Here is a 144,179-nt window from a genome sequence, read left to right on the forward strand (position 1 = left end):
ATATATATACATATATATATATATATATATATATATATATATATATAGATATATAGATATATAGATATATAGATATATAGATAATTATATAGATATATAGATATATATAGATATATAGATATATATATATTGCTGCGGTTTTGAGATTGGCACATTGAAGGCATTAAAGGTCAAAGGTTTGCCCCCCATAGTTAGTTCCACGAGCAACATATACTCGTAGGCCCATTTGTAGTATAGTTATGTCTTTGTATGTGTAAGAATAGGCCATTTCCCCTCTTAGTACCCGCGTTGTGTAAAGACAGGAGAGTAGGCCCCATTCATTTTGCGTCCAACCTCCAATTCTACCTCTATGGGCGTAATCCATCCCGCGCCCCATTTGGCTGTCCCCTAGTCAAGCTAACACGAGGTAGGCCTAAAAAGAGAGGGGCACGGGGTTGGGGTGAGCGGCATGGAGGAGACGGTAAGAGCCACCAGCCAATCAGAGCTCGAGCGGCATGGCGTGAGAGGGCGTGGTGAAGCGCGTCTGGTGAGTTCCAGAAGGTTCTCGGGGCGTGCCTATATAACCCGCTGCGAAAAGCCCTCGAAAGGACTCGCAAGTGGAGAGCATTAAAGGACTTGGTTGAAGGACTTGCACCAGTGGTGCGATAGGACTTGAAGGACTGGCTTGCACGAGTGGCGTGAAAGGACTTGTTGGGAGGGACTTGCTCGTAGAGGACTTGCAGAGGATACGTACATTGAACAGGACTTGTACCAGTGGCGAAAGGACTTCCGCAGAGAGAGAGAAGAAGAGGCGTTGAACCATACAAATACGCGGGCGCAGCCAGATGCGCCGGTAATGCATATAGCGCATTTCGGCTATGCGAGTGAACGCGGCAATAGCCGCAAGTGAATAACCACCAGCCGCACCAAAGTCCACTCCCTACCATTCGCCCCGTGATAACCCGCTCCGTTCAGACGACACGCGGCGAGCTCCTGCCTTCACCTACTTCCATCTCCAAGGGACGTGCCGGGGACCGGAGATAGAGCTGCATGGGAGCCATCCCTGGACGTGCTGGTGAACATCAACCTGCCCACCAGCAATCCCCGTGTGAGTGTGTCTGTGATGGGCCCGTTGTCCTGGGTATTAAGAATAAGACTGTATAAGCTGCTCTGTGTCTCTTCATACTGTACTGTACATTTGTGTGATAGTAATTAAACCATTTGTTCTTCCTTTCTTTCCAATTCGATCATCCTTGTGATTTTGCCATTGACTAAGCGTGGTACGAATAGAACCGCTTGAATCAGGGTCTAGTAATTAATAATAGCACGAATCACGTGTACACAACCGCTCGGCGTATCAACAACACACGTGGTTCGTGCGGGGCTTATTTCCTCGCTTCCAGGGCAGCGCTAGTACTTAGGTAACAGCGAATTTGGTCCTGGGACCCTATTTAGCGCTGTCTGGAACGGACGTAATAGGTCCCGGGTCGCACTAGGTCAGTCAAAGACAAGGGGACTAATCCCCCCCCCCCCCCCCTTGGTAAGGGGAGAAGGCCGGCGGCAGATCCGCAACAATATATATATACTAGCAGAAGTACCCGGCATTGCCGGGCGGGGGAGGGGAGGGGAGGGGGAAGAGGAAGGGAGGGGAATGGGGGGGAAGGGAGGAGAGTGGGGGAGGGGAGGAGAGGGGGGGGAGGGGAGAAGAGGGGGGGGAAGTAACCGGCATTCCGTGTATAAACGTGAGGGAGAAGAGGGGGGAAGGGGAGGGGGGAGGGGAGGAGAGGGGGGGGAGGGGGAGGGATGGGAGATGGGTGGGAGGGGGGAGAGGGAGGGGAGGGGTGGGGGGAGGAGGAAGGGGGAGGGAAGGGGAGGGCCAGTCAACAATGACGTTGCAGTTCTCATGGTCGGAGAGCAGCACAACAATCGCGACATCGTCCTGAATCTTCGCAACAGCACGAAGCGGATTTTGGAGACTCACCGATCCTGTGACGCCCTCCAGTACCGGCGTTGCCGGGTGGGGGAAGGGAGAGCCGTACATTCCCAACCCGTACATTCGCCCTCTCGACTCAAGCTCACTCGGACAAAAGCCTCGCACAAATTACACCGTGAAGGCCCAATGGCCATGTCTATTCCACAAATCAAGTATGTGAGCGAGTCGGGCGCACTGAATTGAAAATATATAGAACGCTCATAGTCTGTGAAAAGTGAAGCTATAATATTTTTTTAAAATTTCATTGGTTGCTAGGAGACGGCAGCATGTAAAAACCGTTTGAATATTTGCAATACAGTTTGATCCAGAGGTAAGTGGTATGGACTTGCTGGTTGGTGGACACGATATGTGTAAGGGAAATTATTTTGGTGTCCTGTATCTGGTCGTGCTAGTTGGTGAACACTACATTTAAGGGAAATGATTTTCTGTCATTCTTCTGAGTGGTTGCTTCTCCTTCCCCGTATTTTTGTTCATTTTATTGTTTTTTTCCACTCTCTTGAGTTGTGGGCCTTCCTTGAGTGGTATTACATTTATCATCATCATCATTGGAATCTCTGTTGTAAAGATACGGACATCAAGTCCGTATCTTGACGCAGAGAGCATCAAGCACCATCTTTTTATACCAGGCAACGGCAACGCACTAACGCAGACCTCGCTCGGCCCCGCCCACAGCGACCTCTCTCGGCCCCGCCCATAGCTGCCTCGCTCGGCCCCGTCCACAGTGACCTCGCCCGGCCCCGCCCACAGCGACCTCGCTCGGTCCCGCCCACAGCGACCTTGCTCGGTCCCTCCCACAGCGGCATCACTCCGCCCTACACGGCACTATCGATATATTATTCGTACAATGCCGGGTACTTCTGCTCACTGAAAACAAATCTATGTTAAACATGCTAAATCATGCTAAATCATGCTAAATGCTAATCATGCAGAAGTACCCGGCAAAAACGCAATCGTTTTTCGCTCTGAAATACGTGCGAACGCGTAACTGAGTTAATGGCGGCAACGAACATCACGTGATCGCTCTGAGCGAATCAGCGCGCTGCTCTGCTACCGGTCAGATTCCGGTCATAATATTCCGCGCTGAGGTAAAAATATGGTAAAAACATATTATGAAATACATTTTTAGGTCAGCCATGTTCGTCCCAGGCTCAATGGCCATGTCTGTGCCAAATATCAAGTATGTGAGCCTCTCCGTTTAGGAGTCTATCGGTAACATTACACACACACACACACACACACACTGTGTTTTATATATACTAGGGCATGCCCGTACTATATATAAGCTAGGACGTGCCCGTACGTGGGTGCCCGTTCCTTGCCAAAAAAAAAAAAAAAAAAAACATGAATGGTTTGGTCCATTCGCAACGACCACAGAACCCCCCCCTCTATTTACATGCAATGGTTTGGTCCAAAGCGAACGGTTTGGTCCATTCGATGTGATTCGATGATTCGATGTGAATGGTTTGGTCCATTCGCAACGACCACAGAACCCCCCCCTCTATTTACATGAATGGTTTGGTCCATTCGCAAAGCCAAAGCGAACGACCACAGAACCCCCCCCTCTATTTACATGAATGGTTTGGTCCATTCGCAAAGCCAAAGCGAACGACCACAGAACCCCCCCCCCCTCTATTTACATGAATGGTTTGGTCCATTCGCAACGGCAAAGCGAACGGCGAACGGCTAAATCGCCATAGCTCGGTAAGTACTTGTCCGATTAATTTCAAACCTTGAAAAGGCACATCCTCGGGTCCCCAGCAATATACCTGGCAAGTTTCAAGTATATCGGACCGGTAGTTGTCGAGAAACAGCGGTCACAGACAAACAGACAAACGTACAAACGTACAAACGTACAGACAGAGATTACTGGAATTATAGATATATATATATATATATATATATATATATATATATATATATATATATATATATATATATACATACATATATATAAAGTTTATATATTGTATTGATTGTTAAATTAGTATTATCGTATTGCCTGCTAAATTATATGTGATCACTTAATTGGAATTGTACATCGTATATCTGGCTCTGTTTTTCTAAACACTAAATTCCTTTCCCACAAGGTGCGTGTACCTCTGCTCGTATGATTATGTCGTTAATAGTTTATGTGGTCATATTGTCTCGTGGTCATAATGCGAAACTGCGCTGGAACTCTCATTGTCATACTACTCAGCATTGACCAAACGACCAGGGGTTGGCTAAAAATTGTACAGATTATCAGGGCCTGTTTTTGTTCACAAGTGTTATTGTATCATATTTTGGGCCATGGCCTACATCTGGCATTGGGCTCTGGAGGCGCCATTCAATATAAAAGGAGATTAAGAGGGATGTCGTTGGTGCAGTGAAGTACTTATTAGCCCCCCATTGGACTTAGTCTGAAACGGGGCTTATGGATTTGGTCTCATCTGTCCGTCCGTCCGTCTGTCCATACGTCTGCAACCATATCTTAAAGATGTATGAACCAATTTTCTTCATACTTGGCACAACGACAAAACATGATGGTGTACATATGAACATCATTTTTTTTTTTGCGATGCGATTAAAGATGGCCGACTAGCGGCCATATAAGTTGTAAACAAGTACAAAAAGTTTTAATTAAAACAAAAGCCGCGTCGATGTTACACAATGCCTAGATGCAGCTGTGCCTATAACGTCGATGTTATAGGCACAGGACATTCCTATTGATTCGATTACTTGATGTTATTTTTGTGCAAAGTGAAAATATATCTCGGCAATTTCCCATGTGTGGCGACGAATTTTTAATATATCTTGGCATTTTCCCGTCTGTTATTTCAGGCGGGGTATGACTGACCATGCTGCGATTTAAAAAAAAAAATATCTCGGCAATTTCCTGTGTGTGGCGACACGTGAACGAAGCTATGCTCCTCTCTCCACATTATTGTGACGACGTATAAATTAAATATTTCATCGTGACGATTGTCATCAAATGGACGAATTTTTAATATATCTCGGCATTTCCCCGTCTGTTATTTCAGGCGGTGTATGACTGACCATGCCGTGATTGTAAAAAAATATATCTCGGCAATTTCCCGTATGTGGCGACACGTGAACGAAGCTATGCTCCTCTCTCCACATTATTGTGACGACGTATAAATTAAATATTTCATCGTGACGATTGTCATCAAATGGACGAATTTTTAATATATCTCTGCATTTTCCCGTCTGTTATTTCGGGCGGTGTATGACTGACCATGCCACGATTTAAACAAAATATATCACAATGGACTTGAAGTTACAGGCCTTTGAGAATTCATTTCGTTCTATAAAGGGCAACTTTCATCGGATTTTCTTCCAGTTTTTTTTCAACCGAGTCTAAAACTATGTTAGCGACTGTGAAAAATGAAATGATATATCGAATTTGATTTGAAATAAAACTGTGTGAGAGAGGAAGACACCACGGGCCTACAAAACAGGCCTCAAAGCTATGCGAGTTAATAAAATGGTGGATATTTGTTTATATGAAGCCTCTCCCAAAATGGGTGGAGCTATGGTTCCCAGAATGGGTGGAGCTTTGAGGTTTTGTCTTCTCTGCAAGAACAACAACAAGAAGAAGAAGAACAAGAAGAACAACAACAACAGCAGAGGGCACTCTATTAGCAGCGTCTGCGACGCGGCTAAAAACCTGATGTTGAACACGTCTTCAACCATTTCTCGGACATGCATTTGCCGATCTTGTTCAACCTTAGCACACAGATAAAGAATGATGGCTTACATATGCAGGTCATTTATTTTCTAGATCAGATCCAAGATGGCCGACTGGTGGCCATTTTGTTATTTAAACATGTCCCGTGTGACATGCATGGGCCGATTTTGCTCAAACTTCGCACAAAGACAATACATTAATGTACATATGCAGATGATTTTGTTTTGTCATCTGACCAAAGATGGCCGACTAGCGGCCTTTACTCCATGCAGCAAAATTACTAAAACCACGGTGGGGGCTATGACATATTGTCTTTTTGTTCTTGTTTGGAGAGATACCGGTATGCTAACTCTGCTCTCTCTCTCTCTCTCTCTCTCTCTCCACCCTACCCCTCTCTCCCTCACCCCTATCTTCTCTCTATGGGAGGTCCACGTGGAGTCCACAGGCACACACTCTTCCTTGCTGACCTTTTGAGAAAAACATCCGCGAGCCCCGTGCAAGAACTCGCGGTTACTACCTCGGCCAATGCAAGCTCGTCGTTAATCAGCTCGTACCAGGTTCGATGGATTATATCTTTTTACTGCCGCCCTGATTTAAGGTGTATAAATAATGCAAAACCAGCGAGATGTTGGTACAGCATTTTATATACAAGGATGGAGGCAAAATGAATTTTTGGGATTGTAATCTATCAACTATTATCATTGATATGAAATTGTGGGTTGCCTCTCCGAGCAGTGCCCTCCTCCCTGAATACATTACTGATGATGCAGTCCCTGAATCGACCGCGCGTCTTGGGGACGGCTTATAGAACTACCTGTAAGCGAGGAGAGATTTTATTTCTGCTGTTTTGGGTCTCCAAGTTGGTAAGGACGCTAATGACATGCCTATGTACTCGCACTGTCTCTGCATTGCTTCAGCATTAATGAAGGTTGTCTGGGAATGCTTGCTTATTAGTGCCTTATATTCTTCCCTATAGATGTGTTGCATTCGAGTGAATAAAAGCTCACTTTGGAGTCTGCTGTGGACATCCTTGATTTTCACCACATGTTTATTCACTTCGAATCCTACGCTTGGAGCGATGGAGAAGCTGCTGCTCCTCGAGGTCTTCTCGGGCGACCCTCAGGCAATGAACGCTGCGGACCAATGGGCCCATTGGTACAACTCTCTCCAGAATTATATCGCGGTGGTTCTGGATCTCTCCGAGCCGAAAAGGCTATCTATTCTGACCTGTCATGTCAGCGATATTGTTTATGGTTACATATCCCAATGTACCACGTATGATGATGCCGTTACAACGTTGCGAGGTATCTTCGTCAAGCAAGGAAGCACGTTGTATGGCAGGCACATGCTTGCTACCCGGCGTCAAGACCCATCGGAGAGCCAGGAGCATTATATCCAGGAGTTGATACGCCTGGGGAAAGATTGTTTGATGGAAACCCGAAGGGTTGCGGAGTCGACCGATGACCAAATGTGGTATGCCTTCGTGGCGGGAATCGCCTTGCCAGCAATCAGGTTGCGATTGCTTGAGGAAGCCACGTTAACCTTCCAATAAGCATGCAACAAGGCTCGCGTACTAGAGCTGGCGACAACTCGTGCGGAGGCGTACAGCGGATCCTTTCTCACGGCGGGGACCTTTGGCGAGGCGCACCTGGAGCTGGTGGCACCGACCGAACGGTCCCTTGCAGTGTCTCCGGAAGCCACGTTGGCTTTGCCGAGTTCGGGAGATGACGGAAACCTGAACACCACGGCCGCCACCTCTTCTTCGACGGAGAATGCAAAATGTTACTTTTGCGGCAACAAGAGACACCCTCGCGCATCTTGCCCTGCGAGGAATTGCGAGTGTCATAATTGCGGGAGGAAAGGTCACGTCGCCAAGGTGTGCCGGGCGTCGAAAACAACACGGCACTCGACCCTCGCGGGGACGAACACCTCACGAACGGCGTGTGCCGGAGATCCAGGGATATCGTGCAGATTGCGCAGTGCTGTACTGCCTGTGCTTGTGGAAGGAATCCCCGCGGAAGCACTTGTTGACACGGGGAACAGCTCTAGCTTCATCAGCCAAACGTTGGTACAACGATATGGCTGGGTGGTGGGATTGGACACCCGCTGCATCTACCTGGCCTCATCGGGACTGTGTGTTCGAACCAAAGGCGTGTGTTCTCTCAAACTGGTAGTCAATGATAAGTTGTATGCTGATGTTAGACTCGCGGTAATGCCCGATTTGTGCGCCGATGTTCTGCTGGGTCATGACTTCTTGCGCAAACACGGACATTTGGAAGTGCGTTTTGGGGAAGTGGAAAACACACTCTCAGTATGCGGCCGAGCCGAGATGGATATAGACCCCCCGGCTCTGTTCCCTAGCCTAACTGCTGATTGCAGACCTCTAACCGTGAAGTCGCGAAGGTATACCCGTGCCGATGCCCTCTATATCGAAGACGAGACTAAGCGTATGCTCCGCGAGGGCATTATCAAGTTTAGTAGATCCCCATGGAGAGCACAGGTACTTGTGGTGCACACTGAAAATCACAGAAAAAGATTAGTCGTCGATTACAGTCAGACTATAAATAGATTTACGCAATTAGATGCGTATCCCCTGCCGAAAATAGATGACCTAGTCAGAGAAGTGGCGAAGTATAGAGTCTTCAGTACCTTGGACCTCAAATCCGCGTATCATCAGATACCTATCAGGGAGTCGGTTAGGGCCTATACCGGGTTCCAATCCGGACAACGGTTGTATCAATTTCGTCGAATTCCGTTTGGGGTCATGAATGGGATATCTTGTTTTCAACGTGCAATAGATGACATCCTGGTTAAAGAGAAATTGCGAGACATCTTTGTTTACGTTCATGACGTGACGGTCTGTGGACATACTCAGGAGGGGCACGACGCTAACTTGAAACGATTCTTAGAGGTGGCGCGACGTTATAATCTGACCTTCAACGAGGAGAAGTGCCACTATGCCACCAAAACAATCGACCTCCTGGGGTACACAGTGACCGGCGGGGAGATAAAATCTGACGCCCAGGGCCTTCAGCCTCTGCTAGAAATGGTGGCACCGTGTGATCGCGTGTCCCTGAGGCGGAGCCTCGGGCTTTTCACACATTACTCGAGGTGGGTCCAAGGCTACTTGGAGAAAATAAGGCCTTTGGTGGACTGCAAAGCCTTCCCTCTGAGGCAGGACGCCCAGGATGCCTTTCAACTTCTGAAGGAGGATATCGCGGGGGTCTGTGTGACTTCTATTGATGACAACATTCCATTTCTCATCGAGACAGACGCCTCCGACTGTGCGATCGCAGCCATCCTCACCCAAGGGGGTAAGCCTGTGGCGTTCTTCTCCAGGACATTGACCTCGAGCGAACGCAAACACTCTGCGATAGAAAAAGAAGCTTACACAGTCGTGGAGTCTGTCAGACGGTGGCGCCACTTGCTGTTAGGCCGGAAATTTGATTTCCTGACTGACCAACAGTCCGTCACATTCATGTACGGCCATAAGCACCCTCAACGCATTAAAAATGAGAAAATATCTCGATGGTGGGTCGAATTAGCTAGCTACTGTTATGACATAATCTATCGACCGGGAGCGAAAATGTAGCCGCTGACGCGCTATCCCGCCCATCGATTTGCGCTGGCATGACTTCGGAAGACCTGAAGCGCATTCATGATTTGTTGGGCCATCCAGCGGTAACTCGCCTTGCTCATTTTGTGCGCTGCCACAACTTAACCTTTTCGATTGAGGACATCAGACGCCTATGTCGAGTGTGCTCGCTGTGCGCTGAGTTGAAGCCGCGGTTCTACAAGCCGCCAGTTTTTTTTTTTTTTTTTTTGTATACTGAATCGAGGCTCGTGAAAGAGCTGACATTTACTTCACAAACAAATCAACCAGACAAACAAAATATATAAAAAGAGGGAGCGGAAGACAAGAGAAGGGGAAGCACACAAACACTTGAGAGCACACAACATTTAAGAGCAGGGAGATGTGTGGGAGGGAGAGGGCTTGGGGGGAGGAGGCGTGGGAAGGGGGGGGGGGGGTGGGAGAAGTATAAAACACAAGGACACCAAGGACTTCCAGGACAGAAGTTGGTATTTCAAAAAAGTGGAATTGGGGTGAAATTAGCGGGGAAAGAAAAGATCAAGGTTTTGGATGGGGGAAGATAAGAGATGGTGGTGAACAGCTGTTTTAAAGACCTGGAGGGTGGAGTGGGATTGAAGAGAGTGAGGGAGTTTGTTCCAGAGGCGGGAGAAAAGAGGAATGAAGGAGTGAAGGTGAGCAGAGAGTCTTGATTTTGGCAGTTTAACCATCAGAGGGTTGCTGGCAGATCTTGTGCGACCTGTAGGAATATTTGCGGGACAGAGCCCAGAGAGAGTTGGGGGGGCAAGGCCAGAGAGGAGTCGGTAGAAGACGGAAAGTCCACCACCCTGCCTGCGGTGAGTGAGTGAGAGGCCCTTGGAGTTAGCTTCATCGCGGGAGATTCCAATGATTCTGAATGCTTTGGTTTCAACAGCGTGAAGACGAGCTAGTTGTGAGGCAGGAGCACCAGCCCAGAGGGGAGAGCAGTATTCCATTGAGCTGCGGATGAAAGCCTTGTATGTGGTGAGGAGCTCAGGTGTGCCAAGGAAGGACTTCGCACGACGGAGGATGCCCAGTCGGCGACTGGTTTTGGAGGCCAGATTTGAAATGTGGTTTTCCCAGGAAAGATCATGGCAGATAGTGAGACCCAAAAGCTTGAGTGACAGAACTTCTTGGAGAGGATTATTCAGAAAGTGGATGGGAGCGTTGTCCAGTCGGTCTTTTCGGAGAGACATCGTAAGAGTGTGAGATTTGTCAGGATTGAAAGACATGTTCCACTTGTTTGCCCAGTCTGTGATTTTGTCCAGGTCTGCAGAGAGTGAGGAGGCTGCAGACTGCTGATCTGAGGGATGAAGAATGGAGCGACAGAGAGTAGAGTCATCAGCAAAGAGATAGAGAGGATTTTCAAGAGAGTCAGAGAGATCATTGATGAAGACCAGAAAAAGCACAGGGCCCAGAACACTGCCTTGGGGAACTCCAGCCTGAACAGGAAGAGGAGATGAGAGAAACCCATTCAGGGCCATACGTTGACTACGACTAGAGAGGAAGTTGGGACTCTCATTCAAGCGAGTCGACCATGGGAATGGCTAAGCATTGATTTTAAGGGTCTCTTACCCACGCAGAGCACTCTACGTTACATGATGACCATGGTTGATGAGTATTCACGTTTTCCGTTTGCGTTTCCTTGGACATGTCCTCCGCCATGGTCATTCGATGCCTGCGTCGGCTGTTTGTCATGTTCAGGTATCCGGGGTTCGTGCATTCCGATTGTGGTGCTGCGTTTGTCTTAGGAAGTATGGACCTTCCTCGTGGGGCTGGGAATAGCCGCCAGCCGAACTACTCCCTATCCTGAGGGGAACGGCCAGGCAGAACGATTTAATGGTGTGATCTGGAAGGCCGTCATGATGCGATTGTGTACGCAGTCGATGGGGCTGCACCAATGGCCCCAAGTGGTGCCTGAAGCATTACACGCCCTTCGTACGTTACTATGCACGGCAGCGAATCAAACTCGCACGAACGTTTGTTTCGCTTTCAGTGTCACGGCGGCAGCAGACAGTCGCTGCCCAGTTGGCTCGTCGATTTAGGCCCCGCGTATCTGAAGCGGACGTTATGACAGAGCAAGTACGAACCGACCGTAGATTTGGTGCAACTCCTGTAGGTGAATCCACAGTACGCGACCGTTCGGTTGAAGGACGGCCGTTTGTCGACCGTGTCGGTCCAACATTTAGCGCCGTGCGGGGAAGGGCCCGAGGATGAGGGGCCCCGTCATGACATAGGCACCGCGGATCCGATCCCCGAAGTTGAGGTGTCCGTGCTGGGAACCCAAGGCCGGATCGGGCTGCGGGTGACGACGTGCCGTGACAGATGGGGAATGCTGGGGTAGCATCTCCTGATTCGCCTTGTCCAACGGCTCCCGTGATCGAGCGCGGTTCGGTTAGCTACAGGACTCGCGCCTTCCGGGAATGTCGTCGACTCCAACGCTTGGGATTGTGACGAGTTGGTGGGATACTCACTGTAGTTGACATGATTGCTTTATATTTTATACATTTATACTGTTAGTCTTGTGTGCTGACTGAAACTTTTATGGTGGGTGAATGATTTGAAATTGTGGGTTGCATCTCTGAGCAGTGCCCTCCCTGAATACATTACTGATGATGCAGTCCCTGAATCCACCGCGCATCTTGGGAACGGCTTATAAAACTACGTGTAAGCGAGGAGGGATTTTATTTCTGCTGTTATGGGTCTCCAAGTTGGTAAGGACGCTAATGACATGCCTATGTACTCGCATTGTCTCTGCATTGCCTCAGCATTAATGAAGGTTGTTTGGGAATGCTTGCTTATTAGTGCCTTATATTCTTCCCTATACTTAGATGTGTTGCATTCGAGTGAATAAAAGCTCACTTTGGAGTCTGCTGTGGACATCCTTGATTTTCATCACAATCATTATTATACGATAATGGGGCTATGGTCTATGTATGTATGTATGTATGTATGTATGTATGTATGTATGTATGTATGTATGTATGTATGTATGTATGAACCACCGACCTCCCAGACTCAGAGTGGACGCTTCAATCATTTACATTGCCGAGTCTTTTTTTTTGTACACCGCTCCTTTCCTATGCCATCTCCAGGCATTGCAAAATGTCATTGCCGGGCACCGAAGGGGGCTTGGCAGTGACGTACGCTGAAAGGGAGTACTCGGTTTTCACTCTGGTTTTGTTTTCTTGTTTGTTTGTTTTCTTGTTTGTTTGTCCGGGTGATATCTCAGCCATCCTTTGAGCGAGGAAGCTGAAATTTCGGCACAATAGTGAGCAAGTCCTTTGTCAAAAACGTTATTTTTTTTTGTTTTTTGATTAATCAATTAATTGAGGAGTTATTTCATTATAAGCGATTAATTAAGTACTTATTTAATTAATCAAATTTCCTTTCTCTTCTGACCATTAACTCAGGCACCTTTTGAGTTAGGAAGCTGATATTTGGACATGCCAATGACCAGGTGATTTGGCTGCAAAGGCTATTTTTGATTTATTCATTAATCAATTCATCAATTAATTGATTAAATATTTAATTATTCGATTAATGACTAAAATTTTATTTTTTTTAAAGTTACAGATGCTGATGAAATGGTGGTGGTTTATGTGTTCTATGACCGAATTAATTAATAATTTAATTTTTTAATGATTATTATTTATTTATTTTCATTATTAATCATTTATTTATTTTCTTTCTCATTTGGCCAATATCTCAGGCACCTTTTGAGCTGGGAAGCTAATATTTGGACATGAGTGACCAAATGATGTGGCTATCGAGGATATTTTTGGTTTATTGATTAATCATTTAATCGATTAATTATTTATTGATTAATCGATTAATTATTTATTGATTAATCAAGTAATTATTTAAATTTTTTTATTAATGATTTATTTAATTAAATTTCTAAAAGATACATCTTCGGATGAAGCACTAGTGGTTTAGTTATGCTATTAGCCATATATTAAGAAAATATAATATACTAGCCGAAACCCGTGGAACATCCACGGAAGGGAGGATGTGGTGTGTAGTGAAATTGTATTCGTACTGAACCCGGGGTGATGCTCGCTGCTCGTTGACACCGCTAGGGGCGCGACTATAAGACCTGCTGCTGCGGACGGTGCTCCGAGACTTCTCCTGTGACACGTTACATCTGGTAGACTCGCTAACGGTACGCCAGCATAGAATATCAAGCTTGCTTGCATTGAATGTTATGAATGGTCCCATTGGATGCCACATCTTATGCTTATTGCATTTCCTGTATTACAGGATGATGTCATGATCTAAATGGAATTAAACCACCCGTTGGACTAAAGTTGTGTGGACCTGATTGGTTTTCCACAACACTTAATTCCATTTAAATCTACCGACATGGCGGCGGGCAACAAGACACTGGCGGTTGCCATATTCTGCGCCGACCCGCAAGCCCCGGATGGTGGATTGCAACTGAAGCACTGGCTCAGAACGTTGGAGCATCATTTCGAGGAGCCTGAGACCGAGCCGACGGCTGCCGCGAAGCTAGCAACGCTTCATTCAAAAATCGACTACAAGGTGTACAATTCCATCGCTCAATTCGCGACGTATGACCTCTCGATCGCGGAGCTCAAACGGCTGTACATAAAGGAAAAGAGCCCGGTGTATGCACGATATTTGCTGCTAACGCGACGTCAGCAACCCAACGAGCCGATGGACCACTACGCCCAGGAGCTCCGGCAGCTCTTGCTGGACAGCATCAGGGAGCCACGGACTCCCGCGCAGTCTCAGGATGATCTTCTTTTAGACGCCTATATTGCAGGGGTCTCCTCCCAGGAACTAAGGCTCAAGCTCCTGGAGAAGACCGACCTGACCTTCGCTACGGCTCTCGAGCAAGGGAAAGTATACACCGAAGCGCGGATGCAATTGAACACCTATGATCGCACGCGCCTCTTGGCGGGAACTATGCTACACGCACGGCCGGAGAGTGCTACCACCGAGGACGCGGACCTGCTCGCGGAACTCCGGGATGCTCCAGAGGAAGACCCAGTCCTGACAGCTGCCGCTACGGCCAGACCCAAGGCCTTACGCGGGGCCGCCTGCTTTTTCTGTGGGGGGCCACGTCATTCCCGGCCCGTGTGTCCGGCTCGGGACGCAATATGTCATTTGTGCTCGCAAATGGGACATTACGCGAAAGTGTGCAGGAAAACCGCACGCGGCTCGCGGCCGCGCGCGACCTTGAATGGGCTCATTGCGGAGCCTACGAGCCGAGCCCGAAACCCGGCGCCTTACCCGGCTTCGAAGGGCAGGGCCCCTCTGTGCGGGCCCCTGGGCGCTCAGACGACCTTGGCGGGCATCACCGGACAGCCACCACAGTCTCATCCTCAATCGGGCATGAAGTACGCGTCCTTGACCAGACTCCGGGCCACGCAAGGGGCTTTGGAGCCTCGCCAAGCCCCAACGGTACGTTCTCCTCGTGTTGTTCATGAGCTAACGGTGGCCCTCACCCCGGAAAAGGCGATTTCGAATACTACGGAGGCCTTTTTCTGCCAAAAGTGTCAAAAGGCGTTTTCAAATACTACGGAGGCCTTTTCCCGTCAAAATTGTCAGATTTTGAATCGCGAAACACCGGAATGCATGGGAAAGCCCTCTGATGGCATTAATGGATTCCCCATGGACAACGAATACTCCGGCCACGACCGCAAAACTGCTGCTGGCATAGGATCCACCCGCGAGGCTCGTCCGACCCATTCGGGGGGTTCAGTCCCACTCCCAGCAGGCTCGTCCGGCCTGGCTCAAGCCCTTGTTCCCCTCATGGTCGAAGGCCATTGTGTTCGGGCCTTGGTGGATACCGGGTCTACGGATAGTTTTATCGACCAGAACTAGTGCTCAGGCATGGATGGCGGGTCTGGAGGTCTACGAGACGGATCTTCATGGCTTCCCAGGGGCTTCGACTCAGCACGAAGGGGGAATGCCGATTGAAACTCGTGCTAAAGGGACGGGTTTTTCCTGATGTACACCTTATGGTTTTACCTGCTTTATGTGCTGATATTCTGTTAGGACACGATTTTCTTAAGCTGCATGGACGTCTGGTAATGGAGTTTGGTGGGCCTGACACGCTTGTTGTGGGGGCGGACGCGCTTGCGGTGTGCGCCCTAGCGCAAATGGACATCCAGCCGCTTTCGCTGTTCCCCAAACTAACCTCCCACTGTACCCCTGTCGCGGTAAAATCACGGCGCTACTCTCGCGCAGACATGCAATTCATTGCGGACGAAACGGCTCAGCTCTTGAAAGACGGTATCATAGAACCTAGCAGGTCGCCATGGCGAGCCCAGGTCTTGGTGGTGCGAAGCGAGGCCCACCGCAGACGCATAGTAATCGACTATTCCCAAACGATTAACCGCTTTACACAGCTGGATGCCTACTCCCTTCCGGGGATGGACGCGCTGGTGCAACAGGTGTCCCAGTATTCGGTCTATAGCACTCTCGATCTCCGTAGTGCGTACCATCAGATCCCTATCTCTAGGGCGGATCGTATCTATACCGCTTTTGAGTCGGGGCAGCGGTTGTACCAATTTACTCGATTGCCTTTTGGGGTAACGAACGGGGTCACTTGTTTCCAGAGGGCCATGGATGACCTCATTGAGAGGGAGCACTTAACCGATGTTTTCATCTACCTAGACAATCTTACGGTTTGTGGATATGACCAAGGGCACCATGATGCTAATCTGAAGCGCTTCCTTGAGGTCGCGCAGAGGTATCACTTAACTATGAACGAGGATAAGTGCCAATACTCCCTACGCAAGATAGATCTTCTGGGGTACACCGTGACCCATGGCTCTGTCGCTCTGGATAAGGAGCGTCTGCGACCTTTGCTCGACATGGCCCCTCCCTGTGATCGGGCGTCCCTGAAGCGCGACCTCGGGCTATTCGCCCATTACTCCAAATGGGTACAAAATTTCTCCGTGAAACTTCGCCCCCTCGTGGCCTGCGACACCTTCCCACTGAGTCCGGCCGCATTGGCGGCCTTTGAAGGCCTTAAGGCCGACATCGCCCGTGCCGCCGTGGCGACAATCGACGAGAGCGGATCTTTCGTCCTCGAAAGTGATGCCTCGGATCAGGCCATCGCGGCGACCCTCTGCCAAGGAGGGCGTCCGGTGGCTTTCTTTTCACGGACTCTTACCACCGCTGAGCGGAGACACTCGTCCGTCGAAAAGGAAGCGTATGCGATCTTCGAGTCTATTCGGCGATGGCGCCCGTACTTACTCGGGCGGTGCTTCCAAATCATCACGGACCAGCAAAGCGTTGCGCTCATGTACGACACCTTACACGCCCAGCGCATTAAGAATGAGAAAATCACTCGCTGGCGTATCAAACTCGCCGACTTCTGTTACACCATCAAATACCGCCCGGGGAAGGATAACCGGGCCGCCGATGCCTTATCGCGACCGGCTACATGCGCGGGTATCACCTCTTTGGAGGGCCTACGTGTGCTGCATGCCACTGCAGGCCATCCAGGCGTAACGCGTTTCGCTCATTTTGTGCGGCGTGGCAATCTCCCATACTCGATTGAAGATATCCGCCGTATCTGTCGCGACTGCGCTATATGCGCGGAAATCAAACCGCGTTTCTATAACCCACCCATGGGGACTCTGGTTAAGGCTACGAGGCCGTGGGAACGCTTGGCGATGGATTTCAAGGGCCCATTGCCGGTGTCGAGCAGCTCTCGCTATCTGCTCACTATCGTCGATGAGTACTCGCGATTCCCCTTTGCTTATACGTGCGTGGACATGACTGCTGCCATGGTGATGCGATGCTTACAGAACTTGTTCTCAATGTTCGGGTACCCGGCCTATGTCCATACCGACCGGGGTGCGGTCTTCTTGTCTCAGGAGTTGCGCGGCTATCTGCTCCAAAATAACATTGCTTCTAGTTACACCACGCCGTACAGACCCCAGGCCAATGGGCAGATCGAACGCTTCAACGGGATTATCTGGAGGGCCGTCATGCTCAACCTCCGGACCCTCGGCCGGGGCCTCGATAAATGGGCTTGGTCGCTACCTGCGGCGTCGAACTCGATCAGGGCTCTCCTGTGTACGGCAACCAACCAAACTCCCCACGAGCGACTTTTCCACCACCCCAGGAGCACGGGGTGTATACGGTCTTTGCCCATTTGGCTCGCTGAGCCCGGGCCGGCCTACCTTAAACGGGCGGTTCGCGCGAGCAAGTACGACCCCCTAGTGGACAAAGTGCAGATTCTCCAGGCTAATCCTGAGCATGCTCGTGTGATGACGGCTGATGGCCGTGAGACTACTGTCTCCGTACGTCATCTTGCCCCATGCGGGGTCACCGACCCGAGTAGGGAATCGGACGAACCGATCGAACCCATCTATGAGACTATGGACTCTCCCGACGCTCCCATTGCCGAAAGTCTACCGACCCTCCCCTTACCGAGTCTACCAGAGCCCGACGACTTGGTGTTACCCCCTTCGTCACCCGACCCTGGTGGCGCCTCCGACGCCGGGGACACTGGGATACGTGATGCCGTACCCGGGGAATTTCGGACACGTGCTGGCAGAGAAATTCGCCGCCCGGTACGGTTGGGTCGACTGATACACTGTTCCGCACCCTGTTTGTGCTGACGCTCGCTCGCTTCTAGCCGCTCTGCCGTATAATTCTAACGGGGGGGGGGGGGGGGGGAGAATGTTGTGAAATCGTATTCGTACTGAACCCAGGGTGATGCTCGCTGCTCGTTGACACCGCTAGGGACGCGACTATAAGACCTGCTGCTGCGGACGGTGCTCCGAGACTTCTCCTGTGACACGTTACATCTGGTAGACTCGCTAACGGTACGCCAGCATAGAATATCAAGCTTGCTTGCATTGAATGTTACTAGGGCATGCCCGTACTATATATATATCTAAAATTATATCCCCCCCCTCTATTTACATGAAATGGTTTGGTCCATTCGCAAAGCCAAAGCGGACGGCTTGCGAGAACGGTGACAATCCCCCCCCCCCCTCTATTTACATGAAATGGTTTGGTCCAAAGCGAACGGCTTGCGAGTACGGTGACAATCCCCCCCCCCCCCCCTCTATTTACATGGAATGGTTTGGTCCAAAGCGAACGGCTTGCGAGTACGGTGACAATCCCCCCCCTCTATTTACATGAAATGGTTTGGTCCAAAGCGAACGGCTTGCGGAGTTTGGTAAAGAAATCGCCATAGCTCGGTAACTACTTGTCCGATTAATTTAAAACCTTGAAAAGGCACATCCTCGGGTCCCCAGCAATATACCTGGCAAGTTTCAAGTATATCGGACCGGTAGTTGTCGAGAAACAGCGGTCGCATACACACACACAGACACACACACACACAGAGATTACTGGAATTATAGATAGATGAATGGTCCCATGTGATGCCACATCTTATGCTTATTGCATTTCCTGTATTACAGGATGATGTCATGATCTAAATGGAATTAAACCACCCGTTGGACTAAAGTTGTGTGGACCTGATTGGTTTTCCACAACATGGTGTATGGATAGAGTGTACCATTATGGATGGCATACGGGATTTCCTTGTCCGAGTAAGAGTTAGGAAGAAAGATGAGAATGAAGAGTGCGTATATGAACAACGTTCTTCCGTTTCCGGTCTTGCTGGCGAGGGTTCGTTTATTCTCAGCTCTCCATGCTATCCATCAAAATCGAAGTTAAGTAATTGTTCCCATTTGTATTTTCGTTATAACTATTTATTTTATGGTGTATATATTGTCTCCCGACGAAGATTTTCGGTGCAAATCTTTCATACCTGTATTGAAAATCGTGTTAATTCGGGTCGTGTTTTGAGGCCTTGTAGTTGTACAGTGAACACAGTACAACCTTGAGGCTTTGTTTTTCTCTCAGCGGTCCGTGTTTTTGTGATCCAATAACTTTCGTTCTCTGTTTTCCCAATCTTTTCACCCCATAGCCCTCTTCCTTGTGTAAATCACAACTCAAAAAAATCCAAAAAAAAAACATTTCCTTCTCTGTTCTCATTCGTTTATTCATTCTTATTCGTTCGTTCGTTCGTTCTTCGACCACGTGTTTCTCCCCAATTTCCCCAGATAGATTGTCAAATTTCAACTCGTTATTTTATCGTCCATGCGTTATTGTTTTGATTATAGTTACTTTTGGTTTGAATTTCCTGTAACTTGTAATTATTTAATCGTGTTCTGCTCCTCGTGTGCGGCCTTGTAGTTGTACCCCCGTCGGTGTTTGTTATCTTAATCGTATTTTGCTTGGCTCTTAGTTTTTTTCCCTTCTACCCAGAACATAATACTCTGTCTAACGTTCTAAATCCCCACCTCCCCCGCCCCCAGCCCCAAAAACCAAATAAACAAAAAAAAACCAAAAACATTTATTTTCCTTTCTCCACGTGTACTGTTGACTCATCCTATATTTTCTGTCCAGGTGTGCTGTTCGCCCCGCCCCCATTAACTCCTTGCCATCCACCGTTTGCCCTTCACGTGACTCGTGGTGGTCCCTCTCGGCTCTCCCCCCGTTGGTATTTTTGTGCACATAAGATTGTTCACGGTTCTGTTTCAATATTATTTAAATATGTATAACCTTTCCCCTTCAGTGTTTTACTTAGTGGTATTTTACAACACGCTGTTTTTCTTCCTATTTAAAAGGCTTTTCTCAATTTCCTCTCCAACTCATTCCACCTCAAAAAAAAGAAATTCAATATCTTATACGTCTCCCTCACTACATGGTCTAAATTCATATTCATTCCATCCCTCCTCCATCATTCTGAACCGGATTGCTAACTTGAAAATCACAACAAACCCAATTTGTTTTCAATGTTCGTCTTTCATTAATCATCCATTTTCTAAACTCCCCTCTTGCCCCTCCCCTCCAAATCCCCCCCCTTGCACCTACACTCCTAAACTCCCCCCTTGCCCCGCCACTCTTAAACTCCCCCCCTACCCCTCCACTCCTGAACTCCCCCCTTGCCCTTCCACTCCTGAACTCCCCCCTTGCCCTTCCCCTCCTAAACTCCCCCCTCACTCCTCCCCTTCAAAACTCCCCCCAACCCCTCCCATTCAAATCTCCCCCATACCATTCCTCTCCAATTCTCCCTCCTCCCCCCTCATCCTCAAAGCTGCCTCCTCCCCACTTCGTCTCCCTTCTATCTCATACCTCCACCCCCCCCAACCTTCTTCTTTCCTCTGCCCCCCCTCAAACAACTCCTCACTGTGCCTCATCCCTTCACCTTCAAACCTTTCATCCTCCTCATCCTTCCCTTTCTTGGAACTCTTCTGCAATCGCTGACACACTAACAACTGCTCTCCCTACCTCCCCCTCTCATCCTTCATCTTACCCTACTCCTCCCCTCCCCTGTCCTGTACCCGATGCTCCCCCTCTCTCTTCATTAACGGTATGGACCTCAAACATCCGGGGCCTTCGCTCAAACCTGACTGATCTCTCCATACAGGTTGCTTCTGACAATCCAGACTTGATCTGCTTAACAGAGACTTTCCTCCTTCAAGATGTCTCTGATTCATTAATATCTCTTCCTGGTTACTCCCTCCTCCGGTATGATAGACCTGAGCCTCGGCCTGGTGGTGGGGTGGCTATCTTTATCAAAAACTCTCTTCCTCACTCTCCTTGCACTGCCCTCTCTCCTCCTCACCCCCAGGAGTACCTCTGGCTACGGCTTCCTCTCCGCTCCCACCTTTTGTTCATATGTGTTCTGTACCGTCCCCCAAACAGTGATGACTCCATCTGCATTTCACTGTCTGACAACATGGACCAACTTCTATCCACTCATCCCAACTCTCTCTTCCTCATATGTGGTGACTTCAATTGTCATCATGCCACCTGGTTGGGTGTGGGTTCCTCTCTCACCAGTCATGGCACCTCAGCAAAGGACTTCTGTGACTCACTGGGATTGACACAATCTGTCAATTTCCCGACCTTGATCTCAGCCAATGGAGTATCTTCTCTTCTAGACTTGGTTATGACTAACTTCCCTGCTAATGTCTGCTGCTCTTCTTCTGCTCCAATCGGTTCTTCTGATCATGTGCTTGTCAAAGTGGACATCTCTCTGGCCATTCTCAGAGAGCCTCCTCAGCGTCGACGAGTCTGGCATTTCACTCAGGCCGACTGGGATGGTCTTCAAGCAGCCATCAATCGTCTGGATTGGTCTCCCATCTCCACTGCCTCTGACATCAACTCATCCTGGGAATTCTTCCAAAGCAAACTGATCTCTCTCATGCACAGATTTATCCCATCCTGCCTTCAGTTGTCTTACCCTTCCTCCCGTCCATGGTACACTGAATCTTGTGGTGAGGCAGTTGCCCTGAAACAACTTGCCTTTGCCTCTTGGAAGGCTAATCCAACTGAAGGAAATCTCAGTTCCTTCCACCAAGCTCGGAACAAGTGTGTGTCTACCCTCAGGAGTGCCAGGAAGCACTATCTCTCCTCACTCAAAAAAATGAACTCTCAAACCTGTCTCCTTCCTCCAAATCCTGGTGGCGTCTGGTCAAATCCATTTCTGGTGTTTGTTCCCCCTCCATCCCCTCCCTTACCTCAAATGGCCACACAGTTGACATCGCACGTGACAAAGCCGAATGCCTCAACTCTGTGTTTGCCTCAAAATCCTTAGTCCCAAACCCATCTCTCTCTGTTCCCACCTTTCCCAGTCGAACCAAACTGCTCCTGGACTCTGTGACCTTCTCTCCTGACAAGGTGGAGGAGTTTTTGTCAAACCTCGACTCTGATTCTGCAACTGGACCAGATGGCATCAGCCCACGGGTCCTAAAATCCTGCTCTGCCGCTCTATCTCACCCTCTCTCTGTTCTTTTCACCCTATCTTTTGCTCAAGGTCATCTGCCAGCATCTTGGAAATCAGCAAACATTACCGCTTTACACAAAAAAGGTGCAAAAACAGATCCTTGCAACTACAGACCAATCAGCCTGCTCCCAATTATCAGCAAAGTCATGGAATCCATCATTGCTTCGGATATGAAATCTTTCCTCTTCTCCAATGGCTTGATCTCTGATCATCAATTTGGTTTCAGACCAGGTCACTCTACTCTGGACATGCTGCTTCTGCTGTCTCAACAATGGATGGAGGTCCTCAATGCCAAACAGGAAATTAGAGCTGTCTCCCTTGACATATCACGTGCCTTCGATACGGTCTGGCACCCAGCTCTGCTCACCAAACTCTCCTCCTCTGGTATCCATGGAAATCTCCATGCATGGCTTGCGGACTTCCTCTCTGGTCGTAGTCAACGTGTGGCCCTGAATGGATTTCTCTCATCTCCCCTTCCCATTCAGGCTGGAGTTCCCCAAGGCATTGTGCTGGGCCCTGTGCTTTTTCTGGTCTTTATCAATGATCTCTCCGACTCTCTGGAAAATCCTCTGTATCTCTTTGCTGATGACTCCACTCTCTGCCGCTCCATTCCTCTTCCCTCAGATGGGCAGTCTGCAGCCTCCTCACTCTCTGAAGACCTGGACAAAATCACAGACTGGAAAAACATGTGGAACATGTCTTTCAATCCTGACAAATCTCACACTCTTACTATGTCTCTCCGAAAAGATCGACTGGACAACCCTCCCATCTACTTTCTCAACAATCCTCTCCAAGAAGTTCTGTCGCTCAAGCTTTTGGGTCTCACCATCTACCATGATCTTTCTTGGGAAAACCACATTTCCAAGCTGGCCTCCAAAGCCAGTCGCCGACTGGGCATCCTCCGGTCCTAGGCACACCTGAGCTCCTCACCACATACAAGGCTTTCATCCGAGCTCAATGGAATACTGTTCTCCCCTATGGGCTGGTGCTCCTGCCTCACACCTGGCTCGGCTTCACGCTGTTGAATCGAAAGCTTTCAGAATCATTGGAATCTCCCGCGATGAAGCTATCTCTGAGGGCCTTTCACTCACTCACCGCAGGCAGGTAGGTGGTCTTTCTGTCTTCTACCGACTCCTTTCCGGCCTTGCTCCCCCAGCTCTCTCTCTGTGCTCTGTCCCCCAAATATTCCTACAGGTCGCACAAGATCTGCCAGCCACCCTCTGATGGTTAAACTGCCGAAATCTCGGCTCTCTGCTCACCTTCACTCTTTCATTCCTCTTTTCTCCCACCTCTGGAACAAACTCCCACACTCACTTCAATCACACTCCTCCCTCCAGGTCTTCAAAACAGCTGTTCACCACCATCTCTTATCTTCCCCCATCCAAAACCTTGATCTTTTCTACCCCCACTAATTCACCCCAGATCCACCTTGTTTGAAATTCCAACTTCTTTCCTGAAAGTCTTGGCAGTGTCCATATGTTTTATACCTCTCCCACCCCCCCCCCCTTCCCATGCCTTCCCCCCAAAGCCCTCTCCCTCCCACAGTTCTCTCGATGTCTCCATGTCTCTCGGTCCCTGCTCTCAAATGTTGTGTTTGTGTCCTTCCCCCTCTCTCCCCATCTTGTCTACCGCTCCCGATGTTATTTGTTTTGTGTGTCTGTTTGTCTTTCTGTGTGAACTGATGAATGTTCGTTCTTTCATGAGCCTCGATCTTGTATACAAAAACAAAAAACAAAAAACAAAAAACGTATTTATTGCAATCTACTTAGATGACAACGCTACGATATACTTTTGAAAATATCACGTACCGTCTCGAAGTCAATGCCATCCTTTTATCTCTTCGTATACAACTCACTGATTTCTACCTTATCGTGAACAGGGTAAAGCCTACTTTGATAATCATTAACGGTGGCATATGCAGGAGTTGGTGAAACGAAAGGGCCATGTCATGAAATCATGACCTACCCTACGCCACATGGCCTACGCCATTTGTTGAGATCATGGCCACAACGGAAACACAACAACTGGATAGGTAGGGCCTAGGCCTACGCCTACTTATCATCACTCAGCGAAGTACACTTTGTTTTAAGCTTTCAGAAGCTGAAGCCTTGGTATTTATTGCTTTATATGATACTGATGGGCTGCTGATCGGTTTCACTTCGTTGTAATCACAGTATATGGAAGAAATTATAGTAAACCCACCTGATGAGGTTAGCGTACACCGCGATCGACGACACCGGCACAAATGCATGCTCTGGATTGTCCACTCAGTGGACGGCTTGCTTTCGCCTTCGACTGTCCAATCAGCGGACGGCTTGCTTCGCCTTCACCCAGCAGACGCCAATAACATGGCGTCGTATCGGCAGTTAATCGGATGCTTTTGGGCCCCAACGTCGGCTAATTCAGATTTTTCGAGTATGGCTGTACGTGATAAACAAAGAGCGCGGTTCGTAGATCGTAAATCCATTAGTGCCGTGGGCATCGTGTTGTGTTTGTGTCCTTCCCCCTCTCTCCCCATCTTGTCTACCGCTCCCGATGTTATTTGTTTTGTGTGTCTGTTTGTCCTTATGCTATTGTAAATGGTGCAGCGTAAAAGTGCAGCGTAAAGCGTAAAAGCGTAAAAGGGTGCAGTGCAGCGTAAAAGGGTGTAAAGCGTAAAGGGTAAAAGGGTGCAGCGTAAAAGGGATAACAAAGTCGAGTCCTTATGCTATTATTATATAGATAATAAGAAAATACATAATAAGAAAATATTTTGTGATAATCTTTTATTGATTTTAATTATACAATTAATCAATCAATTAGCGTACACCTCTCCCTCCCAAAGCAGCCTCAATGAGCTGCACTGCGGTATTGCCGGGCGCCGGAGGCGCCCCGGCAATGCCGCGCTGTAGGATATTTAATTATTTGGCATGGGGGCGGTGTACTTTGAATGTATCTGTACTTGTTTTTTTTAATGTTTACTACTGGTCGTACCATTCTTACAAATCTAATGTAAAACCAACACAGGCAACCTTTAACAGCGAAAACTTTTTACACCAAGTTAAAAAATACATCCACACGGAATTTAATCAGGGTATGGCATTCTCTTTCGAATATTTTAGTCACAAGAATCTAACTTATACAGATGTGGTGAGGACAACTTAGATAGATATCCCCATGATGAGTATGACAGGATCTTCTGAGATGCAGTGCCCCCTGCTGTCACTGTCATAAAACTGCAATATTAATCTGATAACTCCACAGAATAATTTGATGACTAAACAACTCAGAAGTGAGGATGCCATCCTGCCACCCTTCAATTAACACCAGGCAGCTTAATGCTGTTGGTCAGCTTCCATCCACATTTACTCATCAGGCTGGACATTTGATAACTTCGGTGTTCGGGCGTTCTCAAGCAAGAGAAATCATCGGAGTTTGTTACCTCCGCCACCAAAGGTGGATCTCAAAAAGTTGTGGACGGATTTGGACGAACCTTGGTGGAGAGGTTGTGTGTGTGTGAAAAGGACTAAACGTTTCCATTTTGGTGAAGATCTGAATATGGATTCGGATACGAGAATTATTTAATTTTTCTGTGATTCTTCACCATTGAGAGATTGGGAAAAAAGTGATATATAACATGATATTTAAAAAAAGTTATGGATGACATGAATACACTTGGTGGACGAGTTGGTTAGGTGACAAGAACAAGCCGATTAGATTTTGGTTCAGGTCCGAATCCAGATCCAGTCTATCAGTGGTATACAAAACGTAAACTGTTCACCAGGCAGGGGTATGCTCTCTACTGAGTGCTGTTCTAGTTATGAATGACTTTGTATCTTGACATTTGTTTCAAATAAAGAAGTAAACTGAAATTGCAGTGTTATAGCTTTGGGTATGTCGGACAGGATGATGCAGGAGGAGTGCACTTATTTTTTTATGGCTGTCCAGTCTGGGTTCGATTCTCAACTCAACTACTCAAAGTTTGTTTGTCCCTGAGATGGACGTTAAGCTGGGTGTCTCATCTGCTGGCATTCGTTCGTGGATATTAAAGACCCTAATATCTCTTTACGAAGATGAGGCGAGTTGTTGTATTGAACAATTTATGCTGACTCGACTGGGATGAAGGCAAAGGCAAACCATCCAGTACATTCCTTCCAATGGGGACCTGCGTTTGTGGAAAAACAAGAGAGATTGGGAAGAAATGGGGAGAGAGTGAGAGGGAAAGTGCAGGGGAGATGTATGTGTGTGTGTGTATATATATATGGATATATAGATGTAGTGCAAGGTCTATAGAGCCCTATTTATGTTCCCTCAAGACAAAGTTGATGCCCTTTGTTTGGAGCATCTGCTGGAGAAGGTCACACAGCAACAAAATTCCAGAGGCAGGAGTTGAGAGGAGGTGGAGTCGTGATCCCACAAGGCTGTGATCCCACCATCTTGCACACATTCTCACAAGTACACTCCTGTCTCAGGACATTCAAAGCGACTCAATCGTAAACTCGTCTCTCCACGACGACAAATTCCAGGATTTTAAACCTGCCGGGCAGTGTCTGTACGATGCAGAACTTCCATGCTTGGGCACCCTTGGGTGTAAACACATTTACCTAAAATCCACTGCAAAGCCTCTGAGGACATTTCTCGAGGCTGATCAAAAAATAATCCCGGACCTAATGTTGATGGAAATTGATAGAATTGTCCTGGAAACGTCAAGGGAAGTCGTTTCCAGTGTTATTCTCTGGAAACCGCACTGCATGTCCCAACAAAAGACATGGTGGTTTGAACAAGAGCTCTCTTTGGTGGGCCACAGTGCCGTTAGTTATGTGTTCCGCTGGCCTTTCCTGTGTGGCTTGGGCAGTGGTTGAGGGTGGAGGTCTTCGGTTCACGCTAATGAGGCTATCCTCCCCTGAGTGACTCCTTGTGGAACGGGCAGTTTGCTTTTAGATATATAGCAGCTGTCTATGCCAAGTTTCGCCACTTGTGAATGTGTTTTTCTGCAAGAATAATAATCACGTGTAGATTCCTTTTTTATACTGTTACAAGATGTAGATGCATGGAGCTTGAACCATTCTGTGCACACTTAGGAAATATCCTAAGTGTTTCTGTACAACCTTTGGCCAATGTCATGTTTGAGAACTATGGATGATAGCAGAGCTGGAACAGCTCAAACAACTGAGAAATGGTTTCTTTTTCTCTTTCTAACCCTCAACGTCTCTTGAGGAGGCTTGAATACATGGGGGATGCGAGGTAGAACGTGTGATGATTACAAGGCCCCTACAGATCGTACAATCAGCATTTTGTTCTATTTTCCGGAGAATATTTTTTCCTCCACTTTGGGGGGCATTTTGCATCCCCTGGGCCCTGGGCTAATGCTGCTGTGTGGGCCTATCACTTTCAAGAGAAGAGTTTCTCCTTTGCCTGTTGATTAGATGTCTGGCTTGCACAGCCAGAGGAAGTAAAGAAACAAAAGTGAGTGAAAAACATTTTGACATATGACTTCAAATCCAACAGAGTTCACCTTGGCCTTTATCACATGTGCTTCGGACGTTACTTTTCACATCACGTGTACGTTTGTGCCAAGAGCAAGTGGCTAGCTTTTGAGGTGTGTGCTTCCAGAACTTTCGCTGAGATGTGCCATTTAGCTCCAATTCGGGATTCGGGATCTTCATCAGGTTTGGTCACCTGATGAAGATCGGGTTATTTCGACTTCAGCAAAACCAGAAGATTGATGCTTCGAGCTGCAGCAAAAATTAATCCAAGAGTGCTCCATGGCAATGATGGGCCAAATGCTACCTGCCGCATGGTCGGGTAGTCAGCGACAAATCTGACCACCCTCACTGGCTGCCAGTGGGGAGAGTGACTGTGGCACCCTGTAGGACTAAAAACAATACCTGTCAATATCCGGAATGTCAATATTCCTCTCAAATGTCAATACTGGACTCTGTGTCCTTCTCTCCTGACAAGGTGGAGAAGTTTTTGTCAAACCTCGACTCTGATTCTGCAACTGGACCAGACGGCATCAGCCCACGGGTCCTAAAATCCTGCTCTGCCGCTCTATCTCACCCTCTCTCTGTTATTTTCACCCTCTCTTTTGCTCAAGGTCATCTGCCAGCATCTTGGAAATCAGCAAACATTACCGCTTTACACAAAAAAGGTGCAAAAACAGATCCTTGCAACTACAGACCAATCAGCCTGCTTCCAATAATTATCAGCAAAGTCATGGAATCCATCATTGCTTTGGATATCAAATCGTTCCTCTTCTCCAATGGCTTGATCTCTGATCATCAATTTGGATTCAGACCAGGTCATTCTACTCTGGACATGTTGCTTCTGCTGTCTCAACAATGGATGGAGGTCCTCAATGCCAAACAGGAAATCAGAGCTGTCTCACTTGACATATCAGGTGCCTTCGATACGGTCTGGCACCCAGCTCTGCTCACCAAACTCTCCTCCTATGGTATCCATGGAAATCACTCATGGCTTGCGGACTTCCTCTCTGGTCGTAGGCAACGTGTGGCCCTGAATGGATTTCTCTCATCTCCCCTTCCTGTTCTGGCTGGAGTTCCCCAAGGCAGTGTTCTGGGCCCTGTGCTATTTCTGGTCTTCATCAATGATCTCTCCGAATCTCTGGAATATCCTCTCTATCTCTTTGCTGATGACTCCACTATCTGCCGCTCCATTCCTCATCTTTCAGATCGGCAGTCTGCAGCCTCCTCACTCTCTGCAGACCTGGACAAAATCACAGACTGGTCAAACAAGTGGAACATGTCTTTCAATCCTGACAAATCGCACACTCTTACAATGTCTCTCCGAAAGGACCGACTGGAAAACCCTCCCATCTACTTTCTCAACAATCCTCTCCAAGAAGTTCTGTGACTCAAGCTTTTGGGTCTCACTATCTGCCATGATCTTTCTTGGGAAAACCACATTTCCAAGCTGGCCTCCAAAGCCAGTCGCCGACTGGGCATCCTCCGTCATGCGAAGTCCTTCCTTGGCACACCTGAGCTCCTCACCACATACAAGGCTTTCATCCGCAGCTCAATGGAGTACTGTTCCCCCCTCTGGGCCGGTGCTCCTGACTCACACCTAGCTCGGCTTCACGCTGTTGAAACCAAAGCTTTCAGAATCATTGGAATCTCCTGCGATGAAGTGAACTCCAAGGGCCTTTCACTCACTCACCGCAGGCAGGTTGGTGGTCTTTCTGTCTTTTATCGACTCCTCTGCGGCCTTGCTCCCCCAGCTCTCCCTGTGCACTGTCCCCCCAATATTCCTTCAGGTCGCACAAGATCTACCAGCAACCCTCTTATGGTTAAACTGCCAAAATCTAGGCTCTCTGCTCACCTTCACTCTTTCATTCCCCTTTTCTCCCGCCTCTGGAACAAACTCCCTCACTCCCTCACTCCCTTCAATCCCACTCCTCCCTCCAGGTCTTTAGAACAGCTGTTCACCACCATCTCTTATCTTCCGCCATCCAAAACCTTGATCTTTTCAACCCCCGCTAATTCACCCCAGATACACTTTATTTTTTTTTGGAAATTCCAACCTCTTTCCTGGAAGTCCGTGCAGTGTTCATATGTTTTATACCTCGCCCACCTCCCCCCAAGCCCTCCCCCTCCCACATTTGTCCCGATGTCCCTGCTCTCAAATGTTGTGTTTGTGTCCTTCCCCCTCCCTCCCCATCTTGTCTACCGCTCCCCTTATTAGTCCCCTACCGGTGTACACCGGAGGGGACTATAGGTTTCCACGCCGTCCCTCAGTCTGTCAGTCCGTCAGTCCGTCACGCAAACAACAGTTTTCCGGACTTTTTTTTCTAAACCCTTGATGCTAATGATTTCAAACTTGGCACATGGTTTCCTCATGATAAGTTACAGGTCAAGTTCGAACCTCACGACGTTTCGATCATATTTGACAAAGTTATGGCACGTTGAACTTTGGGAATTCTGATAATTCTAATGATCCTTAACTCGGTGCCATTTTAAGTTTTAATTTTTATTTAAAAACCAATTTCTCTGCAATAAATGGACCGATTAAGATCAAATTTTCACCATAGGAGGGACTCGGCCTGTAGAATATTTTAATTGTAATTATGACGTCACATGTCACGTGGTTCGGCCGCCATATTGTTTTTCGTGAAAACACGAAAACCCCTTTTTCTCTACAACGGCTGAACAGATCGAGGCCAAACTTTGCAGGCAGAATCGCATACCCATGACGAACAAAAAAGTTATCGAGTATGACGTAATGCGTCACATGGTTTCGGAGTTATGACGTTTTTAAGCATGAACCTTTAAAACTGAGCTCCTCCATCATTTTTGATCCAATCAAGGGGAAACTTCACACATCTGTTCAGCATGTCAATCTACTAAAATTTCCTTTTGGAATTTGCGATAGGGCACGTGGTTTGGCAGATATCGTTAATTAAACGAAAATATTTTTAAAAAATGGATATCTCTTGAATCGCTAGTACCTCAGACCGCGAGTTGGTAATAATTTATATAATTCACACAGTGCAATACGTGCAGGCCGCTCTACGGAGCGACCTTGCGGGCTTATCAACGAGGCGAGGCGTGACACACGTGTCTCAGCATACCTCAGATCAAGTTTGAAAACCAGCATCAACCGTGCATAAATTTGCATATTCGATCATTTTTGACAAAGTTGTGGCACTTTGAACTTTGGTAGGGGACATGTATTGCAGCGCAATACTCAGAATGCTTGTTTTTTGTGTTTTATTTGTCGGTTTGACTTTTTGTGTGATTAATGTTAGCTCTTTCACGAGCCTCGATCTTGTATACAAAAAGGCGGATGAGCTCCCTTCGTGAGCCAACAGCCATCCAATAAGGAGATGCTGGCGTCTGCAAAACACCCATCTGGTTAGACCGGTTTTTTAGGAAGTAGGTTGTAGACACCCAGGGTAGTACTACCGTTCGGACTTCGGAGCGTCGTTAAAGTGGTGCCCGGAACCATCTTGCACTCTCCGTGTCAGGATTGCTGGTCTTACCTTCTGTCTCACTCAAACTATAGCTACCTGGCTAGCTTCAATCTATCTCGCAATTAAACATCATACACTTTTCATCGTACACTTTACATCGTACACTTTTCTTCTCTTTTATTTAAGGCCTGGCCTCGATGAGGACTATATAGTCTGTGACTGGAGTTTTCAGCATAAAAAAGGCCTCCTTTGTTTGACGTCATATAGGATTGTGTGATGACCACTTAAACTCAGTGTCGTCCCAAGGAGACTTAGGAACCTTTGTCTACTAAATTCCATTCTGCATATGAAATATAAATTGGGTTGACAGGATGGCCTAGTGGTACACACACTTGCTTATAAGCTGTATAGCCTGGGTTCGAATCCTGACTCCACCATAAACTGTCATCCCAGTGCTTCACAGTGCAGGATTATCAGCCCCCATTGGACTTCATCCCAAACAGGGGCTTATGGATTGGGTCCTTGTCTGTCGATCCGTCTGTCCATCCGCAACCATATCTTGGAGATGTATGGACCGATGTTGTTCATACTGTTTACAAAGACGATACATTACGGTATGCATATGCCCATCATTTTTTTCGTGATGCGATCAAAGATGGCCGACTGGCGTCGATTTTTGTATCAAAAAAACAACCCGATGTTGAACATGTCCCAACCACAACCATTTCTCGGACATGCCAGGACCGATTTTGTTCAAATTTGGCAGAAAGACAATACATGAGAGTATAAATAATATGCAGAACCCGAACAACTCCGACCAAATATGGCCGACTGGCTGTCTGTGCAGCAAAATTACTAAAACCACGGGGGACTGACATTTTATATGTTTTTCTCCTTGTTCATCAGTGTGTGTGCTGTCCTTTGGATGGACGTTAAACTGCCTCATGCCTGACGGTATCCCACGGTGTCCTTCACACAAGAGTATGTAAAATATCAGCCCTTGGCTAAATTCCAAATTCCTACCCTAACTACATTGTTGAGCGTCAGGCCTGGCCAGCCTCTTCGTGAAAGAATTGGGCCAAAATTTCCCCTGGCCAACCCTACCAGAACGTAGGAGTGTTTAGGCCCATGAAAGAAGAAGTAGATATGGACTACAAATTCAAATTATTAAATGCAATTGGTTCAATTACCTACAAAGAATTCAACTTTGAACGTGATGAGGAAATGCCAAAACGTAAGCCAAGCTCCGCAACTCTCCCTGTCTATTGGCCACCGTTATTTATTGTTTTAACATTAACTTGATGACTTGAACATACATATATATATATATATACATTCTGCATAAGGAATATAAACCAGATAGATATCTGCAGTCGCCGGTGACTTACCCTTGGCCCGTGGATCTAATGATGGCCACATTTTTTTCGGACCACTATATGACCTTGAACTTCAACATTTAATGATGAATTTTAAAGAATCGGCCATATGTAAGACATCTGCTCAGTGAGCTGTGACATCCAGGTTCGTGGGTTCCTGTTTATTAAATTGTCAGATGAGTTCATCTTCAATGCACTTTCACACTTACATACACATACATACATTCACATCCGGGGTAAGACATTGGCCATTATAAAGCTCGCAGTGTTAGGGTGAGAAATCTCTGAGGATATCCCGGAGACTCAATAGCTCAGTGGGCTGTCACCACGTAAGTGATGAGGGTTCCTGTGTTCGAGTCTTGGGTTGAGGTAGAATTTTTTTGCACTATCCCCACGCAGGAATATACTTCCTGTTATATATATATATATATATATATTATATACATACTAGCAAGCGTCGATACTGAGGAGCGGGCTTATTTTAGCTGAGGCTAATGACTGTACCTGAGTTGCTGTGTTGTCATGATTTTCACCAATCATAATACAAACAATTACTTTGCACAAATGTATTTGTTGTGTTTGTGATATTACATTTTTATAGGCAATTTAGGTTGAAGATTTAGGTTGAATGTTTTTTTTTCAAGAAAGAACCCCTCAGCACATACATAGGGGAGGGGAAGGTGCAGACTGGAAATTTGGGACGATTACACCTCACCACCACGTAATTCAAAACACCGCACCACCACGTAATTCAAAACACCTCACCACCACGTAATTCAAAACACCGCACCACCACGTAATTCAAAACACCTCACCACCACATCTATCTATAATTCCAGTAATCTCTGTCTGTCTGTCTGTACGTCTGTACGTTTGTCTGTGACCGCTGTTTCTCGACAACCACGGGTCCGATATACTTTTAACTTGCCAGGTATATTGCTGGGGACCCGAGGATGTGCCTTTTCAAGGTTTCATATTAATCGGACAATTACTTACCGAGCTATGTCCAAAAAACGATTCAACCAATCAGAGAGCAGCGAACGATCACGTGTGCCGAACGTGGAGGACACACTCTGCCTCGGATGGCACATTTGAGAGCGTATTCATTTATTTCACGTTTGCAAACTATGTTGGCGTTAAACTATGTTTTAAAACTAATAAAACCGAATTTGCGATTCATTCGCTTTCCTGCGCGTTTGTGCACGCGATGGCGATTTCTTTACCAAACTCCGGAAGCCGTTCGCTTTGGACCAAACCATTGCATGTAAATAGAGGGGGGGGATTGTCACCACTCGCAAGCCGTTCGCTTTGGACCAAACCATTTCATGTAAATAGAGGGGGGGGGATATAATTTTAGATATAGATATAGTACGGGCAATGCCCTAGTAATTCAAAATACCTCACCACCAAGTAATTCAAAACACCTCACCACCAAGTAATTCAAAATACCTCACCACCAAGTAATTCAAAACACCTCACCCCCATAAAAAAACATAATAAAACACCTCACCACCACGAAATTAAAAACACCTCACCACCACGAAATTGAACACACCTCACAGCCATCAAGCACGTAATAAAAACACCTCACAGCCATAAAACACGTAATAAAAACACCTCACCACCACGAAAATAAAAACACCTCACAGCCATGAAACACGTAATAAAAACACCTCACAGCCATGAAACACGTAATAAACACACCTCACAGCCATAAAACACGTAATAAAAACACCTCACCACCACGAAAATAAAAACACCTCACAGCCATGAAACACGTAATAAAAACACCTCACAGCCATAAAACACGTAATAAAAACACCTCACAGCCATAAAACACGTAATAAAAACACCTCACCACCACGAAAATAAAAACACCTCACAGCCATGAAACACGTAATAAACACACCTCACCACCACGAAAATAAAACACCTCACAGCCATGAAACACGTAATAAAAAGTAATTTTAAAAAGTAAAGTTAAAATAAAGTTAAAATAAAAAGTAAAGTAAAAATAAAAACACCTCACAGCCATGAAACACGTAATAAAAACACCTCACCACCACGAAAATAAAAACACCTCACAGCCATGAAACACGTAATAAAAACACCTCACCACCACGAAAATAAAAACACCTCACAGCCATAAAACACGTAATAAAAACACCTCACCACCACGAAAATAAAAAGACCTCAAAGCCATAAAACACGTAATAAAAACACCTCACAGCCATAAAACACGTAATAAAAACACCTCACAGCCATAAAACACGTAATAAAAACACCTCACAGCCATAAAACACGTAATAAAAACACCTCACAGCCATAAAACACGTAATAAACACACCTCACCACCACGAAAATAAAAACACCTCACAGCCATGAAACACGTAATAAAAAGTAATTTTAAAAAGTAAAGTTAAAATAAAGTTAAAATAAAAAGTAAAGTAAAAATAAAAACACCTCAAAGCCATAAAACACGTAATAAAAACACCTCACAGCCATAAAACACGTAATAAAAACACCTCACAGCCATAAAACACGTAATAAAAACACCTCACAGCCATAAAACACGTAATAAAAACACCTCACAGCCATAAAACACGTAATAAACACACCTCACCACCACGAAAATAAAAACACCTCACAGCCATGAAACACGTAATAAAAAGTAATTTTAAAAAGTAAAGTTAAAATAAAGTTAAAATAAAAAGTAAAGTAAAAATAAAAACACCTCACAGCCATGAAACACGTAATAAAAACACCTCACCACCACGAAAATAAAAACACCTCACAGCCATGAAACACGTAATAAAAACACCTCACCACCACGAAAATAAAAACACCTCACAGCCATAAAACACGTAATAAAAACACCTCACCACCACGAAAATAAAAAGACCTCAAAGCCATAAAACACGTAATAAAAACACCTCACAGCCATAAAACACGTAATAAAAACACCTCACAGCCATAAAACACGTAATAAAAACACCTCACAGCCATAAAACACGTAATAAAAACACCTCACAGCCATAAAACACGTAATAAAAACACCTCACAGCCATAAAACACGTAATAAAAACACCTCACAGCCAAAAAACACGTAATAAAAACACCTCACAGCCATAAAACACGTAATAAAAACACCTCACCACCACGTCATTTAAAAACACCTCACCACCAAGTAATTCAAAACACCTCACCACCACATAATTCAAAACACCTCATCACCAACTAATTCAAAACACCTCACCACCACCTAATGAAAAACACTTCACCACCACGTAATTATAAATACCTCACCACCACGTAATTCAAAACACCTCACCACCACGTAATTCAAAACACCTCACCACCATGTGATTTAAAAACACCTCACCACCATGTGATATTAAAACACCTCACCACCATGTGATTTAAAAACACCTCACCACCATGTGATTTAAAAACACCTCACCACCATGTGAAATTAAAACACCTCACCACCACGTCATTTAAAAACACCTCACCACCACATAATTAAAAATACCTCACCACCACGTGATTCAAAACCACCACAACGTTATTAAAAACACTTCACAACCACGAAAACAAAAGTTTGAGGGAGTCGTTAAGTGCCAACACAGATACTGCCCAGATGTGTAGATATATAGATAAATGACTGTACCCGAGTTGCCGTTTTGTCATGGTTTAAACCAATCATAATTCAAATAATTATTTTGCACAAATATATTTGTAATATACGTGATATCACATTTTATAAACAATTGAAGTTGAAAAAAAATAAATTTCCCAAAGAAATTCCCCCCCAAAAAAAAGAATTTGGAAAATTTTTATGAGAAAATACCCTTTGGACATACCGACGGGAGAGATATGTGCATTCCAGAAGTTTGGTACGATTTCACAAAAGTTTGAGAAAGTAGTTCAGTGACAACACAGAACAACACAGACACTGCACAGATATATATATATATAAATTATATATATCTGTGCAATGCCTGTGTTGTGTTTTGTCTTGTCTTGTCACTGAACTACTTTCTCAAACTTTTGTGAAATCGTACCAAACTTCTGGAATGCACATATCTCTCCCGTCGGTATGTCCTAAGGGTATGTTTTTTTAATTTTCCAATTTTTTTTATTTTTATTTTTGGATTCTTTTCGGGAAATTTTTATTTTCAAATTCAATTGTTTATAAAATGTGATATCACGTATATTACAAATACATTTGTGCAAAATAATTGTTTGAATTATGATTGGTTTAAACCATGACAAAACGGCAACTCGGATACAGTCATTTATCTATATATCTACACATCTGGGCAGTATCTGTGTTGGCACTTAACGACTCCCTCAAACTTTTGTTTCCGTGGTTGTGGAGTGTTTTAATAACGTTGTGGTGGTTTTGAATCACGTGGGGGTGAGGTATTTTGAATTATGTGGTGGTCAGGTGTTTTGAATTACGTGGTGGTGAGGTGTTTTGAATTACGTTGGGGTGAGCTATTTATAATTACTAGGGCATGCCCGTACTATATATAAGCTAGGACGTGCCCGTACGTGGGTGCCCGTTCCTTGCCAAAAAAAAAAAAAAAAAAAAATTTGTGTAGGGGTGTGTGTGTGTAAACATCCTAGGGCGTGCCCGTACGTGGGTGCAAAAAAACATGCGTGCAAACAACAACAACAAAAAAAAACTTTGAAACCACGTGGCAGTAACGACCACAGAACCCCCCCCCCCTCTATTTACATGAATGGTTTGGTCCATTCGCAACGACCACAGAACCCCCCCCCCCCCTCTATTTACATGCAATGGTTTGGTCCATTCGCAACGCCAAAGCGAACGGCGAACGGCTAAATCGCCATAGCTCGGTAAGTACTTGTCCGATTAATTTAAAACCTTGAAAAGGCACATCCTCGGGTCCCCAGCAATATACCTGGCAAGTTTAAAGTATATCGGACCCGTGGTTGTCGAGAAACAGCGGTCACAGACAAACAAACGTACAAACGTACAAACAAACAAACACACAGAGATTACTGGAATTATAGATAGATGTGGTCGTGAGGTGTTTTGATTTAGTTGGTGATGAGGTGTTTTGAATTACGTGGTGGTGAGGTGTTTAGAATTACTTGGTGGTGAGGTGTTTTGAATTACTTGGTGGTGAGGTGTTTTTAAATGATGTGGTGGTGAGGTGTTTTCAATTACTTGGTGGTGAGGTATTTTGAATTATGTGGTGGTGAGGTGTTTTGAATTACGTGGTGGTGAGGTATTTTGAATTACGTGGTGGTGAGCTATTTATAATTGTGGTGGTGAGGTGTTTTTAATTATGTGGTGGTGAGGTATTTTGAATTAGTTAGTGATGAGGTGTTTTGAATTACGTGGTGGTGAGGTGTTTTGAATTACTTGGTGGTGAAGTGTTTTTAATTTCGTGGCTGTGAGGTGTTTTATGGCTGTGAGGTGTTTTCAATTTCGTGGTGGTGAGGGGTTTTTAGTATGTGTTTTATGGCTGTGAGGTGTTATTAAATCACATGGTGGTGAGTTGTTTTCAATTTCGCTGTGGTGAGGTGTTTTTAATTTCGTGGTGGTGAGGAGTTTTTATTACGTGTTTTATGGCTATGAGGTGTTTTAAATTACTTGATGGTGAGGTGTTTTCAATTACTTGGTGGTGATGTGTTTTAAATTACTTGGTGGTGAGGTGTTTTGAATTACGTGGTGGTGAGGTGTTTTGAATTACTTGGTGGTGAGGTGTTTTGAATTACGTGGTGGTGAGGTGTTTTGAATTACTTGGTGGTGAGGTGTTTTGAATTACGTGGTGGTGAGGTGTTTTGAATTACGTGGTGTTGAGGTGTTTTGAATTACGTGGTGATGAGGTGTTTTGAATTACTTGGTGGTGAGGTGTTTTGAATTTCGTGGTGGTGAGGTGTTTTGAATTACGTGGTGGTGAGGTGTTTTAAATTACTTGGTGGTCAGGTGTTTTGAATTACGTGGTGGTGAGGTGTTTTGAATTACGTGGTGGTGAGGTGTTTTAAATTGCTTGGTGGTGAGGTGTTTTAAATTACTTGGTGGTGAGGTGTTTTGAATTACTTGGTGGTGAGGTGTTTTGAATTACTTGGTGGTGAGGTGTTTTAAATTACTTGGTGGTGACGTGTTTTGAATTACTTGGTGGTGAGGTGTTTTGAATTACTTGGTGGTGAGGTGTTTTGAATTACTTGGTGGTGTGGTGTTTTGAATGACGTGGTTATTGAGTTGTTTTAAATTACATGGTGGTGAGGTGTTTTGCATTACGTGGTGGTGAGGTGTTTTGAATTACGTGGTGGTGAGGTGTTTTGAATTACTTGGTGGTGAGGTGTTTTGAATTACGTGGTGGTGAGTTGTTTTGAGTTACGTGGTGGTGAGGTGTTTTGAATTATGTGGTGGTGAGGTGTTTTAAATTACTTGGTGGTGAGGTGTTTTAAATTACTTGGTGGTGAGGTGTTTTGAACTACTTGGTGGTGAGGTGTTTTGAATTACTTGGTGGTGAGGTGTTTTGAATTCCTTGGTGGTGAGGTGTTTTAAATTACTTGGTGGTGAGGTGTTTTGAATTTCGTGGTGGTGAGGTGTTTTGAATTACTTGGTGGTGAGGTGTTTTGAATTACGTGGTGGTGAGTTGTTTTAAATTACATGGTGGTGAGGTGTTTTGCATTACGTGGTGGTGAGGTGTTTTGAATTACGTGGTGGTGAGGTGTTTTGAATTACTTGGTGGTGAGGTGTGTTTTGAATTACTTGGTGGTGAGGTGTTTTGAATTACGTGGTGGTGAGGTGTTTTGAATTACGTGGTGGTGAGGTGTTTTGCATTACGTGGTGGTGAGGTGTTTTGCATTACGTGGTGGTGAGGTGTTTTGAATTACGTGGTGGTGAGGTGTTTTGAATTACTTGGTGGTGAGGTGTTTTGAATTACTTGGTGGTGAGGTGTTTTGAATTACGTGGTGGTGAGGTGTTTTGAATTACGTGGTGGTGAGGTGTTTTGCATTACGTGGTGGTGAGGTGTTTTGAATTATTTGGTGGTGAGGCGTTTTGCATTACGTGGTGGTGAGGTGTTTTGAATGACGTGGTGGTGAGGTCTTTTGCATTACGTGGTGGTGAGGTGTTTTGCATTACGTGGTGGTGAGGCGTTTTGAATTTCTTGGTGGTGAGGTGTTTTGAATTACGTGGTGGTAAGGCGTTTTGCATTACGTGGTGGTGAGGTGTTTTGAATTACTTGGTGGTGAGGTGTTTTGAATTACTTGGTGGTGAGGTGTTTTGAATTACGTGGTGGTGAGGTGTTTTGAATTACGTGGTGTTGAGGTGTTTTGAATTACGTGGTGATGAGGTGTTTTGAATTACTTGGTGGTGAGGTGTTTTGAATTTCGTGGTGGTGAGGTGTTTTGAATTACGTGGTGGTGAGGTGTTTTAAATTACTTGGTGGTCAGGTGTTTTGAATTACGTGGTGGTGAGGTGTTTTGAATTACGTGGTGGTGAGGTGTTTTAAATTGCTTGGTGGTGAGGTGTTTTAAATTACTTGGTGGTGAGGTGTTTTGAATTACTTGGTGGTGAGGTGTTTTGAATTACTTGGTGGTGAGGTGTTTTAAATTACTTGGTGGTGAGGTGTTTTGAATTACTTGGTGGTGAGGTGTTTTGAATTACTTGGTGGTGAGGTGTTTTGAATTACTTGGTGGTGTGGTGTTTTGAATGACGTGGTTATTGAGTTGTTTTAAATTACATGGTGGTGAGGTGTTTTGCATTACGTGGTGGTGAGGTGTTTTGAATTACGTGGTGGTGAGGTGTTTTGAATTACTTGGTGGTGAGGTGTTTTGAATTACGTGGTGGTGAGTTGTTTTGAATTACGTGGTGGTGAGGTGTTTTGAATTATGTGGTGGTGAGGTGTTTTAAATTACTTGGTGGTGAGGTGTTTTAAATTACTTGGTGGTGAGGTGTTTTGAATTACTTGGTGGTGAGGTGTTTTGAATTACTTGGTGGTGAGGTGTTTTGAATTCCTTGGTGGTGAGGTGTTTTAAATTACTTGGTGGTGAGGTGTTTTGAATTTCGTGGTGGTGAGGTGTTTTGAATTACTTGGTGGTGAGGTGTTTTGAATTACGTGGTGGTGAGTTGTTTTAAATTACATGGTGGTGAGGTGTTTTGCATTACGTGGTGGTGAGGTGTTTTGAATTACGTGGTGGTGAGGTGTTTTGAATTACTTGGTGGTGAGGTGTGTTTTGAATTACTTGGTGGTGAGGTGTTTTGAATTACGTGGTGGTGAGGTGTTTTGAATTACGTGGTGGTGAGGTGTTTTGCATTACGTGGTGGTGAGGTGTTTTGCATTACGTGGTGGTGAGGTGTTTTGAATTACGTGGTGGTGAGGTGTTTTGAATTACTTGGTGGTGAGGTGTTTTGAATTACTTGGTGGTGAGGTGTTTTGAATTACGTGGTGGTGAGGTGTTTTGAATTACGTGGTGGTGAGGTGTTTTGCATTACGTGGTGGTGAGGTGTTTTGAATTACTTGGTGGTGAGGCGTTTTGCATTACGTGGTGGTGAGGTGTTTTGAATGACGTGGTGGTGAGGTCTTTTGCATTACGTGGTGGTGAGGTGTTTTGCATTACGTGGTGGTGAGGCGTTTTGAATTTCTTGGTGGTGAGGTGTTTTGAATTACGTGGTGGTAAGGCGTTTTGCATTACGTGGTGGTGAGGTGTTTTGAATTACTTGGTGGTGAGGTGTTTTGAATTACTTGGTGGTGAGGTGTTTTGAATTACGTGGTGGTGAGGTGTTTTGAATTACGTGGTGGTGAGGTGTTTTGCATTACGTGGTGGTGAGGCGTTTTGAATTACTTGGTGGTGAGGCGTTTTGAATTACTTGGTGGTGAGGTGTTTTGAATTACTTGGTGGTGAGGTGTTTTGAATTACGTGGTGGTGAGGCGTTTTGCATTACGTGGTGGTGAGGCGTTTTGAATTACTTGGTGGTGAGGTGTTTTGAATTACGTGGTGGTGAGGTGTTTTGAATTACGTGGTGGTGAGGTGTTTTGCATTACGTGGTGGTGATGTGTTTTGCATTACGTGGTGGTGAGGCGTTTTGAATTACGTGGTGGTGAGGTGTTTTGAATTACGTGGTGGTGAGGTGTTTTGAATTACGTGGTGGTGAGGCGTTTTGAATTACGTGGTGGTGAGGGGTTTTGAATTACGTGGTGGTGAGGTGGTTTGAATTACGTGGTGGTGAGGTGTTTTAAATTGCTTGGTGGTGAGGTGTTTTAAATTACTTGGTGGTGAGGTGTTTTGAATTACTTGGTGGTGAGGTGTTTTGAATTACTTGGTGGTGAGGTGTTTAGAATTACGTGGTGGTGAGGTGTTTTGAATTACATGGTGGTGAGGTGTTTTAAATTACTTGGTGGTGAGGTGTTTTGAATTACGTGGTGGTGAGGTGTTTTGAATTACGTGGTGGTGAGGTGTTTTAAATTGCTTGGTGGTGAGGTGTTTTAAATTACTTGGTGGTGAGGTGTTTTGAATTACTTGGTGGTGAGGTGTTTTGAATTACTTGGTGGTGAGGTGTTTTAAATTACTTGGTGGTGAGGTGTTTTGAATTACATGGTGGTGAGGTGTTTTGAATTACTTGGTGGTGAGGTGTTTTGAATTACTTGGTGGTGTGGTGTTTTGAATGACGTGGTGGTGAGTTGTTTTAAATTACATGGTGGTGAGGTGTTTTGCATTACGTGGTGGTGAGGTGTTTTGAATTACGTGGTGGTGAAGTGTTTTGAATTACTTCGTGGTGAGGTGTTTTGAATTATGTGGTGGTGAGTTGTTTTGAATTACGTGGTGGTGAGGTGTTTTGAATTATGTGGTGGTGAGGTGTTTTAAATTACTTGATGGTGAGGTGTTTTAAATTACTTGGTGGTGAGGTGTTTGGAATTACTTGGTGGTGAGGTGTTTTGAATTACTTGGTGGTGAGGTGTTTTGAATTACTTGGTGGTGAGGTGTTTTAAATTACTTGGTGGTGAGGTGTTTTGCATTTCGTGGTGGTGAGGTGTTTTGAATTACTTGGTGGTGAGGTGTTTTGAATTACGTGGTGGTGAGTTGTTTTAAATTACATGGTGGTGAGGTGTTTTGCATTACGTGGTGGTGAGGTGTTTTGAATTACGTGGTGGTGAGGTGTTTTGAATTACTTGGTGGTGAGGTGTGTTTTGAATTAATGGTGGTGAGGTGTTTTGAATTACGTGGTGGTGAGGTGTTTTGAATTACGTGGTGGTGAGGCGTTTTGCATTACATGGTGGTGAGGTGTTTTGAATTATGTGGTGGTGAGGTGTTTTGAATTACTTGGTGGTGAGGAGTTTTGAATTACTTGGTGGTGAGGTGTTTTGAATTACGTGGTGGTGAGGTGTTTTGAATTACGTGGTGGTGAGGTGTTTTGCATTACGTGGTGGTGAGGTGTTTTGAATTACTTGGTGGTGAGGCGTTTTGCATTACGTGGTGGTGAGGTGTTTTGAATTACGTGGTGGTGAGGTGTTTTGCATTACGTCGTGGTGAGGTGTTTTGCATTACATGGTGGTGAGGCGTTTTGAATTACTTGGTGGTGAGGTGTGTTTTGAATTACTTGGTGGTGAGGTGTTTTGAATTACGTGGTGGTGAGGTGTTTTGAATTACGTGGTGGTGAGGTGTTTTGCATTACGTGGTGGTGAGGTGTTTTGCATTACGTGGTGGTGAGGTGTTTTGAATTATGTGGTGGTGAGGTGTTTTGAATTACTTGGTGGTGAGGTGTTTTGAATTACTTGGTGGTGAGGTGTTTTGAATTACGTGGTGGTGAGGTGTTTTGAATTACGTGGTGGTGAGGTGTTTTGAATTACGTGGTGGTGAGGTGTTTTGAATTACGTGGTGGTGAGGTGTTTTGCATTACGTGGTGGTGAGGTGTTTTGAATTACTTGGTGGTGAGGCGTTTTGCATTACGTGGTGGTGAGGTGTTTTGAATTACGTGGTGGTGAGGTGTTTTGCATTACGTCATGGTGAGGTGTTTTGCTTTACGTGGTGGTGAGGCGTTTTGAATTACGTGGTGGTGAGGTGTTTTGAATTACTTGGTGGTGAGGTGTTTTGAATTACTTGGTGGTGAGGTGTTTTGAATTACGTGGTGGTGAGGTGTTTTGAATTACGTGGTGGTGAGGTGTTTTGCATTACGTGGTGGTGAGGCGTTTTGAATTACTTGGTGGTGAGGCGTTTTGAATTACTTGGTGGTGAGGCGTTTTGAATTACTTGGTGGTGAGGTGTTTTGAATTACGTGGTGCTGAGGCGTTTTGCATTACGTGGTGGTGAGGCGTTTTGAATTACTTGGTGGTGAGGCGTTTTGAATTACGTGGTGGTGAGGTGTTTTGAATTACGTGGTGGTGAGGTGTTTTGCATTACGTGGTGGTGAGGTGTTTTGCATTACGTGGTGGTGAGGCGTTTTGAATTACGTGGTGGTGAGGCGTTTTGAATTACGTGGTGGTGAGGCGTTTTGAATTACGTGGTGGTGAGGCGTTTTGAATGACGTGGTGGTGAGGCGTTTTGAATTACGTGGTGGTGAGGTGTTTTGAATTACGTGGTGGTGAGGTGTTTTGAATTACGTGGTGGTGAGGTGTTTTAAATTGCTTGGTGGTGAGGTGCTTTAAATTACTTGGTGGTGAGGTGTTTTTAATTACTTGGTGGTGAGGTGTTTTGAATTACTTGGTGGTGAGGTGTTTTAAATTACTTGGTGGTGAGGTGTTTTGAATTACGTGGTGGTGAGGTGTTTTGTATTACGTGGTGGTGAGGTGTTTTAAATTACTTGGTGGTGAGGTGTTTTGAATTACGTGGTGGTGAGGTGTTTTGAATTACGTGGTGGTGAGGTGTTTTAAATTGCTTGGTGGTGAGGTGTTTTAAATTACTTGGTGGTGAGGTGTTTTGAATTACTTGGTGGTGAGGTGTTTTGAATTACTTGGTGGTGAGGTGTTTTGAATTACTTGGTGGTGAGGTGTTTTGAATTACTTGGTGGTGAGGTGTTTTGAATTACTTGGTGGTGAGGTGTTTTGAATTACTTGGTGGTGTGGTGTTTTGAATGACGTGGTGGTGAGTTGTTTTAAATTACGTGGTGGTGAGGTGTTTTGCATTACGTGGTGATGAGGTGTTTTGAATTACGTGGTGGTGAGGTGTTTTGAATTACTTGGTGGTGAGGTGTTTTGAATTACGTGGTGGTGAGTTGTTTTGAATTACGTGGTGGTGAGGTGTTTTGAATTACGTGGTGGTGAGGTGTTTTAAATTACTTGGTGGTGAGGTGTTTTAAATTACTTGGTGGTGAGGTGTTTTGAATTACTTGGTGGTGAGGTGTTTTGAATTACTTGGTGGTGAGGTGTTTTGAATAACTTGGTGGTGAGGTGTTTTAAATTACTTGGTGGTGAGGTGTTTTGAATTTCGTGGTGGTGAGGTGTTTTGAATTACTTGGTGGTGAGGTGTTTTGAATTACGTGGTGGTGAGTTGTTTTAAATTACATGGTGGTGAGGTGTTTTGCATTACGTGGTGGTGAGGTGTTTTGCAATACGTGGTGGTGAGGTGTTTTGAATTACTTGGTGGTGAGGTGTGTTTTGAATTACTTGGTGGTGAGGTGTTTTGCATTACGTGGTGGTGAGGCGTTTTGAATTACTTGGTGGTGAGGTGTTTTGAATTACTTGGTGGTGAGGGGTTTGCATTACGTGGTGGTGAGGTATTTTGAATTATGTGGTGCTGAGGTGTTTTGAATTACGTGGTGGTGAGGTGTTTTGAATTACTTGGTGGTGAGGTGTTTTGAATTACGTGGTGGTGAGGTGTTTTGAATTACGTGGTGGTGAGGTGTTTTGCATTACGTGGTGGTGAGGTGTTTTGAATTACGTGGTGGTGAGGGATTTTGCATTACGTGGTGGTGAGGTGTTTTGAATTACGTGGTGGTGAGGCATTTTGCATTACGTGGTGATGAGGTGTTTTGAATTACGTGGTGGTGAGGCGTTTTGCATTACGTGGTGGTGAGGTGTTTTGATTTACGTGGTGGTGAGGGGTTTTGCATTACGTGGTGGTGAGGTGTTTTGAATTACGTGGTGGTGAGGGGTTTTGCATTACGTGGTGGTGAGGTGTTTTGAATTACGTGGTGGTGAGGGGTTTTGCATTACGTGGTGGTGAGGCGTTTTGCATTACGTGGTGGTGAGGTGTTTTGAATTACGTGGTGGTGAGGTGTTTTGAATTACTTGGTGGTGAGGTATTTTGAATTACTTGGTGGTGAGGTGTTTTGAATTACTTGGTGGTGAGGTGTTTTGAATTACTTGGTGGTGAGGTGTTTTGAATTACTTGGTGGTGAGGTGTTTTGAATTACGTGGTGGTGAGGTGTTTTGAATTACTTGGTGGTGAGGTGTTTTGAATTACTTGGTGGTGAGGTGTTTTGAATTACTTGGTGGTGAGGTGTTTTGAATTACGTGGTGGTGAGGTGTTTTGAATTACTTGGTGGTGAGGTGTTTTGAATTACTTGGTGGTGAGGTGTTTTGAATTACTTGGTGGTGAGGTGTTTTGAATTACTTGGTGGTGAGGTGTTTTGAATTACTTGGTGGTGAGGTGTTTTGAATTACGTGGTGGTGAGGTGTTTTGAATTACTTGGTGGTGAGGTGTTTTGAATTACTTGGTGGTGAGGTGTTTTGAATTACTTGGTGGTGAGGTGTTTTAAATCACATGGTGGTGAGGTGTTTTGAATTACTTGGTGGTGAGGTGTTTTAAATTACTTGGTGGTGAGGTGTTTTGAATTACTTGGTGGTGAGGTGTTTTGAATTACGTGGTGGTGAGGTGTAATCGTCCCAAACTTCCAGTCTGCACCTTCCCCTCCCCTATGTGTGTGCGGAGGGGTTCTTTCTTGAAAAAATAACATTCAACCTAAATCTTCAACCTAAATTGCCTATAAAAATGTAATATCACAAACACAACAAATACATTTGTGCAAAATAATTGTTTGTATTATGATTGGTGAAAATTATGACAACACAGCAACTCAGGTACAGTCATTAGCCTCAGCTAAAATAAGCCCATTCCTCAGTATATCCTAATATCCATTCTGCATGAGGAATATAAACTAGATATCTGCAATCGTCGGTGATCTAATGATGGCCATATTTTTTTCGGACCACTATAACCTTGAACTTCAACATTTAATGATGAATATTAAAGAAAATGTGTCCCGTTGACAAGCTATCCATGAAACTCAACATCATGAAAATTGGAGGTAAATTATTCAAGTTATGATCAAAGGTCTTTTTTGTTAATTCGGTCTCAATCTGAACTAGGAAGGATCTGAAAATGCAAATCCCGCCCGTGTCTGTTTGTATTTATATGTCTTCTTCTTCTTCCATATTCTAAAATTAACAAAAACAGTTTAAAATAAATACAAACTGAAAATTGATGATTTTATGCAACCTTTACCTTTGAGCTGTAGATCTACAAAATAATCAGCTACTAGATTTTGATTGATGAACCAATTCAGTGACCCAATATGCAAATTCTTTAAATTTCAGGTCAGTCGGATGAAAACTGACAATTTTATGTGACGCTCACCTTTAACCTTTTGACAAAATTATTAATTTCCCTTCTCCATATTATCATAATAAAGCTTTGGTGAAAATTTGATTACGTCTCAAATGGTAAAAAGTTAGCCTCGACAGACACACACACAGACACACAGACAGACACACAGACAAACACACAGACACACACACAGACACACACACAGACACACAGACAGACAGAGACCGACAGACAGACACAGAGAGACAGACAGACACAGAGAGACAGACACAGACAGACAGACACAGACATACAGACAGACACACAGACAGATAGACACACAGACACAGACAGACAGACACACAGACAGACAGACACAGAGAGACAGACACAGACAGACAGACACAGACAGACAGACACAGACAGACAGACACAGAGAGACAGACACAGAGAGACAAACACAGACAGACAGACACAGATATACAGACACAGATAGACAGACACAGACATACAGACACAGATAGACAGACACAGACATACAGACACAGACAGGCAGACAGACAGACACAGACAGACACAGACAGACAGACAGACACAGATAGACAGACATACAGACACAGACACAGACAGACACAGACAGACATACAGACACACATACAGACACAGACAGACAGACACAGACATACAGACACAGACAGACAGAGACAGACACACAGACAGAGACAGACACAGACAGACAGAGACAGACAGAGACAGACATAGACAGACAGACACAGAGACACACAGACACAGACACAGAGACACACAGCGACACAAAGAGACACAATTCAATGCGATTGGTTCATTCACGACAAAGAATTCACCTCCAAACGTCACATGGAAGTGTCGATTTGTTAGCCAAGCTCCGTCTCCCAGCCGATCGGCCAGAGTGCCATTATTTTTTGTTACCCACACACGTGAAGCGAAAAGTGCGGTTAAGCAATTGGTTCATGTCCATCCGTCTGTCTTATCAGTTTATGATCGAGGAACAACTTATTTAAATTGAATGTCATGTTTTTAACACGAATCGGAACATGAATCGGTGAAGAAGTCTTTCGTTTTCCCGAACATACCTTGGCTCAGAATTCCTCGCGGTTAAACAAAATTGAAAATTATTCCAAACGGTAAACTTAGTTTTTGAGGACGTTATAATGGACACAAACGACAGGCACGAATAACTAATGTAAGGTGTTAGAGTGGGTGATGTAATAGTCGCTGCCTAAAAATGGCGCTTAAACTGGAATTAATTCATTTATCCGACTTTTACAATATTCATTTAATTTAAATTGAATTATACACTTGACAACTGCAGAACACAAATCATCCGTCGTAATACTTCCAAAAACCTCTGGTGTTGCAGTAATTCAATTTAAATAAAGGTGAGGACCTGGTGTTGCCTTAACAGTTAAGGTGGCTGGGTTGTGATCTCAAGGTCCAGAGTTCGAGCCCCCATCATGCCATTGAATCAACACCGTGTGGGTTGACTCAGCCTGTCATCCCTCTGAGGTTGGCGAAATGAGTAACAGATTACTAGGAATAATGAGTGTAATGAAAAATGTATCTAAGTTGGACCCAGGTGTGATGCTCGCTCGAACCACTGAGAGGCGTCTATAAGACCTCGGACGTCTGCTGCCGCGGGACACTCCTGCGATATTTAATCTATGACATGTAGACTCGGATGGTGTGTATACGTAGATAATCTAGGCTTGCTTGCATTGATTGATATTATGGGTCTTTCTTCATGATTCCATGATCCTGATATATATATATTGCATGATTGTATTTTACAGGATGTTGCCAGAGATCAAATTGTCATTAAACCTACCTACATGTCAATGTTGTGGAACTGATTGATTTCCATTACAAATAATGACAATTTGTCTCGCTGTCCAATCGAGAACAAGAGGCAAACGTGGGCGACATGGCGGGACACAGGATGATTCAGGTGCCGCAATTCGCAGCCGACCCGCAAGCAGCGGACGCGGGAGCGGACCTGACACATTGGCTGAAACCTTAGACAATCAATTCAAGGCCCAGGAAACCGCTGTCACTGATGAAACGAAATTAGAGGTACTACAAACAAAAGTGCATCCTAACGTTTACCGGGCCATCAAACAGTGCGTGACATTCGATGCCGCGGTGACAGAGCTAAAGCGAATTTACATCAAGAAATGAAGCGCGGTATATTCCCGGCACCTGCTCGCCATACGGAAACAACAGCCCACGGAGACCCTGGATCATTTCGCTCAAGAGTTACGACGTCTGCTGACCGATAGTGCTCCGGCGGTACGTACACACGACCAAGTTTGCGATGATCTTGTACACGATTCTTTCGTCTCAGGACTCAGCTCCTCAACCGTCAGACAAAGACTTCTTGAAGAAGCCGACTTGACGCTCGCTGACGCTCTACGGCTAGCTCACGTCTACACCCAAGCACGGGAACAATCTGACGCGTATGAACACTCATACGTCACTGCGGGGACGTCTCGACAAACTCGACAAGCTCGACCGGAGAGAGCTACCGCCGAGGACGCGGATGCAGAGACGACATCTCTGCCGGAATCCCCGGCCGCTCCCGAGGACGACCCAGACCCGGGCTTGACGGCCGCCGCAGCTGCGGGACCCAAGCCCGGACGTAACGCTACGTGTTACTTCTGCGGGAATCGACAACATCCCAGGTCGGTTTGCCCGGCTCGTGATGCGATATGTCATCTGTGCACAACTAAAGGGCATTTTGCAAAGGTTTGCCAAAAGGCTGCGCGGGACAAACGAACTCGCTCGACAAAGAACGTGCTTATCGCCGAGCCAGTGGGCCGAGCAAAGAGCGGGGCACCTCGCCCAACTTTGATGAGAATCGCACCTCCTCGTGGGCCCCTGGCTGCACGCTCGACCTTGGTGGGATTCATCGCGCCGACAAAACAAATGGCGCAAACACGACAGAACGCAGAGCGACTAGCTGGCTCTGAAACTCCGCACGTGTCACGAGCGCCCTCCGGAGGCTGCACGTACGAACTACAAGCTACTGCGGCATGGAAAACTTTAGCTGGCATTGGATCCACACGCGAGGCGCGATCGTCTCGCCTGGATGGCTCGATACCTGCAGGACCCCTGGCCTGGCTCAGGCTATTATCCCACTTATGATCGAAGGAATTTTTGCGAGAGCTTTAATCGATACGGGGTCTACTGATAGTTATGTGGATTATCGACTGGTGCAAAAACATGCATGGCCGATGATTGGGACAAGACGTCGGATCTTTATGGCCTCTCAAGGGCTTAGGCTCAGCACAAAAGGGGAATGTCGATTGAAGCTTGTGATAAAGGGACGAATATTTCCGGATGTGCATCTCATGGTCTTACCAGCATTATGTGCAGATGTTTTGCTAGGACATGATTTTCTTAAGCGACATGGACGGTTGGAAATGGAATTTGGTGGCACTGACACGCTAGCTGTGTGCGCTCTTGCAGGGATGGAAATTGAGCCGCTGTCGCTGTTCCCCAATATGACCACAGACTGCACACCTGTAGCGGTTAAATCGCGACGCTACTCACGAGCTGACGCGCAATTCATTGCGGAAGAAACGGCCCAGCTCTTAAAGGAAGGTATCATAGAACCTAGTCGGTCGCCATGGCGGGCCCAAGTCCTGGTGGTACGAAGTGAAGCGCATCGCAAACGCATGGTAATCGACTATTCGCAGACGATTAATCGATTTACACAGCTGGACACCTACCCCCTACCGGGGATGGACTCCCTGGTTCGTCAGGTGGCCCAGTACTCGGTCTACAGCACTCTCGATCTGTGTAGTGCATATCATCAAATCCCCATCTCCGAGGCCGACCGTAGCTATACCGCGTTTGAATCGGGTCAAAGATTATACCAGTTCACCCGGCTACCTTTTGGGGTCACGAACAGGGTCGCGTGTTTTCAGAGGGCTATGGACGACCTCATCGCTAAGGAGAACTTGACCGACATCTTTGTATATCTGGACAATCTTACGGTTTGCGGGCATGACCAGGAACATCATGACGCAAATCTGAAGCGCTTCCTCGAGGTCGCGCAGCGGTATCGCTTAACCATGAATGAGGCTAAGTGTCGTTACTCCATGCGCACGATAGATCTTCTGGGGTACACCCTGACCCACGGCTCTGTTGCTCCGGATAAGGAGCGTCTGCGACCCTTGCTCGACATGGCCCCGCCCTGCGATCGAGCTTCGCTGAAGCGTGCTCTCAGGCTGTTCGCCCATTATTCTAAGTGGGTGCAAAATTTATCCGCTAAACTCTGCCCACTTGTGGACTGTGAAGCATTCCCCATGAGCCTTGATGCCAAGGCTGCTTTTCAGGGCCTTAAGTCCGACATCGCTGTGGCCGCGGTGGCGACGATTGACGATAACAAATCTTTCGTTTTGGAAAGTGATGCCTCCGATCATGCGATAGCTGCGACTCGACCCTTGCGGGGACATCGACAAACCAATTTACGAGTCTATGGACTCTTCCGTGGCTCTGCCTATGGAACATCTGCCGTCCCTCCCATCGCAAAATACACCCCTGCCTGTAGGCACTGTGGTGCCCCCTCCGTCGCCTGCCTCAGGCGGCTACTCTGATGGGGGGGACTCCGGGCTTGGGGATTTATTACCCGGTAGTTTCAGGACCCGTGCTGGCAGGGAAATTCACCGCCCTGACCGCTACGGATGGACCGACTGACATGGATTGATATCGCTACTCCACTAATGCTGTTGCGTGCTTGATTCCTGCCTAGCGGAAGTGTAGTTCTAACGGCGGGGAGAATGTAATGAAAAATGTATCTAAGTTGGAATTTTTGCGAGAGCTTTAATCGATACGGGGTCTACTGATAGTTATGGGGATTATCGACTGGTGCAAAAACATGCATGGCCGATGATTGGGACAAGTCGTCAGATCTTTATGGCCTCTCAAGGGCTTAGGCTCAGCACAAAAGGGCAATGTCGATTGAAGCTTGTGATAAAGGGACGAATATTTCCGGATGTGCATCTCATGGTCTTACCAGCATTATGTGCAGATGTTTTGCTAGTACATGATTTTCTTAAGCGACATGGACGGTTGGAAATGGAATTTGGTGGCACTGACACGCTAGCTGTGTGCGCTCTTGCAGGGATGGAAATTGAGCCGCTGTCGCTGTTCCCCAATATGACCACAGACTGCACACCTGTAGCGGTTAAATCGCGATGCTACTCACGAGCTGACGCGCAATTCATTGCGGAAGAAACGGCCCAGCTCTTAAAGGAAGGTATCATAGAACCTAGTCGGTCGCCATGGCGGGCCCAAGTCCTGGTGGTACGAAGTGAAGCGCATCACAAACGCATGGTAATCGACTATTCACAGACGATTAATCGATTTACACAGCTGGACGCCTACCCCCTACTGGGGATGGACTCCCTGGTTCGACAGGTGGCCCAGTACTCGGTCTACAGCACTCTCGATCTGTGTAGTGCGTATCATCAAATCCCCATCTCCGAGGCCGACCGTATCTATACCGCGTTTGAATCGGGTCAAAGATTATACCAGTTCACCCGGCTACCTTTTGGGGTCACGAACAGGGTCGCGTGTTTTCAGAGGGCTATGGACGACCTCATCGCTAAGGAGAACTTGACCGACGTCTTTGTATATCTGGACAATCTTATGGTTTGCGGGCATGACGAGGAACATCATGATGCAAATCTGAAGCGCTTCCTCGAGGTCGCGCAGCGGTATCGCTTAACCATGAATGAGGCTAAGTGTCGTTACTCCGTGCGCACGATAGATCTTCTGGGGTACACCCTGTCCCACGGTTCTGTTGCTCCGGATAAGGAGCATCTGCGACCCTTGCTCGACATGGCCCCGCCCTGCGATCGAGCTACGCTGAAGCGTGCTCTCAGGCTGTTCGCCCATTATTCTAAGTGGGTGCAAAATTTATCCGCTAAACTCAGCCCACTTGTGGACTGTGAAGCGTTCCCCATGAGCATTGATGCCTAGGCTGCTTTTCAGTGCCTTAAGTCCGACATCGCTGTGGTCGCAGTGGCGACGATTGACGATAACAAATCTTTCGTTTTGGAAAGTGATGCCTCCGATCATGCGATAGCTGCGACTCGACCCTTGCGGGGACATCGACGAACCAATTTACGAGTCTATGGACTCTTCCGTGGCTCTGCCTATGGAACATCTGCCGTCCCTCCCATCGCAAAATACACCCCTGCCTGTAGGCACTGTGATGCCCCCTCCGTCGCCTGCCTCAGGCGGCTAATCTGATGGGGGGGACTCCGGGCTTGGGGATTTATTACCCGGTAGTTTCAGGACCCGTGCTGGCAGGGAAATTCACCGCCCTGACCGCTACGGATGGACCGACTGACATGGATTGATATCGCTACTCCACTAATGCTGTTGCGTGCTTGATTCCTGCCTAGCGGAAGTGTAGTTCTAATGGCGGGGAGAATGTAATGAAAAGTGTATCTAAGTTGAACCCAGAGGTGATGCTCTCTCTAACCACTGAGAGGCGTCTATAAGAACTCGGACGTCTGCTGCCACGGGACACTCCTGCGATATTTAATCTATGACATGTAGACTCGGATGGTGCATATACGTAGATAATCTAGGCTTGCTTGCATTGATTGATATTATGGGTCTTTCTTCATGATTCCATGATCTTGATATATATTGCATGATTGTATTTTACAGGATGTTGCCAGAGATCAAATTGTCATTAAACCTACCTGCAGGTCAATGTTGTGGAACTGATTGATTTCCATTACAATGAGCATACCGCATCGGAGTGGTGATCCATCCAGGATTGTGCCCACCAGTTGAGGAAACTGCTTCAGCAGCCCTCCTCATCCGAAGATGCAAATAAAGTGGTCTTCTTCTTCTTCAATGTGGTGGTGAATAATGGTGGTATTCGGGCCTCCTTCTGGACTACCGGTACTCCAATAGCACTAAACTTTCAGATTTATTTTAGTAATTGTTAAAATAATTGTTTTATTAAAGTTTTAACGACCTGCCCGATGAACTCGCTTGTTTAAACATGGATTTGATGACTGGAACCTTTGTATATTAATTTCCAACCTGCATTCTATATACAAATGGGCTGACAGGATGGCCAAGAGATACTCACACTCAGACATCCTATATACAAATGGGCTGACAGGATGGCCGAGAGATACTCATACTCAGACATCCTATATACAAATGGCTGACAGGATGGCCAAGAGATACTCACACTCAGACATCCTATATACAAATGGCTGACAGGATGGCCTAGAGATACTCACACTCAGACATCGTATATACAAATGGCCTGACAGGATGGCCTAGAGATACTCACACTCAGACATCCGATATACAAATGGCCTGACAGGATGGCCTCGAGATACTCGCACTCAGACATCTATATAAAGAAACACAGTTTGTGTGTGTGTTTGTGTGTGTGTGTGTGTGTGTGTGTGTAATGTTACCGATAGACTCCTAAACGGAGAGGCTCACGTGCTTGATATTTGGCATAGACATGGCCATTGGGCCTGGGAAGAACATGGCCTACCTAAAAAAAATTATTTAATAATATTTTTTTACCATATTTTTACCTCGGCGCATTTCAGCGAGGAATATTATACACGGAATCTGAGCCGGTGGCAGAGCAGCGTGCTGATTGGCTCAGAGCGATCACGTGATGTTCCATCCCCGCCGCCAGACCATTGAACATAAAACACAGTTTGTGTGTGTGTAATGTTACCGATAGACTCCTAAACGGAGAGGCTCACGTACTTGATATTTGGCACAGACATGGCCATTGAGCCTGGGAAGGACATGGCCTACCTCAAAATATTTGACGAGATCCATATTTTTTATTCATATTTACCTCAGCGCATTTCAGCGAGGAACATTATACACGGAATCTCAGCATGTGCCAGAGCAGCTCGCTGATTCGCTCAGAGCGATCACGTGATGTTCCATCCCCGCCGCCAGACCATTGAACGGAAAATATATCGAATCAATGACTATTGCCATTCACACCACATAGGTGGAGATGCAGCTACCGGGCGCCATCTTAGTTGGCACTCGATGCTGGGCGATGGTGATTTCCATCACACGTTTGCACGTAATTCAGAGCGAAAAGCGATTGCGTTTTTTCACCTTTTGTGTGATCGTGTTTTGTGTCGATTTTGTGCGATATGAATTAAACGTCTTTGAAACAGCTGTGAAACGTCTTTCCACAACCCTTCTGTAACCGATTGGAGCAGTTTATTGCTGTTCAAAATGGCATTTTAACAGTTGTTTGGCTTTTAAAATCTGGGACATCGTTCAAAACAAACGAGATCTGTGAAGCGAGTCGGTCGAGTCGTGCTAACCAAGATGGCGACACGGCGGCTACACTTTTCACGGAGTATGAGCGTTCTATATATTTCAATTCAGTGCGCCAGACTCGCTCATGTACTTGATTTGTGGCATAGACATGGCCATTGGGCCTTCACGGTGTAATTTGTGTGAGGCTTTTGTCCGAGTGAGCTTGAGTCGAGAGGGAGCGAATGTACGGGTTGAGAATGTTATGGGTCTCCCTTCCCCACCGGCAACGCTGGTACTGGAGGGCGTCACAGGATCGGTGAGTCTCCAAAATCCGCTTCGAGCTGTTGTCGCGAAGATGCTGGACGATGTCGCGATTGTTGTGCTGCTCTCCTACCATGAGAACTGCAACGTCATTGTTGACTGGCCCTCCCCTTCCTCCCCTCCCCCTCCCCCCTCCTCCGTCCTCCCTCCCCGCTCCGTCCTACCCTGCCCCCTCCATCCTCCCCTTCCTCCCCTTCCCCTCCCCCCTCTCCCTCCCCTCCCCCCTCCGCCCTCCCCTCCCACCTCCATCCTCCCTTCCCCCCTTCCCCTTCCCCCTCCCTTCCCCCTCCACCCTACCCCTCCCTTCCCCTTCAACCCTACCCCCTCCCCTTTCCCCCTTCCCCTCCCCCTTCCCCACTTCCCCTCCCCCTCCCCCTCCTCCTCCCCTCCCCCCACCTCTCCTCCCCCTCCTCCTCTCCTCCCCTCCTCCCTCTCCCTCCCCTCTCCCTCCCCTCCCCCCTCTCCCTCCCCTCCCCCTCCCTCCCCCCTCTTCCTCCCCCTCCCTCCCCCCTCTTCCTCCCCCTCCCCCCCTCCCCTCCCCCCACTCCCCCCTCCGTCCTCCCCTCCCCCCTCCATCCTCCCCTTCCCCCCCTGCCCCTCCCCCCTCCCTCCCCTCCCCTTCCCCTTCCCCCTCCCTTCCCCCTCCACCCTACCTCCTCCCCTTCCCCCTCCCCCTCCCCTCAATGCCGGGTACTTCTGCTAGTCGTATATACAAATGGCCTGACAGGATGGCCTAGAGATACTCACACTCAGATGTCTCGCCTGGTTTCGGTTCCCGACACAACGTTCAATTGTCAGCCCGATGTTTCACAGGCACAGTGATTGATTCATCAATGTGTGTGACAAGTCCATCGGATGGAGGTTAAACTGGTCCCGTCTGTCACAATTAGTTGGTGGATGTTAAAGATCCCATGGTGTCCTTCGCGAAGAGTAGGCAAGTTATCGCCAGCTCCCTGAACAAATGACAAATTCCTGCCCTAACCTTCGTCGAACGTCAGGCCCTGGCCACCACATGGCGCGCACTGAGGTGGATCTCAGCACCACATGGTACACACTGAGGTGGATCTCAGCACCACATGGTACACACTGAGGTGGATCTCAGCACCACATGGCGCGCACTGAGGTGGATCTCAGCACCACATGGTACACACTGAGGTGGATCTCAGCACCGCATGGCACGCACTGAGGTGGATCTCAGCACCACATGGCACGCACTGAGGTGGATCTCAGCACCACATGGCATGCACTGAGGTGGATCTCAGCACCACATGGCACGCACTGAGGTGGATCTCAGCACCACATGATGCGCACTGAGGTGGATTTCAGCACCACATGGCACGCACTGAGGTGGGTATCAGCACCACGTGGCACGCACTGAGGTGGATCTCAGCACCACATGGCACGCACTGAGGTGGATCTCAGCACCACATGGCACGCACTGATGTGGATCTGAGCACCACATGACGCGCACTGAGGTGGATCTCAGCACCACATGGCACGCACTGAGGTGGATATCAGCACCACGTGGCACGCACTGAGGTGGATCTCAGCACCACATGGCGCGCACTGAGGTGGATCTCAGCACCACATGGTACACACGGAGGTGGATCTCAGCACCACATGGCGTGCACTGAGGTGGATCTCAGCACCACATGGCGTGCACTGAGGTGGATCTCAGCACCACATGGCGTGCACTGAGGTGGATCTCAGCACCACATGGCGCGCATTGAGGTGGATCTCAGCACCACATGGCGCGCACTGAGGTGAATCTCAGCACCAATTGACGCGCACTGAGGTGGATCTCAGCACCACGTGGCACGCACTGAGGTGGATATCAGCACCACGTGGCACGCACTGAGGTGGATCTCAGCACCACGTGGCGTGCACTGAGGTGAATCTCAGCACCACATGGTACGCACTGAGGTGGATCTCAGCACCACATGGCGCGCACTGAGGTGGATCTCAGCACCACATGGCACGCACTGAGGTGGATCTCAGCACCACATGGCACGCACTGAGGTGGATCTCAGCACCACATGGCACGCACTGAGGTGGATCTCAGCACCACATGGTACACACGGAGGTGGATCTCAGCACCACATGGCGCGCACTGAGGTGGATCTCAGCATCACATGGCACCCACTGAGGTGGATCTCAGCACCACATGGCGCGCACTGAGGTGGATCTCAGCACCACATGGCACGCACTGAGGTGGATCTCAGCACCACATGGTACACACGGAGGTGGATCTCAGCACCACATGGCGCGCACTGAGGTGGATCTCAGCACCACATGGCGCCCACTGAGGTGGATGTCAGCACCACATGGCGCGCACTGAGGTGGATCTCAGCACCACATGGCGCGCACTGAGGTGGATCTCAGCACCACATGGCGCGCACTCAGGAGGATCTCAGCACCACATGGCACGCACTGAGGTGGATCTCAGCACCACCACATGGCGCGCACTGAGGTGGATCTCAGCACCACATGGTACGCACTGAGTTTATTTGATGGTGTAGCCACGTGAGTGTGCCAAAGTGTGAAGCCTCACCCTAGTGTCATATCAGGTGTGCTTATATCTTCTTTATTTATTAGACATCATACGGACGCACACGAACACTCGTTTTTCTCTGCGCATGTTGCACATCATGCGCAGTGAATTTCACTTCCCTGCGCATTGTATTTATTGATATTTAAAAAAATCTTTTCTGTACACCGCCCTCAAGGCTCGGTTCGCAAGCCACCGTCTACAATTCCAATGTAAGAGACATAATTACTCTTTTATGGAAAACGTTTTTCGAGTTTATTTCATCATCAAAAATAGACCGTAGTGCATACACATTCGTGTTAAAAGATTGACCTTTAAATCCTGCCCTTATGAAGGGGGACAGACAAAGGTACAAACACACAAACTGACATTGTGTTTTATATGTTTGATTTGTTTATTACATTGTATTCAGGGGGTCTATGAGACTGAGTGTTCATGATTTGAGCATATCGAAATGACTTGTGTAAGCGCACACCCCTAACTAAGCCGTGTGTTTTCGGCATGATATGGATGCAGAAATGTCACACCAGAGGCAAAGTTAGCATTGGTTGACGCAGCCCAGGAGAGACTTACAGATTCAGGAGAGTGGACATTTTCCGTGGCTGACCATGGAAACAGGTAGGTTTGTTTGATGATCCTTCTGACCCTAACCCTAAGAATGTGCGACTTGTCAGGACTGAAAGACATGCTCCATTTGTCAGATGAATAATCCATTTCAGATCAGCAGAGGAGTGAAACAGCTGTGCTCTGCCTGTCCGTGGGGTGGTATTTTGTACGGATGACAAAAGGTGAAGTGATCTGAAAAAGGGGAAGACATGTTTTGCCAGAGCATCGGAGAAGCATTCATGGAGACGGAGAACAAGACTGGGCCCAATGCATTGCTGTGGAGCACTCGAGCCACCACTGCGAGAAAAGAGAAGAGGGTTCCATTGATAGCAACGTGTTGACTGAGCGAGTGGAGGAAGTCAGGAGGGAAGGCATGAAGGCGGTCTTGTGTGCCACAGGCAGCGAGCTTTGTAAGTGCAGCAGGATGCCAGAGCTGTATCAAATGTCTGAGATTTGTCCAGGGAGGAAATATTCCTGACCTCTTGTTGAAATTTCGGGTTTCCAAGCATTGCTGAGAGATAAGCAGCAGTGTGTCCTGAGTTGACTGACCGGGAGGGAATGAAAACTGAAAGACCAAGATCAGATTGTTTGGAAAAGTGCAAAGATGGACATCATGACTTTTTTTTAATAATTGTAACGAAGCTCACTGGTCTGTAGTTGAGGGGGTGTGTTTTTGTATACTTCTTGTGAACGGGAGGGAGGTTGCCTCACCTCCATGGAGACAGCAGGCAGCTAAAAGAGGCAAGAGCTGAAGAGCATAATTTCCCAGAATTCCCACTGGTATTGTGCACGTCATGGCCTCAGATTGTCATGTTCTCCCCTCAGAAAGTGGGTGGGACCATCGCACAAATAGAGGGTCGGGTGTGGACCGAACTTTGTCTCCCTTCTTGGATGTGTAAGACGGATTCCAGAATGCAGCCAGGATGAGGGGTAAGGTGGAGCGGGTGGTGGTTGGGGGGGCAGAGGGTAGAGTTCATGATATGTTTGTGAAATTGATTCCCATCTACGTTATTGTTTTAAGGTCAAAATGTGATACCATTATCGTTTTGCCATAGTTAAGTGAAATACTCATAACTGTAATGTCTCAGCTACCATTAACATGACTGGTAATTTTAAAATACATTTTGGCCAAACAAATATGTACACTACATGCACTGCACTCATAGAAGTGCCAATAGAGGAAATGCAAATGTTGATGCTGAATGTAGAGCTTTTCACATGTCTGGCACAGAAGTTATTTTTTAAGCAGCGCTTCAATATTTGGCTATGTCCTTTCCATCAAAAAATGAAGAAGAAGAAGCTTTCTACCCCACCGTGTTTAATGCTAAAGGGTTCCAATGTGTAATTCTAGATGTTTCTAAACAGTAATTCTGATGAGTTCTAAAGAGTAATTGTAAAGGGTGCTAAAGGGTCTTTCCGGCTTCTACCGACTCCTCTCCGGCCTTGCCCCCCCCCCCCCCCAGCTCTCTCTGGGCTCTGTCCCCCAAATATTCTTGCAGGTCTCACAAGATCTGCCTGTAACCCTCTTCTGGTGAAACCACAAAAATCAAGACTCTCTGCTCACCTTCACTCCTTCATTCCTCTTTTCTCCCGCCTCTGGAACAAACTCCCTCACTCTCTTCAATCCCACTCCTCCCTCCAGGTCTTTAAAACAGCTGTTCACCACCATCTCTTATCTTCCCCCATCCAAAAACCTTGATCTTTTCTACCCCCGTTAATACACCCCAGATCCACCTCTTTCAATCTCCGACTTCATTCCTGAAATTCCTTGTAGTGTCAATTTGTTTTATACCGTGTACCCCTTCCCTACCCCCCCCCCCTGCCCTCTCCCTCCCACAGATCTCCCGATGTCCCTGTTCTCTACCGTTGTGCTTGTGTGCTTCCCTCTAAAACCCCATCGTGTCTCCCCCTCCCTTTATTGTTTTATGTGTCCGTGCATGTTTTTGTGTTTAATGTGCGAGCTCTTACACGAGCCTCGATCTTGTATACAAAAAAGAAAAGAAAGAAAAAGGCTGAATTCTAAAGGGTTTCATTTGTTTCTCGGCTTTGCCTATTTCATATTAAAAATGCCAAACTGAACTGCTTCCTTCGGACACGGGTGCGATTTTTCTAACCTAGTGGATACACCCGTCAAGGACAGGGGATAGTTGAGGGCTTTAGATAATGAAGGGTGTAGACAAAATAAGTGCAGAAGTGTTTTTCAACAGAACTGACAGTGGCAGGCCCAGGGGACCGAGCATTTGAGTAAAGAAGAGGATAGTTAGAATGGTGGTAGGAAAGTAAGGCAATGGTCTTTCACACAGGGTTCATACATGGAAAGGTTGTGGTAACAGAAACAGTACATAGGAATATATATATATATATTACACACATATACATGTACACACACATATGCATATACATGTATGGGCTAGTGAGAATCATGAGAGATCTGTCCAAGCCTTCGACCATCAGAAATCGGCTGTGTCATCGCTCATAATCTATTCAACCTTTTCTTCGCTGGGGTCACGGCATCGGCCTTATCGGAAGCTCCAGAAGGTGTTGCATTGCAGTTTAAAATCAATGGGAAGCTGTTTGATGCTTGTCTCTCCCATAAGTCACTAGTTTGTTGGTCAAGGACGTGTAGTTGGCTGATGCTGCTGCTCCGGTTGCTGACAGCGATGCTGAGCTGCAGAAGATAATTGACAGCTGACTGACACATTGTCAGCTTGGGAACCTTTACCTTCAGTATACAAAAAACCAACATCATATGGCGACCTTTTGACAGCCTTCTTCTGACACCACCTGTGTTTTCAGTGTGCAGTGAAAGACTGGAAGTAGTGAGTAGTATAACATTTCCAGTATCTGGGCAGTATCCTCTCTAAATCCTTGTCACTGGTTGGTGAGATTAATCATCATCAGATCTAATGAGCCACCCATGCCTTTGGTATACTCTCTAGTCCGTAGGAGAGTATGGAAGAGCAGGCACCTCGGTACACATCAAGGTCTGAGTTTACCGAGCAGTATTCCCTAATATATGGAAGCTGCATCAGTGGCACAGCCGCATTTCCAGAAAATGATGCAGCCAATCAGCCATAGGCTGCATACGAACCACCACCACCCATGACTGGATGAGTGGCATAAAGGAAAAAGGATGTGGAGGGGGGTCATTGAAAGTAGATGAGAGCACTGGTGGGAATGTGAGAAGTAATGTTGGGTAGCAAGTTGATTGTAGAAATGGAAATTTGAACAGTGGAACAGCAGCTGGATGGGATCAAATACATGGGGAAGGCAGGAGGTGAAGTAACAGTAAAAATATTGGAAGAATTAATCAACAAAATATGTGAAATTGGAGTTTCAACAAAAGAATGACCAATTGTAACAATGGTCGTCGGTCTGGAAAGCATGACAGAAACGCATTGTGAAGGCCTTATATCTCTTGGCCGCATTGCTATAGCAGGTAAAGTCATTTTATAGAAATAATCAGGGCTGAAATCTCCAGCAATTGAGTGATGAGCAGATTGGTGAAGAACAGATTGGTTTCAAACCCGTCAGAGGAGTAACAAACCTGTCGGAGGAGTAACAAACCTGTCGGAGGAGTAACAAACCTGTCGGAGGAGTAACAAACCTGTCGGAGGATTAACAAACCTGTCGGAGGAGTAACAAACCTGTCGGAGGATTAACAAACCTGTCGGAGGAGTAACAAACCTGTCGGAGGATTAACAAACCTGTCGGAGGAGTAACAAACCTGTCGGAGGAGTAACAAACCTGTCGGAGGATTAACAAACCTGTCGGAGGAGTAACAAACCTGTCGGAGGATTAACAAACCTGTCGGGGGAGTAACAAATCTGTCGGGGGAGTAACAAACCTGTCGGAGGAGTAACAAACCTGTCGGAGGAGTAACAAACCTGTCGGAGGAGTAACAAACCTGTCGGAGGAGTAACAAACCTGTCGGAGGATTAACAAACCTGTCGGAGGAGTAACAAACCTGTCGGAGGAGTAATAAACCTGTCGGAGGAGTAACAAACCTGTCGGAGGATTAACAAACCTGTCGGAGGAGTAACAAACCTGTCGGAGGATTAACAAACCTGTCGGGGGAGTAACAAACCTGTCGGGGGAGTAACAAACCTGTCGGGGGAGTAACAAACCTGTCGGAGGAGTAACAAACCTGTCGGAGGAGTAACAAACCTGTCGGAGGAGTAACAAACCTGTCGGAGGAGTAACAAACCTGTCGGAGGATTAACAAACCTGTCGGAGGAGTAACAAACCTGTCGGAGGATTAACAAACCTGTCGGAGGAGTAACAAACCTGTCGGAGGATTAACAAACCTGTCGGAGGATTAACAAACCTGTCGGAGGATTAACAAACCTGTCGGAGGAGTAACAAACCTGTCGGAGGATTAACAAACCTGTCGGAGGAGTAACAAACCTGTCGGAGGATTAACAAACCTGTCGGAGGAGTAACAAACCTGTCGGAGGATTAACAAACCTGTCGGAGGAGTAACAAACCTGTCGGGGGAGTAACAAACCTGTCGGGGGAGTAACAAACCTGTCGGAGGAGTAACAAACCTGTCGGAGGAGTAACAAACCTGTCGGAGGAGTAACAAACCTGTCGGAGGATTAACAAACCTGTCGGAGGAGTAACAAACCTGTCGGAGGATTAACAAACCTGTCGGAGGAGTAACAAACCTGTCGGAGGAGTAACAAACCTGTCGGAGGAGTAACAAACCTGTCGGAGGAGTAACAAACCTGACGGAGGATTAACAAACCTGTCGGGGGAGTAACAAACCTGTCGGGGGAGTAACAAACCTGACGGAGGAGTAACAAACCTGTCGGAGGAGTAACAAACCTGTCGGAGGAGTAACAAACCTGTCGGAGGAGTAACAAACCTGTCGGGGGAGTAACAAACCTGTCGGAGGAGTAACAAACCTGTCGGAGGAGTAACAAACCTGTCGGAGGAGTAACAAACCTGTCGGAGGAGTAACAAACCTGTCGGAGGAGTAACAAACCTGTCGGAGGAGTAACAAACCTGTCGGAAATCAGGAATATTATAGAGCAGTGCTGAATTTGACGAACCTCACTTTGAGTTCATCATTGCTACGTGGGAGGCATTAGCTTTCGGTGGAGTGAAAAAACCTCATCAGGCTGTTACAGGCTTTTAAATTAATGATATATTTAGGGCAGCCAGAATTGTTGATGAAATGAACAAGACTTTACCAACCCGAGGACTAAGCTGCTCAAATGACTTCTTGCTGATTCACCGCAGGAAATGAATGAGCTGTTGGAACCAGTTGTACAGGAAAGTGAAGTAATTGGACTGAAATTAAAGGTGAAAACGACTCAGTTTATTTGGGTCAGAGTTAAAGGTGTAATTAGTAAAATAGAAGGAAATGGATACTTTTCTAGTAATTGGGAAGCTTGGTTGACAAGTAATTGGATCGTACTGGCGACATTAAAGCGAGGATCTATTCTGTATGGAAAAGAAAGTCATGCATGATTTGGAGAGGATATGGCAGGCACGGATCATCAACCGTGATCTAAGGAAGTGTTTATGTAGTAAGTTTGTCATGGAGTGTAATGTTGCATGGTAATCAGAACTGATCAGCTCTTAAGAAATTAAATAAGCAGAGGATTGTGGTATTGGAGAATTGTTTTTGCAGGATAATGCTAAGAATTATTAACTGGACAAGAATGAGAAGGAATGAGTGGTTTTTATTTTTACATGATCTAAGGCTCATAGTAGAGCTGCCAAACACATTTGTGGACATACAGACAAACATACGAGACACAACACAGGGTGCTAAGACAAGACAAACACATCCACTGAGACAGCTTATAGGTGTCTGTCAAGGAAGAATTGATTCAATTTTGGTGAAGATCTGGATCCGGATCCCAGCACGATAATCTTTAACATTTCGATACAACCTCTGTAGAGCAAAAATAAACAAATTTGATTTAAATCCCTTCAGCTCTTCTCAAGTATCGCATTTAACCAGACGTGACAGGTTTCAAATCGATCGGTGAGGCGGTTTCAGAGAAGGGTTTAAAAAAAAAAACGGTTTTCAAGCTAATATGGCTGCCACACCACATGACATACAATGTCATCATTTTCCAACTATATGCAGCAATGGTGTCAGATGACATTTGTAAAGTTTTGCATCGATAGGGTAAGCGGTTTCTGAGATATAAGTATTTAATTTTTTCCTTCAATCCAATATGGTTGCCAAACCATGTCACCGATGACGTTTTCGTGATCAACCTTTAATAGCCATGCCAAGTCAATGACACACGTAAAGTTTCGAGTCGATCGCTTTGATGGTTTGGGAGAAGATGTTTTTCTAAGGTTTTAGGTTAAATCCAATATGACTGCCAAACCATGTGACCTATGATTTGATAAATTTAATATTTCAATAAAAATGGGTCATAGATCATGTACATGCAATTTCAGATTTTTCGGATAAGGCATTCGATTAAACCATGTATGGCTTCACCTATGATGTCATCATTATCATGCTTTTGTTCCCCATTGGGAGTACTTGACAATGTGGCAAGTTTCAAATTTTTCCATTCAGCGGTTTCCGGGAAATAATTTTTTTAATTATTTGCGTTTAATCCAAGATAGTTATCATACCACGTGACCTATGACGTCACAATTATCAGAGAAACATTCCACATGAAACATTCAGCTCCTACGTTGAAAGTTTTGTCTCAATCAGACATGTGTTTGCTGAGAAAAACGAGGTTTAGCCTGTACAGACGGACGGACGGACGGACGGATGGACGGACAACCCGAAAACATAATGCCTCCGGACACCTTTGGGGGCGGAGGCATAAAAAGTATGTTTAGAACGCTAATCAAATATCAGGTGCACAGATGTCATGTACTGGCTCTCCTGAGAGTGGGCACACACTTATTGCGGGCTTTGTGGAATGTCCTGATTTTGTCTTCAGTCGGATTTTCCTGCCGGGAGGAGAATGCAAGTTGATTCAAGGCAACTGCCTCATCGCAGGATTCAGAGTACCATGGGCAGGCGGTAGGATGGGTATGATAACTGAAGACGAGATGGGATGAATCTGTACATAAGGGAGAGCAGGTTTCTGTGGAAGAATTCCCAGACTGAGTTAATATCAGTGGTAAATATGGGAGACCAGTCCTGCAGGGAGATGGCTGCTTGCAGTCCCTACCAATCTGCCTGAGTGAACTGTCAGACCTGGTGGCACTGAAGCAGCTTTTCAAGAATAGCCAGAGTGATGTTGACTCTCACAAACATATGATCAGACACAGCAATTGGAGCAGACGTAGAAGAGGAGTCATGGAGGATTTTCATTTGATCGAAATCCATGTGGGAAGGTTTGTAGATGAAATCACTCCCATGGAATCACAGAAGTTCTTTGCAGAAGTGCCATGGCTGGTGAGAGAGGTACTGCCATCCAGGGAAATTGCATGGTGACAATTGAAATCGCGACATATGAGGAAGACAGGGGATGAGTGGTTAAAAGTTGGTCCAAGTTGTCTGAGAGAGAGATGTAGACGGAGACGTCACTGATTGGAGGATGTCAAGACAAAGACAAACATGAGGTCGGAGCAGAGGTGAAGTCGCAGCCAGAAGTACTCCTAGGGTTTGGGAGGTTTAATAGCAGTACATGCAGGGTGAGAAATGGAGTTTTTGATGTACAGTGTGACTCCACCGCCAGGATGGGCTTCAGGTCGATCAAACCGGAGAAGACAATAGCCAGGGAGAGACATAAAGGAGACAGGGACGTCTTGTGTGACGAAGTATTCTGTTAAACAGATTATGTCCAGTGTATCACCGGCAGCCTGCATTGAGAGATCTGTCAGGTTGGAGATGAGGTCTCAGATGTTTGAGGTCCTCACAGTTATAGTCAGGTTCACTATGTTAACAAATATAATTTCGTTCAAAATTTTGGTAGATTAGCAAAACTATACATTTTTGGAATATTCAGAGCATGAGGAATCCAAAAATTAATGTTTACATTTGTGTAGACACCTTTGCGAAAATGACACTCAGGACAGTGATGAAGATAGTCAGGTTCACCATGTTAACAAATATAATTCCTTTCAAAATTTTGGGATTAGCAAACCTGTACATTTTTGGAATCTTCAGAGCATGGAGAATCTGAAAATCAATGTTGGCATTTGCACAGACACCTGCATGGCCGCCATTTTTGATTTTGAAAATGGCCGCCATAAAATACATATTTTGCGCGATCTCGGCTTCTAGTCAACCTAGAGACTTAATTAAATATGCTCATCCTATGTTTTCTGGGTCAAGGAATCCAATAAAGGCCTCAAAATAGTGCTCAGGATTATAGAAAAGCAACAAACAAAGGTAATTGAAAACCATTGTCTTTATATTTGTGATATAACTGTATTACATAATACATGATATTGCAAGTCCTTTGAAGTTATAGGTTGTTATAGGAAGTTATAGGTAGTATCAGATTGAACTATAAGTCCTATACACAGGATCTACGAGGTCTATACCGTGCAGGAATATGCTTTTACAGATCTTCATCATTGTCCTGAGTGTCATTTTCGCAAAGGTGTCTACGCAAATGTAAACATTAATTTTTGGATTCCTCATGTTCTGAATATTCCAAAAATGTATAGTTTTGCTAATCTACCAAAATTTTGAACGAAAAAACATAGTGAACCTGACTATTAGGAACAGGGGAGGAAGAGCTGCTGGTAAGGTGTCGGGATGTGGAAAGGAGCAAGGAGAGGCTGTGGGGTGGGGTTAGCTGTGAGGGTGCGGGGCTGGGGCAAAGCTGGGGGGAGGGATCAGATCAAACCACTGGGACACTGTATGTGGGGCTGGGGTACTGGGGTACTGGGGTACTGGGGTACAATGGAGTACTGCTCTCCCCTCTGGGCTCGTGCTCCTGCCTCACAACTAGCTCGACTTCACGCTGTTGAAACCAAAGCGTTCAGAATCATTGGAATCTCCCGCGATGAAGCTATGTCCGAGGGCCTTTCACTTACTCACCGCAGGCAGGTTGGTGGTCTTTCCGTCTTCTACCGACTCCTCTCCGGCCTTGCTCCCCTAGCTCTCTCTGGGCTCTGTCCCCCAAATATTCCTGTAGGTTGCACAAGATCTGCCAGCAACACTCTTATGGTTAAACTGCCAAAATCAAGACTCTCTGCTCACCTTCACTCCTTCATTCCTCTTTTCTCCCGCATCTGGAACAAACTCCCTCACTCTCTTCAATCCCACTCCTCCCTCCAGGTCTTTAAAACAGCTGTTCACCACCATCTCTTATCTTCCTCCATCCAAAACCTTGATCTTTTCTACCCCCGCTAATTCACCCCAGATCCACTTTTTTGAAATACCAACTTCTTTCCTGGAAGTCCTTGGTGTCCTTGTGTTTTATACTTCTCCCACCCTCCTCCCCCTTCCCACGCCTCCTCCCCCCAAGCCCTTTCCCTCCCACACATCTCCCGATGTCCCTGCTCTCAAATGTTGTGTTTGTGTGCTTCCCCTTCTCTCCCCATCTTGTCTACCACTCCATCTTTTTATATATTTTGTTTGCCTGTTTGATTTTTTTTGTGATAAATGTTAGCTTTTCACGAGCCTCGATTCTGTATACAAAAAAAAAAAAAAAAAAAAAAACTAGATAAGTAAAAAATACATTAAAGTGGCAGCAGAAACTTTTTCACTTTCAGAACAACGTCACATGGGCCACGCCTTTCTGGTGATTGGGCGGTGTGCTGAATTCAAGCCACAGGTTGAGAAATCCTGATATAAAAGTATTACAAAACTTTTAGTATCTTGATAACCTGTCTAATGGTTTTAATGGCCTCTTAATGGAAACCCGATGCAGTCGAGTGACTGAAATGGCAAATAAAAAGACCATAAATGTCATGGTGGTCTCATTATTGTGTCAATAAAACCTTGCAGCGTTTAGGCATAATTTTCAAAAATCAAAAATCTCTCTGTAGTAATTTAATAATCTAGGTCTATGTTTATTTGTGTAGACAGCTTAATGAGATCCACTTAAACCAGGCCCTGAAAACCGTTACAATGTTATGATGTCAATCGCATGAAGGGGAAATGCTAACACAGTCTTCCCATTCTTCCTTTTTTTTCTTCTTTTTCTTCTTACAATGCTCCTTAGCAAAATAACTTCAACATTCACTGGCAGGCGCCGTTTATTTTCTACGCGGACATTTTTTCATTCACAACTGGCACTGCAATGGCATAATTTTGTGCATGCCAGCTCTGGCCCTGGGATGAAGTCGTCTTTTATTTCCAGGCTCGAGGAGGAGATGGGGCACAATTTGTGCACACATGCAGACAGATATATGAGACAACACTGGACTACTTTCACAAAAACAAGCCGCTGAGATTGGAGGAAGTGACGTCACTTCACAGAGCTCTCTGGGTTTCAGCAACGTCCATCTTCATGACATTAGCTTTCCTCTCAGCACTCAGTGGGGCAATCAAGGAGCAATCCTCAATAGGGGTGCCAACCTATAGGGTTTTCCATGCTCCGACCTTTAAATGCTGAAAATCAAGCAAATAAGCACCATTCGCCATTTTAATGACTTTGGTGTGACTCAGACCGTGTTCGAACCACCGACCTCTCAGACTTAGAGCGGATGATCTAAACATTATGCCACCAGCTCTGGGAGTCTTCTGGAGAAAGTATTTGTCATTTTTCTTCCAAAACCTGAACATTCTGAAGCAGCTCCTGTCACGACTGTTAATAACTAGCCAGGTGAGAAATCTGCGCAACACCAAAGCGGTCACTTCCCAAGTGGCTGAATTAACGAGGTGATGTAGAGTGGTTTGCACCAACTCAGGATTCCGCACCAAGCCCTGTGCGCAAGTCAGTCCTAGACATGTGAGTGGGCATTTAAAGCTTTGAAAGATGCCTGACTGATTCCCATTGTGTCCTTCCCCTGTTTTTACCAATTGATCCTCCTAAACATACAGTATATCCCAATGACACTGGATTAAGAGTGGTACTGGCAGAGAAGGACTAAAAAGGACATAGAAAGGTGGTAGCACATGGCAGCCATGTGCTTAACCCCATGGAAGGAAACTGCAATGCTGCATGGAAGGAACTGCTGGCACTCGCTGGTTTACACAAATCATTCTTTCTAACCATTTGTGCACGGCCAAGCATTTGTAGTGACCGAACCTTTTTTTTTTGGACACTTGGTCGAGGCTCGTATAAGAGCTAAACGGTGCTATGCTGCTGGTGAATGGCAGGTGCTGCTGCCACCAGCACTGCAGGCTGGGTATTTCACCGAGTGCATAACCACGCACGCAAATGCAGAACACAGAAGCATCCACTAAATGCACAAAGTTGAGTGATTAAGTGTTTTGTTCTGGAATTTGTGAGGATATGGATCGAAAGGCGTGCTGGTTCCTGGACTTCACCCAAAGGAAGACCACTCTCATGCCTCGACATACCCCACTGCAGCTCCTTATGATATGAAGGTCATTTAAACTAGTGAGCATGGATATACAGGCCTACCTACAAACAGAAAATGGGCAAACTGCTATATTCAGGTCACCATGGAATATTTTATGAAATGGAAAGAAACCTGGGTGCTGCCCACTCATGATGCCATGGGCTACCATGAGTTCCGTTTAGGAACTCATGGTAGTTCATTAGTTCCAAAAAGGTTTTGTTTGTTGGCCTAAAATGTCATGATTGATCAAAGGAGAAATTTGGAGCCAGAGATTATGCAAGTGCTTTGGCAAAACCTGGAAGTAGACAAGTTCTGGACCTCAAATGGATGGCCTCATGGAATGCTTTAACAGGACATTCAAGGATGTCTTGTCTCAATTAGTACAAGAAAACGGTGAGAATGGGATTTTAACAGAGACACGGCTGCTCTGTGCAGTAAAATGTCTTGGCATATCAAACATTGGCACAAGCTAGCATGCATTTCACACCATTCTGCCCGATATGTGGTGAGAGAGGGTATTTCCATTGGAATTGGCCCTGAGCATATTATTTCTAGAATTTCCCTTTGAGGTGGATTTCATGCAGTGCCAGTTACAAACAGTGCAATGAACGTGGAGACTGATGAACGAGTATCTACAGTACGCCAAGCATCACCAGAAGCAATGGCATGATCAGCACATGGCGCTGCAATTGTTTTTTTTCAAATGAAAGGCGAAATTGGTTGTTTAACCCCATAATGTGCTGGGTTTGGGCAGAAGCTAAGCTTAAACAACCTTGGAAAGGCCCCTGTAAGTAGAAAGTCAATTGTACCTGATCACATTGGAAACAAGTACAGATATATTCAAAGTACACCACCCCCATACCAAATAAATATATAACATATCCTCCAGCGTGGCATTGCCGGGATGCCCTTGGGTACCCATCAATGCCGCCATGCAGCACTTAGAGACATTATTGTGAGGGAAAGATGTACAATTATTAATTGATTAATTGCATAATTAAAATCAATAAACAATAATCGTAAAATAATTAATTTCTTAATCAATTGGCTAATAGCATATCTAAATGATTGTTTCATATGAAGCTGTAACTTTTTGGAAATTAATGAAATAATTAATTAATCTAAAAATTAAGTAATGAAATGATTAATCAATAAATAATGAATCGATTAATTAAATAATCAATGAATCAAAATTACTCTTTATAGCCAAATCACTTGGACACTGTTGTGTCCAACTATCAGCTTCCGAGATCAAAAGGTGCCTGATATATTGCCCAATTTTGTGCTCCAATAACTTTCGTTCTCTGATTTTCCCAGTCTTTTCACCCCATAGCCTACTTCCTTGTTTAAAATCAACTAAAAAAAACAAAAAAAAAACATTTCTTCTCTGTTCTTATTCTTTGTTCTCATTCGTTTATTCGTTCTTATTCGTTCGTTCGTTCTTCGAACGACGTTCACTGTTATTACTGTAATAACAGTTATTACTGTTCACTGTTAACGTTCACTGTTATTAACCTGATAATGTTTACACTTTCCCCTCAAGTTCTGTATTCCGTCATATATTATAACACCTTTTTCTTCTTCTTCTTTAAAAGGCTGCTTTCGACTTGCTCACCAAATCTATCCATCCCCCAAAAAAATTCCATCTCTTACAGTGCCTTTTTTCTACATTCCCTAAACTCTCCTGCACTCCATCCTCCCTCCAGCGTCCTGAAACGTATTTTTGACTCGAAGGTCACAAGAAACTCATTTTGCAATAAATGTTCGTTTCCCATTAATCGTACACTTTCTAAAATCCAATCTCACCCCTCCCCTCCAAATCTTCCCCATAACCCCTCCCATCCAAATCTTCCCCATCACCCCTCCCCTCCAAATCTTCCCCCTCGCCCCTCCCCTTCAAATCTCCCCACCCTCATTTCTTCTCAGTTTCCCCCCTCTCACTTCCCCTCCTCAAAGCGTCCTCCCCACTTCTTCCCTCTTCCAACTCTCACCTCCATCCCCCCCAACCTTCTGCCTCGCTCTTCCCCCTCCTCAAATAACACCTCATTGTGCCTCACCCAATCACCATCAAACCTTTTGTCCGCCCCATCCTTCCCTTTCTCCAAGCTATTCTGAAATCTCTGACACACCTTCAAAAGCTCTCCCTACCTCTTCCACCTCTTCCACATCTTACCCTACCCCTCCTCCCCCCTGTTCTGTATCCGATGCTCCCCCTTCTTCTTCATTAACGGTATGGACCTCAAACATCCGGGGCCTTCGTTCAAACTCAACTGATCTCTCCATACAGGTTGCTTCTGTCAAACCAGACGTGATCTGCTTAACAGAAACTTTCCTCCTTCATGATGTCTCTGATTCCTTTGTATCTCTCCCGGGTTACTCCCTCCTCCGGTATGATAGACCTGAGCCTCGTCCTGGAGGTGGGGTTGCTATCTTTATAAAAAAACTCTCTTCCTCACTTGCCCTGCACTGCACTCTCTCCACCTCACCCCCAGGAATACCTCTGGCTACGGCTTCCCCTTCGCTCCCACCTCTTGCTCATATGTGTGTTGTACCGTCCACCAAACAGTGATGACTCCATCTACATCTCGCTGTCTGATAATATGGACCAACTTCTGTCTACTCATCCTAACTCTCTCTTCCTCATATGTGGTGATTTCAATTGTCACCATGCCAGTTGGCTGGGTGTGGGTACCTCTCTCACCAGCCATGGCTCCTCAGCAAAGGACTTCTGCGACTCACTGGGACTGACACAATCTGTCAATTTCCCGACCCGGATCTCAGACAACGGAGCATCTTCTCTTCTGGACTTGGTTATGACTAACTTCCCTGAAAATATCTGCTGCTCTTCTTGTGCTCAAATCGGCTCATCTGATCATGTGCTTATTAAAGTGGACATCTCTCTGACCATTCTCAGGGAGCCTCCTCAGCGTCGACGAGTCTGGCATTTCACACAGGCCAACTGGCACGGTCTTCAAGCAGCCATCAATCATCTGGACTGGTCTCCCATCTCTACCACCTCTGACATCAACTCATCCTGGGAATTCTTCCAAAGTAAATTGCTCTCTCTCATGCACAGATTTATCCCATCTCGTCTTCAGTTGTCATACCCTTCTTCCCGTCCATGGTACACAGAATCTTGTGGTGAGGCTGTTGCCCAGAAACAACTTGCCTTCGTCTCCTGGAAAGCAAATCCAACGGAAGGAAATCTCATTTCCTTTCACAAAGCCCGAAACAAGTGTGTGTCCACCCTCAGGAGAGCCAGGAAACAATATCTCTCCGTTCCCAAGACCGAACTCTCTTATCTGTCTCCCGCTTCCAAATCCTGGTGGCGTCTGGTCAAATCTGTTTCTGGTGTTTTTTCCCCCTCCATCCCCTCCCTTACCTCAAACGGCTACACAGCTGACTCCGCACATGAAAAATCTGAATGCCTCAACTCTGTGTTTGCCTCTAAATCTTGTGTCCCAAACCCATCCCTCTCTGTTCCCACCATACCCAGTCGTATCCAGCTGCTCCTGGACTCCGTGTCCTTTCCTCCTGACAAGGTGGAAAAGTTTCTGTCAACCCTCGACTCTGATTCTGCAACTGGACCTGACGGCATCAGCCCACAGGTCCTAAAATGCTGTTCTGCCACTCTTTCACTCCCTCTCTCTGTTCTTTTCACCCTCTCTTTTGCTCAAGGTCAACTGCCATCTGATTGGAAATCAGCCAACATCACCGCTATGCACAAAAAGGTGCAAAAACAAATCCTAGCAACTACAGACCAATCAGCCTTCTCCCAATTATCAGCAAAGTCATGGAATCCATCATTGCTTCGGATATGAAATCTTTCCTCTTCTCCAATGGCTTGATCTCTGATCATCAATTTGGTTTCAGACCAGGTCACTCTACTCTGGACATGCTGCTTCTGCTGTCTCAACAATGGATGGAGGTCCTCAATGCCAAACAGGAAATTAGAGCTGTCTCCCTCGACATATCACGTGCCTTCGATATGGTCTGGCACACCGCTCTGCTCACCAAACTCTCCTCCTTTGGTATCCATGGAAATCTCCACGCATGGCTGGCGGACTTCCTCTCTCGTCGTAGTCAACGTGTGGCCCTGAATGGGTTTCTCTCATCTCCTGTTCCTGTTCAGGCTGGAGTTCCCCAAGGCAGTGTTCTGGGCCCTGTGCTTTTTCTGGTCTTCATCAATGATCTCTCTGACTCTCTTGAAAATCCTCTCAATCTCTTTGCTGATGACTCCACTCTCTGCCGCTCCATTCCTCATCCCTCAGATCGGCCGTCTGCAGCCTCCTCACTCTCTGCAGACCTGGACAAAATCACAGACTGGGCAAACAAGTGGAACATGTCTTTCAATCCTGACAAATCTCACACTTACGATGTCTCCCCGAAAAGACCGACTGGACAACCCTCCCATCTACTTTCTGAATAATCCTCTCCAAGAAGTTCTGTCACTCAAGCTTTTGGGTCTCACTATCTGCCATGATCTTTCCTGGGAAAACCACATTTCCAAGCTGGCCTCCAAAGCCAGTCGCCGACTGGGCATCCTCCGTCGTGCAAAGTCCTTCCTTGGCACACCTGAGCTCCTCACCACATACAAGGCTTTCATCCGCAGCTCAATGGAATACTGCTCTCCCCTCTGGGCTGGTGCTCCTGCCTCACACCTAGCTCGTCTTCACGCTGTTGAAACCAAAGCGTTCAGAATCATTGGAATCTCCCGCGATGAAGCTATCTCCGAGGGCCTTTCACTTACTCACCACAGGCAGGTTGGTGGTCTTTCCGTCTTCTACCGACTCCTCTCCGGCCTTGCTCCCCCAGCTCTCTCTGGGCTCTGTCCCCCAAATATTCCTGCAGGTCACACAAGATCTGCCTGCAACCCTCTTATGGTTAAACTGCCAAAATCAAGACTCTCTGCTCACCTTCACTCCTTCATTCCTCTTTTCTCCCGTCTCTGGAACAAACTCCCTCACTCTCTTCAATCCCACTCCTCCCTCCAGGTCTTTAAAACGGCTGTTTACCACCATCTCTTATCTTCCCCAATCCAAAACCTTGATCTTTTCTACCCCTGCTAATTTCACCCCAAATCCAATTTTTTGAGGTGACTTTTGTCTTATTTCCTGGAAGTCCTTGGTGTCCTTGCGTTTTATACCTATCCTGCCTCCCTCCAGGCCCTCTGCCTCCCACACATCTCCCGATGTCCCTGCCCTCAAATGTTGTGTTTGTGTGCTTCCTACACATCTTCTCTTCCCATCTTGTCGACCGCTTCCATTTTTTTATACTTTGTTTACTTGTTTGTTTGATTTGTTTGTTTGATAAATGTTAGCTTTCACGAGCCGCAACTCTGTATACAAAAAAAAAAAAAAAAAAATGAGAAAGAAAATAATTAAATGATTAATAATAAAAATAAATAAATAATTATCGTAAAATAATTAAATTATCAATCAATTGGCTAATAGCATACCTAAACTACCAACGTTTCATCCGAATTTGTTACTTTTTGAAAATTAATTATGTGATCAACAGAATAATTAAATAATGAATCGACTAATTGATTGATCAATAAATTAAAAATACCCTTTACAGCCTAATCACTTGGTCATTGTCATTTCCAAATATCAGCTTTCTAACTCAACAGGTGCCTGAGATATTGCCTAGATGAGAAATAAAATAAATAAATGATTAATAATGAAAATAAATAAATAATTATCGTAAAATAATTAAATTATTAATCAATTGGCTGATAGTATACCTAAACTACCAACGTTTCATCTGAATCTGTAACTTTTTGAAAATTAATTATGTAATCAATATAATAATTAAATAATGAATCGATTAATTGATTGATCAATAAATTAAAAATACCCTTTACAGCCTTATCACTTGGTCATTGTCATGTCCAAATATCAGCTTTCTAACTCAACAGGTGCCTGAGATATTGCCTAGATGAGAAATAAAATAAATAAATGATTAATAATGAAAATAAATAAATAATTATCGTAAAATAATTAAATTATTAATCAATTGGCTGATAGTATACCTAAACTACCAACGTTTCATCTGAATCTGTAACTTTTTGAAAATTAATTATGTAATCAATAGAATAATTAAATAATGAATCGATTAATTGATTGATCAATAAATTAAAAATACCCTTTACAGCCTTATCACTTGGTCATTGTCATGTCCAAATATCAGCTTCCTAACTCAACAGGTGCCTGAGATATTTCCTAGATGAGAAATAAAATAAATAAGGGATTCATAAAGCAATAATAATTAAGTAATTGATGAATTAATTGATTAATCAAAAAACCAAAAATACGTTTTTATCAAAGTACAAACTCACTATTGCGCCGAAATTTCAGCTTCCTTGCTCAAAGGATGGCTGAGATATCGCCGGACAAACAAACAAACAAGAAAGAAAGAAAACAAAAAAGAAAGAAACCGGAGTGAAAACTGAGTACTCCCTTTTGGCGCACGTCATCACCAGGCCCCATTTGGTGCCCGGCGATGACGTCATGCAGTGCCTGAAGATTGGATAGGAAAGGAGCGGTGCACAATATGCTACCTGTGGGCAGAGACGCACAAAGGTGATCTATGTAAACAGACTGAAGAGCCTTTCTGAAAGAGGGCTGAAAGGACCTTGGATAAGACAAGGAGCTGAAGTGGTCCACAGGGAGACCCCTGAGTTATAACAACAATGGCCGCAGGGAACAATGTGTGCTAAACCGGTCCCGAAATAGCATTTGGAAGAAGAAGACGAGCTAAACCGACAGCACAAAGTCAAGAACAAGGTTTGACTAAAAGTTCCGACTATGAGAAGTGTCATTCCTGGTGGTGGAATGATTATCGGCACATGGATGTGCTGGATACATAACCATGGAGGGGGAATAGTGTATCAGCAAGCAGCGAAATCTATACAGAGAATGACACATGAGGATTAGGAAACCACGACTAATAGAAATGCTAGAGGAGGTGACAGCATTGGTGCTAAGCTGACATGGACACACTAGAGTAGTTGTGACAATCTGCTCAGGTGAGAAGTCGGAGGGAAAAGGAAAAAAGCAAGACTGGAGGGAAATTGGCTCATTGGGATGAAAGTCTCGCCAGGGTGAGATGCGAAAATTGGTGTGCTGGGGATGAGTGGACTACAGACAGCACATGGTTGCATGCAAAAACACAGCCTAAATGGCATAAAGAGTCAGTTGGGGCCTTAAATTGGACCGCAAATACAAGATTGCTAAGGCGCAGGAGCAATGTTGGATCATCCAAGTATACACAGAGAGGTACTCGCCAAGGCAACGCGAAGTGTGCTGACCTGTGTCTGCTGCAAGATAGGGCCAGATGCTGAAAATGAGCACAAGTGAGGAGCTATTCCATGCAAGCAGCTGTGTGCTGGCTTGTGTTTAACATGGGACTGAGTGCAACCAACTGAGATTGAACACCAGTAAGGTGCGAGCCATTGAGAGCCTAAGGGAATGCAGCACCATTCTGCACTGGCCTAGTTGTGTGCTTAAAGTCTAAGCACAAGCTGTGTGAGCCAGACTTGTGCTGGGCTACTAGTAGAGGGACAGAATGATTTCAAATGAACATCCGCCATATGTGCTAGTGAGCATAAGCAGTCCATTATATACGCTGCCCCTTGATTATTTTTCTCAACCACAAAAAGTATACAGTGGATCTGAGAAACCCACAGACACAAAAAAGTTTAATTGAAGGACTAAGCAATTAGATTGTTTGGACAAACCTGTAGAGGTAATTGGCTTCATGGAATACATTGTTATCTTGTTTAAGAGCATCAAAGTCCACACTGCAAACAGAAGTGAGTGACGTGCTTTTAAAACAATCCGTGATGGGATATTGCACTGCAGCAAAAGGGCGACGCCAGTGAAACGATGGCCTTTTGATGGGTACACCATTGCTGTGCTAAAACTGTCACAGACAACACATCCTCCGTACCCCCTCCCCAACCTGAGTTGTCTTTCTCACTATGTCCACCCCTTTTCCACTTATTCCATCCCCCAATCCTTCTGATCCTTTCAGCTATCTTGAAGTACACCTCACTTTAGTCTCCATTTTCACTCTTCCTTCCACACCTCACCCCACCTTCCATCGGCCCTACACTTACAAACCACAACCACATTGCCACCCCCACCCAATCTAAGAGGCTCAGTTCAGTACATTGTGCAATTTATTGGCTGTTGGACTATAGGATGATGAGAATATGACTTTAAACCTCTTTGCTTTGCTCTTTTGGGATGCCAGTGCCTTGGCGAAACCCATACCTCCATACATCGGGTGCTGTCGATCATAGAAAAGGAGCCACAGTTTTTTCAGGCGTCTCGACCATTGCCCACCGTGTGGTGACCTATAACTGGTATGGGTCCAGAGAGCTAAACAAGGACAAGGCAGAAGTGCAGAATATAGTCACATAAGGAACGGATCCAATTTGTGGCTTTGTCAAACAAAACGTTGTTTGTTTGCTGTTGCCTTGCCGTTCTTTATTCGGAAAAGATGTTCTTTTGGGGAGGAAATTTAGCATAAAGCTTGCACGCTGGTTGTCGCATCTTGAGCGAATGAATGGAATTGTTTCCATCTGGAGATCTCGTCTCCAAAGGAGGCGGCTCTTCCCGGGTGATTCTCAGAACGGAGAGAGACCATCAGAACATGAAAGGCTGCTTTTCTTTCCACGCCTACCTGCAAGTCCAACACCTGCTGGAAAGTTTAAATAGTTTCCAGCAAGATGGACACGGCCATCCAGGAATTATCGGCTCGAAAGTTCGGACGAAACTAACGGTCAAGATAACGATGAACTCCACAGCCATAAAGAGACTCTCTTTCTTGCCCCCCCCCCTCTCTCTCTCTCTCTCTCTCTCTCTTTCGCTCTCTCTTTCGCTCTCTTTCGCTCTCTCTTTCTTTTTCTCTTTCTCGCTCTCTCTCTTTCACTCTCTCTTTGGCTCTCTCTTTGGCTCTCTCTTTGGCTCTCTCTTTCGCTCTCTCTTTCGCTCTCTCTTTCGCTCTCTCTTTCGCTCTCTCTCTTGCTTTCTCTCTCTCTCTTTCACTCTCTCTTTGGCTCTCTCTTTGGCTCTCTCTTTGGCTCTCTCTCTCTCTCTCTCTTTCGCTCTCTCTTTCGCTCTCTCTTTCGCTCTCTCTTTCGCTCTCTTTCGCTCTCTCTTTCTTTTTCTCTTTCTCGCTCTCTCTCTTTCACTCTCTCTTTGGCTCTCTCTTTGGCTCTCTCTTTGGCTCTCTCTTTGGCTCTCTCTTTCGCTCTCTCTCTCTCTTTCGCTCTCTCTTTCGCTCTCTCTTTCGCTCTCTCTTTCGCTCTCTCTTTCGCTCTCTCTCTTGCTTTCTCTCTCTCTCTTTCGCTCTCTCTTTCGCTCTCTCTCTTGCTTTCTCTCTCTCTCTCTTTCGCTCTCTCTTTCGCTCTCTCTCTTTCGCTCTCTCTTTCTCTCTCTTTCGCTCTCTGTTTCGCTCTCTTTCGCTCTTTTCTTTCGCTCTCTTTCTCTCTCTCTTTCGCTCTCTCTTTCGCTTTCTCTCTCTCTCTCCCTCTCTCTCTCTCTCTCTCTCTCTCTCTCTCTCTCTCTCTCTCTCTCTCTCTCTCTCCCTCTCGCTCGATGAGACTTATGCAGAGGAAGTTTCAGGAAAAGTTTTTCTTCCAAATAAGTTTTCCGAGCATAAAAATGAATTTGCAACGAGCCTCGCATGCGAGTCCGAGGCATGAACTTACTTCAACACGCGGCTAATTCAACACGACCGGCTCTGCAAATTACTCGAGTGGCTGGTGGGTTAAGTGTAGCCTAACGTCCATTGCACACATATGACTTCTCGTGGATTTAACAGGATTTAACGTTCGGGAATGTTTCTTGTGAAACTGAAGTCTCTCATGAAGGCGACTGATGACTTCCAGACCTTGATGTCTCTTTCGCATGAGAGACCTCGTGAGCCGAAAGGTCTCAAGATGCTCGCAGCCCACGACCACTCCGCGCACGTGCGAAGGAGGCCGACTCCCATGAGTCCACGACCGATCTCATTACGGAGTGCCTGTGATCATCAAAAACTCTGGCTAATATCCCGGATGGGCATGAAGAGGTTGGGGTACAGGGCGAATAAAAAAATATTTCGCGTTTAGAGGATTGTTGAACGACTAAACGCGCATCGTTCCCCTGTGTCGCAGCTTCACGGTACATTCCGCGGATTTCCCGATGATTAATGTTTACCCTCCCCAGGATGAAATACCTGCTCTTGCCATATGACATGTTGAAACACTGAGCAATCAATTGACACCTTGTTTTTCTTACCGAGCGAAGTGTTTTTCTTGGAATCCAACGTCGCTTAAATTATTCGACTTGCCTCTCGACCGAGACCGAATGACAACGAGGAGTGATTCATTGTTTCTATAGACCCTTCTAGGTTTTGTGTGTATGACGGGTCTATAGTCCCTCGTTCATTCAAATTATATTGTGAAATATGATTGTACCCACCTCTCCTCCTCCACTCGTCCCCTCCCCAATTCATGACTGTAGCATAATGCGTTTGTTGTTGTATGAGAGGGTGTAACACTGTATACTCCCTGTTTCTTGAAGCGAATCTGAGAGAGTTTCAAAAACAAAGAGTAAAAGTCACACGTGGTGCAGATTTTAGAATGGAACGAGGGTTTTACAGCTCTTTGGGTGGCGGAGAAGGGTTCACATAAAATACTCGATCGGACCTCGAAAAGGGTTTGAAATTATATTCTCGTTGCTAGATGGGTTACAGGTGTAGTCCGGTGTGTTATGGGTAATTTTGCTGGAAGTTTGTGCAGATTTGTGAAATTATACTTTTTTGGAAGGTTTATGATGTCAGGAATCTGAAAACGAAAGTTTACATTTGTGGATATCAGGTTATGGAGGACATTTTGAATGTCAAAATGGCCGCCCTGTCAAAACTAGGTTTGCGATTAAAAAAACTTTGGTATGCAAAGTCAAGGCTCGTGTAAGAGCCAACACATTAAACACAAAAAACATAAACGGACACATAAAACATATAATAAAGGGAGCAGGAGACAAGATGGGGGGGGGGGGGGGGAGAGAGAGAAAAGCACACAAGCACAACAACAGTAGAAAACTAAAGCATTGAGAGATCTGTGGAAGGGAGAGGGCTGAAGAGGGGGAGAGGGAAGAGGAGGGGTAAAAGGTGGGTGAGGGGGGAGGGGAGAGGGGAAGCGGTACACGGTATATAACAAATGAACACGACTAGGAATTTCAGGAATGAAGTCGGAAATTGAAAGATATGGATTTGGGGTGTATTAACGGGGGTAGAAAAGATCAAGGTTTTGGAAGGGGGAAGATAGAGCAGAGGGAGCAACGCTGGAGAGGAGTCGGCAGAAGACAGAAAGACCACCAACCTGCCTGTGGTGAGAGAGAGAAAGGCCCTCAGAATCAGCTTCATCTGGGGAGATTCCAATGATTCTGAAAGCTTTAGTTTCAACCGCGTGAAGCCGAGCAAGGTGTGAGGCAGGAGCACCGGCCCAGAGGGGAGAGCAGTATTCCATTGAGCCGCGGATGAAAGCCTTGTATGTGGTGAGGAGCTCAGGTGTGCCAAGGAAAGACTTCTCACGATGGACGATGCCCAGTCTGTGACTGGCTTTGGAGACTCGCTTGGAAATGTGGTTTTCCCCAGGAAAGATCATGGCAGATAGTGAGACCCAAAAGCTTGAGCGACAGAACTTCTTGGAGAGGATTGTTCAGAAAGTAGATGGGAGGGTTGTCCAGTCTGTCTTTTTGGAGAGACATAGTAAGAGTGTGAGATTTGTCAGGGATGAAAGACATGTTCCACTTGTTTGACCTGTCTGTGATTTTGACCAGGTCTGCAGAGAGTGAGGAGGCTGCAGACTGCCGATCTGAGGGATGAGGTATGGAGCAGCAGAGAGTGGAGTCATCAGCAAAGAGATAGAGTGGTTTTCCAGAGAGTCGGAGAGATCATTGATGAAGCCCAGAAAAAGCACAGGGCCCAGAACACTGCCTTGGGGAACTCCAGCCTGAACAGGAAGGGGAGAGGAGAGAAACCCATTCAGGGCCACACGTTGGCTACGACTAGAGAGGAAGTCCGCAAGCCATGCGTATAGATTTCCATGGATACCATAGGAGGAGAGTTTGGTGAGCAGAACGGGGTGCCAGACCGTATCGAAGGCACATGATATGTCAAGGGAGACAGCACTAATTTTCTGTTTGGCATTGAGGACCTCCATCCATTGTTGAGACAGCAGAAGCAGCATGTCCAGAGTAGAGTGACCTGGTCTGAAACCAAATTGATGATCAGAGATCAAGCCATTGGAGAAGAGGAACGATTTGATATCCGAAGCAATGATGGATTCCATGACTTTGCTGATAATTGGGAGAAGGCTGATTGGTCTGTAGTTGCAAGGATCTGTTTTTGCACCTTTTTTGTGTAAAGCAGTGATGTTGGCTGATTTTCAAGCTGATGGCAGATGACCTTGAGAAAAAGAGTTACTCTGATAAGTATGACATCATAGATTACGTGGTATGGGCGCCATCTTGGAAAAAAATTGCACCGCTGTTTTCGACACCACTCCATGGAAATAAAAAAATCATACCTCATTGTGAAGTATTCCCCATGGGGAATAAGATATGTTAATGATGATGTCATTGGTGCCTTCGTTATGACGTCATAATTCGACAAGTATAATGCTTCATCTGATCAGTATGAATTTTTTTTTCTCTGTAGTTGTTGGTCCAATGGACCTGAAATTTCCACCAGAGTGGGGCGCCTCCTCCTGTGGATTTTCTAAATGATAAACATGACGTTGTAGGTCACGTGGTACAGGCATCATCTTGGAAAAACCGAAAAATGCTGTACCTCTATATCTCCGAAACCATTTCATGGATTTTTTTTAATGTGGCTCAATGTAAAGAACTCCATATGGGGATAGGTGTTAATGATGATGTAATTATTGCATTAATTATGACGTCATAATTCGACAGGAACAATGCTTACTCTGATCAGTTTGAAATTTCTTGAGTGTGATCTACTCAACAATTACATTAGAGAATATAGATTTATGATGTCATCGCTCACGTGGTTTGGCAGCCATATTGGATCAAAGAAAAAAATTCCCTTAAAAACAGAAGAGTTGGCTCGCACCAAGTTGACTGTGCGGGGTAAATATTCTATGAATACCATCTAGTTGGGAGAGTAGAAGCAGCATGTACAAGGTAGAGTGACCAAGTCTGAATCTGAATTGATGATCTGAGATGAGGTCCTTGGAGAAAAGGACTTTATTATCTTGCCAAAACGAAGTTTTTGCAAGATGTATTAGTCAGCTTGTATGTTTGTTTGTTTGTTTTTTTGTTTGTGGTTAATCATTTTTTTTTCACGTTTAGATCACTCTGTAGACCACAGTTATTATTGGAAACTCCTGTAACTTCGCATATCAGAGTCCTATAGAGATACCCTTCAGCACACAAAATTTTGAAGGTCAAGGTCAAAGGTCAAGGTCACTTTGCGGTCAATCATGGAGGTCAACGAAACCCTTATATTTTGAGTAACTTTGATCGGATCGTCTCCAAACTTCATGGGAATCTAGTATATGGTCCGGCGCTCAGCTGATTAGTTTTTGGTGGCGATCGGCCTTGACCTTCATGGTTAGCGCTGGAGGTCGAAAATTATTGACCCCAAGGTCAAATTTTGAAATCGTAGGTACCATATCGAGTAATACCTCATATGAATGCCCTTGATGAGTGCTTCCCAGATCTGTAAACAGTTTGACGCTATGACGTCATTTGATGACGTCATGACGAAAAAACGGAATTTTCACATTTTGGCAAGATACCTGTGGGTGACATAATTTATTTCAATTTTGATGATGGGTTGCATGACTTTGCTGACGATTGAAGTGAGCTGATAGGTCTGTAGTTAAGGGGATCGGTTTTTGCACCTTGTTACCCTGCGCTCGTGAAGCGAAATTTCGGGGTTAGGCATTTGTGTGCGTACGTGTACCGTATGTGTGCCGTTCGTACGTGTGCCGTGTCTGCATTTTTAAAATTCATTTTCTCGGCAAATGTTGGGCCGATTGACACGAAATTTTACTAAAGGAGTGCCTCCACCTGTAGAAAATTTTTATTCATAATTATGACGTCATAGTTCACGTGGTACGGACGCCATCTTGGAAAAACGTTACACCTCTATATCTCCCAAACCGCTCAATGGAAAAAATGGAAAATGGCTCATTGTCAAGTACTCCCCATGGGGAATAAGATATGTTATTGATGATGTCTTCAGTGCCTTAATTATGACGTACTAATTCGACAAGTACAACACTTGATCTGATCAGTATGAAAAACCAAAAATTCCTCTGCAACTGTTAGTCCGATTGGCACGAAATTTTCAGAATATGAGCGGCTCCTCCTGTGGAATTTTAAAAATGATGATTATGACGTCATAGGTCACGTGGTGCAGGCGCCATCTTGGAAAAATCGAAAAATGTTGCACCTCTATATCTCCGAAACCGCTCTATGGAAAAAATTGAAACGTGGTTCATTGTTAAATAACTCCATATGGGGAATAGGTATTGTTAACGATGACGTCATTGGTGCCATAATTATGACGTCATAATTCGACAGGGATAACACTTAGTCTGATCAGTTTGAAATTTATTGAGCATGATCTATGCAACAATTATATTACAGAATATACATTTATGATGTCATTGCTCACGTAACATTAAAGACGAAGGTGATGGCAAGTGGTAAAGCATGTGGTGAGGTGGAAAGAACAGGGAAGTGGCCGTGTGCTGTGTGCAGGAAGGGTGTCGGAGTGAACTCCATTCAATGTACAATGTGCGCTGAGTGGGTTCATCAAAAATGTAGTGGTCTGAGAGGGGCATTAACCTGTGTGGCAGCTACATTCAAATGTAAGGTGTGCACAGAGGGAGCTGCAGATGGAGGAAATGTTGAGTTGGATCTTGGAGACGGCGTGAGGCTGGAAGGTGTGAAAACAATTTGCTACCTCGGAGATATGCTGAATGGAGAAGGTGGATCAGACTCGGCAACGGTTGCTCGAGTGAGATGTGCATGGAAGAAGTTTCGGGAACTGACTGGCGTGCTGATGAGGAGGGGAGTGTCGTTGAAGCTGAAGGGAAAGGTGTATGCTGCATGTGTGAGAAGTGTTATGATTTTTGGGAGCGAGACATGGATAATGAACGTAGAGCAGCAACGAAGGCTGGAAAGGGTGGAAATGCGAATGGTTCGGTGGATGTGCGGAGTATCATTGAGAGAGAGGAAGACAAATTATGAATTGCGAAAGATGATGGGAATAGAGCCTGTGATTGATGCTGTGAAGAGGAACAGGTTGAGATGGTTTGTTCATGTGTTGAGGAAGGATGAAAGTGACTGGTTGAGAAGAGTGATGGAAATGAATGTAGAGGGAAGTAGAGGACGGGGAAGACCGAGAAAGACTTCGCTAAATATGGTGGAAGAAGAAATGCGGGCAAGGGGGTTAACAAGGAGAGATGCAGAAAATAGGGCAAAATGGAGAAGATTGTCATGGGGACCGCAAGGCTAACCCCCGCTCTAGCAGGGAAAATGGCCTTAAAATGCATGTTGTTGTTGTTGTTGTTGAAGGGATGGAAGGGGGAGCACACACCAGAGACAGACTTGACAAGGTGACACCAGGTTTTAGAGGAGGGAGACAAGTTTGAAACTTCAATCTTGAAGTTGGACAGATGTTTTCTGATTCTCCTGGGGGTGGACACGTGCTTGTTGTCCGCTTTGTGAAATGATCGGAGGTTGCCTCTTTGGTCAGATTTGACCTCCAGGAAGTGAAAGGAAGTTGTTTCAATGCAACTGCCTCGCCACAGGATTCAGAGTACCAAGAACGGGAGGATTGGTATGATAACGGAAGACGAGATGGGATGAATCTGTGCATACCACACTGTCATTCAGGAATGTTTATCGCAACGCAGACGTATGCACATCCTGAATGCTTTCTAAAACATGGAAATGGTGGCCAACCAACACATTTTGCTTCGTAACATCAAACATGGAGATCTAAGGTTTGTTTTGCCCAACACTTTGGAATCTATTATTATTATTATTATTATTATTATTATTATTATTTTTATTATTCTTCAACCGGGTGTTGACCTGAAAGGGGCTTATATTTTGGGTACTGTTTGTCCGTCCGCCCAGAGCCTCGATTCAAAAATGTCCACACGCATTTCTTTTTATATTCGGCACATGTATGCAATAATGTCTTGGTATGAAGCATGTCAAACGATTTGGGATTCGGAGCCAAGTGAGAATTTTGGAAATTTTAAAATATATTTTTATGGGAGAGTACGGGATTTTTAAATGCTTTTGTGAAGCATTATTTATTTATATCCACTTCACCATCTCCACCACCAACACACACACCTTCAATTATTTACTTATTTATATGCACTACACCCTCTCCACGCCACCTTTAATTATTTACTTATTTACATGCACGTCCCCCTCTGCACACCACCTTTAATTATATATTTATTTATATGCACTTCACCCTCTGCACACCACCTTTAATTATATATTTATTTACATCCACTTCAACCTCTGCACCACCTACACACCCACCTTCAATTATATATTTATTCATATGCTGTACACTTTATCTTCAACTTCCACAGGAACGTGAAAGAGCAGCAGATATGAGTACTTCTATTAGGTAAGTACAATTAGAATGTCAGTATGTATATATTAGGTACATACTATTATTCGATGATTAGGCATGTACTGTAAGAAGTAGGTAAGTACTTTTATAACGCGAATAAATCGATTAGGTACATACAATTAGAACGCTCGAGTACGTCTTTGATATATGTAATATTATAATGTGAGAACGAACGTCTTATGGCCGGTGAGGCGATTGGTGTGTGAGCCACAGAGTGTCTTGTGGGTGGCGTTTGTTTATTTGTAGAGGTGTTGTGTTTTTGTGTGGTAGTTCCCGAGGCACAAATATGCACAAATATGTGCTTCGTAATAGTTTTGTGTTTTTGATGATTTTTGAAATGTGTATGAGTGGTTATGGGTTTATGTGAATGAATGAGGGTGAAATCCACTGAGCCATGTCACTCACCTGTAACACCAGGACAGGGCCCGCGGAAATTTGTGGTGCATTGGGATGGCCCCGCAGGTAACGTATTGTGGCATCCACTGGGGGACGCGGTCTGTCGGAAGGGGTTGAATAAATGTTTTTGTAGTTTTTGAAATTTTTGCAAGTTTTGGTTAAGTTTTGTGATTAAGGTAGCTTTGTCGTTTTTCTTCCTGCCCCAGGAGTTAGGGCCAAGGTTTCCACGATTGTACATATTTGCATGATTACTTAAGGGGGTAGAACGGTAAGGAGAATAGGTAAGTAGCTTCGGCTCACTTCCCACAGCCCTCCTGATTTATTTCATAGGTTAATTAAGTGTGAGTCGGTAATTGATAAGACTGGGATGGTAGCGCCTGCAATGAACCTTGCGGGGTTACGGTTTCGGGGGGGGGGGGGGGTGCTGTGTTATGTCAGTGGGGTAGTGATATGTAGAGTCAGATAGATTTGTATAAATTAACATGCTCCGGATGTCGGGTAAGAAACATCACCATGTAATAAGTAGAGGACCTGTTTAGCCCGGATGTCAGATTAAGGTGTATCTTCGTCCCCATTGCGAGGAATGGGGCATGTTAACTAGGTATCGGGATTATGTTAATTCCCCTGTTCGTAAAACCGCAGTGATTTATTTCCTTTGTCCCTTATGGCACCGCAGTAGACACTAGCACAGGAAGTGCCCATTGAAAGCACATTACAATAAATAACAATAATAAAACTAACCGGAATACAGATGACGCACTTGGGCTGATTACCCCGACTGGAAAGGACGCATAGGATGAAAGATCCGTGAAGACATGCCCCGAGGAGCCGTGATTGGCCAGGACTTCTGATTGGCAGAGAGAAGGGCGGAGCAAGAAGGCACTGACTGATTGGCAGAGAGAAGGGAGAGCAAGAAGCGGCGCGCTGATTGGTGGAGAGCTGGATGAGGTGGTGGTGGCCTACGGGCATTGTTGGCGAAGCACCAATGATGTCACGACCTGACGTTAAAAGAACTCTCTGACGGACATTTTCCCTCTCTTGTTTTTTTGCCCTCGATGACCTCTGGCTCACTTGTTCTTCTCCCTCGCGCTCTTGTGCCTGTTCTCGTTCTAGACCTCGGGAACGATTGTGCTTGGACCGACCATGTTCAGAGACGCCATCGGAGACGTACAGAGGCTGCAGGAGGAGCCGCGGCCCAGGAACTGTGGTTCTCCGTGCGTGGACGAGTGTACAAGCGCCGCAGCGTGAAAGGGCACAGCGAGACTTGGTTCCCTCCAACGCGTGCGCTTAGCGCGCAATGTAGCAAGCGCCCTGGACCCGTTCGCAGATCCTGGCGAGACCCCCACCCCCCACCCCCCCCCCCCCGAGATGATCAGAGCTAAGTGCACGATAAACCACACGTTTTTATTTTCCAACATTCTTTTATCCCTTTGTCTGTGTTTTTTTTTTTGGTTTTTTTTTGTCTGTTTAATGTCTTTAATGTTAATGTTTAATGTTAATGTGTTTAATGTGTCTGTTTTATGTTTGTTTGTCTGTTTTTTGTGTTGTGTTTTTGTCTGTGTTTAAGTCTGATGTGGAGGATACCTTTTCGGAACTTAGTTTTACCGTCGCGTTTTCTTGTTATCGGCATCCGTTTTAATAAATCCTGTCGTTATTTTCTGTACATTTGTAAATCCGTTTTCGTGTGAATTTATTTTCCGCAGGTTCAGGAATTGCTGGCAGGACCACAGGTAAGCTGTTCAGCTTCCTCTTCTTCTCTTTCTTCCTCTGGCACATGTAGTAAAATCCTCATTTATCAGTTGCCTTTGGAGTTAAAGCTTGCATTTGGCCTTCCGTGCTACCCTACGGTATTCACCAAGGGTAGTCACATGACAATACTATTAGATCGTGAGTATCGCATGCCTATTATGTACGTACTACACCGTGGGTATGTCTATTCGTACTTATTGTTGTGAAGCCACTCTTACCACTTACACTTAGAGAACTACTTTTAACCCCAAAATTATGACTGTATCAATTTCGTCAATTTATTTAACTTTAACAAAGATTGAACTCCATTTCAAGTTTACCTTCTATTCTCTCCTGTAGGGCAGGTAAGTAGCTCCAAGTTGCTAATTCTTGTTATTTGGGCCACGGTATTGTTCAAATGTCTGTGGTTGTTTTCAGGTTTATCTATCTTATCATTACCAATTCATAGAGGAAAATAACCATTTTATTTTATTTTGCAGGGATTCCATAGGTATGCCTGCACAATACATGTCTGAATATCACAACCAGGAAAATAATGAATTATTATCAATCCATGTCAAAATGAACTACCACAGCAGTAGTAAGTAATTGACTGTTTTGCCTCACATTAGGTGGTTTGTTGCATCAAGTGGAGTTGAATCAATTTGGTACTTCGAAAGGAGACCTCCATAGAATGCCAGGTGTTGTTGGCTGAGGGATGGGTAGGTAGCTCAGTTGCTAGTCTGTCTTGTCTCCCTTTGAGTTATCTGGTCCTGGCTTTGTGTGTTCTTGGCTGAGGGATGGGTAGATAGCTCACTTGGTAGTCAGCTCACTTGGTAGTCTGTTTCCCTTTGAATTATCCGGTCCTGGCTTTGTGTGTTCTTGGTTGAGGGATGGGTAGATAGGTAGACTGGGTAGTTACTGGGTAGTTACTGGGTAGTTACTCCCTTTGCGTTAAATACGATTAGAATTGTCGTACGAGTGAGATGCAGAGCCCATTTCACGAATCCTGCTCTGCTCTTCTTGCTTCTTCATCCTGTCCTTGGAAAGGGGAGAGAAGGTAAACTTTTTACCTTTGGCTTCTGTTACGTGCTCCTCCCCGACCCCTGGTCATGGTGTACCTCCGAGCCCCGAGAGGGGTCACGGCAGAAAAATGTGTTATTCTGTATGTCAAAGATCAATGGTGAAGCCCCACCAATTGTGACTCACAAACAAATATTGTATTAAGATCACACAAGAATAACAGTACAACAATAATATGAATCAAAAGTACAATCAATATCCTATGATGGTACCATCAGTTTTGTAATATATAACTCACTGTGCTCCAAGTGAGTGAAACAAGAACAACCCCAATGTCTCTAATCCCCAGCTTCAAGCCAACGTCGATCCGCTCCAGCGATCGACAGATCGATGTCCAATCGAGACCAGAATCCCGTTGGGTTGGCAGTTACAGTCTTGCTGCCAAAGCTGTGCGAAGGCGCCTTCCAGGCGACTGGGAAATCACACCCTCGGGTATGGACGTTCCACAGCTCGAAGTCGGCAAACCTCAGATTTACCTTCAGGTATATCCGTGTTGCACACACACACACCAGATATGTCTGAATCCGGTGAAAACGGCTGACGTGAAGCAAAGAAAAACTTGTGCGATGCGCAAAGGCTGAAGGGAAGCAAAGAAACCTTGCTCGACACACAAAGCACGCGAGTCAAAATGGCGGAAATGTTCCAAATGTTCCAAAAAGACCCGGACAACTTTGGTTATTATATATTTAGAACCACAAGTGATACAACGATACCCTTTTGTTTATATGATACAGAAACTCACAAAGTTTTGTGCACACAATCAATACACACTTTTAATATGAGCTCTGTTTGTTGCACGCAGAACATCAAGGCTGTACATGAGTTCTTACCATGTTCAGCTCAGCATGTTTGTGTCCACCAGTGCGCACGCAGCTAGGATCTGAGAACGAAGATCCTGCAGGTTTGCCACCTTGATGTTGTAGACAACATCTTTGATAAACCCCCACAGAAAAAGTGAAGGGGGGTTATGTCTGGTGATTGTTGGGGCCAGGTGGTTTGTTCGTCTTGGCCAATCCAGCGACCTGGAAATTTTTCATGAAGGATGGCTCGAACAACTAAGGCTCAATAAAATGGAGTGCAGTCCTGTTGAAAAATGATATTGGATTGCAGGTCTTCAATCTGTGGGAAGGCAAATCCTTCCAACATGTTCATGTAAATTGTTGAGGTCACTGTATCCTCCACAAAGAAAAAACGGACTCAACAAGCAGTCATGAAGAAGGCCACACCACACATTGACCTTTGGACTGTCGCATATGTGTTCAATGACCACGTGGGAGTTTTCAGAGCCCCATATCCTTACATTATGCCGGTTGACCTTCCCTGACACATGAAGGCAAGCTTCTTCTGTGAACATGACCTTTTTCAGGTATCTGCGTCATCCTCTATGGGACTGAGAATTTCAAGGCAAACGCCTTGCGTTTGGGTCCGTCATTTGATTTGACTTCCTGCAGAATCTCCACCTTATGGGAATAATGCTTCAGTCCTATATGCAAAATCCTGTGTACAGTGGTGGTTGGTAGTCCCAGTCCTCGAGACGCATGTCGGATTGATTTTCTGGGACTTTGTTGATATGATTCACACACTAGTTCAACGTCTGCTGCACATGTGCTTGGTCGACTGGTACTTTTCTGTTTCTGACAACTTCCAGTCTCCTTAAACCCCTTGTACCACTTTCTGATATGAATCCATGATGGTGGATTCCTCCAATACCTTGTACGGAAATTATGCTGAATTTGTGTGTTGGATCTCATCTTGATGAACCATTCGATGCACTGAGCTTTCTCCTGTGGAATCGCCATTTTCTTTTAAATTAAACCACCAGACCTGAAAAGAAAGAAAACTTTATCAGTTTCTGTGTCACATCAAACGAGGGTATCATTGTATCTTTTGTGGTATTAAAAATATTAACAATCAAAGTTGTCCAGGTCTTTTTGAAACACCTTGTAGAATTGATTTGATGCTGGTCTAATAAATGGAACATGTTTTTCAACTCTGGAAAATCTCACAATTTCAACCGGTCAGCCCATACGGATTGTCAAAAGAATCCACCGATCTATTTCCATGTTCAGCCACTAGGAGAGGTTCAGCCTCTTGGACTTATGGGCCTCAACATCAGCCACTACCTTTCCTGCGCTGATCATATAGCAAAGCTTGCTTAAACGCTATCCACAGACTGGGAATTCTCCATCTCAACAAGTTATTCCATAAAACATACTTCCAAGGCCTTTGTTCATAGCTTATTAGAGTACTAGCTCTCCCATATGTTCTGGCAACCCAGCATGACATCTGTCTCTCCTAGAATCTGTGAAAATGAAAGCTCTCAATATTATTTGCATTTCCCTTGATGAGGCAGGAACACATGGGTTGTTGCTCTCACATCACAGGCATGTCAGTGGTTTTGGTTTTACTGCCTGCCTGTCCTCCAGTCTTTTTCTCTACTCTCAGCCATGCCATCCTTAGCCCCTCCAGTATAAAAGGGGTTCCCTTGCAGGAACTTCAATGGAGGAGGAGCCCATTTATCAAGCTTGCACAATGAACCCGTGCTTGTTTTTCCGTGTTCTATCCTTTTTCAAAGCTGCATCAAGCAAGGAAGCAGTACGGACCATTTTGCTCTGATTCCACCGGGATTGAACCACTGACTCAGTTACTTTGCGACTCGGTGACTTTGACCTCAGAGCGGACACTTGAACCATTACACCACCGAGTGAGGATGCACACAGTGATCTTCGAGCAACCCCTGCGAGTTAAGCTGACAAAGTCCAACTCTTTAGACTGGAGCTTCAAGTTGGCGATGCACCACCATGCATCTTGTCACATCTCATTCCGAACGGTGATCTTTTCTACCACCATTAACACCTCTAACCCAACCCTCTTACTTTAAGGTTACTGCATTCCTTCCCTCCTTATCTTATATTTTACTGTTCATTCATTGACATGTCTGCATGTTGCCCAACTGCTCCACTATCTGTTGCCTTTTTGCCCCCATCCCTCACCCCCCCAACCCCCCAAATCATCTTCCTCCTGCAAGAGTGTAGATTTGGATGTACCTTTGTTAATTTCCTGTCCTAATTAGCCATGGGACTCATTCCTGTCTCCTTCTACTGGTAACCCACTGAAGCATTCTGCATGCCAAAGGAGTGGCAACCATACCAGAATATGCTGACCAGCCTTCAATCACACACACACACACACACACACACACACACACACACACACACACACACACACACACACACACACACACACACGCCTGAATTCCCTGGCTAAAGATGATTTGGCTTATGTACAGTCGTGGCCAAAAATATTGGCACCCTTGCATTTTTTTCACAAAATTGTGAGTTATTTGAAAAATGTGCAAAGGTGCCAATATTTTTGGCCACGACTGTAAGTTAACATGGAACGTGGACATTCAGTTTGATAGGTTTATGCTAAGGATGGTATTAATTTATGAGAGAAGGAATGTAAAATGATGGTTTAAGTTATTGGGGTGAAGATACAGCATGTAGTGTTGACAGGTCATACATTGACCGTCTCTCTTGTTTCTAAGTTTTGTCCTTGGTGTAATATTTCTTGTCGACATAGCTTTACAACCACCCTCCATTTTAATTCAAGCGCTAGCACTCTCAGCCTAAACGTTTAAATAAACTTTTTTTTTCTTTTTCTTTTTACAGATTCTGTTTCATTCTTGATTTTTGAGCTGCTGTTTTTCATCTCAACAAATTTTTTAAAAAACTATCAATCACCAAATATTGACATCGAAACTAAATGGAAATTTCATTATTGCTCAAATTGAAAAAGAGGATTTTTAGAAGTGTACATCAACCAATTTTAGCTGACATTAATTATTATGAAGCCACAAATGTTTAACTCCATGACCTCGCCCTGCCTTTGCCAAAAAAAAAATTCTCAAGCATTTTTCTCTTTAAGAAACTTTAATAACTAATGCAGTTCCATGAAGGAATATGATGTGAATTTGTTATGGCATCACGCATCATGTGAGCCGAAGCAATGGGATTTGATTACTAACCAATTTTTGCCAATATTGGATTTTAAAAATCGGTTATTTTGTCCGGAAGGCACTGAAGAGGACATTTTATTTATTTTAACATGGAGCGGTTTGCTCTTCACGTAAACGTACAGGTTTGCACCCATTCTGCGTGGGGTTTGTTGTCCTTGAGGGAATTGTAGCTGCAATTTTATTTCATAATGCGAAGCAGCCATGATCGCAAAGTGAATTTTCCGCTAACTTCTGCAATGCAAGACTTTTCATTAAGTTAAAATTTGATCTTTTTTCTCGAAATGTACCAGATGCAGCTCCAAGTTGTGCGTGCAAAAAAATAAAATAAAATAAATATATATGTATATTTGTAAAAACAAAACAAAATACGGGGATTTGCTATTTTGACATTTAAAATCTTCCAATTTTTTTTTAATAGCTCTGGTATTATGCATAAAGCTTATGCATCAATGATCTTCTGCAGCCCACTTGGCTTAAAGTTGACGAGTGATGCAGTCATGTGGCTCTTGAAATGGGCGAGGCCAGGTGGGGGAACTACCCGTGTCACAAGAGGCAGCCAATTGAGAACCCTTACCACCACTGCTGCTGTGCACACAGAAGCAACACATTATTCCCCAAGTTTTTCCCTTCGGTAACTAATTTTTTCCTTTTACCCCAGGTGTGCGGCCGTGAAGAGATCTTCCATGCAGGAACTTCCCTTGTGTGCTTTCCGAGCATTATTGCTTTGGACGAAGGATAGTCGATCCGCATCGCGCTCTTGCGCAGCCCACCGAGGGCTTCGGCTCGAGACAAATGGAGAGCGACAGAAATGAATTAGAGCTTCCTGCTCTGAAATTTCCCAGAGCAGCCCTGCTGGCCCGGCCCGCTTGCCATCTCTCTAATCTCAAAGCAATCTTCTTATTGCGCCCTGCCAGTTAGAGCCGTTTCCCTGAACTGCTCCATAGGCCTGCAAAGCCAGGGACGTTTTGACATGGCCCTTTCTCATGTATCATACCCTCCTGGCAAAGTTTGTGTGTTTTATTGCATTTCAAATTTGAATTTTGTACACTCTTTAGTGCCTTACCTCAACAAAACTTTAAATCTTTTCTTTAAGAGTACGGTGGGATGTTGAGCATCCTGAAAGACCCTTTTTGCTCAATGTAATTAGTTTATATATCAATATATATTTGTTGAGTGTGTAGTTGTATTTTTTATTTACAGATTTCTCATTCAAAAATTGGCAAAACAAATAAAAGATGGAAAAAGGAAATCAGTACAAAATTTCATGATGGAAGGTAAATAGGTAATAAACACAGTAGATTGCAGAACTAAACAGAAAGACAAATAATTTGGCCCAGAAGAGAAAGGAAATAAATAAGTACTTAATTAATCGATAATAATTAAGTAACTAATCAATTAATTAATCAAAAACAAAAATACTGTTTTTAACAAAGTACTTGCTCACTATTGTGCCAAAATTTTAGCTTCCTAGCTCAAAGGATGGCTGAGATATCGCCCGGACAAACAAGAAAAACAAACAAACAAACAATTAAATCAAAAATATCCTTTATAGCCACATCACCGGGTCACTATTGTGTCCAAATAGCTTCCTAGCTCAAAAGGTGCCTGAGATATTTCCCAGATGAGAAAGAAAATAAAGAAATTATTAATAATGAAAAATAAATAAATAAAAATCATAAAATAATTAAATAATTAATCAATTGGCTCAAAGAATACCGAAGCCACCACCGTTTCATCCGAATCTGTAACTGAAAAAAACCGAATTAAGTCATTAATCGAATAATTAAATAATTAATCAATTAATTGATTAATCAATAAATCAAAAATACCTTTTACAGCCAAATCACTTGGTCATTGTCATGTCCAAATATCAGCTTCCTAGCTCAAAGGGTGCCTGAAATATTGCCCAGAAGAGAAAGGAATTAAATAAGTACTTCATTAATCGATAATAATTAAGTAATTGATCAATTCATTAATTGATCAAAAAACAAAAAGTGTGTTTTTGTCAAAACACGTGCTCACTATTGTGCCGAAATTTCAGCTTCCTAGCTCAAAGGATGGCTGAGATATCGCCCAGACAAACAAACAAACAAGAAAACAAGAAAACAAACAAACAAACAAACAAACAACCGGAATGAAAACTGAGTACTCCCTTTCAGCGCACGGCAATGGCGTTATGCAATGACGTTATGCAGTGCCTGGAGATGGCATAGGAAAGGTGCGGTGTACAACAAGAAAAGAAGAAAACAACCGGAGTGAAAACTGAGTACTCCCTTTCAGCGTGCGTCATTGCCGAGCCCCATTCGGTGCCCGGCAATGACGGCATGCAGCGCCTGGAGATCGCATAGGAAAGGAGCGGTATACAATATCCAAGTTTGGTTGCCCTTTGTGTTCACACAAAAGCCAAGCGGTCACAAAAGCATTGCCCTTTGTGTTCCATGATGATAAATCAGTGGTCAAATTAAAACTTCCAAGGAATTCTGAAAAGTGATTTGAACAATGCATAGAGAGGTCGACTGAGACACAAACCACAGAGTTGGCATTTCTACAACTACTTTAATGCCCTCAATGAATCCCACCTTCTGGTGTCAGCCACGCGGCTCATAGAGCATGTACGCTAGCTTGACCAAAGTCTTCCACACTGGCTGGCCAGGCCTGATATTTGACTAAAGCTGGTTAGGGCAGGAGCGTGGAATTTGGCCAAGGTGCAAGGAATTAACGCACCTACTCTTTGTGAATGACTCTGCAGGATATCCAGCTCAACGTCAATCCAAGACTCTGCACACCTTATGACGCTAGGGTGGGAGTGAGTCAGAGGGTGGGCAGGTCAAAGCAGTGTCAGGGGTCAGGGAGCAGGTTGGAGTGTGAATGACTGATTTTTACAGAGAAGGTTTGGTTTTAGGGGTTAAAAGTCAAGGGAACTAGGACTTGGCCAAAAGTGAAAATAATAAGGAAACAAACAAGAAGTGAAGGAAGGATACTGGATAATCAATTTAACTAAAGCAACTTTAAATAGTGACACAAATAAATATAATATTGTTACATTCATGGGAGAGGTTGGGGTGCAGCGTAGAGACTGAGACAGAATTAATGTTTTAGCACAGGCGTTTGCATTTGCAGTAAGGACATAGTTTTCTTTTCCTGTATTAAGGTTAATGTTTACTGTAAGTTGTCCTTCATAGCACCGCTGGAGGACGGTGTTGTCCATACTAGTCCTTAGTTAACTTAGGGACATCTTCTCATGGCGTTCCTCCTCGTCTGGAACTGCCTCGGATCCAGGCTGGGTGCCGTGGTGGCATCACAGAGCCCCTGTGGCCAGGCCGCCACATTATGAGTGTTGTGGTGGCATCACAGAGCCCCTGTGACCAGGCTGCAATATTATTTGTGCCGTGGTGGCATCACTAAGCCCCTGTGACCAGACCGCAACATTATGAGTGTTGTGGTGGCATCACTAAGCCCCTGTGGCCAGGCCGCAATACTATGGTTGTCGTGGTGGCATCACTGAGCCCCTGTGGCCAGGCCGCAACATTATGTGTGTCGTGGTGGCATCACTGAGCCCCTGTGACCAGGCCGCAACATTATGGATGTCGTGGTGGCATCAAGGAGCCCCTGTGACCAGGTTGCAAAATTATGGGTGTCGTGGTGGCATCACTGAGCCCCTGTGACCAGACCACGACATTATGGGTGTCGTGGTGGCATTACTGAACCCCTGTGGCCAAGCCGCTACATTATGGCCTGTTATTGGCTCCATGGTCATTCTCGTGCATGCACCTTATTAGTGGAAGAAGCCAGTCAGTATGGTGGTACCACCACCACCGATACACTATTGTGGACATGATTGGCTGCTGCAGGGCATGTGGAGCGGAGCGGTTGGTCTGACATAAACCTCTGGTGAAGGGATGCACTGGAGAGGTAATAAAAGTGGAGGCAGCTCTTTGTTCTGCCTCTGTCATTGGACTCTCACTGCACAGCAATTTCTCACCACCCTGGACTCTCTTACTGCCATATGACCCCTTTTGTTGCTTTGGGGCATCGCTGTTCATGCTCTATTCATGCTCACCTGTCTTCTTGTCCATTGAGCCACTTGCCGGCGAATAATATAAGGAAGAAAGAGGACCTATGCCGAGCGCCAGAAATGCCTTGTCATCGTGCAGGATCCCGTGTCCTATAAAACCTGGTCATGTTCTGAGTGAGTTGGAGTCGTCTATGGTGGCGCATAGGCCTTTAGATATACCTCTTTCAAAGTATTTTAAATATCTATCTGTCTGTCTGACATCCTGAGTTACATTCCTTTTTTTGCTCTGTCATCTTAATAAAAGTATTTGTATTCCATAAGCCCACGTCTGCCGAGCACCGCAACTTGCCATGTTTCTTAAACGTTTCTGTTGGTTTGGCTTTCCCTGGAGGGGAATATAAATTTATTAGTTACTAGCCGAAAGCACCCGGCGTTGCCCGGGTTCTTTTTGAATGAATTTACTACAATAATTCAGCTTTTACTCGTGGCTGTAGAAGATTGACTACTATAATTCAGCTCAGCTTTTAATTGCGAAATGGGCTTAGCCCGGCCGAGGCAGCCTCGACCGGCCTCGCCACCTAGCCTACAACCTTCCCGGGGCCCGTCCCCACATTTTTGGTTCTTTTTAAATGCATTTACTACCATAATAAAGCTTTTACTCACGGCCGTAGAAGATTGACTACTTTCATTCAGCTCAGCTTTTAATTGCGAAAAGGGCCCAGCCCGGCCGAAGCGGCCTCGACCAGCCTCGCTACCTAGCCTATAACCTTCCCGGGGCGCGTCCCGACATTTTTGGTTCTTTTTGAATGAATTTACAACTATAATTCAGCTTTTACTTGCGGCCGTAGAAGATTGACTACTATAATTCAGCTCAGCTTTTAATTGCGAAATGGGCCCAGCCCGGCCGAGGTGGGCTTCGACCGGTCTCGCCACCTTGCCTAAAACCTTCCCGGGGCCCGTTCCGACATTTTTTGTATTACAGGTTTCCTCCTATCTTTCACCGTTCAGGAGATTAGCTTGCGCAGACAAACAAACAAAAACTTTCTTTTATATATGTAGATCAAAGAAGATAGAAGATAAGTGTTTACAACCATTCTTGACTACATTCTGGAACGCAGGCCAAGCCCTTGTCTTTTTTTTTTCCTTCAATCCTCACTTTTATACACCGCTCCTTTCCTATTCCATCGCCAGGTGCTGCATGACATCATTGCCGGGCACCAAATGGGGCCCGGCAATGACGCGCGCTGAAAGGGAGTACAGAGTTTTCACTCTGGTTTCTTTCTTGTTTGTTTGTTGTACACCGCTCCTTTCCTATTCCATCTCTAGGTGCTGCAGGATGCACACTGAAAGGAAGTACTCAGTTTTCACTCCGGTTGTTTTCTTTTTACCCTGCGCTCGCGAAGCGAAAAGCGGGGTTAAGCATTCAGTTATGTACGTGTCTGCATTTCAGTAAAGTAAAGTGTGTGCCGTGTCTGCATTTTAAAAATTCATTTTCTCGGCACCCGTTTGTCCGATTGACATGAAATTTTCACCATAGGAGGGCCTCCTTCTATAAAATATTTTAGTGAATATTATGACGTCATAGGTCACGTGGTAAGGCGCCATCTTGGAAAAACGTTACACCTATATATCTCCCAAACCGCTCTATGGAAAAAAATGGAAACATGGCTCATTGTTAAGTACTCACCATGGGGAATAAGATACGTTGATGATGTCATCAGTGCCTTAATTATAACGTCATAATTCGACAAGTACAACACTTAATCTGATTAGTATGGAAAAAAAAAATCCTCTGCAACTGTTAGTCCGATTGGCACGAAATTTTAAGAATATGAGCAGCTCCTCCTGTGGAATTTTAAAAATGATAATTATGACGCCATATGCCATTTGGTATAGGCGCCATCTTGGAAAAATCGAAACAAGGTTGCACCTCTATATCTCTGAAACCGCTCCATGGAAAAAAACTGAAACATGGCTCATTGTCAAGTACTCCGCTTGGGGAATAAGATATGTTAATGATGATGTCATCGGTACTTTAATTATGACATCATAATTCGACAAGTACAACGCTTGATTCGATCAGTATGAATTTTTTTCTCTGCAATCCTTGGTCCGATTGACACGAAATTTTCACCATAGGAGGGCCTCCTCCTGTAGAATATTTCAATGATTATTATGACGTCATAGGTCACGTGGTACGGGCGCCATCTTGGAAAAACTTCGCACCTGTATATCTCTGAAACCACTCCATGGAGAAAATTGAGACCTGGCTCATTGTTACCGACTCCCCATGGGGAATAAGATATGTTAATGATGATGTCATCGGTGCCTTTGTTATGGCGTCATAATTCGACAAATACAACACTTATCCATCCGATCATTATTAATTTTTTTTCAGCAACTGTTGGTCTGATGGACACGAAATTTTCACCAAAGGAGCGCCTCCTACCTTCGAATATTTTAATTATTATCATGATGTCATAGATCACGTGGTACAGGCATAATCTTGGAAAAACCGAAAACGTTGCACCTCGAAATCTCCAAAACCGCTCTATGGAAAAAACTGAAATGTGACTCATTGTAAAGAACTCCATATGAGGATGTGTTGTTAACGATGACATCATTGGTGCCATAATTATGACGTCATAATTCGACAGGGACAACGCTTAGTCTGATCAGTTTGAAATTTATTGAGCATGATCTATCCAACAATTATTTAGAGAATAAAAATTGATGATGTCATCGCTTACGTGGTCTGGCAGCCATATTGGATCAAAGAAAAAGAAACTTTCAAAAATAGAAGAGTTGGCTCACACTAGGTTAACTGCGCAGGGTAAGTATTCTATGAATACCATCTAGTTTTATTTCTTGTTTGTTTGTCTGGTTGATATCTCAGCCATCCTTTGAGCTAGAAAGCTAAATTTCGGCAAAATAGTGAGCACGTGCTTTGGTAAAAACGGTATTTTTGCTTTTTTGATTAATTATTTAATTGATTAGTTACTTAATTATTATTGATTAATTAATTACTTATTTATTTCCTTTCTCATCTGAGCAATATCTAATAATTAAGTACTTAGGCACCTTTTGAGCATGACAGTGACCAAGTGATGTGGCTATAAATAATATTTTTGTTTTATTGATTAACCAATTGATCGATTGATTATATTATTTATTGATTAATCAAATTGTTTTTTTGTTTTTTTTTCAATTAGACTTATTTAATTATTTTTCAAAAAGTTGCAGCTTCGGATGTAACTGGTGGTTTAGGTATGCTATTAGCCAATTGATTAAGAAATTATTTTATGATTGTTATTTATTGATTTTAATTACGCAATTAATCAATCAATTATTGTACACCTCTCCTTCCCAATACCGTCTCGATGTGCTGCATGGCGGACTGGCGGTATTGCCAGGCACCTAAGGCGGACCAGCAATGCCGCGCTGGGGGATGTTATTTATTTATTTGGCATGGGGGTGGTGTACTTTGAATGTATCTGTACTTGTTTTAGTTTTACATTTATTCGATCTTCAATTCGTTTTCTCCACAACTGCTTGAGCGATTGACACAAAACTTTCAACATAGTGTCTACTCATGGCAAATTGTTTAACAAAGTTGTATGATTGGATAGAAAATGTAGCTGGTGTACCAAAAAGTCTGTTTTCTATTGACATGGGTTGCAGGGTGTTTCAAATATTTAAGAATAAGATTATCTTAAACCGATAATTATTAAAGTCTCCAGAGGTTGCCGAAGATGCTCTCACTATCCAGTTCGTGTATTAACTCTTTGAGGACCACGTGCCAGTTAGTGTATTAACTACAAGCAGTGTAAAAATAATGAAGGTACTAATTTGAACCAAGGATCGGTACTTTCATTGTGCAAAATTAATCAAGATACCAATTTGAACCAAGGATCGGTACTTTGATTGTGTAAAATGTACTAAGGTACCAATATGAACTGAGGTTGTACTGCAATATCTTTGCCGTTAAGAAATATGATTTCTGGTAGTATTGTTTCGGATATGGGGGTGAGCACGCTGGGATGTACGAGAGGGTAGGTCAGACCCGCCACTCAACCTCCAATCCTGAAGCTGCCAGCCACAAATAAGTTTGCGGCCCAGCACGTTGCTTTTTGGAAAGGGGTGGGAAATGAGGACCATGCGGACCATGGAGTGTCGATGTGATGCTAGGAGAGGTGTAGCGCACCTATAATGTAGCTTAGAGGAAAGGTGTGAGGTGCAAATCAGTGCCTCGCCCACTTAGGGTCGGAGGGTAATCATGATAGCTCTTTAGCGTCATGGAAGCTCTTTGTGCATCTAAATTAGACAATTAGGGGTTTGGAGAGATAGCAAGGAAAGATCATGTAAGTTCGTATGGAGCAGCAGTGCCCTGAAGACTAAAGCATAATATTAATGTTATTACAAAACAAAACTAATAAGAACAATATCCCCCATCCCCAAGGGGTTTTTCCTCCGAGAACAAACACCGTGTTTACATTTATAAATAATTTATCGTGGTGTTTTGTGGTGCACTCCAAAAATATTATAAACCACAAACACATATGGATACTTTTTGAAACAGTCGGTACTGCTGTTTAACACTAAACTGAAAGGGAGGGAAACCCGGGGTGTTCTCAGTTATCAAGCAGCTAGCTAGTGCTTGCCAAGCCAGCCTTTCCTTATCAATGGTTTTGAATGGAGTGCTTGTTTGCTTAAGCCACTTGGGAAGCGCTCTACAAGAATCTTGGTAGCGAAACACACTCCTGAGCCCAGATCTACAGTAATCTATATACCCCAAAGAAGATAGAGAGGATAATAACATGACCTTTCCTGCCGCTCCCGTACAGAGTGGGTGTACTAGTATAATGAAATATGGAATATTTAAAGTGTGCTATCATTACTACGATTTCTTAGATTGACTGGTTTGGGGCAGTTTCCATCAGATGATTACAAAGTGTTCTTTTCTGGTCACGAAACCTGTCAAATAAATGGAATGGCAGTCATTTGCAATAAGAGGAAAGTAGGTTCAGTAGTGGGATACATCATATGGACAAAGAGCTGGAAAATGGACAGCACCAGGTGCTGATGAAATCCCAATATAACTCTTTAAGGTAGTTGGAGGGGAGGCAATCAAAATTTAACAGGTGTCTGTACACGGGTCTGGAGCAAGATTATATGGTCCAAAAGGTGGAAGCAGTCGGTCTATTTACCATTGCCAAAGAAAGGGATCAAAGAAAATGTTCAAATAACCGAACCATTACCTTAATATCAGGTGCTGACAAGATATATCTAAAGATCACTCAACACAGAATATCAGACTTCATTAACGGGAGAAATGCCTGTTGTGCAAGTAGGTATCAGAAGAGGAAGAGGAACTAAAGATGAAATCGCAAATCAGAGGTGGATCATGGGAAAGCCAAGGGACCATCAAAGGAAGATGCATCAGTTTTATCGATTATAGCAAAGCTTTCATTTGTTTTGATGATGAAATGATGTGGATTATGTTGAGAGAAATAGGGATATCACAGCACCTGATATGTCTTATTGGATGCCTATACCCTAAAAAAGAAGAATAGAGTATGGAGAGACATAATGGTTTGGTAAGAGGTTAGACAGGTGTGCATTCTCTCCCTTCACTTGTTCAATCTGTGTTGTGAGAACATCATGAGCAAATCAAACTTGGGTGACAGAGGCTGAAGTTAGGATTGGATGAAGATGTATCAACAACCTAAGGTATGCTGACTATTCCGCTTTGTTGGAAGAAAGTAACGAGGACTTGATGAAACTGCTGCAGACAGTTAAGAAGGAAAGTGAAAAGGTGGTCTTCACTTGTTGTGATCTGGAAAGACAAAGATATGGCAAAACAAACCAAGAGGCGGCTGGTGAATGCTCTGTTATTACCCTAGCCAGAGGAGATGGTATTGCATTTGAGTCCGTTTGCCTGTCTGTCTGGTTGTTTGCCTGTCTGTTTGTTTGTCTTTTTTTTGTCCGTTTGTTTGTCCGTTTGTTTGTCTGTTTGTCCGCACAGAATAAATATGATTTTCTCTGCAACCGTTGGTCCGATTGACAGGAAATTTTCACCATAGGTGCAACTCCACCTGTATCATTTTTAATGATAATTATGACGTCATAGGTCACGTGGTACAGGCGCAATCCTGTAAAAACCGAAAAACCTTGCACCTCCATATCTCCGAAAGCGCTGAATAGAAAAAAATTGAACGGTTTGGTTAAGTAAAGTTGGCTCATGGTTTGGCTCATTGCAAAAAACTCTCCATGGGGAATAACATGTTATTGATGATGTCATAGGTTCCTCCATTATGGCGTCATAATTCGACTAGTACAAAACTTCATCCGATAAAGATGAAATTTATTGAGCGTCATCTATGGATAAATTGGTGGAGAAAAAAAAACGATGAGGTCATTGGTCAAGTGGTTCGGCCGCCCTATTTGTTTCAACACCAAAGCCTAAAAAACCACTAAAAACACTTTCTGGCAAGTTTCTGCAATCTCTGATTGCTCTTTTTTGTTTACAGCTGCAATGGATGGATGTGAGTCATGGACAGTGAAATAAAAAATAAAGAAAGGAAGAAGACTGACGGATTTGAAATGTGGTGTTGGGGATTAATGGTAAAAATTCCATGGAGTACTGCAAGAGGAACAAACAAATCTGTGCTTGAAGAAACTATGGCGGTCGGTTTGCAGAGCGCATACCTTCGCCAGGCTGAACAGTTTATGTTTTGTATCCCACTGACTGGCCGGATCTGGATTCGGACCTGAACCAAAATCTAATCGGCTTGTTGTTGTTACCAAACCAACTCATTCACCAAGTTTAGTCGTATCTTTTGTCTTCTACCGACTCCTCTCCGGGCTTGCTCCCCCAGCTCTCTCTGTGCTCTGTCCCCCAAATATTCCTGCAGGACACACAAGACCTGCCAGCAACCCTCTTCTGGTGAAACTGCCGAAATCAAGACTCTCTGCTCACCTTCACTCTTTCATTCCTCTTTTCTCCCGCCTCTGGAACAAAGTCCCTCACTCTCTTCAATCCGTCTCCTCCCTCCAGGTCTTTAAAACAGCTGTTCACCACCTTCTCTTATCTTCCCCCATCCAAAACCTTGATCTTTTCTACCCCTGTTAAAACACCGCAAATCCGCCTCTTTCAATCCCCAACTTCTTTACTGAAATTCCTAGTAGTGTTCATTTGCTTTACACCGTGTACACCCCTCCCTCCTCCCCAGCCCTCCCCCTTCCACAGATCTACCAACGTCCCTGTTCTCCACTGTTGGTGTGCTTCCCTCTCCCTCCCCCTCTTGTCTCCCACTCCCTTCATTGTATGTTTTATGTGTCTGTGCAAGTTTTCATATTCAATGTGTAAGCTCTTACACGAGCCTCGATTCTGTATATATATAAATAAAAAAACACTTGTCCACTGCTACGGGTGTTCGTGCTCTTTCAGAGACGCTCAGGATACCCCGTCTGTGACTTGGCTGATCACCCCAGGACGATTTTCAATGCTGCTATAAAAGATCACCGATGAAGCATATGTCACATGTATCATTCGTGTCTTTATTCAATGACCTTTCTTCCACGCAGATTCACTGCAACAAAACAAAATACACGAAGTTCCACGCACAAGACACAGAGGTCAGCATAGCTTACCGCAAATAACCACCTTTAGAGGCCATTTTTCCACGCAGAGCAGGGGTTGGCCTTTTTCCGGCACCGTGGTCCCCTTTTTGAAGCAATGTTTTATGGCCGGGTGCCCTTCCTGCCGCCAACCCTGTTAGTCGCCTGTTGCGACACACAGGGAATTACCAGTGAGCTGGTACTCAATTTGCCGACCTCGGAAGGGTGACAGGCTGAGTCAACCTCCCTGGCGTTAGTTCAGCGATCGATCGGGATTGAAGCCCAGGATCCTAGGATCCCAAGCCAGCGCCCGAACCGCTAAGCCAACACCAGGCTGAGGTTTAACGCAATTCATGTTACTTTTTAGATCGAGAAAGAAAAAGGAAACATGTCATGCTGTAACTTGAAATTTAAAAAAAGCGACATGATAGATCTTTGATTGCGAAACATTCCTTACACAGACATTTTCTTAGCTAAAGCAGCAACATTTCGTTTACTGTGTTGCGAGCCAACATTTTCAAATGATCCCAAAGCCCTTATCTTATTTCATTTCCTTTATCCTGGCAATGTTTGTATAATGTTCCCGTATTTCCGTGTAAAACGTTTCCCGGGAACGAATATAAAAAAACATGTTTGTTTGGCTCGTTTAGCAGTCGCTCTTTATATAAATAGTTTCTCAAGTTCGCAACAGCAAAAGTACGAGCATGGATCATTTAGACTTAAAAACATATGAAATTGTAGCGTATTATAGAGGCATGTGGTTAATTTTAAATGTTTATGGTAACGTGATTTAATCCTGACTTCAAACGTTACCTTAAATCATGTCTGGGTCACTTTGCCAGGATGTGATAAGCAGAGGCCGAACCAAATGATTGCCCTGTACACTTCTCTCTTTTCCAAGCAGAGTTAAAGTTACTCAGCGGACTTTGTTTGTTGATATTCAGAAAGCCAGCGGAAATGGCTTCATAGTCTTAGTACAGGCTTTTCCCCTGGAGTGTCTTCACAGGAATTTGGAATGAAGACTAAAATGCTCTCCGCCTATATATTGTTATGAATTTGGGTAGTGATACATGTAGAGCAGAGTAGATCTGAGTAGCTACCATGCTTCGTGTGTCGCGGTAAGGAAAACTACCTTGTAATAAGTTCATGTGTAGGCGTTTGTCGGGTTAAGATGTATACTTGTGAATCTACCAGGAGATTCGTGTGTTAAGTCGTGTAGGGAATAATGAGTGGGGCCCTTGTATGTCTCACCTGGTAATCAAACCTTTGTCCATTTTGGCACTGCAGACCACATAGACACTTGGTTAGGATCCCTTAGTACAACATTAATAACGCCCTCCCCCCGACATGACCTTGGAAGAAAGCAGGCCAGGAGACCGCCGATAATGTCCGCCGCCATTTACACCTCCAAGAGGCCTATCCACCTCACATAGCACGTGCTACGACCACGGAGTAGGGGACGGCAGTGAGAGTGATGCAGTGGGCGTGACCTGAGTGAGCCGGCGACTCGGTGGAGGAGACCGATAGGTTGGCAGCACACCAGAGCTGACGTGACCGGCCGAGGCTATACCGAGAGCCGAGCGCCATTTTTGGAGAGTATCGTGTGCGCAGTTGAGACTCGGCGTGAGCAGTTGGTGTTGAGCTGAGAAAGCAGTGACATTCCTGGAGTCGAGTCGAGAGGAGGTGCGCACGGGCAGTTCGTTTTGAGGTGTGCACGAGGAGAGTTGGCAGATCCCGAGTGCAGAGAGCCCGAGTTGGTTTTGCAGTGCGCAGTTCGCAGTTCAGCACAGTTGATCCGTGGTCGATCACAGTTGGATCCCTGGCAGCGCAGTTCAGAGATCCTGACCCGAGTTGGGCTGAGGTGTAGCACGAGTGGAGCTCGCTGTCCTGCTGTGGGACCTCGTGGTGCTTGGAGCTTGGTGCACGGCTCGGGCCTAGCGGGGCGTGCGAGGCGGATGGAGGATTCTTCCATGCCGGAGTTTGGAGCCGCGTTGGACGGACAAGACAACGAGAGCAGGTAAGACCGAGCTCCGCGGTTACATGATACATGACGTGTTCTTTTTGTTAATTCATCCCCTGTTTGTATTTGATATCTGGTGTGTGGGATCCCGATTTAGGAATATTGCATTATCGGCGTGTGCTTTTACTGTCCTCGCTTTTCCCAATAAACCCTTATATTATTTTTGTACATATACCTGAACGCAGTTTTCCTGGTTGATTTTAACAGTTAAGGCTGCGGGGGCTCTCGCCGTTCCCCTCCATTCCGCGCGCTTGGGGCTTTTGGTTTTGGAATCCGCCATTGAGTTTTCGCCTCGGAAGTTAAAGCCTTCGTGATCGGCATCCGCAACTCTGGTGTTAATCGGAGTTGCGCGACAACTGGTGTCAGGAGTTCGGGATTCGAACCCGTCGGATAATTTTTTTTTGTCTGCGGCGAGACATCGACACGGTCGGGCATACATCGCGCCCGACGTTCGAACGCAAAATTTTTATAGTCGAGTCCGAGACATTTGAATAGTCAATTGGGCATACGGAGCGTCATATCGCGTCTTCGACAAATTTAAATTTTGTGCTTTTGGAAGTAAAATAATACGCGCGCGGGAAACGACCTTCTGGAAGGCGGATGTCGGAGGTCGACGAAATGGAGGTACGCAGCGAGGTCTCCGTCAGTGTGGGGAGTAACTGTGAGCCGGAAATAGGGGAATTAGATTTAGAGGTGAGTCTTGGAACCTCCCCCATCCCGAGTACCAACTTACCCCCTCCCCTACCGGGGAGTCGGGAGCAGTAGGAGCGGCCCCGACAACCGACCAGATGTTGGAGAAATTGCTTAGGGCAATGAATGCTCAGAGTAACAAAATGGAAGGAATGGAAAATAACATAAAAAAAGAAATGGGAGAAATAAAAAACGAAATGAGGGCCGATAGTGAGCGAATGGAAAGAAAAATGGAGTCCCAGGGGAATGAATGTAGGGAAGGAATGAAGGGAATGAGTGATCGATTGGAGGGACAAATTGAAGGGATGGGAAATAAAATTGATGGGTTGAAGGGGGAATTGAATGTCCAGAGTGATAAAATTGAAAGATTAAAGGAAGAGATGGAGGGGCAAATGGAGAGATTAAAGGAGGGATTGAAAGAACAAATTGAAGGGATGAAAAATGAAATTGTTGGATTGGAGGGAAAAATGGAGGGGATGAATGAACAAATTAATGGACAAGGGAAGGAAATGAAGGAAAGGAATGAACAATTGGAGGGAAAACTTGGGAAAATGGCACAGCAGCTGGGGGAACGAATTGATGGCATAGAAGGGAGGGTGCAAAACCAAATTACGGGCAGACTGGGGGAATTGGAGGGTAAAGTGGGAACTAAAATGGGGGAGATGGAAAAAGCCATACAGGTGGTAAGTGAATCGATACGGACAGAATTAGTGTCAAAAATAGAGGAGGGCGTGACCCAGGCTGTCCGAATGGAGGAAGCGTTGGAGGGTCGGATTGGTGCCACAAATGCCCGAATTGATAAAGCAAATGGAGACCTGGAAGGCTATCGGGGCCGGGTGGATGCCAGAATGCGACAGCAGAGTGAGGAATGGGGACTGCTCAAACAACAGGGGGGCGAATTGGCCGAGGAGGTAAAAGGGTTGGAAACCCGCATAAAAGAGCAGGAGCAGGGGTTAATTGAGAAAGGCCTGTGGGGGCCGCAAATGGATAATGAAAGGGTGAGTGATTTGGTGCAGGAGCGACTGGCGACCTGGGATAATACCATCAAGGCGGAGGTTGTTCGGGTCCACGAAACCCGAAGGGAAGAGGTGAGTTGGTCTATTAAACATCTTCAGGATCAGATTAAGGTGACCCAGGAGACCCTCACCACGAGCCACATTTGGACACCAGAGGCTCCGAAACTGAATACCCAGTTGGGGGGGTGTTTTGGCCCCGGACTGGATTTGGACAGAGAGGAATCGGGGAATAGAGTCTCTGGAAAAACAATCCCCCTCGTACATTTTGACGGATCAGGGAGCCTCGAGGCTTTCCTGACATAATTTGAGTGCGTGTCTCAGCTCAATGGTTGGGGAGAGCGGGAGCGCATGGGGAATCTGGTGGTGACACTGCGGGGGTCAGCCGCAGACGTGCTAAACGTAGTCCTAGAGGGAATATTTGCCAGCAAGGCCATCTGTGAGGCCTTGAATCATAGGTACGGGACAGGTGCAAGGTGCGACCTGGTCAGGGCACAGCTGCTGCATCGCAGGCAAAAGCCTAATGAGACATTGCAGGAGCTGGCCCAGGATATATACCAATCTGTGAGGATAGCATACAGAGACCTACCAGCACAGGCATGGGACAAGCTGGCGATAGAAAAATGTATGGCTGCTCTTCCTGATCCCGAAGTCTGGACGTTTGTGGAGTTACAGGACCCACTCATGGTGCACCGGGCGGCGGAATGCGTGGCGAGACTGACCTTTCTGAGGAGGTCGAACCGCGCATCGGAGAGGGCACCTGTGACGGTACGGCAGGCCGAGGTGCGGGATCAGGAGAAGCCAGAGGATGACATAGGACGAATGTTAAGGGGGATCAGCCACCAGCTGACAAGTTTGACCAGGGGCAAATTTGCAGGGAGTGAGTCACGGCAGTTTGGTCCAGGTTTGCCATCAGGACGGCCTGATTTTTATTTGGCTGGGCCGGTAGTGCCGTCTGGGTGCCGGAGGGGTCCGTTCTTGGGGACTTGTTTTTAGATGTGGGAGAAGAGGGCACAGTCAGAAGAATTGTCGGCAACCATATGGGCCCCCACCTCCTAACAGGCTTCGCAGCCCAGAAAGGAGGCGGCCCCCAGTAGGTCCACAGGCGCCAGAAAGAGGACCACCACCTCGGACTGGGCCTATAGCAATAGAGTGTGCGGGAAACTAGAACGAGCCGAGCATATGGGGCCATGCTCGGCTGGCAAGTGTGTGGAGAAGCGCCCTCCTTTGGTGAAAGTAGTGAATTGCGGAAAAATTGGCACGGGTAATCTAAGGGTTAGATGCAAAATTGAGGGAGAATTTTGTGAGGCTGTGGTGGACACTGGAGCCAGTGACACCATTATTAATCCGAGTGTGCTAGACCAGAGTGTTGGAGGCTGGGACAAAATTGATAGGGTAGAAGGACACAGCCTTCAACTGGCTACGGGGGCAACGGCACCAATATTGGGACGCGGAGTGGTGAGGATGGAGTTGGGTGGTCTGGAGGTCAGCGTGGTTGCATGGGTGGCAGAGGTGTGCGATCAGTGTCTGTTGGGACTGAGTTTCCTGGTGGAACATGACTGCCAACTAGACCTTGGGCGTGGTCATATGTGGTTGGGCACTGAGAGGCTGCAGTTAGTGGGACTGGGGGATGACGAGGAGGTGCAGGGGATGTGGCTGGAGGTGCCACGCACTGTGACCGTGCCTCCCAGGTCCAAGAGAGTGGTGATGGCGGAGTTAGCAGCAGGTGCTCAACCCATTGGCCAGCTGGGGCTAGTGGAGTCGTGGTCCTCACAGGGGACGGAGGGATTGATGGTGGGTCTCACCCTCGTAGACACCCGTGGGCCTATGCTGGCAGTCAGGCTGCTCAACTTGTCCGATAGCCCCCGCACTGTAAGGGGCGGAGCCATCGTAGCCAAATGCAGTAGTGTAGTAGAGGTCACCGGAGGAGGTGGATCCACATGCTTGCCAGTACAGCCGGAAAGAGGGCAAAAGTTGGGGAAATGTGATTGGCCAGAGGGAGTGCGGGACATGATGTCACGCTCTGAAGAGGGCCTAACATCGGAGCAGGTAGAGACATTGCACAATTTGGTTGGTAAGAACTTGGATGTTTTTTCTCTCTCCCCCGAGGATGTTGGACGCACGAGTCTCATCAGGCACCAAATTAGTACTGGCTCGGCTCGGCCTGTTCGCCAACCGCCGAGGCGGCTCCCTTTCGCTAAGAAAGAGGAGGCAGAGGAACAGGTGAGCAAAATGGAAAGAGCCGGATTTATCGAGTCCTCGGTGAGTCCTTGAGTGTCACCCATTGTGCTGGTGAAAAAGAAGGATGGGACCACTCGGTTCTGTGTGGACTACCGCCAGCTCAATCACGTGACACTCAAAGACTCGTATCCCCTGCCAAGGATTTATGACACCCTCGATGCCGTTGCAGGCTCAAAATGGTTCTCTACATTGGATTTAAAGAGTGGTTATTGGCAGGTGGAAATGGATAAAGAGGCGAGGGAGAAAACAGCGTTCACCACAGGAAAGGGACTCTGGCAGTTTGTAGTTATGCCTTTTGGATTGTGCAATGCCCCTGCCACGTTTGAGCATCTGATGGAACGTATTTTAATTGGCTTACCATGGCAGACTTGCCTTGTCTACTTGGATGACGTATTGGTCCACGCTCCCACATTTGAACAGGCTGCTAAAATTTTGTCAGAGGTATTTGAGAGATTAAGGGGTGCTGGGTTGAAATTTAATCCGAGCAAGTGTGAAATTTTCAAGGGAGAGGTGACTTACCTGGGTCACTGTGTTTAGTGAGAGCGGCGTGGCCACGGACCCTGGGAAAGTAAAATCGGTAAAAGAGTGGCCCGCCCCCAAAAATGTAAGGGAGGTCCGAGGATTTTTGGGCCTCTGCTCTTACTACAGGAGATTTGTGGCAAATTTCGCAGAAATTGCAAGGCCCTTGCACAAATTGACAGAGAAAGGAGCTCGATTTATATGGTCAGAGAGCTGCATCGAGGCATTCAATCACTTAAAACAACGTCTGGTGGAGGCCCCAGTTTTGGCATACCCGACGGATGATGGCAATTACATCCTGGACACAGATGCGAACCAGGAAGGATTGGGAGTTGTGTTGTCACAAATGCAACAGGGAGTCGAGAGGGTTATTGCGTATTACAGTCTGGCACTTTCGAGGCCCGAACGAAATTATTGCGTTACCCGCAAAAAACTATTGGCCCTACTGTCTGCAGTTGGACACTTTCACCCTTACCTTTATGGGAGGGAGTTTGTGATCCTAGTGGATCATGCCTACTTGCAATGGCTTCTTCGGTTCAAAGAGCAAGAGGGACAAATTGCAAGGTGGCTTGAGAGGCTGCAGCAGTATAATTTCTCTGTGCAACATCGGCCTGGCAAAGCACATGCCAATGCAGATGCTCTCTCTCGGCGCCCCTGTTGGGAGACACAGTGCAAATTTTGTGATAGACAGGAAGCCAAGGATCCAATTGGGCAGGACCAAATTGATGCATGCCTATATGCAGCGAGAGTGACCAGGCGAACTTTGCCACAACCCCCACCTGAATTGGGCGATGTGAATTGGTGAGAGAGTCAAAGGGAGGATCCTGTTTTGGGGCCCCTTTTTCATTGGCTAGAGGAGGACAAAAGACCTTCTTGGGAGGAGATTGCTCCACACGGGGCCCAGGTAAAGGCCTATTGGGCACAGTGGCAGATGTTGGGGTTGAAAGATGGTTATTTGTTCAGAAAGTGGGTGACACCAACGGGCGATGTAGCTTCCTGGTTGATTAATTGTATCAAACAAATTGAAGGAAGTGGTTATGGGGCACGTGCATGGAACGAGGACAATGGGACATTTGGGCATGGCCAAAACTTTGTCCAAATTGCGGCAGAGGTTCTACTGGGTGAATTCTGGCAGGGACATTCAAAATTGGGTGAGATCCTGCGACCTCTGCCGCGGTAAGAAGGGACCCCCACGTGCACGCAAGGCCCCGCTCCAGGTGTACAATGTCGGAGCACCACTCGAGCGGGTGGTAGTAGATGTGGTGGGGCCCCTGCCAGCCACCCGCCGAGGGAACCGGTACATTATGGTGGCAATGGACTACTTCACCAAGTGGCCAGAAGCCTACCCATTGCTCAACCAGGAAGCCCGGCTGGTAGCTCAAGTTCTAGTTGAGGGATTCTTCTCCCGATTTGGTGTTCCAAGGGAGCTACACACCGACCAGGGCCAGAACTTTGAATCCGCCCTCCTGCGGTCGGTGTGCGAGCTCCTCCAAATTCACAAGACCCGGACGACCCCCCTTAGGCCTCAATCGGATGGGATGGTAGAGAGGTTCAACCAGACACTGTTGACACAATTGGCCCTCTTTACATCCGAAAACCAACAGGATTGGGATGAGCACCTTCCCTTTATATTGATGGCATACCGGACCGCCCAGCATGCGACCACTCGGTGCACCCCCGCCTTGTTGATATTCGGTAGGGAGATGCGATTCCCCACAGATTTGTTGATGGGACCGTCACCAGGGGAACTGGGTGAGGCATCTGTGGAAAGCTATGCAACCAATTTGAAAGCGAGCATGGAAAAGGCTCATGAGTTTGCGAGGAAGCAAATTGGCTTGGCTTCTTCGCAAATGAAAACGCGGTATGACGCTCGGGCACACACACCTCGGTTCCTTCCTGGAGACCTTGTTTGGCTCTACTGGCCCTGGAGGAGGGGAGAAGGAAGGGGGTGTGCCCAAAACTCACCTCACCTTGGAAGGGCTCCTCCCCTCCTAGACTCCCCTCTCACCCCTCCTCCTCAAAGCGTCCTCCCCGCTTCTTCCCCCTTCCAACTTTCACCTTCATCTCCCCCAACCTTCTGCCTCGCTCTCCCCCCTCCTCAAATAACACCTCACTGTCCCACACCCAATCACCATCAAACCTTTTGTCCGCCCCATTCTTCCCTTTCTCCAAGCTATTCTGAAATCTCTGATACACCTTCAACAGCTCTCCCTACCACTTCCTCCTCTTCCACATCTTACCCTACCCCTCCCGCCCCCTGTTCTGTATCCGATACTCCCCCTTCCTCTTCATTAACGGTATGGACCTCAAACATCCGGGGCCTTCGCTCAAACTTGACTGATCTCTCCATACAGGGGTGGTGCTTCGGCAGGTGACTGATGTGGTGTTCAAAATTCAGATGGGCCCACATACCCTTCCACAGATAGTTCACGAGGATAGATTGAGCACCTACATGGGTCGGGAGGCTCCGGGGTGGATTGGAAGGGTGAGGGGGAAATTAGGTGTGGTGGATGGCACTCTTGGACCCGACCAACCTGCAACTACATGCACTTGAGGTGAGTGTTTTGACGTGGTCTGTAGACCGGGGTATGTAAAAATGTATAGAGTTTTTGGAATTTTGTAAGTTGGTAAGTTTTGTGGATAAGGTAGGATTTTTGTGTGTTGTTTGTTCCTCCCACCACAGGAGCGATGGAATGAAGACAAATGCACATATTTGATTGCATGGCTGTTAAGGGGTTTAGTTGTTAAGGAAGTGTAGGAAGGTAGTCCGACTCACTTCCCACAGCCCTTCCTGATTTATTTCATAGGTTAATTAAGTGTGTGACAGTAAGTGTTAAGGCTGGAATGGTAGCGCCTGCAGTGAAACTTGCAGGAGCTACGGTTCCAAGGGGGTGGGGGGGGGGGGGCTGTGTTATGAATTTGGGTAGTGATATATGTAGAGCAGAGTAGATCTGAGTAGGCACCATGCTTCGTGTGTCGCGGTAAGGAAAACTACCTTGTAATAAGTTCATGTGTAGGCGTTTGTCGGGTTAAGATGTATACTTGTGAATCTACCAGGAGATTCATGTGTTAAGTAGTGTCGGGAATAATGAGTAGAGCCCTTGTATGTCTCACCTAGTAATCAAACCTTTGTCCATTTTGGCACTGCAGACCACATAGACACTTGGTTAGGATCCCTTAGTACAACATTAATAACGCCCTCCCCCCGACATGACCTCGGAAGAAAGCAGGCCAGGACACCGCCGATAATGGCCGCCGCCATTTACACCTCCAAGAGGCCTATCCACCTCGCATAGCACGTGCTACAACCACGGAGTAGGGGAAGGGAGTAAGAGTGATGCAGTGGGCGTGACCTGAGCGAGCCGGCAAGTCGGTGGAGGAGACCGATTGGTTGGCAGCATGCCAGAGCTGACGTGACCGGCCGAGGCTATAACGAGAGCCGAGCGCCATTTTTGGAGAGTATCGTGTGCGCAGTTGAGACTCGGCATGAGCAGTTGGTGTTGAGTTGAGAAAGCAGTGACATTCCTGGAGTCGAGTCGAGAGGAGGTGCGCACGGGCAGTTCGTTTTGAGGTGCGCACGAGGAGAGTTGGAAGATCCTGAGTGCAGAGAGCCCGAGTTGGTTTTGCAGTGCGCAGTTCGCAGTTCCGCGCAGTTGATCCATGGTCGATCGCAGTTGGATCCCTGGCAGCGCAGTTCAGAGGTCCCGACCCGAGTTGGGCTGAGGTGTAGCCCGAGTGGAGTTCGCTGTCCTGCTGTGGGACCTCGTTGTGCTTGGAGCTTGGTGCACAGACCTCGTGTGCAGCGGCGAGGGCGTTGGCTCGGGCCTAGCGGGGCGTGCGAGGCGGACGGAGGATTCCTCCACGCCGGAGTTTGGAGCCACGTTGGACGGACAAGACAATGAGAGCAGATAAGACCGAGCTCCGCGGTTACACGATACATGACGTGTTCTTTTTGTTAATTCATCCCCTGTTTGTATTTGATATCTGGTGTGCGGGATCCTGATTTAGGAATAGTGCATTACTGGCGCGTGCTTTTACTGTCCTCGCTTTTCCCAATAAACCCTTATATTATTTTTGTACATGTACCTGAACGCAGTTTTCCTGGTTGATTTTAACAGTTAAGGCTGCGGGGGCTCTCGCCGTTCCCCTCCATTCCACGCGCTTGGGGTTTTTGGTTTTCGAATCCGCCATTGAGTTTTCGCCTCGGAAGTTAAAGCCTTCGTGATCGGCATCCGCAACTCTGGTGTTAATCGGAGTTGCGCAACAATATATACAGTTATATATATTGTTGTGGATATGAGAATGGTTTTTTTTTTGTTGTTGTTGTTGTAGTGTAAATTGTTGTAAAGATCACCCTTTGTAAATGTCATGATCCTTGTAAATACCTCCGTAGTGTAAAGATAAAAAGGGCGTCTCGGTAGTTATTCCATAAACACCACATTGCAGGACCCGATAAAACCCTTGTTCAGTAGCTTATATCTTATTATGTGTCTTAGGGTAAGGCTGTGTCTCCCATTAATTTAAATACTCCATTGCACCAAGTGAAATAAGAGTAGATCCCCTTTCATTTCATTTCAATGGCCAACTGCATTTTGGGTGGTTTTCTTCAACCACCATTGGCCACGAGGCAGGGTTGGGGAAGAAAGGCGGGTCCCCACCTTGTCAGAGAGGGGAGGAGTGGCCCGGCCCCGAACAACCAAACAAGCACGAGGGGTTTGGTTTGAGAGGGCGGAGGAAGAGCGATCGGGGAGGTTCGCAAAGGTTCAAGGGTGGGGCTATATATAACCCATGAGAGACGCCCCCACAAGAGATGAGTCCAAGGAAAGAGCTGGGTCGTCAGAACAGAGCGCGTAGAGAGGTCCATGAAAAGAGCTGAGTTGGTCGTCAGGGGTGGTCAGTGGTTGCGTTGAGTGGTTGCGTTGAGTTGTCGGTGGAGAAAGAGTGGTTGGACCAAGAAAGAGAGAGGAGAGAACCCGTCACGCCAGAACCCCACCAGCGCGTCGGCTCGACCAAGCAGCTCCGACCCGTGATCCCGCGCACACGACAGGCTCGGTGGCATCAGCGGCCGTCGAGGTCCAGCCCGACGTCCCGTGCGGGATCAAGCTCCAGCCAGCTCCGTGCCATCCTCCCCCTCCAGCCACACACCTCCTTCCAGCCAATCCACTCTGCAATTCCCCACGTGAGTCTGTGTCTTCGTTTGTTCTGTCCTGGGTAGTAAGTAAGCCTGTTAGATAAGCTAGTATTTTCCCTGTGTCTCTAAAAGCTTCTGTATATTATTTTATTATCTTTCCTTCTCCTTGGTTACTTTGAGCCTGTAAATAGTAATAAATAGTAATCGTATTTCAAACCTTTCTTTGCCTTCGTCTTCCTTTTCTTCACATCCGTGTCGTCTTAGTCTTTTCCCGATTGAATAGCGGTGGCGCGATACGGCCAACGTTTGGGTAAATCGGGTTTAGTCAGGGAACAACTGTTCGGCCGCGGTTATACCTCCGCTCGGTAAAAATAACATCCTAATCCGCGGACCGCAACAAATTGGTGTTGGGGAGTGAGATACGAGGCCCGAAGCGCGCTTAACGTGCTCAAAATTACAAGCAGCTGGAAATTGTTTTGTTTTTAAAGCAAAACCCGAATTTTGAAATCGCGCCATGGCTGGTCAAGGCGACGGGATGTCGGTGGGAGAGATAGACGGGGTGGAATCGACCCAGGACCTCGGGGAAATGTATGTGGAGGAAAGGGAGGAGGAGAAAAATGGCAATGTGGTTGCGGAGGTTTCAGACACACAAAATGGCGCCTTTGCGCATGCGGTTACAGCGGCACCAAATCTGGCGGCGCCCGTGACCGTAGCAGCACTGGTGAATTGGGACCTCTTTATGATACAAATAAAGGTGCTCATGGTCCAGACAAGTGAAGACCTGAGGAATGAATTGGGGAACCGGATGGATGCTCAGAGTGAGCAAATGGGGGCAATGAGGGACAAAGCGTGGGCTGATAGTGAGCGAAATTGGGGGGGGCGAAATAGGGGGGCGAAATAGGGGGCAAAATGGGAGAAATGGGGGGCAAAATGGGAGAAATGGGGGGCAAAATGGGAGAAATGGGGGAACGGCTAGAAGCTAAATTTGAGGGGTTAGACAACGGGATAAAAGAGGTAAAGAATGGGTGAACGGGGGTGGAAAATAGAATGGCTGCCCAGGAGAATCAGTTAGAAGGGGTGAAAAATGGGTTAATGGGGTTAGAAAATAGGATGGAAGGCAAATTGCGGGAAATAGGGGAGCAATCCGCCCGAGAAATTAAACAAATGGGAGAGCAGATAGAGGAGGTGAAAATCGGAGTAGAAACCAAATTGGATGTTCAGAGGGATGAATTGGGACAGATGAGGGTGGCATCTACAAAAGAGAGGGAGGAGATGAAAGAGGAAATACGACGAGGTGTAAGTGAGGAGGTCTCGGGGGTACGCGAGGAGGTAAAGCGAGGTGAAAAGCGTATGGAGAAAGAGGTGAGAAATGGAACGGCTAGGTTACAAGGGGGAATAGAAGATCTGACGGAGGAGGTGGAACAGCTGATGGAGGGACAAAAATAGTTAGTGGAGCAGGTTCAAAGGAACACTGCGGTACTAGGAGGGTTAAAAGCGACACAAAGAGACATCAAGGACGACTTAATAGCGACACAGAGGCAATGTCAGATGGTACGTGAGGGACTGACAACGAGGTTGGAAGAGGTGACAGAAGTAATGGAGACGAAGGACCGAGAGGTGAGGACGCATATAGAAACGGTCAAGGTAGCCTTAGAGGACGAACTTGAGGAGACGCACCGGGAAATAAAAGAGGTGGAGCAAAAATTAGAGGAAGTGGAAGAAGAGGTGAGTGAAATTAAGAAGAGACGGACAGAAACTAAGAGAGAAATACAGGAGGAGGTGATGGAATATGTGCAAGGTCGGTGCTCAACTCATAATGGTGTGCTCACTAACCAAATAAAGAGTTTGCAGGTGGCAAAGGAGGTGTGGAGACGAGGTGCCAAGGTGAGTGGCGATATACGTGGAAATGTACATGATGTGAGGAAAGCTTCAGTCGGCTTGGGGGTTGTTGTGGACCCGGGTGTGCGTGAGAGGCCGTTGGTGAAGTGTGCGACAGGTACGGTGTGCGAAAAAAGAGGTGTGCGAGAATGTCCGGCCATGGGGTGTGTGAGGAAAAAGTGCGCGCCAAGGAGTGAGTGTGCTATCGAGAGTGAGTCGGTCGTAGCGCGTGTGCGAGGGAGCACATGGAAGCGCGGTGTGGTGAGTGTTACGGAGGAAGTAACGGGAGAGTGTGCGCAAGAGAGTGCGCGAGAAAGGTGTGTAACGGACGGGTGCATGGGGAAAGAGTGCGCTGTCAAGAGTAAGGGAGAATGCACGCCTGTGGTGAGTGTTACGGAGGAAGTAACGGGAGAGTGTGCGCAAGAGAGTGCGCGAGAAAGGTGTGTAACGGACAGGTGCATGGGGAAAGAGTGCGCTGTCGAGAGTAAGGGTGAGTGCGCTGTCAAGAGCGGAGGTGAGAGTAGTGAGAGTGACACGGAGCGTGAGTTGGTTGTGACAGGTGAGCGAGGATGTACACCTGGAATGGAAGGAAGCACACCTGGAATGGTAGAGCGTGTATGGGAATGCACGCTGGAATTGGTAGTGAGGCACGTGGTTGGGTGTGCGAGTGAGAGCACACCTGTGATTGTCACAGAGGAGGTGACCGAGAAGGGGGCGCGAAGAGGTGTGTTGGTGAGGTGTGCGAGCAACGAGTGTGTGCAAAGGTGTTCGGTGGTCAGGTGTGTGACCAAGTCTGTGAGCGGAATGAGTGTACCTGGGTGTGTTAGAGAAGGTGCAATGACGAGGAGCATGGGAACAGCTGGATGTATGAGCAAGAAAGGGGTAGCGTATGCGTGTGAGCATGCAGGTGAGGCATCGACGGTAACCGGGTTAGCGGTTAGAGCGACTTATAGCCGAATCGGGCCCTCGGTGCGTGCCGGGTTCCGCGTGCCGCGAGGACTAGCGGGGATCCGAACCACGGCGGGTTCGAAAGGACCGCCGTACGTGATCCACGCTGGGCCGCGCTTGGAACGGCCGCGTCCGTGCTCCGCTAGGCGGAACGGGCAGCCCGATAGGAAGGGTCGTCATGGCGACCCCTTTTTGTTGAGGCGGTCCGGCAGGTCGAGATCGGGCAATTGGATGGCTCCGTGCCGAGGTGGTGCGTGGGATCTCGGCCCGGGTAAGCGCCCTTCCCTGCACTGAGTGCCGGACGCATCCAGCCGCCGGCACCAAACAACCCGCATTCATTGCTCGGCTTTACGAAGCCGGGCTGTGGAAGTGAATTGGCGCACCGAGAGGATCTAGTAAGTAGACGGGTGATGGGGATAGTGGTCTGGACCCGAAATTAAAAAAAAAACAAAATTTGAAGATTGGCAAAGGATTGGCAGAGTGATGATGGTAATGGTACAGTGATTGGCAGATGATTGGCAAATTTTTGATTTGTGGAAATTGGACGAACAAAATTTATAGTAAGAGATGCCCCATGTGATGGGATGGCCAATCCACCATCCCTCACAGCGGGGGGCAAAGGAGCACCAGATTATGGGGTGTATGGCAGTGAAAACTAGCCCGGGTGGGTTAGGATATATCGTGTGTAGGGATCTAGCGAAGATGACATTAGGTAACGTTAAGATTAGTTAGTGACAAGGATACCTGTAGTGGGGACGCAGGTAGATTAGTGTGGATGATAATGACGTGGTATGTGCTTAGTTTAAAGGGAAGACGGGGAGCACTAAGTTAGCAGGGCAACAGGTAGTTGAGATGATGCCGTGTGAGTGTTGGAGGTGTATTCAAGTGTATTGAGCAGTGTGTGAGGAACAGGTGTGATTGAACAGGTGTGATTGCACAGGTGTGCAACTGAACAGGTGTGTGGAGCAGTGTATGAGTGAGTGAAGGTGATGAGTGTTGTGTTGACCAAATGGTCCAGGAAGAGGAGGAGGGTGCAGGTGGCACCAGGTGTGAGTGAACAGGTGTGCAACAACAGGTATGAGGAACAGGTGTATGGAATAAATGGTTGTGTGGAATAAATGGAGTGTGGGATATATGGCGTATTGGAATGGATGGTCGTGGAGTGAGTATGGTGGAAATTGTGGAGTGGAGTGGATGGTGCAAAGGTGTGAATGGGGGAAGAGTGGACCCCCATCACGAATACCCGGGGCGGGTAGTGTAAGTGTTAGGTAGAGGGTATAGGTAAATTGTGGTTGGATATTGGCATCTGTGGTGCGGGTGGAAGAATGGTGATTGGATGGGTGCATTAGTGTTGTGGAAATGGCTGGGCGTGTAGCCTGTTAGTGTGTGTAGTTGGTTTGGGCACTCCACCACTGTGAGGATGTCGGCCAGGTGAGCCGCAGGTGGGCTCTGGGAGCCGGTAGTTGTGGATGGGGCCCGAGGATCCGGAGGACGGACCCGGGTAGCCCAGTGCCAGAGGGCACCGAGGGGTGACAGAGCCAGGAGGGGCCTTCCCCAATTAGATAGGTTAGGGTGAGGAGCTAGGTAAGCTCGGGTGGCAACTACAGTGGTGGAGGTGTGCAGGTGGGTAGACCTGCTGGGAGAGCTACACGTCACAGCCCAGAAATTGTGCAAGGGCACCGGGAGTTGAATCGGGGGAGTGAGACCCCAAATTGAGCAGCACCACAGTTTGGTCAATGGGAATTGGTTTTTAGAACCCATAGTGTAAGTTGGCCAATGGATTGGCAGGGAGAGACCCCGGGTAGTGTAAAGTGTGTTAATGTCATTTAGAGGATAGTTAGGATTGAAGTCTCCTCGCACCATCTACATCCACTCACCTGAGGTGACAGGTACTCCACACCATGCCATGTTTAATTATTTTTGATGCAAATGTTTTGGATTGTGAGACGCATCATGACGTGGGTGTGACATTGTGCTTTGTGTTCCATCTCTTTCTCCTTATGAGGATTGATGATGAAGTGGTGATGGCAAATTTTGGATAGTGGGATTGTGAAGACGAATTTGGTATAGAAGAAATATGGGGAAGACGTGACAGTAGCGACGAAATTGTAAATGTGTAGATTTTGTAAATATGGGGTAAGGGCAAGGGTAGTGTAGGTGACAGGGGGGGGTGACGTACGGTAGGGACGAGCTTTCTCACTTCGCTCTCCGTACGCATTTCGCCTTGCATTGCCTTATTGATGTGTACCCTTGTGACCTTACCCCTCGCTCATTTGTCTTGTCCCCCTTTTGTCTCCCATATGACCTGTGCGCCATTGGGCGCCGAGGGGAGCGTGCGTGAGTCGGCCATTATACGCCCGGAACTCCCAGAACCAGCTGTCTGCATCGATGCACCACATGATGGACCACATGTCTGTGGCCGAGCACCACTTATGGACCCCATGGGTTGGGGCATGGCCCCTCTGCTGGAACCGGCCATGAGGGCCCGAAATCTTGCTGGCGGACCTTGGCCACAGGGCACCGATGCCCCACAGGTGAACCACACGTAGTCGGCCCTGTGGGCCATAAATAAAATAAATAAAAATGGACACGTTGGGTGCATTTAGTTTTAATACAAATAGGCCGCCAGCAAAGGAAAAAGACAACATCTGGAAGAAAGTAAATAGCCAGCAGAGGGAGCCGAAGAGCAAGAGACCACCTGCAGGGTTAGGGGTTGTTGATTTATTTTTATTATTGAACATTGTTGAACTGTGGTGACTGCACCGATTGGTGCTTGAGGGTGTGTTGGTGCGTTATAGGTGCTTTCATGGTGCATTGATGCAGAGCAGACTGTCTCCCCCCCAGAAAGAACAATCACAGGTCCTGGGTTAGTCTTGTAAATAAAACTAGCGTCAATTGTAAATAATGCTCCCCACCGTCAGTGTGTAGTTTGAAGACCATTCCGCAATTCGGTTAACTGTGGGCGTAAGTCTGTTAGGCAGGGTGCAATTGAGCAGCGGGACACATTTATTTATGTTTTAAAACTGTCGCACCCAGGGTCAGGCTAAAAGTAGAGGGAACTACACCTACGTGTCACACTAAATAAAAGTTGTAGGCCCGGGCCGTGCCTAAGAGGAGGAGGGTGCAGTGTTGTGGATATGAGAATGTTTTTTTGTTGTTGTTGTTGTTGTAGTGTAAATTGTTGTAAAGATCACCCTTTGTAAATGTCATGATCCTTGTAAATACCTCCGTAGTGTAAAGATAAAAAGGGCGTCTCGGTAGTTATTCCATAAACACCACATTGCAGGACCCGATAAAACCCTTGTTCAGTAGCTTATATCTTATTATGTGTCTTAGGGTAAGGCTGTGTCTCCCATTAATTTAAATACTCCATTGCACCAAGTGAAATAAGAGTAGATCCCCTTTCATTTCATTTCAATGGCCAACTGCATTTTGGGCGGTTTTCTTCAACCACCATTGGCCACGAGGCAGGGTTGGGGAAGAAAGGCGGGTCCCCACCTCGTCAGAGAGGGGAGGAGTGGCCCGGCCCCGAACAACCAACCAAGCACGAGGGGTTTGGTTTGAGAGGGCGGAGGAAGAGCGATCGGGGAGGTTCGCAAAGGTTCAAGGGTGGGGCTATATATAACCCATGAGAGACGCCCCCACAAGAGATGAGTCCAAGGAAAGAGCTGGGTCGTCAGAACAGAGCGCGTAGAGAGGTCCATGAAAAGAGCTGAGTTTGTCGTCAGGGGTGGTCAGTGGTTGCGTTGAGTGGTTGCGTTGAGTTGTCGATGGAGAAAGAGTGGTTGGACCAAGAAAGAGAGAGGAGAGAACCCGTCACGCCAGACCCCCCACCAGCGCGTCGGCTCGACCAAGCAGCTCCGACCCGTGATCCCGCGCACACGACAGCCTCGGTGGCATCAGCGGCCGTCGAGGTCCAGCCCGACGTCCCGTGCGGGATCAAGCTCCAGCCAGCTCTGTGCCGTCCTCCCCCTCCAGCCACACACCTCCTTCCAGCCAATCCACTCTGCAATTCCCCGCGTGAGTCTGTGTCTTCGTTTGTTCTGTCCTGGGTAGTAAGTAAGCCTGTTAGATAAGCTAGTATTTTCCCTGTGTCTCTAAAAGCTTCTGTATATTATTTTATTATCTTTCCTTCTCCTTGGTTACTTTGAGCCTGTAAATAGTAATAAATAGTAATCGTATTTCAAACCTTTCTTTGCCTTCGTCTTCCTTTTCTTCACATCCGTGTCGTCTTAGTCTTTTCCCGATTGAATAGCAGTGGCGCGATACGGCCAACGTTTGGGTAAATCGGGTTTAGTCAGGGAACAACTGTTCGGCCGCGGTTATACCTCCGCTCGGTAAAAATAACATCCTAATCCGCGGACCGCAACAATATACAATGTTATATATAATATAACAAATATCATGAAACATTTACATTTTGTAGTCCATTGTATAATTTAAATAAACATAAATGCAAATTTTGCATGTGGAAAAAGTAAGTACACCCCTACATTTATCACTACTTCAAATACATAAAATTCGAATCAGGTGCACCAGCTCAGGTGCAAATGTTTAGAACATCGTTAGAGAGGATCTTGGAGGAACCTATCTTATTTAAACCTCAGACATTTAGTTTGGTTTGCTCTTTGTTGTTGAAGTGTGTGGCGTCACCATGCCTAGATCAAAAGAGCTCTCTGAGGCCTTCAGAAAGAAGGTTATAGATGCCTACGAGTGTGGGAAGGGATTTAAAAAGATCGCCAAACAATTTGAAATCAATCATTCGACTGTCCGGAAGATCATCTACAAGTGGAGAAGATTCCAAACAACTGCCAAATTGTTCAGGCCAGGCTGCCCCAGCAAGTGCAGCCACCAGAATATCCCCAGAACCCCAAGAAGAACCCCAGAATATCATCACGGGACCTACAGGTAGCTCTTGCCACTGTTGATGTCAAAGTGCACGAGTGTACCATTAGAAAGAGGCTGCACAAATTTGATCTACATGGGAGGTGTGCCAGGAGGAAACCTTTGCTGTCCAGAAAGAACGTCAGGGCAAAACTAAAGTTTGCCAATGAACACCGAGGCAAAGACCAGCACTTCTGGAACAATGTGCTCTGGACAGATGAGTCAAAGGTAGAGCTATTTGGCCACAGTACCAGAAGACATGTTTGGCGAAAACCAAAGACAGCATTTGACCACAATAACCTGATACCAACTGTAAAGCATGGTGGTGGAAATATTATGGTTTGGGCCAGCTTTGCTGCATCAGGGCCTGGGCAGCTCACCATCATAGAAACCTCTATGAATTCTTCATTGTACCAGAGGGTGCTTGAGGATAATGTGAGGCCATCTGTCGGAAAGTTGAAGCTCAACCGAAGGTGGACCTTGCAACATGACAATGACCCTAAGCATACCAGTAAATCCACCAAGGAATGGCTGAAAAGAAAGAAATGGAGGGTTCTGGAATGGCCAAGTCAAAGCCCGGATCGAAATCCCATCGAGATGTTGTGGGGGGATTTGAAACGAGCTGTGCATGCAAGAAACCCCTCAAACATCGCACAGCTGAAAGAATTCTGCATGGAGGAGTGGGTAAAAATTTCTCGCAGTCGATGTCAGAGACTGGTAGACAGTTATAAGAAACGCCGACTTGAGGTTATTTCTGCCAAAGGGGGCAATACCACCTATTAGAGCTAAGGGTGTACTTACTTTTTCCACATGTGAAATTTGCATTTATGTTTATTTAAATTATACAATGGACGACAAAATGTAAATGTTTCATGACATTTGTTATATTATATCACCTTTATTTATCAATATTGTACCGAGGGGGGTTTAATCCCCTCATCGTTAAGTTGGCCGTCTCCACTCCTGGACCCACCCCACTCCTTTGTGGGATAGGATTGGCCAAGGTCATTGGTCAAGGGATTCCCGGACACCTCCGCCAATCCCTCCACAAAGCAGGTGGGTGGCCCCGCTCGAATCCCGGACAAGATGGTAATTGCCGAGCGGTTTAGCAGCCCGAAATCCGAGCCGTTAGCAAAGGACTAACCCGATTGTAAGCGGTTCGGCCAAAATCTTGCCACCGGTACTCAATTGACAGAAATCATGAAAGCGATCGAATAAGAGAGGAAACCAAAGTAAAGGGATAACAAAGATTTATTAACTATGTACAAAAACCGGAAGAGGAAACAAAAGAAGGGCATGTACAATGGAAGAAGAAGAAGCAGACACAGGGCAAGCTTATGCAGGCTTAACTTATCAAACGCCCAGCACAGAACAAACACACTTACACGAAAGGATGGAATGGCAGGGATGGTATGGGAAGGCAGAGAAGGGTCCAGGCAGATGGTAGGCGTCGAGGTCCGGCTCCAAGTGCGCGCTCCGGTCCACGCTTTGGGGTCGAGGCGAAACCCGGCAAACAGCTCCGCGTGTCGTTGGACGCGACCGGACAATTATATAGCAGGGGAAAGCTGGTATGTTGCATACGCAATTCAAATCTCTGCCGGTCAATCTCCGTGGCTCTCTTTCTGCTGCTCGCCTCTGCTCGCTCCACTCGACCTCGACCTATGTAAGTAGTCCGCGGCGGCGCTTATATTGGCCGCCCGCGTATCAAGCCGCCTGCCTTTTGGAAACGCCCACCGATGAGCTCGCCTCGGCCTTGGTTGGTCGCGAGGGCTCACTGGTCCCGCCCCTTGATGAGGAGTTGGCAGAGCCATGCCTTGTTCCTGGCGCTTGGCTGATTCCTCCCGCTTCTTCTCCAAGACGACCGCGTGCGTAATGGCGGCGCACGGGTTAGAAAATCACTCGCACCCTTTTGAAGGGAAAATGGGCCTACTCTTATTTGATTGATGCAATGCAGATTCAACTATTGGAAACACATGGCCTTACCTGAAACACAGAATAACGATATAACTATAGAGAGGTCCTATGATTTGCTACGTGTTGCAATGTGGACTAACTAAGGTGCGATTATTTCAATTACAGCCAATTAAGGGGAAATGTACACAGGGGTTATTTATAAGGAAATCTACAACTAAATTTACATGTGAAGGTTCTAAAAACCGCAACACAGCACCCTCATTCCTCACGGCACGTCTCGGGCCGACAAAACTTTACTTAATGTGACACGTAGGTGTAATACCCTCTACTATTAACTTGACCCTGAGTGCAACAGTTTTAAAACACAATTAAATATGTCCCCGTACTACGTTGCATCCTACCTAACAGATTTACGCCCACAGTTAACCGAATTGCGGAATTAATTCTCAAACTATACATTTAGCCGGTGGGGAGCATTATTTACAGGTGACATTATTACATTATTTACAAAATGCAACCCAGGACCTGTCATTTTTGGGTACAAGGAGAATCCTGTGGGAGGGAGGAGACAGCATGCACTGCATCGACACACCACCTCACATGCCTGGGGGATGCAGAATTGATATTCTGTCATGCATCCCCGAGCATGCAAACACCAAAGCACCAATCAAGAGCACCAATCAAAGCACCAATAATAAGCACCAATCGGTGCTACATTGCACAACACAATAAAAAAAAAACACAACTGGTGGTCTTCTTTCTGCTCCTGCTCTGCTGGTCCGTCGTTCTTGATGTTGTTCTTGCTCTTGCTGTTCTTGCTTGCGGCCTATTTGATTGTAATAAAAACATAAAAAAAGAAAGGCACACAACGCGTCCGTTTAAAAAAAAATTATGGCCAGCAGGGGGCCAACTACGGTGGTCCACCTGCATGGCTTGGTGCCACCTCACCGAGGTCCGCAAGCGAAGATTTCTGGCCGTAATGGCCGGTCCCAGCAGAGGGGCCAGGCCCCAAAACATGGGGTTCATAAGTGTTGCTCGGCCACATAACCGTGGTCCACAGGGTGGTGCATGGCCGCAAGACGTGCGGTCCATAAGTGGTGCATGGATGCAGGCAGCTGGCAGCGGGAATTCGGGCACACAATTGCGGGCTCCCGCACGCTCCCCCTCAGTGACCAGAGAGCACGGTCCATGGGTGGGGAAGGAAGACAAAGCAGCAGCGTTAGCGAGGGGTAAGGTCACAAGGGTACACATCAATCAAGGTAATGCAGAGCGAGGTGCGCATGAAGAGTGAGCGGAGAAAGCTCGTCCCTAACGTACGCTACCCCCCGACCCCCCCCGTGTCGCCTACTCTACCCTTGCCCTTACCCCATTTTACAAAATCTACACATTTACCAATTCGTCTCTATCGTCACGTCTTCCCCATAGCTCCCCTAATTCCAAATTCGTTACCATCCCTCTAACCAAATTTGCCATCACTCAAATTCCTCATCAATTCCTCAGAAGGAGGAAGAGATGGAACAACCAGCACAATGTCTCACCCACGTCATGATGCGTCTCACATTCCCAAAAACGTTTGCAACACAAAAAAACAAAACAACCATGGCATGGCGTGGAGCACCGTCATCACTTCAGGTGAGTGGGTGTAGATGGTGCGAGGAGATTCTTAATCCTAACTACTTCCTAAATGACATTAACACACTTTACACTACCCGGGGTCTTTCCCTGCCAAACCATTGGCCGTCTTACTCGATGCCGTTCTAAAAACCAAACTCCCATTGACCATCTGTGGCGCTCACCAATTTGGGGTCTCACTTCCCCGATTCAACTCCCTGTGCCTTCGCACAATTTCTGGGCTGAGTCGTGTGGCTCCCCTAACAGGTCTACTTACCTGTGCGCCTCCGCCACTGAAGTTGCCACCCGAGCTTACCTGCTCCTCACTAACCTACCTGGGGAAGGCCCACCCTGGCGCTTACCCCCTCGGTGCCCTCTCTGGCACTGGGCTACCCGGATCCTTCCTCTGGATCCTCGGGCCCCATTGACCTCTAACTGGCTCCCAGAGCCTACCTGCGGCCTCACCTGGCCGACGGACTAACAGTGGCGGAGTGCTCAACCAACCATACCTCTAACAGGCCACACGCCCAGCCATTTTCACGTCACTAATGCACCCATCCAAACACCATTCTTCCACACGCACCACAAATGCCAATATCCAACCACAATTTACCTATAACCTCTACCTAACTCTTAAACTACCCTCCGTGGGTATTCGTGATGGGGGTCCATCTTCCCCATCCACTCCCTTCGCACCAACCACACCACTCCACGTTTTCCACCATACTCACTCCACACCATCCATTCCATACTCCATTTACTCCAGACCATTCCTTTCATCCAACAATTCTCTGCACACCTGTGCTTTACTTGCACACCTGTGCTCACACACCTGGTGCCACCTGCACCCTCCTTCCTCCCAGGCTTCTTCATTCATTCAATACAATGCACAATTATTCACTCATCCACTGCTCCATACACTTTCACGCTCAATACAACTCACAATCACCTCACACGTTTCACCATACACTGCTCCATACACTTCCAACTCTCCAAACCATTGCCTCAGGCACCCAAATTCTCCCATGCTCATACACACATCTTTCCCGAGCATTGCCCCTCAATTCCTCATTTCAATACTCTCACCAGCACGCACAACTGCATCATCTAAACTACCTGGTGCCCTTCTGAAACTCGCGCTTCCCAGTCGCCCCTCATACTATTGCGCTCCCTCGTCGTTATAATCCACTGATCTGCTACGTCCCCTACTACAGGTACAATGTCGCTACTTAACTCTACAGTTACCTAGTGTCATTTCTCGAGATTCCTATACATTTATCCTAACCCACCCTCGGCGAGCTTACACTGCCAAATCCCATAAGTCTATAGCTCATGTGCCCGGGAGATGTGAGGGATGGCAGAGTTGCCATCCCACCACATTGGACATCTTCCCTTTATCAATTTCGCCCATCCAATTTTCTGCCAATCAAATTTGCCAATCATTACTGCCAATCATTTTTGCCCATCAATTTTACCAATCATATTTGCCAATCATATTCCCTATTCCCAATTTCGAATCAAAACACTATCATCATCACAGCCCACTATATCTGAGCCTCTCGGTGCGTCGTTACATCATTAAAACTCGGCTTCGCAAAGCCGAGCAATGAATTCGGGTGGTTTGGTCGCCTGCAGGTTGAGTCCGTCCGGCATTCGGTTCAGGGGAGGAGGTTTGGTTGTGCCGAGGTTTAAAGCGCCATCCCTATGCAGGGCCTCTCGCTCCCAAGCGCGATGGGCCAACCTTGCCCGGGTAGAACGCCGCCACCACAAGGGGGCGCCATTCCGATCCCTCCTACCTGCCCTCGAACCGGACCAGTCGCCTTGCCCGGCAAGGCCCGGACTCGACCGTGTGGGGCGGGGCCAGGCCCGAATCGTGCACGATGCTCCGAAGAGGAGCGACGCAGCACCGATCCTCGCCGGCTCCCGCAATACCCACAGCCCGGCACGGACCGAGAACTCGCGTCGGTTAAACGTCGGTCTAACCGCTATCCCGTTTAACGTCGATGCTCCCCGGACATGCTCACACCACGTGTTCCTTTTTACACTCACCAACCCCGGCGGCTCAGCGTCTCACACACTCCGTCCATTCCACCACCGCACTCCCTGTTACACTCCACTCCTCTCATGCACCCTCTTGCGCACACTGTGTTCCACACCTCTCCTCCGTTACGTCCTCCGTAACACTCACCATGGGTGTGCACTCTTCTGCACACCCAATCATCCCCGCACACTCTTGCGCCAACTCTTGCGCACACTCTCCCGTTACATCCTCTGTAACACTCCCCATCACGCGCTCCGATGTGCCCTCCCGCACCCGTGCCACCACCAACTCACTCTCCGTGTCACACTCCGTACACTTACGCTCCGACGTGCATTCTCGCTCGCACTCGGTATCACTCCCACACTTTGTAACACACTCACTCTCCGATGCACACTTTTTTCTCACAAGCGCGCCATTTCCACTCACAGCACTCACAAGGGACCCTCTACCAACGCCTGGGTGCTTTCTCAATCCCAAGCGCGTGAAAATTCTTTTTGCGCCAAACATCCTCCTGCAAAATCTCCCCGCACAATATACAGCACGACTCACCTGGGCGCTTCTTCTCCTTCGCTCCAACACCACCTGCAAACTTTCATTGGTGTTAATAAGCATAGCATCGTGATGCGAATCCAGACTTTGTGCATTTTCCATTTCGCCCCTCTGCTGGTGCTCTTCTAATTCTGCCGTCTCTCCAATTCCAATTTCCACTACTGCTTCGAATGATTCGGACTTAATTTCTTTTTTCTTTCCCTCGACGACCGCTGGTCCGAATAAAATTTTCTCTCCTACCTCGGTGGTCGCCGGCTTTCCCATACCCCGGGTCATGATCTCTACCCCTGTGGAGCTATGCTCGCACGATAAAGCCGGACAAAATGGACGACACCAGGAACGAAGTTTCACTGAGCTATTTATTCTAGCTCAACTCGAAAGAATTCAAAAGCACTGAATAGCCCGTTAACACGGGCGGCAATTTATATCAAAAGGTCACCACACAAAAGCCACGCCTCTCAGGCAGGGCGTGGTATGCAAATAAGTCTGCCACGCCTCTCAATGGGGCGTGGTATGCAAATCGAGAGTCCGCCGGGCAAGGCAAGTCCGGACACGTCCGGGCGAGTCCGGGCAAGTAACCGCCCGCCGGTTACGTCATCGGCCGGTGCAAGGTGATTGTGTCATGCTTCCGGTAACCGCTACATGCGCCCCCCCAGAATTAACTTGCACTGGGAGAGTCAGTTTGAGGGGGGTCTTGATGACCCGGCCGAAACGACCCCTGGCGATTCATGTGGGGGTGTTAGGTGGCGTGGCGGTGGATGGTCGGGCGGGGGGCTTGGTTGACGGGGGACGGCCCCGTCGTGGAGGAAGGGCCAACCGTGGAGGTTGGTCGAAGTCCAAATGGGCCGGCTTGAGGCGGTCCATGGAGATGCGGTCCGGTTTGCCGCCGATGTCAATGATGAACGACTTGTCGTCCTTCTTCAGAACCTGGAAAGGTCCATCGTACGGCGGCCGGAGCGGTCCCCGGTGTGCGTCGTTCCGGATAAAAACGAACTCCGCAGTGCGAAGTGCTGGGGGGACGTGGGGTTGGGGGCAGCCGTGGTGGGACATAGGCACGGGGGCAAATCTCCTGGCGGCCTCCTGGAGGACCGAGCGTTGGCGAGCCGCTGACCAGGGGCCGGTGGCGTCAGGGATGAACTTGCCTGGCACGCGCAGTGGCTGGCCGTAGACCAGCTCAGCGGTGGAAGCCTGGAGGTCCTCTTTAGGGGCCGTTCGGAGGCTCAATAGGACCCACGGGAGCCTGTCGGCCCAACCGTCATCCTGGAGGCTGACCCTGAGAGCGGCCTTCATCGAGCAGTTGAACCGCTCGCACAAGCCGTTGGCTTGGGGGTGGTAGGCCGTGTTGCGGTGTATCTTGACCCCCAAGGCCTGGGCGACCGCACCCCAAAGCTCGGAGGTGAATTGCGGGCCTCTGTCGGAGGAGATGTCCGAGGGGGCGCCAAAACGGGCAATCCAGGTGCCAATGAAGGCCTGCACCATGTCGGCGGATGTTGTTGATGCCAGCGGGACGGCCTCCGGCCACCTGGTGGTCCTGTCCACCATCGTGAGGAGGTGGGTGAAGCCCCGTGAGGAGGGAAGGGGTCCCACCAGGTCCACATTGACGTGGTCGAAGCACCGCGCGGGCACGTCGAATGGTGCCAACGGGGCCTGGGTGTGCCGGTGGACCTTCGTGCGCTGGCAGGTGAAACAGGCGTTGGCCCAGTCGTGGACGTCCTTACGGAGCCCGTGCCAGACGAACTTTGCTGCCACGAGCTTCTGCGACGCTTTCCGGCCCGGGTGGGAAAGGCCGTGGAGGGCGTCAAAAATGTGCCGCTGCCATCCGGTGGGCACGATGGGGCGAGGTTGGCCCAGGGAAACGTCACACAGGAGAACTGTGCCTGTGTCCTCAAAGGGGACGTCGGCCAACCGCAGGCCTGTGTCCGCTGTCCGGAGGGCTTGCACCGTGGGATCGGTGGTCTGGTCAGCCGCCATGCGGGCGAAGTCCACACCGAGGTGGACGGCGTTCGCGCCGGACCGGGAGAGGCAATCGGCCACATCGTTGTCCTTGCCCGCAACGTGCCGGATGTCCATCGTAAATTCAGACACGGCGGAGAGGTGGCGCTGCTGGCGGGCCGACCATGGCTCTGCAACCTTGGCCATGGCGAAGACCAGGGGTTTGTGGTCCACAAACGCCGTGAACGGGTGGCCCTCTAAAAGATGGCGGAAGTGGCGAACGGCCAGTTAAAGGCCGAGGAGCTCACGGTCGAAAGTGCGATACTTGTGCTCGTTAGGGCGAAGCTGCCGGCAGAAGAAGGCCAGCGGTTGCCAAGCCCCGTTCACCCATTGTTCATGCACGGTGCCCACCGCGTAGTCAGAAGCGTCCGTGGTGAGGGTGATGGGTGCGTCGAGCGCCGGGTGCGCCAGCATGGTCGCGTTGGCGAGGGCCAGCTCAGCGCCCGTGACCGCTGCGTCCATCTCTTTGGTCCGGGCGACGTCGTGCTTGGCCGGCTTGCCCCGGAGGGCTTCGTACAGGGGGCGCATGAGTTGGGCGTCGCGAGGCATGAACCGGTGGTAGAAATTTACCATCCCCAAAAATTCCTGTTGGGCCTTGATGGAGCGGGGGCGCGGGAAACTTGTGACTGCCTCCACCTTGGTAGGCAGCGGGACGGCCCCGCGCTTCGTGTTGCGGTGCCCCAGGAGGTTGACGGCCGTTACGCCAAACTGGCATTTCGCCGGGTTGATGATGAGGCCGTGCTGGCCGAGGCACTCAAAAAGCGTGCGCAGGTGGATGAGGTGCTCCGCCCGGGAAGTGCTGGCGACGAGAATGTCGTCCAAGTAGACGAAAAGGAAGGTGAGGTCGCGCAGCATGCTGTGCATCAGCCGCTGGAAGGCCTAGGCCGCGTTCTTAAGGCCGAACGGCATGCGAAGGAACTCGAAGAGGCCAAAAGGTGTAATTACCGCCGTCTTCGGCACGTCGGCCGGCCGGAGGGGTACCTGGTGGTAGCCCCGAATGAGGTCGACCTTGGAAAAGATCACCCGCCCCGCCAAATGGGCGGAAAGGTCCTATATGTGTGGTATCGGGTACCGGTCGGGGGTGGTGGCGTCGTTGCGGCAGCAGTAATCGCCGCATGGTCGCCATCCGCCACCCGGTTTGGGCACAATGTGCAGGGGCGAAGCTCACGCGCTATTTGAGCGCCGCACAATGCCCAATCGCTCCAGCGCATCGAATTCTGCCTTCACCACGGCGAGTTTGGTCGGGTCGAGGCGACGAGCCTTGGCGTAGACCGGTGGACATGTGGTCAGGATGTGGTGTTCGACGCCATGTTTGACGGTGACAGCCGAAAACGTTGGCTGTGTGAGGGCAGGAAACTCGGCGAGCAGGCGGGTGAAATCGTCCGCGGCCGGGAGCGCGCAGGCTGGCTTGGTTGGTGCGGAGCCGCTCAATGAGCAAGCGAGCGAGCTGAAGGTCTCCGTGTTGATGAGCCGACGCCGTTTGACGTCCACCAAAAGCCCATGCGCGCACAGAAAATCTGCACCCAGCAAGGCCATGGGCACATTCGCCGTGATGAAGTCCCACCTGAAGCGCTGGTCCCCGAAGCAGAATGCGACGCTGCGCGAACCGAAGGAGCGCAGCCTGTTTGTCCTGCACCGAGGCGGGTATCACGCTCAGCTGAGCGCCGCTGTCACACAAAAAACGCCACCCGGACGCTGTGTCCATGATAAACAGAAGGCTGCCTGAATGGCCGACGCTCATGGCAGGCAGCGAGCGCCGGCCTGGTCATTTCCCGACCTGCCGAAAGTGCACGGTGGGCGGCACGTTCTGGCCTTCTGCCCGAACCTGGCGTGGTAGTAACACATGGTCCGCTCTGGTGGAGGCTCTGGCGGTCGCGTCGGGTTCGGTCGACGGGGCGTCGCGGCGGCCGCTGCCGCCAGTGGCGCTAACTCGGCCGGTGGTGGCGCCGGTCGTGGCACGGGTGTTGCCTCGGTCGGCCCAGGGTTCCAGGCGGCCGCTCCGACGTGTCGCCTGGCCGAGAAAAATTTATCTGCCTCCTTGGCCAGGGCGCGGGGGTCCGTGATGGGCGAATTAGCCAAAGCTAATCGTACCTGCCCGGGTAGCTGCCGGAGGAACAGCTCGCGGAAGAGGAAATCTGGGCTGTGGTCACCGAGTAGAGCAAGCATGTGGTCCATGCATTCGGATGGACGGGCCTCACCCTGCTCCAGGAGGTCGAGCAGTTGTCGCGCGCGTTCGGTCTCCGTGAGTCCAAACGCACCGAGGAGTAGGCCTTTGAGCGTGCGGTATTTGTCGGCGTTCGGCGGGTTCTGTAGAAAGCTCAGGACCCGGGCAGCGGTTGAGGCGTTGAGCGCGGAGACCACATGGTGGTAGCGCGTCATGTCCTCCGTAATGTTCCGCAGGGCGAATTGAGAATCCGCTTGGGCGAACCAGGCGGCTGCATGCGATTCCCAAAAGCCAGGGAGCTTCAAAGCTACAGATGACCCCATCGCCATATTCTTGAAAAGGGGTCACCAATTGTGGAGCTATGCTCGCACAATAAAGCCGGACAAAATGGACGGCACCAGGAACGAAGTTTCACTGAGCTATTTATTCTCGCTCAACTCGAAAGAACTCAAAAGCACTGAATAGCCCGTTAACACGGGCGGCAATGTATATCAAAAGTTCACCACACAAAAGCCACGCCTCTCAGGCGGGGCGTGGTATGCAAATAAGTCAGCCACGCCTCTCAACGGGGCGTGGTATGTAAATCGAGAGTCTGCCCGGGCAAGGCAAGTCCGGACATGTCCGGGCGAGTCCGGGCAAGTAACCGCCCGCCGGTTATGTCATCGGCCAGTGCAAGGTGTTTGTGTCATGCTTCCGGTAACCGCTACACCCCCGTCATTTTACCTGTACTTTTCTCCACCTCGCTCAACCCGCGCTTCTCAAGCCACGCTACCCCGTTGCATACCAATGGGACCTTTCCGCCCGATCTGCGGTCAATGTCTTCCTGTATTCTTTTCGCCGTGGCGTTCATTTGCTCCTGAAATCCAACCGGGTTGTACCTTGCTTGCTTCGTGCCTCGCTTTTTCCGCGTCTATCCCCTGTGTAGCCATCATTGCATCGAATCCCTTACTGTCACCCCTCAGAGCGGCACTGAAATGCACCAGCAAAAGGCCCCAGTCCATAGGCACTGCGGGCCCGGCTATTGCCGTCACGTACGGGAGGCCACCATTTCGTGTACCTGCAACCTCGTGCGAGGCGCCGCCATTGTCTTTACCAGCTGCCGCACTCTTTTCTGCTTCCATTTCTTCCCGGGGGTCCTGGGCTGCCTCTAACCCTTCTTCTACCCCCACCGGCATCTGATCGCCTTGATCATCCATGGCACGATTTAATTTGGAATATTAATAAAATTTCGGCCGCTCGTAATGTCGACCAAATTTTTAGATGTTTTAAAAATTTGGTTCGGGCCTCAAATCCCACTCCCAGACACCAATTGTTACGGAATCGGACGACGGCACTCCCCTTACCGAGGGGGGGCTTAATCCCCTCGTCCTTAAGCTGGCCATCTCCGTTCCTGGACCCACCCCGCTCCTTTGTGGGATAGGATTGGCCAAGGTGATTGGTCAAGGGATTCCCGGACACCTCCGCCAATCCCTCCACAAAGCAGGTGGGTGGCCCCGCTCGAATCCCGGACAAGATGGTAATTGCCGAGCGGTTTAGCAGCCCGGAATCCGAGCCTTTAGCAAAGGACTAACCCGATTGTAAGCGGTTCGGCCAAAATCGTGCCACCGGTACTCAATTGACAGAAATCACGAAAGCGATCGAATAAGAGAGGAAACCAAAGTAAAGGGAGAACAAAGATTTATTAACTATGTACAAAAACCCGAAGAGGAAACAAAAGAAGGGCATGTACAAGGGAAGAAGAAGAAGCAGACACAGGGCAAGCTTATACAGGCTTAACTTATCAAACGCCCAGCACAGAACAAACACACTTGCACGAAAGGATGGAATGGCAGGGATGGTATGGGAAGGCAGAGAAGGGTCCAGGTAGATGGTAGGCGTCAGGTCCGGCTCCAAGCGCGCGCTCCGGTCCACGCTTTGGGGTCGAGGCGAAACCCGGCAAACAGCTCCGCGTGTCGTTGGACGCGACGGACAATTATATAGCGGGGGAAAGCTGGTATGTTGCATACGCAATTCAAATCTCTGCCGGTCAATCTCCGTGGCTCTCTTTCTGCTGCTCACCTCTGCACGCTCCACTCGACCTCGACCTACGTAAGTAGTCCGCGGCGGCACTTATATTGGCCGCCCGCGTATCAAGCCGCCTGCCTTTTGGAAACGCCCACCGGTGAGCATGCCTCGGCCTTGGTTGGTCACGAGGGCTCACCGGTCCCGCCCCTTGATGAGGCGTTGGCAGAGCCACGCCTTGTTCCTGGTGCTTGGCTGACTCCTCCCCCTTCTTCTCCAAGACGACCGCGTGTGTAATGGTGGCGCACAGGTTAGAAAATCACTCGCACCCTTTTGAAGGGAAAATGGGCCTACTCTTATTTGATTGATGCAACACAGATTCAACTATTGGAAACACATGGCCTTACCTGAAACACAGAATAACGATATAACTATAGAGAGGTCCTATGATTTGCTACGTGTTGCAATGTGGACTAACTAAGGTACGATTATATTGTTACAGACGCGGCTTTAGATGTTATATTGACCGAGCGGTGGTGTATTTAACCGCGTCCGAACAGTTACTCCCCGATTAAAACCCGATTCCACCCGACGTTGACCAGATCGCCCCACAGATATTCAATCGGGAAATCTCTAAAGCGACCGAAAGAGAATGAAAAAGAAGAAGAAGAAGAAGAATACGGAGGAAGAACAGATTTTATTATACACACACAAGCAATGGATGGAAGAAGCAGTAACACAGCGAATCGTTAACTTACACTATTCATTTTTACTTAGCCCCAAGACAACGAGTAGGACAGGACTTCACACTTACACAGGGGATATTGCAGGCAGGTAGGGCTTGAGATGGATTGCTTGAGAGGGAGGCAAGGTCGGGAGGCCGCAGTTCGCAATTCCTCGCGGTTTTGGCGGGAAACCCTCCGTCGTGTATCCGCTGCGGTAGACGTCACGCGCTGGTTCGGCACACCTGCTCCTCTTCTTGGGGTGGAGCCATCTCCCTCCTTTCAGCGCGTCTCTCCAAAGCTGGTTTCCTTGCCGAGTACCTCTCCTCTTTGGCTTGGAGCGTTTCGCATCTCACCGCCTCTTGGTGCAGTCTCTTTGCTCATCTCCCAAGGCCTCTCTCAGTCATCTCTCAAGGCCTCTCCAAAGTCATCTCCTAAAGCAGTCCCTTACAGTCGCTTTTATCACCTCGGGCGAAATCAAGCCGCCGGCTCCGAGGGCACGCCTACCGGGTCGCTCACCGCGGTGTTGATTGGCTGTTAGGGCTGGTTCACTCCTTCCCTCTTATGACGAGGTGGAGACACGCCTTTCTTCCCCAACCCTACCTCGTGGCCAATGGTGGTTTGAAGAAAACCGCCCAAAATGCGGAAGGCAATTGGAAGGGAGGTTTTGGGGAAATTGGAAGGGCCTACGCTTATTTTGTTTGATACAATGCAAAGTCAATCTAGTGGGAAAACACATATTTAGCCTACATGGAATAAGGAAATACACTATTTAAAAGATATATCGTGACCTGCGTGTAAGTTTCATGGAATTAACTAGGACGCCGACTGCGACCATTATTTACATTAACAGGGTGTTACCGTACTTTTGTAACGTTCACATTGTAACGTTTCCACATTCGTTACACTGCACCCTCCTTTCTTCAGGCCCGTTCTCGGGCCTATTAAACTTTAACTTAGTGTGACACGTAGGTGTAATTCCCTCTACAATTAACCTGACCCTGAGTGTGACAATTTTAAAACACAAATAAGTATGTCCCCCTATTGCATTGCACCCTGCCTAACAGACTCAAGCCCACAGCTAACCGAATTACGGAATTATTCTCAAACTATACATTTATGGTGGGGAGCATCTATCTATAATTCCAGTAATCTCTGTGTGTATGTATGTATGTATGTCTGTATGTCTGTGACCGCTGTTTCTCGACAACCACGGGTACGATATACTTGAAACTTGCCAGGTATATTGCTGGGGACCCGAGGATGTGCCTTTTCAAGGTTTCATATTAATCGGAGAAGTAGTTACCGAGCTATGTCCAAAAAACGATTCAACCAATCAGAGAGCAGCGAGCTATCACGTGTGCCGAACGTGGCGAACAGACTCTGCCTCGGACGGCACATTTGAGAGCGTATTCATTTATTTCACGTTGGCAAACTATGTTGCCGCTATGTTGGCGTTAAACTATGTTTTAAAACTAATTAAAACTAATTTGCGATTCTTTCGCTTTCCTGCGCATTTGTGCACGCTATGGCGATTTCTTTACCAAACTCCGCAAGCCGTTCGCTTTGGACCAAACCATTTCATGTAAATAGAGGGGGGGGGGGGGGGTTGTCACCGTACTCGCAAGCCGTTCGCTTTGGACCAAACCATTTCATGTAAATAGAGGGGGGGGATATAATTTTAGATATAGATATAGTACGGGCATGCCCTAGTTATTTACAATGACGTGATTTCTTATTTACAACGCAACCCAGGACCTGTGTTTTTTCTTTTTTTTTTTCTTTTTAGGGAACAAGAGAAAGAAATTCCTGTTGGGAGGGAGGAGACAGCACGCATTGCATCGATGCACCAGTACCAATACCACCAAAGCACCCAAAAGCACCAAAGCACCACAAAGCACCAAAAACACCACTCGGTGCGCAGTCACCATGGTTCATAATAAACACAACAAAACAACTGGTGGTGGTCTTCTCTTTCTCTGCTGGGCCGATGTTCTTCCCGACGTCTTCTGGCTTCATGCGGCCTAGTTGGAAATAATAAAAAGCACAACTTGTGTCCATTTTTATTTAGGGCCTCAGGGGCCAACTAAGGGTGGTCCACCTGTTTGGCATAGGTGCCACCTTACCGAGGTCCGCAAGCAAGATTCCCTGGCCACTATGGCCGGTCTCCAACAGAGGTGCCCTGCCCCAGAACCTGGGGTCCATCAAGTGGTACTTGGCCGCAGAACAGCGGTCCATACAGTGGTACATCAACGCAATGCATGCTGGTTCTGAGAATCTCGGGCGCACAATGGCCACCTCACGCACGCTCCCCTCGGCACCCAATGGCGCACAGGTCATGTGGGAGACAAAAGAAAGACAATTGAGCGAGGGGTAAGGTCACAAGGGTACACGTCAATAAGGCAATGCAAGGCGAAATGCGTACGGAGGGCGAAGTGAGAAAGCTCGTCCCTACCGTACGTCACCCCCCTGTCACCTACCCTACCCTTCCCCTTGCCCTTACCCCATATGTACAAAATCTACACATTACCAATTCGTCACTACTGTCACGTCTTCCCCATATTTCCGCTATACCAAATTCGTCTCCACAATCCCTCTACTTCAAAATTTGCCATCACCAATTCATCATCAATCCTCATAAGGAGGGAGAGATGGAATTACGCACAATGTCACACCCACGTCATGATGCGTCTCACAATCCAAACATTTGCATCATAAAAAATAATCAAAACATGGCATGGTGTGGAGTACCTGTCACCTCAGGTGAGTGGATGCAGATGGTTCGAGGAGATCCTTCATCCTAACTATCCTCTAAATGACTTTAACACACTTTACACTACCCGGGGTCTCTCCCTGCCAATCCATTGGCCAACTTACACTATGGGTTCTAAAAACCAATTCCCATTGACCAAACTGTGGTGCTTTTCAATTTGGGGTCTCACTCCCCCGATTCATCTCCCGGTGCCCTCGCACAATTTCTGGGCTGCGACGTCTAGCTCTCCCAACAGGTCTTCCCACCTGCACACTTCCACCACTGTAGTTGCCACCCGAGCTTACCTAGCTCCTCACCCTAACCTAACTAACTGGGGACAGCCCCTCTCCTGGCTCTGTCACCCCATGGTGCCCTCTGGCACTGGGCTACCCGGGTCCGTCCTCCGGATCCTCGGGCCCCATCCACAACAACTACTACCGGCTCCCAGAGCCCACCTGCGGCCTCACCTGGCCGACATCCTCACAGTGGTGGAGCGCCCAAACAACTACACACACTAACAGGCTACACGCCCAGCCATTTCCACAACACTAATGCACCCATCCAAATACCATTCTGTCACCCGCACCACAGATGCCAATATCCAACCACAATTTACCTGTACCCTCTACCTAACACTTACACTACCCGCCCCGGGTATCCGTGATGGGGGTCCACTCTTCCCCCATTCACACCTTCGCACCATCCACTCCACTCCACAATTTCCACCATTCTCACTCCACGACCATCCATTCCAATACTCCAGATATTCCACACTACCATTTATTCCACACAGCTACATACACCTGTTCTTCATTCACCTGTCATTGCACACCTGTGCAATCATACCTGGTGCCACCTGCACCCTCCTTTCTTCCTGGACCATTTGGTCAACACAACACGCAATCACCACTACTCCCTCATACACTGCTCCACACACCTGTTCAGTTGCACACCTGTGCAATCACACCTGTTCCATTCTCACCTGTTCAATCCTCACACACACGGCATCATCTCAGCTAACTACTCCCCTCTGAAACTTGCGCTTCCCAGTCGTCCCTTTAAACTATTGCGCTCCCACGTCATTATAATCCACACTAATCTACCTGCGTCCCCACTACAGGTATCAGTCACTAACTAAACTTAACGTTACCTAATGTCATCTTCGCTAGATCCCTATCAATATCCTAACCCACCCGGGCTAGTTTTCACTGCCATACACCCCATAGACTATAGCTCCTTTGCCCCACGTCTGTGAGGGATGGTGGATTTGCCATCCCACCACATCGGGGGTCTCTCACTATCAATTTTGTTCGTCCAGATTCCAACCAATTCAAAAAATTTTCATTTACTGCCAATTCTACTCACTTTTCTAAATTTCGTATCAATTCACTATCACTATTACCATCACCCGTCTACTTATTACATCCTCTCGGTGCGCCAATTCACATCTACAGCCCGGCTTCGTACAGCCGAGCAATGAACGCGGATTCTTTTGTGCCGGCGGCTGGATGCGTCCCGCATTCGGGGCAGGGGCGGGGGCTTACCCGGGCCGAGATCCCACGCACCACCTCGGCGTGGAGCCATCCAATGTCCCGATCTCGACCTGCCGGCACCTCTCAACAAAACGTGGTCGCCATAACGACCCTTCCTATCCAGCTGCCCGCTCCGCCTAGTGGAGCCCGGCCGCGGCCGTGCCAAGCGAGGCACAGCGTGGATCGCGTACGGCGGTTCTTTCGAGACCGCCGTGGTTCGGATCCCCGCTGGTCCTCGCGGCACGCGAAGCTGCCCGACGCGCACCGAGGGCCCGATTCGGCTATAAGTCGCCCTAACCGCTAAACCGGTTGCCGTCGACGCTTCACCTGGACGCTTACATGCATACGCTACCCCTTTCTTGCTCATACATGCAGCTGTTCCCATTCTCCTCGTACCTTTCCTTACACACTTCGGTACACTCATTCCGCTCGCCGACTTGGTCACACACCCGACCACCGAACACTTTGGCACACATTCGTTGGTCGCACACCTCACCAACACACCTCTTCGCGCCCCCTCCTGGGTCACTTCCTCTGTGACAATCACAGGTGTGCTCTCATTCGCACACCCAACCACGTGCCTCACTACCAATTCCAGCGTGCATTCCCACTCACGCTCTACCATTCCAGGTGTGCATCCTCGCTCCCCTGTCACAACCAACTCACGCTCCGTTTCACTCTCACTACTCTCACCTCCATTCTTGACCGCGCACTCACCCTTACTCTCGACAGCACACTCTTTCCTCATGCACCCGTCCGTTACACACCTTTCTCGCGCATCCTCTCGCGCACACTTTTTCGTTACTTCCTCCGTAACACTCACCACACCGCGCTTCCCTGTGCTCCCTCGCACACGCGCTATGACCGGCTCACTCCTGACGGCACACTCACTCCTTGGCGTGCACTTTTTCCTCACACACCCCATGGTCGGACATTCTCGCACACCTCTTTTTTCGCACACCAGACCTGTCGCACACTTCACCAACGGCCTTTCACGAACACCCGGATCCAAAGCAACCCCGAAGCCGACTGAAGCTTTCCTCACATCATATACATTGCCACTCACCTCCGTACTTCGTCGTCGCACCTCCTCTGCCACCTGCAAACTTTTTATTTGGTTAGTGAGCACCTCATCATGATTTGAACACAGACCTTGTACATATTCCATTACCTCCTCCTGGATTTCTCTCTTAGTTTCTGTCCGTCCCTTCTTAATTTCACTCACCTCTTCTTCCACTTCCTCTAGTTTTTGTTTAACCTCTTTTATTTCTCGGTGCGTCTCTTCAAGTTCGTCCTCTAAGGCTACCGTAACCGTCTCTATGTGCATCCTTACCTGCCGGTTCTTTGTCTCCATTATCTCTGTCACCTCGTCCACCCTCATTGTCAGTTCCTCCCGTACCATCTGACATTGCCTCTGTGTCGCTATTAATTCGTTTTTAATTTCTTTTTGTGTCGCCTTTAACCCTCCGAGTACTGCAGTGTTCCTTTGAACCTGCTCCACTAACTTAGTTTGTCCCTCTGTCAGCTGTTCCACCTCCTCCGTCAGATCTTCTATTCCCCCTTGTAACTTAGCCGTATTATTCCTCACTTCTTTCTCCATACGCTTCTCACCTCGCTTTACCTCCTCGCGCAGCCCCGAAACCTCCTCACTTACCCCTCGTCGTATTTCCTCCATCTCTTTTGTAGATGCCACCCTCATCTGTCCCAATTCATCCCTCTGAGCATCCAGTTTGGTTTCTACCCCGATTTTCACCTCCTCTATCTGCTCTCCCATTTGTTTGATTTCCCTGGCAGATTGTTCCCCTATTTCCCGCAATTTGTCCTCCATCCTATTTTCTAACCCCATTAACCCATTTTTCACCCCCTCTAACTGATTCTCCTGGGCAGCCATTCTGTTTTCCACCCCCGTTAACCCATTCTTTACCTCTTTTATCCCG

Source organism: Myxine glutinosa, chromosome 3 (genome assembly GCF_964187855.1).
Source record: "Myxine glutinosa chromosome 3, kmMyxGlut1.1, whole genome shotgun sequence".
Lineage (NCBI taxonomy): Eukaryota > Metazoa > Chordata > Myxini > Myxiniformes > Myxinidae > Myxine > Myxine glutinosa.